Below are 144,179 nucleotides of genomic sequence, written 5' to 3' on the forward strand. Positions count from 1 at the left end.
TGGTGTTTTACAACTTACAACTGTTCAGTAGATATGCCAATGCTCTAGAAAGCGTATTGGCGATAATGTTGTCCATTCCTTTAATATGAGTCACTCTTAGTCCATTAAGCTGGAGGAACAAGCTTCATCAAAACATGATTATATTGGAGTTACTCATTTGTCTGAATATTTATTTTCTGTTGGTTCATATATTCCAAAATAAATTTTTCCTATACCCTTAATATCCAAGGGGGGGGGGAGGGAAATAATTCAAACGACCCTCTTTGGGGGGTCATACTATCCTCTTTGGATCACATGCTTTATAAATGATCTTGAATCCCTCCTCAACTCTTTTTCAAATGATCAAGCCAGCCTACCCAGAGTTGTCTTTTGACACATCTGCAGAAAACAGGGTTTGTATGCATAATTGTAGCCACCGATCTTTGCTGCCAAGCTGCCCTCAATGTTTTGTTCTGTTCTCCCACCATTTTTAGCTGTTTAATTATGTCACTGGGTAATTAGGTACACACTTGGCTCCAACCTGGAAAGTGTTTCTTTTTCTAAAACATGGATTGAAACTTCAAACAATGACGCTGACTGATTTTTTTAATGAAATGTATTCATAAAATGTCTATATAGAATATAAAATATATATATTGGGGTCACAGTGTCCTGTTTGGATCACCTGCTTGTAAAACACCATAAAACAGGCCCTGATCTACCCATTATACGAGATTTATTGAATAAAGAACACATAAGGCTGGAGGAACAAGCTCCAACAAAACAGTCTCTGAATCTTGTTCCTGTATCGAATTGAAAAATAAGGCTACCAAGCTTATAATTTACATTTTGTGAATGTATAAACTCAAATTTTAATGTAACTAAGTCTATGCTTTAATATCTTTTCAGTCGATGGAGGAAAAGGGAGGAAAGAGGTCTAATGATACAACAGCAAAACTGGCTGGCCCATCCAAGGTTTGTGTGCTTGAGATTTTCAATTCCATTTCTTACTTTGGGTCCAAGTTTATACCCAACATGACCTTTTACTATGTGAACACGCAAGGTATTTCATTGCTGTAAGTATGTTAAAAGAAATGCCTATCACTTTCAATTAACTAGCTTAGAAAGTTATACAATAAGAAGGCTGGTGTAACAAGCTGGTGTAATCTGCCTTGTCATAGAAATCAGTCTTCCTTATTGAAAACAATGATCTCTTTTGGTACTTAGATACCAGACGCAATGCTTTGATATATGATTATATTGCAGTTACTCATTTTTCTGAATATTTGTTTTTCTGTTAGTTCATATATTCTAAAATACAAATTACCCATACCTTTAATATCCAAGGGGGGATAATTAAAACGACTCTCTTTGGGGTCATACTAACCTATTTGGCTCACATGGATCAAGCCAGCCTACCCAGAGTTGTCTCTTTACACATCTGCAGAAAACAGAGTTTGTATGCATAATTGTAGCCATCGATCATTGCTGCCAACCTCCCCTTAATAATTTGTTTCTGTCCTCCAACCATTTTTAGCCGTTTAATCATGTCACTGGGTTATAGTTAGGTACACAGATGGCTCCGACAGGGAAAGCGTTCCTTTTTTTAAAACATGGCTTTAAACTTAAACCAATGGGGCTGACTGATTTTTGTAATCAAATGTATTTATAAAATGTCTATATAAAATATAAAATTGGGGGGCACAATGTCCTGTTTTGGGGCACATGCTTTTTAATATCCTTACCCAACTCTTTCAGATGTTTTGAAAAGTGGCAAAAAAAGTTCAATTACAAATAAATTGGTAATGTAAAACTGCAGGAAATGTATGACTAAAAGACACCCTCAAAGTCTGAACATGAATTGTACGAAAATACTCTAGACTGATTAATGGAACTACAACATATCCAGAACAGAATCGTTGGTGAAAAATATATAATATTAGATCTATGACTTGTAGTGAGCAGAGAGCCAAAGTCAGATAAGAGGAGTTTGCCTACCACTACCTCATAACCTATTAAAGCACACCTTGTTTATTTGAAGATTTTATCATGCTAAACAAAATATTTCATAGGTTTAAACAGAAAAATTGATTGATTATTTTTTCTTTCTTTTTCTGATTGCTTTGTTCCCTTCCTCCACAAGCTTTAGTCATTTTTATCACATAAAAGGGTATTAGAGTAAAAACCAAAATTTGAATGAAATATTTTATCTAAACTCTCTTGGCTTTGTTCTTGGAAGAAGTACAACCTTTCAAGTTGGAAAAGCATTTGAAAATATCCATACCCATTTAGTGCAAATTGAATCGAATTCATGGATTTTTAAAATGTCTGAAGTTCTGAATATTGTAAGAGGCAACGATCTATATGTAATGCTCAACTCACAGTTTGTGTGTACAAGATATGTAAATCTAAGTTATGACCTCTACCAGTGGACATAAATGCTTAAAATCTTCTACATGTTTGTGAATAAAGTTGGAAGGACATACCATTGTAATGTAAATGTGTTTTAAATTTTTGTAAGTTAATAGAGCAGGAAAGAGGAAAGGGGTCTTATGATTTAACTGCAGAATTTACCTCCCTATACAAGGTTTGATAAATATAAATTAAGAGCAAAAAGACCCTGGGTAAACCGCCTTGTATGAGAAATCAGTCTTCCCAATTGAAAACAATGATCTCCTCTCCATCTGTTTAGGTTTATTTTTCTAAAAGTTCATAATTACAAAAAAAGGAATTTCCCATACCCTTAACATCCCTTGAGGGACCCCTGAAACAACCCCCCCCTCCCTCCCTCCCCCACTCTTTGTGGTCACTGTGTCCTATTTAGATGACATGCTTTATAAATGCTTTTAAATCTCTCCTCAATTCTTTTCAGATGTTCCATCGACATGCGTCTGATTACACACCAGAAGAACTAGATAGAACGCGCAAGGTATACATGCATAAGTTCTGGCCATTCAATTCATTGCTGCCAGTCCATGCAGGGGCGTCGCCAAGGGGGGGGGGGTGTGGGGGTGCGACACCCCACCACCTGTCAGGATATTGTCGGTAAAATTGCGCTGCCGTCGAGAAAAAGAGAAAAGGGGGAGGGAAAACAAGAGAGGGAAACAAAGAGAGGGAAAAAAAAGAGAGGGAAAAAAAGAGAGGGAAAAAAAGAGAGGGAAAAAAAGAGAGGGAAAAAAGAGAGGGAAAGGGAAAGAAAAGAAAAACAGAAAAGGAAAAGAAAAGAAAGAAAGGAAAAGAAAGGAAAGAAAGGAAAAGAAAGGAAAGAAAAGAGAAGAAAGAACGAGAAAAAAGAAAAAGAGGGAGGAGAGAATAGAAAGGAAAAGAAAGAAAAGAAAGAAAAGAAGAAAAAAGAAAAAAGAGTGAAAGGGAAACAAAAGAAACGGGGGATGAAAGAGAGGAGAGAGAGGGGAGGTAGGAGTCTGAGAGAGGAGGAGTGGGAGTAAAAGGGAGAAGGGGGTTGTTGGGTGGAGTCGTCTCGTCGAGGGAGCAAGAAAGACACGGGTAAATATGTTGCTGTGTCGGGTCAGCTGTGTCGGTATTCTTGCTCGATCCTCGTGTACTATATCAATGCAGAAGTTTGAAGTCGGTGAGATGTATATTGTCGGTCGGCCGACAAGTTTTTTTTTTTTTCCTATCCACTTTGACGACTTTGAGAGTGACTACAACTACAATACTTGTATTTTCAAGAAGTTTCACTTTCCTATAATATCAGCTAAAAAAAATTTCGTGGAAACTAAATTCAAACAAGGTTTAAGAGTCAACAACGGTACGACGAATCGTCTTCCTTTCTTTATATTGTGATGACACGCCAAAAAATTACGCGCTTCGCGCAGAAGGGGAAACTTCATTTAGACGAGTCGAGAACGGTACAACGAATCGTCTCCTTCAGACAAAATTAATAGGGCTTATTTAGAGTCGAAAATGGTACAACGAATCGTGTTCTTTCTCTAATAACATGAGAAAACGTCAAAGCTTTCGCGCTTTGCGCGAGAGGGGGAAACTGAATTCAGATGAATAGGGCTTTAAAATATTAAGAGTCGAGAACAGTACAAGGAATCGTCTGCTTTTTCTCATAATTTAATGAAACATCAAAGCTCCCGCGCTTCGCGCGAGAATCGGAAACTGAATTCAGACAAATAGGGCTTATTAAAAGTCGAAAACGGTACAACGAATCGTGTTCTTTCTCTAATAATTTGAGGAAACGTCAAAGCTTTCGCGCTTCGCGCGAGAGGGGGAAACTGAATTCAGATGAATAGGGCTTAAAAAGATTCGAAAAAGGTACGAGGAATCGTCTTCCTTTCCGTATATTGTGATGAAACGCCAAAAATTCCGCGCTTTGCGCGGAAGGAGAAAACTTCATTTAGACGAGTCGAGATCGGTACAACGAATCGTCTTCTTTCTCTAATAATTTAAGGAAACGTCAAAGCTTCCGCGCTTCGCGTGAGAGGGGAAAAATTAATTCAGACAAAATTAATAGGGCTTATTAAGAGTCGAAAACGGTACAACGAATTGTGTTCTTTCTCTAACAATATGAGGAAACGTCAAAGCTTTCACGCTTCGCGCGAGAGGGGTAAACTGAATTCAGATGAATAGGGCTTATTAAGAGTCGAAAACGGTACGACGAATCGTCTTCTTTCTCTAATAATTTAATGAAACGTCAAAGCTCCCGCGCTTTGCGCGGGAGGGGGAGAAACTGAATTCAGACAAGGATTAAGAGTCGAGAACAGTACACCGAATCGTCTGCTTTTTCTCATAATTTAATGAAACGACAAAGCTTCCGCGCTTTGCGCGGGAGGGGGGGGGAGCTGAATTCAGACAAGGATAAACAGTCGAGAACGGTACAGCAAAATGTCTTCTTTTTTATAATAATTTAATGAAAGGTCAAAGTTTTCGCGCTCTGCGCGGGAGGGGGAGGGGGAAACTTCATTCAGTCAAGGAATAATAGTCGAAAACGGTACATTTAATCGTCTTCTTTTCCTAATAATTAAAGGAAACGTCTAAGCTTCCGCGCTTCGCGCGGGAGGTCCATCACCCACACCCCCTAATGAGCGCGCTTTTAAGTGATTCTCTTGCTCAATACCGCCCCTCCCTAAAATAAGTTCCTAGCTCCGCGCCTGCATTAAAATATATAGCTATGATGCTGACTAAATTGAATAAATAATTCGTATATTTATGTGGTCGAGGAAAATTACCATTTTGCGCATATGCAAGTACCATAGATAGTCCATAGGAAAAACAATTTAGCCTTTGGCCCTAGGTTTATAGGGTTGAATCTGTAAATATTGGACATTTAATTTTGTCGGTAATTGGTGGCTAGTTTTGTCGGTAATCGTTGGCCTCTACACCCCCCCCCCCCCCAAATGAAAAAGTTCTAGCGACGCCCCTGAGTCCATGTAATAGCTTTTTTAAGATGTTTTGTTTCTTCCTAAGTCTGAACTATGTGGCAAATTAAAGGGATCAAGTAACTTTGTTTCAGAATCTGAAACAAAATCCTGGATTTAGCTCATGCTGCAATAATAATCGTCAACCTTTAGGCCAGTCAGGAAGCCCATGACTTTTACAAGCCAATTGCCTGTCTGATTATCAAGATATTTATGATTGGAAATCAAAATCAAATGTTGCGTTTTCCTAACGGTAGAGTAGAGAAACTATTTTCTGAGGTAATGGGTGCACAGTAAATCTCTGTTTCCATATCAAAATGCAATGGTACATTGAGGGATGAGGTTGCAATGGCCAAATATGTCTTGGGTACCCACAATTTGATTATAAAGGCCCAAATTTAACATAAAATCTTAAGAACAGCAGACTATAGTCAGATGATTTTCTTTCTAAAGACATTTAGAAGTGTGCTATACTAAAGATAAGTGTCAAGTAAACCAATATTAAATTATTTTGGGGCACCTGAAGGCCCCCGGGAGCCCTGAAGTTATTCATAAAATTCCAATAGGAAATGTATCTCCTATTTCAAATAGGAAATGCATTTGTGTGAAAATTCATGTATTCTACCTACTCATATATTTAAACATATGCTATATGATGTGATGAACCCATTTAGGAGAGTCGTGGCTAATAAATTGTACACGGCGGGTATCTACGCTTTAAATTAAAATCATTTAGGTCCTTTTTCTCCATTTTGCTTTGATTTTGGTTGAAAAACGCTGTTCTAGCCCATCTGCCTTGGAATAATCCAAGAGAAAGTTGAAAAAATAATGATGTTATTATATTGTAAATTCACATCATAATGTGTGTAGGCTCTATGTAAAGTAAGCAATATATAATGAGACCTTTTCTTGTTTTCCTATTACATTTCATAATCAAAGGAGTTGGAAGGAGTTCTACTTCACACTCGAAGACTGACTGTGTGTGATGTATACAGCGAAACACCTTTCAGGCTTGGAAGAGAAGGTTGGTGAAAAGATATCAGATAAGATTCAAAATCATTACGCAAAAAATCATGGTGTTGAAACCCTTTAAAAGCAATAAATGTACCATGTATTGCAATGTTATGGCTTTAAAATCATCTAATAACATTTGTTGGGCGTCAAGCTAATCATATGAATAAAAGATTCTTTATTTAAGGTAAAGGTATTTTCCCCTTTTCTCCCAATTGGGTTTCCAAAAAAAATTAAAGTACAAATGAAAGGAATTTCTTCTTAGAACACGCAAAAAATAACATTTTTTTGCCTGAAAATATCTTAAGTGCTTTTTCAAGCATTTGGTAAAGACTTTATCCACTTTCATCTCCCGTCAGACATTGAATAAAGGAGTACATGTGAATTAAATGTTGAATTAGTTCATGTAAAGGCGGCTAATTTGAGGATGAATGTGCACTCAATGGTACAGGTAGGCAGTAGCTAGGACATTTAGAATAAAAATATGCCAGCCTTTGTGTACCTGTAGCAATTACGAATGTTCAATATGAAGACATACACATATATTTGTTTGCCTTATCATCATAGTAGAGGTGTTGTGGTAGACCGGTAGTAGATGTGGCTTGCATGGTTTAGGGATCAAACTTTGGTCGTCGCACGAATGTGCTTTTGAAAGACATTAATCTAAAAATTTGCCACTTGCCACTTGCCACTTGTGATAAATGAAAACCCTACAGGAAGTTATTTTTTGCTCCAATGCCTTAGAGGAGCTTGAGTTAACACCAAGGTACTGATAGTACTTTTTAGGCACATTGAGCATTCCCTGAAATGGATATACATATGTATATATATAGTTATAGCTATTGTTATGATGATTTGTTTTATTATTATTATCATTATTATTAACATTGTTGTTATTATTATTATTTCAATAATTATTATTATTATTATAATTATAATTATAGTTACTAGACTGTATAGCATGACTAAAGCTATCATGATGCCATCAAGTCACAGAGTTACTTAATTCCTATTATTCCCTATGTGGTATCTACATGTACATACAAAGTACATGTAGTGTCAATCTACAACATTCAGTAATTCAGTAAAATATCTGGATAGATTTGATAAAGTCTTTTAATTTACCACATGTGCTTGATGGAGACATTATTGTGATCAGGAAAAAAATAAAAAGAAAAGAAACTATTTTAAGGGGTCTTTTAACTCTTACAGTAGGCCTACTGATCTGAACACCCCCCCCCCCCCCCCCCCCATTTTAGATTTAATTTCTCATAGTGCTTGTTGAAATAGTCTTTCCAAATTACCTTTAAAAATGAAGGTTAGCATTTTTGTAAACATTTTATATGGAATGAAGGGTGTTTATCAACTAGAAGGATATGCTAGATAGTTTATATGATGGTGTTATTCATTTTTATATCGATACCTCACCGAAAGATTTTATATTATTTTATATTTTATATTATATAATGCTGTTTAGTGTACTTTTATGTGAATAGGCCGGGAGAGGCCACACAAATGGGTTGTTTATTTGTCTTTTTTTATTCAGCCAAAAGAACTGGGCTGGACACTGTTATGAGGGGTGATGCTGGACTGGAGCTACATGTAATCAAGTGGATGAGCACCGGTGATGAAACTCATCTTTTACTAACGGATGACCATTCCCTCCAAGATGTCATCTCCATACTGGCTCCATTGTGTCCGAAAGGGATGCATTTCTCCATTGATTTCCACATGATATGTCTACTTCCATTGACCCCCATGCCTATGCCTATCCCTGTGCCTATGAAATCTGTCATCACAGTTTGCATTAAGTCCCTGATGTGGCTTAAAACACTCCAGAAGCCACTATTGGAGGTCAGTAATTGGTTTCCAAATGCAAAGAGTCTAGATATGAAAATAGTGAGTCTAAGTCCTCCATCCGATAAAGCATACTCTCATGAGGTCTATTCATCATCAGCCTTAGAGGAGCTTAAATTAAGATATGAGGGGAGGTATGATATAACTACAGACAGCCTGTTAATGGATATTTCTACCTCCTGTCCAAATATCGTATCACTGGTGTTATCAGGCTTTGGAAGATGTCTATCGAACAAGTCGGGCAAAGAAATTACATCATGCAAGATGCCACATCTGACCAACATCCATCTTGAACCATTTGGGACGGATGATCACTGCAGATTTGAGACATTAATGAATGTACTTCATGTATTTCATGTCATAAGTCCAAGTTTTAAGTTTGTTGAGGCAAAGAAGGTTCAGCTAGGAGATGCAGAACTTACCTCTGTTAAGTCGTCCCAAACATCTTCAGGTTGTAAGCTACAAATTGAAGGTGCATCAGCAGCTGTACCCATGGCTGACCTAATGCATCTTGTGTCAAATGAACTCAAAGGAGTTACTGTCCTGACATTTGACAGGTGCGATGTTGACATTCCTCAGAATATCGGTCATCCACCGCAGAGTACAGGAGAAGAGAGTTCGCTTCGAGAACTCAAGTTCTCAAATGTGAAATGCCTGTTGTCTCAAACTGACATCCACAAACTTTCAGAGATGTTTCCTAATGTAAAGGTCACAGTTGAACCTGAAAGTCAAGCATCACAAGAAGACTCTAAACAGGGTGCAGGGATGCCTTTCAAGCCAGAGAGGAAGACCTCCCCATCCTCCCCACCCTCCCCAACTTCTTCAATAGGTGAGTTTATTTAGATTAATATTCATGTTTGTTCGTTTGTACTTACAGAGCCTTATGAATATTAGGCTTGTTCACATATAAAGGGGTATGCTGCAGTGGTTTACCACTTTTTTTCTGTTTCATCTGCGCTTCACAGGTTTGTGCCTTAAAACACTTAGATAAATTTGTGCCCATTGGACCCTAGTTGGGCAGTAAGGTGTTCAGTCGCAAAAGGGCAATCCATGCAACCCTTGTAATATGTTCATTTGTATGAATGCAGAAAAATAAAATGAACATAGTGGCAATAGTTTAAAATAAATTTGAGAAATAAGAAAATTAGGAATGTTTGAAATATGAGATTACTAAGTCTATGTGCGAATTTCAAATTTGCAGTTCGGTGAGTGGATAATAATAAGGATAATAATAATAATAACAATAATGATAATAATAATAATAATAATAATCTAAAAGTCCACTCCAAATTTTATTAAACCGAAACGGAAATTCTTTTCGCCCAATTGATCGTGAGCCCGGCAGCCACTGAGCAGCGCCAGATCGACGTTGCTCTATCCCTTATTGTTGAACGCAAAACAAGGTAGCAACAACTCCCACCTTTTAACGTCTTTTGGTATGACACGGCCGGGGTTCGAACCCACGACCTCCCGGTTGTGAGGCGGACGCTCTACTGACTGAGCCAACACTCCGGTCAAGATTGTGAAGTGGATTGTGAAGTGGGGTGAATTGCTGTTTTGTCTACACCCAGCCCGTCTACTATCCACATGGTATCATAAGCATTTCGTCTAATCTCTTATAAGTCCACTACCCATTTGGTCTATTGTCATTTAGTGTAATACCCAGTTTGTCTAATGCCAATTTCGTTTACTTTTCATATGATCTAATTATCATTTAATCATTAATAACAAAATCAGATAGTAGACGAATTATAATCAGACCATGTGGATAGTAGACGGGCTAACTGGTTTTATACCAAACAGCAATAATCTGTGACGTAGTCGGGGTTAACACTTACATGTATGAGACATTGTCCGCCACTACATCACAGATACTTTACTGACTCAGCCAACTTGAAGAGCCTATACCCATAAGGATTACAACTTTTTTTAAATTATAATTTTCTAATTATTTTGGTTCAATTTTGTTCAAACCTTCTCCAGTTTGCTTCTCTGATTTTTCTGCTTTCTTCTAGAGTTGTTTGCTCTTAAGGTTGGATTTCCCTATAACAAGATGGAGCTTGATTTAATTGAATTCACAAAAAGCAAGTCTCCAGTATTACACATCATTATCCTGTGAATATTTGCCATTTATAATATTGTCAACATATACGTTTTTAGTCAATCATGAAATATGGAAAGAATAAGTGTTTGATTATCTGTCCAGATAACCAAACACCCAGCAGGTTGGTACACACAAAAAAGCCACTGCAATAGACCTTGGCATATGTCAATGAACCTATAGTTAGGGTGAGACAAGCAATATTTGTACAAATGAATATTGAAATAGTTGTCGGAAATACCATAATTCATTCATAAACTTTGAAGATTTTTGTCACAAATCAAAGTTTGAAATACAGATCTCACATCCGTATATAAATTATGCATTGTGTGTACTTTTTAAGTTCCTACTTGTTTCATAAGAAAATAGAATTTGTAATCATTATATTAGTAGCCTAAATGAAAAGGATCTATTTTCTGAATCCGTTATTGACTGATTGTATCTGACAGACAAGCTTGTTGGAGCCACAGCAAGGGTCCAAGTTCACGAAGAACAGACGGACACCCAGAACACTGGGGAAGAAGGAAAGGAGGAGGAAGAAGAGGATCACATGGCCATGGAAAGCCTGCCCCATGAAACAGGTTAATGCTGTGCTTTGAACAATATCAGCAGAAATTAATTTTGGAGAATAAGGAAATAAAATCAATGTCTCCCTGGAGATGTCTGTTGTTTCATGTCCATTTAATTCACAGGCATGGCTGGGACACAAAACAAAGAATAAAGTATTTGAAAACTTTTTACCGGTTGATGCTTAATGTATTAATGATTCGATGACATGAGAGCGAGAGTAGTACAAGCTCATGTATACACACATACACATGTGGATGCCGGATGGCGTAATCTCTGTAAAAACATACAACACTATCCAACAGAGATGTGTCTTAGAGATGTCTGCGTGGTTCTAGCAAGTAGCACGTTTTGTATTGTTCGGCAAAAGACAGAAAAACGGTAGATTACAATATTTTTCTTTTCTTTTATTATTTCATTGTAATACAACAATATTCATGACAGATCGATAGAAAGTAATTGTTCTAAATCCTAAGTTGAAAATAATATCATTCATGTAAATTGCTAAATCTCAAAGATTGTATATATCTAAATTCATATATCTTTCCACAACGTAGAATCTAAACTAAGCAACAGTTTTAAAGAAGAAATTGGAAAAGACGCCTCTTAAAAGATAACTGACATGAAAAGGATACTTCAGAGTGACATTGCTCTTCAGTGCTCTATAACCTATATTTAATATTTGCTGGAATTACGTATTATGTATTCTATTGTTTGCAGAGGGTTTGCAGAAAGGATTTAATGGAAATATCTCTTATGATTTTCATACCAGATGAAGTAAATGTCAAACCAATCAAGATGGAATGTTGTAAGAGAGTTGGAGTTGAAGGTGACAAACTTCAGCTAGATTCCTTCGGAATTGAACTTGAGATCCCTCCCGGTGCAATTGACTGCGAAGCGCCGCAGGAAATTTCTCTTTGTGTCCTGACAGATACTTCAAATCTTGGCAACAGCAAAGAAGAGATGTCAGTCTGCTTTGGTGTACAGTGTTTAGCCCCTGATGACTTAGTCCTTCAGTTACCGGTGACTTACACAATACCTCACTGTGCTGTGATTGCACGATACTCCAGTGTGGAGGCAGTCTTGTACACAGGACAGGGAGAATACTCACCTGGTAAGTACATCTTAACATGTCTAATTATGCACACTATTTCTTACGCCAGTTTTGAATTTGTGCTACAGTAAAAAATAAATTTGTCATCTAAAGATACATGTATACTTGACTAGCCAGGGAATATTTAAGTTTAGTTGTAAAAATGAAGAAAACAAAGATAGTAAGTCATAAAAGTATCTCCTGCACAGTTGCAAATATGTCAACTTAAGCTGTTTAACCTATAGCAATTTATAGATTTCTTATTTTCTAAATTCATATGTTTTCCTTCTCAAATCGGCAACACTAACGAAACAAATTCCAATTCTTCACAGTTTGAAAAAATATGAAAATGTATATATAATGAGCCATTTTAAAATAAATAAAAAGAAAACACCAACAAAATTCTCAGTTTGTACATAAAAATAGTTATTATATATTCTACACCACGTAGCCAATTTAGAGACTTTAATTATTAGTTACATTTAAATCGCTTCTATAAAAAAAAAACACTGAACAATGTTCTGCATGGAAAATATACTTTAACATTTCTGTTATTTTTGCTCTTTCTGCTCTTGTGTATTAAATTTGTAATTATTGTGGATCAAAAGATGAAAATAAAACATCACTAAAATGACACTTCACTGCTATATGTGTTAACCATAAAATTGTAAACCTTTCAAGTTTTCCAAATATAGGGGTTATCTTCCCAAAGTAAATCACAGCATTTTGATGATAGCTTTTATTACCTTTACTTTTGCAAAAAGTTACATGTTCTGGTTCGTCTTTAGCTTGCTTAGTTATACTGACATACATGTACTGAATTAAGGATGACATGGGAAGGCATATATATCTTAGATTAAACCCATGTAATAATTTGATTGCAGGGTCTTTCAGGGAGAACATGATGATGAGACTACCCTGCGTTGAATGAAGGTTTTTCATGCACCCTATTATATTTTTACAATATTGATTAATTGCATGAATTACATAGCCTTTCTTGTACCTCCCATATGAATGTAAGGAAAATTGTATAATAGCCAAAAAATTACTGTAGGTTCTAATATCAACATTATGCATACAATAGATAGCTCAATTTGAATGATGGCATTATTCTTGGTACGTGCCATGCATATAAATAAATAAACTGAGTTGCTTACATATATGTTCATATTAGATGCAGAAGTAAAGGAACAAATTCCATTAACACAGTCTGGAATACCTAACTGCAACATAGAGAGAGATACACTTAGATTGCAGATGAATCACTTCTCTTGGGCATTCATCAAATTCAAGTTGACTGTCTTCTTTGGAGGGAAGCGAATGCGTTGCCTGCCATTTGCAGAAAAGCCACTACCGGAGGAAAAAAATCCTGTCGTCTTACGTGCACATCTGTATGATGACATCAAAGGGATCTATATGAAGGCAAGAATATTATCTAAATGTCTTTGGCAGAGTAAAAAGAATAATAAGTTAACTGTACTATGTTGATGCAAATACATTTTGTTGATGCCAACAAATCTAATACATGTATGCAAGTTGTGCAATTTCAACCAAAAAAAAGAGAAAAAAGAAACTCCCTACCATGTGGGAGACACCACTGTATTATTCATAGAAGTATGAGACAAATACAAATCCTACAATTATTTTTCATCTATGTCAGGACTAACATTCTCTTGAAAACTATTATTAGAACCTAACGATGATGTGTGTAATCCGATGGCTTCTATTGGTAAATCAATAATGATAAATCAAAATCGATTTTAGCAACTGTCCACCAAAAAAAGTATATTCTAATCTCAATTGTATTTCAAACCCCATCACAAAGTCACCACCCAGTTTGCTGATAAATAGTGTGCCACATGCACTCGTGCTCGTTGTTTGATTACCTGTGGAATAGACCACTTGTACATTTACTCTTGATGATTAGAAAGCTTTGACAGATGGTTGCCTGACATATGAACAGTGCATGTATGTAGGTGGAATCAACCCGTACAGAATTGTTTATATTTGATAGGTGAATCAAATAGTACTTTGCTATGGGCTCTTGGAGGAAATGAATATGAAAAGTCAGTTAACTGTATATTTGCATGCATTTATACCAGTTTCTGATCAAAAGGTAACAGAACATAGAAACTTTGCAAATGAAAACTAGGTAGTGTCCCCTTGAATTTTAATTAGCTATTATTTGTATTTTGTTGAATCATTTTGTGACAGATAGTGTCCCAGGAGGAAGGCATAGGTTTAGCTTGTATTCATCCTGAAGCAGAGGTTCTTATCAGAGTGGCAGAAGTGGACGTCAGAATGACTTGTTTCATAAAGGATGATCCAATTGGAGGTACCGTACATGTAAGTTCTCCTTTATAATAATGATAGTGAAAACAAAAATAATATTAATAATAGTGATAGCAATAGCAATAGCAAAAAAAAAGAAAATAATAATAATAATAAGATAATAATAAAATCAGATTAGTAAGGCACCAAAGTCACTTCAAATCAAATGCTCAAGACGCACTAGTGCATAAGATAAAACAAAGTTCATATCTCTTAACAAAATCACCAACGAGTAAGAAACAACATATCAGAAAGAAGAAAGAAGCTAAATCAAACAGACTTTGTATAGATTGTTTTTGAACTCTTTACTTTGTCTGCAATTTCTAATCCCTCGATGGAGAGCTTTCAACAACAAAGGCCCCGCATGAGCGAATTCCCCCCCCCCCCCCCCCCACCTTCTTGTAATTAACTGGGGAAATAGGAGAAATCCAGAGTTTTGAGAGCGTAAAGATGTTTAAGGAATGTAATGATTTATCAAAGTATATATTGTACTGTGTCGCAGAGTAATGGACACAATGGAATAAAATCAAAAGAATTGTGAAAGCAATGCGCTGACCTATTGGCAACCAATGTATTGCGTTTATTTTATTTTATTCAACAAAGACAAAAGGAAGAAAACAGTGAATACAGAACAACAGTAAGGGTTTCAGAAGAGTCACAAGGATACTAGGAAAAGAACAAGATTAGCTCAATAACTTTAACCCGAAGGTCTTTTTTTTTCAAATAGAAGCTTTGAGAACTAGTGGACCAGGTGTGGTGTGACTGTGTTTCTTGAAGATAGTCACTACACAGACAGGACAGTTGTGCTATGTTGTAATTGTAAAATTTGAGGGTGTGGCAAATTTAATTTCCAAAATCAAGAAGAGATAGAATCAAAGCATTGGTAATCTTCTGTGTGGCACTGTGAGTTAGGTATTTATGTGTGAATCCTAAGTTGCACAACCTCAGTCGCACTACCAAACTGACTCCAGACCAAATACATTTCGGGTAATGTGATATTTTGTTTGGTCTCTAGTTGTACTGATACCAGTCTCCGTGTGAGTAGAGTATAAGATGATAAAGAATATGGCAATCTTTCAGTGATAAACAGCAGACCACTTGAATTATTCTCTTAATTTTCAATCATAAAAAACAAATGAGACTATCACTAATGACCCAAACACTAATTTAAATTGTTTCTCCCAACTGATGTTTATTTGAATGTCAATTCATAGAGATCCTCGCTAGGTAAAGTGTAGGGGCACATTTGACTGCATCTACAGTCCTTCAAGCCAAGCTTGATACATGCATCGTTTTAAAATCTCCATCGTTTCATCATGCTAGTCCTACACATAAATAGTTCAAAAGATTGTCACCAATTGATCACATGTTTGATTCGGTATGATTTGGTGTGTTTTGATTTGATTTATTTAGCAACAGCAAATAAATTCAACACATGTACCTTTTTATACAATTTTATTTATATATATTAAAAAAAAAAAAACTTTTTGGTAATTGATCTTTGCTCTTTATTTCGCAGACTGTCAAGTATGACGAATTGCAGATAGGACACCAGTGGACAAAGTCCTTTAACTTGGATCTGAGCAGCCAGCCGGATGACAAAATAATAGTGATCCTGCAAGTAGGTCAGACAGGACAATCACTGGTAGACCTGCATTGTATATTCAACTTTGCAATGTAAGTTTGCAATCGAATACAAAACTTCAATAAATGAAGAGAAGGGGAAACTGGGCTCACATATCTTATAACTAAATCCCAATAGAGATATTTGAATGATGTCAGTATGCTATAAATTAAAACCATTCTGAGGCTCGCTCGCAAATAAATAATTGAATTTCACTGTTGCTATAAATGGTGCATGTGATATCATATCAAAAATCAGAATCATAAAATGACACGTTAATAAGAATTTGGGGAAAAGAATGTAACAATTATAATAATCTGTTTATAAGTAGAGCTTAATCAACAACGACACAAATTCTAAGCGCTTTAGAGATATTACTCAGGTTATCAGATTCATTCACGCACAATGTGCACCCTCTCTACTCCCTGGGGAGTATTCCATATCTGTTGCATTAACCCCTTCAAGCAAATTAGGGTCCGGGAACGATCTTTTGCTTAAGTATACACGCAGCCATTGACTACATGTAATTAGATACATACTGAAATTCCTTTTTGTATGATTCATTTAAGGAACCGTTCAGGTAAACAGGACGACTTTGAAAAACGGCTGACCACTGTTGCTCGAAAAGTTGCCACGCGTGTTGATATAGATAATCTCGGGAAGGCTCTTGACCTTCAACCAGGAGACATCCAACATTATGTCAACGATAATAAAGATTCATCATACATGGTGACACTATCAATGCTCCGAGACTGGAGACAAAAGCAACCCAAGGGCAAAGTGTGTGAAGCCTTGAAGGATGTTCTACAGGAAGCTGGTCAAATTTATCTCGCTGATGAGCTATTTGGTACGTCATGAGATGCAAATTATATGCTTCTCAATTGAGGACTGCATTGTTCAAATGATATACATGAGATATATATTAGAGTGCAATGGTTGCATAGCCAAAGTTCCCCATTGTTAGAGCCTTGATGTACATACTAACATTTCTAAGATATCATATTGGCTTGAAATACCCTTGCCGCTGTTAAAGTGCTATGTTGCACATTCATGTATGTCTACTATGAGTTTACATTATGTTCAGCGCATTCAAGCCTATGCAATAACCTGTAGTCCCGTACTGATTTTCACTAAAGTTCCAGTAGATAATGGGTTAAATGATGTTTATGAAGTAAAATATTTGCTATTCCTATTGCTATTGTAATGATGCTTTGTTTTGCATAACTTTTTATGTAATGTACTATCTGTAGGAAAGTATTTTCAACATGATGTTTTATAGGTATTTGTATGTATATTTTTTTCTTCTTCTGAAATATGAATGGAGTATTAAACATTGCTGCACTTTGAAGTGAAGTAATCAGTAATTGCATTGGCTTCACAAGTATCATGCATGATTCTGTACATAAGCCTGATCTAAGATGATATAATTCACTTTTTAGTACTTAAAATATCATCACAAAGATTTTGGACAAATCAACTCATGAGAATTTCAACGTTCCTTCTATAGCCCATAGAAACCATGTTCAGATTATGTAATATTTCATTGTAATGATCACACATTTCAATAAGTGATGATGGACAAGATTAATGAAAATGCCTTATGTTTATTTTGTGAAAGTCTCTGCGATCATTAAATACTAGAATTGAATGTGCCTTAAAAAAAACACGGGCCCAAGTTTGCATTCATGGTAATATAGATAGACGGGTAGTCATGTTGAATTCCCTATGTAATGGTATCTACACAGGTACATGTATAATCTGCAATTGCAAATCCGTTTGTGATTGCTTCTTTTATGAGGAATGCTGTATTTGCTGCAAATTTTTGATTTTGAAGATCATAGCTGACTCTTTTTCGAAAGGCCTTTTTTGAGAATGCCTCGCGAACTGTTTTAGTGTACATCACAATACTTACCACTCAATATTTCTTTGTATTTATTTGTATACCATCAGATTTATATACGTTATATTTTATACAATGTTTTTTATCATGGTTTGTAAAATAAAGACAAAGTGACATGAAATTAAATGAATTGTATATACATCTACATGCTCACTAATCTGATACATTTATACTCATCCCTAAATTCCAACCCATAAGGATTTGAAAGAAATACAAAGTTTACATTACAATGTATAAACCATATTGCAATGCCAGTAGATTATATTTGAAATTTTTAGCAAAATACAAAAAGACAAATGAAACTATGAAAGACATTTACGATGTTAATTAGTGGAGTAAGGAAAAGTACTATCACAAAAATAATTTCCCAAGTATTCTGTGATTGTTTAAAGGTAATACAAAGTTTTGGGAAATTTTGAAAATTGGGTGGATAGTGAATCTTTACAATTTTGATATATTTTGATGCCCCTGTGGATGTATTATAAGCACTAAAAAAAGTAACCCCTAAAAACACTTCTGTTTTCGAGAAAAATTGAATATAAAAATTTACCGGTGCTCCCGGTAAATTTTGATAAATTTCAAATAGCGCCTACGGCCGTACAATGGTAGCTGCGACCATGAAAATCTCAGAATATGTAGTTGTGATATATAATTTCCAAACGGGATTAGCTAATCGGTCGATTTTAGTCAAGAAACATTGTTTCATAGCTAAATTGATATCTTGACCTTGAGAGGGAGCTATACAATATAAAGAGTTTATTATTTATAATTTCATAACTTTAGACTCGATTTGAACCGGGACATCGATCAATGGATATTGTAGGAACGCATATACTTCCAATATGTTAATTTGAACCAAATTCATGACCCCATACCAAAACTTTGTAATACCTTTAAAACTGACTGATCATTATAAGTCCCTCCATTTTGGATCTTTTGTTTAATAAAACATAATCTCAATGTGTCATTAACGTAATTGTCTCTTCAGGATATTACGACAAAATATCGAACCTGAGATGGAAAACATAGGCCCTTAGAAGTACTTCTTCTTTAAACATAAAATACTGAAATATATATTTATCAAGTGTGAAATACGATTGCGAATTGTTAAAAAATATTCTGCAGTGAGGAAATTATCTACATAAAATTTTTATTCATTATCATTAATAGTTTGAAGTATTCCCTATAGAAGGCTGCAAAAGTTGGATTGCCATCTTCTGTACATAACATGATTACAATCAAATATTAAAAATAAGGAAGTGAAATTGCTACCGGCTATATATATCCTATGTGTGCAGATATAATGTTGAGCGTTCAGATATAAACAAATAAGAGAACAAGCTTTACAGTAGGTTTGCGGGTGCACCAAGTGTGAGAGAGAGAGAGAGGGTTGAGGAGTCCTGAAAAGGACTCTGACTCAGTAATCTTTTTTGGGGTGTGGTAGTCCTGAAAAGGACTGTTTGTTATCTTTCTTAGCATATAGTCCTAAGAAGAACTATAGCGTTTGGAGAGGATGAGTGGCTCGACGTGGTTGACTATCCGTCGATCGTCAGCCACTCATCCTCTCCAAGCGCTAAAGTGCTCCTTAGGACTATATGCTAAGAAAGATAACAAACATTCCTTTTCAGGACTACCACACCCCCAAGAAAGATTACTGAGTCAGAGTCCTTTTCAGGACTCCTCAACCCTCTCTCTCTCTCTCTCTCTCTCACACATGGTGCACCCGCAAACCTACTGTATATCTACATCACCATGCAAGCCGACACTTACAAGCAGAACAAGCTTTGTTTTACACATAGTTTGATATATTCCATGAAGACATTTTTAAGTTTTACATGTTATCACAAAGATAGATATCCTAATATATTTTCTATATTGTAGATTGTGATCTGTGTATTTCAAACGTAAATGTGTAAATTACAATGTCCTATTATCCATATATCATGTCAAACAGTGAAATGTATACATTTAAATATCTCTTTAGTGTTCGTTATGAAACTATGAATGCTCTAATATATGTTATTGATACTTGTGAGAATTCCTTCAAAGATTGTGCCAAAAGTCTTTCATTTGGTAAATAACAGCCTTCCATTTTAATTTCCTTTGATATTCCAGTCTTTCAAAAGTGTGTGTGCTGAAATTATTTCATTCTCTTTATGGTGTACTCTTCTGTCTGTCATGAATACTATCTTCATACATGTATGTCAATATATAAAATGTTGAATGCATGTGCATTCCAGTTATTCAACAGGTAAAGGCTTGTTCGGGTATATATAGCGCGGTAAACCGCCGGGAAAATAAAGCAGCCGCGTGAGCCGCGTTTTTTTTTTAACGTATAAACTAATAGCAACCTCGCACAACAAGGGACTTGCGCATATTGCTTGAGCTCTGTGGTACACAAACATACATTTTGGGAAGCGTACTACACCTTCCGTCACCATAAAACAAATATTTAAAATACCCTTTTTTGCTGCGTATTATCTGATCGAGCCTTCTAATGATACAAAGAAAATGTTTATGAAATGTTATATTGCTAGTAGTATCACTGCACATGAGAATGATATTTCTGGAGCTCTTTCAATCATCCTCATTCAGTCATTCACTTTGCCAAGTGAATTTTATTTTCATGTAATCGCCAAATATGCTTGATATCTTGCACAGTGTCTATAGGTTTGATAAAACAGAATCACAAACATGTCATTAATTGTTATTCGTCAGGATATCACAACAAAATATCGTACCTGAGATGGAAAACATAGTAAGTTCTTCTTTGAACATTACATACTGAAATATATATATATGTCAAACGTGAAATATGATTGCAAATTTCTAAAATATATCTTGCACAGTGTATATAAGTAGACGATAATTATAACAGATTTTGTTTGTCTTCTAAAGATACTGTTTGAGGTTCATACGCATTTGTATTTTGATACTCCCGAGATGCATTGTAAGAATTTTCGTCAGTACTTCATGTATTTGGATTTCTCAAGATATGATGTGAATGAATTATCGTTCTAAATAGACCTATGCCTGAAATATATCGACGTATAATACTGTCATTAAGGTTTGTATAAATTAAATATGAGGTGAAAACTGTCAAAGGTATAGGCCTATTGTTAAGTGTCATCAGTATTAATGATGTGAGTTGGTCTAGCGGTAATGTCTATTTTCTCTGTCTTCGTCTACATTCTGACTCTGATAGGAACCAGGTATGCGAAACTGAGTCACGTCTTTCGGATGGTGACGTTAAAGGTCCGTCCCACACCCAGGTTATTTCAAAATATGGATACACGTTTGAAAAAAAGAAAACAAAAATTAACACACACACACGCACATACTTTTTTCCCATAATTATTTATTTTGATTACATTCAATATAAAAACAATACAAAAAATTCTTCAAAATGCAATTCTTTCTCATCGTAATAACAATTTGATTGACTTAATAAATGGACAATTAATACATTACGACAAAAAGAAAACCACAATTAACTCATATCGGTTAAAATATACAACAAATCATAACCCCATCCTTACTACCCAAACCCAACTAAGCAACCCATTAGTCCTTACACGTACACATGCACACCCACATACGTAAACACACCACAATAACATACGAAAGTACACCCTCACCTATATCCCTCACATTTTTTTGGTTAATATCATTTATAGTGCTTCTATTCAACGAATTCATGGAAAGCAAAAATTAGATTGTATAGATAACACAAAAACGAGCTCATACGTTTCGAATAATATTACAAATAATGACAGAACGGAAACAATATAACTTAAAATACCTCAAACGCCCTCTCCGCCTAAAACACCCCCCCCCCCCCTCGCCCTAAAAGACTTCCCCTCCCCTCCCCTCCCCCTAACCTCCCCCCCCCCCCCCCCCATGTTGTAAATGAGAGAAAGAAAGCGGTATGGCATAACCAATTGGTCGAGAGATTGGTATGTGATATAGGGAGAGAGAGGCGGAGAGAGACGGGGGGGGGGTGAGAGAAAAGGTAGTAATAGAAGAAAAAGAGAGGACGGGGGAGGGGTTAAATGAATAGGGCAATTGTAATGTTTTGAGCTATAAATCGGCTATGAAGTAGAGTTATAATTGGGAAATTGATCTACGTTAACCAAGCGACAGCAATTAAACAGGTGGAAAGAGATAAAAACACAGAGAGAGAGAGTGGATAAGAGAGTATTGAACAAGAAACTGTAGGAAAGTGGGAATGAGCAAGCTTGAAAATTGTAATCATCATCTGACCTATAAAGTGCAGTAATAAAATGCAAAGGGACCTTGTATTAGAAACATAAACCGATAATTACCAGGCTCCTCCCTCGTTGTAAGGTTGAGGTTGATCAGAACTATACATAAAAGAGTTATTAAAATATTAAGAGAAAATACTAATAATATTATGTTTTGTTTAAATCCTCACCATGAATTTGTTCGGGGAAACTAATCTGAATATTATTTGGGGAATCCAACCCGCTCTATCTAAACTGAAGCTTTCTCTCTCTCTCTCTCTCTCTACCTCTCCCTCTGACTCACGCACTCTCTCTCTCTCTCTCTCTCTCTCTATCTCTATCTATCTCTCTCTCATGCGCTCTCTCTCTCTGTCTCTTACTCTCTGAGTATTAAAGGTGGGCAAACCGTTGGATGCATAAGTAGACGAAAGAAACAGTACACCACTGTAAGGAGGTATAACGGTAAACCTAATAGTCAGCCTTGCATACAGACATCAGACAGTGTCCATTTAGTACACACCTTGGTTGTTGGGAATACATGTGTTCCATATAATGCATTAACATGCTTTTTAGTATAATGTGAGCAAACAGATATAAAACAGCGCTTAGATCTTATATATTACATAACTCTTCATATTAGTACATCGCTTTCATTTGACTTCACGTTTATTGCTCTATAAACAGTTTCAGAGGCACAGAAAAGGTGTTCTCATGTAGTAGTCAGGATAACATACGAGATTTGTATCTGTCTTCCTTTTTATTTGTGCACTCATATCATCTAAATTTGGGGTAAGGCCTAAATGTAAAGGTGGGAAACCCGTTCATATGAAATTCCATTGCGTGCCTACCTGAAAGCGAACAATGACAAATTCTGATATGCACAGCTTATCTGATTGAATAGATGAAAAGAATATGATCACCGTTGACCTTCATATCATAAAGCATGCTCGACATTATTTGACACCCTGTTAGAATGTCGTAATACTCGGGTAAGCTATGAAGGTATGACGCAGTGGTTAGGGGGTGTGCTGTAGTACTGGGTAGTTAGAAAGGCATGGAGCATAATGACAGTGCTCAGGTTTAACACTCTGTACGAGAGTGCATGTGACAGATAAGAAGTTTACAGTTTAAATTCTTTACTAGGATGTCCACTCGCACTGCACACTATACTTCTTTGTTTTCGAAGTCGCATATGTTAATTCAAATTTTGCGTGTTAAAAAGAAGAAAAAGAAGAAGGAAAGAAAGACTAAATGTCGCTCTTATTATTTATCTCATGAACTCTCTACATGTCCTTTCCGTCCTAACAGTTTGTATAATTTTTCATAATAATGTTTCTCAATCCATCTCTCTACTTACACACACACACAAACACACGCACACACACACACACACACACAAGAAAACACACATAACTTCCATGGTCATATCAAAGCATTTATTTATCTCTTTCATTTTGCATCATTCTATTCGATTTGAAATACAAAATTTTATATTTAAACTTGTTGTTCTCTTGGCCATTAACTATTCGATTTATTTTTTTGTACAGACTGCTTCGCATCCTTTCTGCTCCTGAAAATCTGTTTATATTATGTTAATAGACATATACAGCGTGTCCACACACACATTTTGTTATCCCGAAACTCTAAAAGGAAACGTCGTATAAATAATCATCGTATAAATTCCAGGCCGTGCAAACACACAAGAACGTTATCCCGAAACTCTATAACGAAACGTCGTATAGGTGCGTAGTTTGCTACTGCGCAGTGTAAACCCCAGCTCGACGAAGGAAGTGCTTACTCTCGGAAACACGTCTCTGGTGCGGTGGGTCCCCGCAAATAATTGTGTTCATGTCGTGCAACCCTCTGGCGAGTTTATAAGTTATAAAATGTGTTAAAACGTCCACGAAAAGCAAGATTTTTCGCACCCCATGACTAATGCTAATCTTTTTAGGCTCTGTTTTCATTAAAATTGAATAACAAGTGTCATATTACTGTAACAAATGAGTTCACTACAAATTAAATGGCAAGATTCCAGTAGCATTTAAACCTATACATTAGAAACACTGGTGACATAAATGTATATCAGGGGTGATGGAGCATCTTTAAAAGGGAGGGGACACCATCGTAAAGGACACTTCGAAAAAACAGGAGGGAAAATCCACAAAGGGTGAACATTGAACCTGGGCCCGAATTCTAGATAATACGTTATCAAGGATCATCTTCGAAATTGTTTCTATCTTTACATGAATCTGCATGTATAGGTACTGCTTTCACATCACACTTTGTCGTTGTGTGTAATGTTCCGACGATTTATTTTCATGTCGGGAAACCCTCTGGCGAGTTTTTCAGTCGTCAAGAGAAACTTTTGTTTGAAAAAGTATGCATAAAATGTTTTAACACGTCCATTGAAAAGCAAGATCATTCGCATCCTATGACTAGCGCTAAAATGTTTTTTTAGGCCCAATCTTCATTAGACTTCTTATCAATTACAAGTGCCGAACTGCTGTAACAAAATTGTCACAGCCAATTGAAAAATGCAAGGATTTCAGTAGTATATTATATTATCAGATTTCTACGTTGTCACTGATACAGCGATTAATGAAACGTGGTCCCAAATAGAAGCCTGCTGTTATTCATATTCATATCATTCTATTTACAAAGTGCAACGGTGCCTATCAATTGTCATATTCTTTTCTTCTTGCTTGCCATTTCGTTTGCATTGTTTGCATGCATATAATGTGAGTTGCTCTTGAAACTGTACATGCATATCACATGTGATATCACTGCCAAATGCGCATTAGTTTGAAGTTCGACGCTATGCAACTCGGTGCCATTTTGATTGCGTCTGAAGCACAAATTAGGAGTAGATATTGATGAATTCTTCTTCTTGCAACAAAGTTGTCATTATCGAAGGTTAGAATAGCAGCTGACGTCTAGCTTGGGTGAGATTATATCGTGTGTTGCTTTGATTGAGTATGAACAAATTGGGATTTTAAACACGGAAGTGAGATAAAAATGTAAAAGAGAAGAATTGATTGTCTGTGGGTAGACTATATAGTCTGGGGTGTATTTATAAGTTTTTGAGAAGAAGTGTTAGAGGCAAACAGGAGGAGAAAAGAAGGTGATATAATTTTCTGATGTGAATGAAGCGGAATTGGAGCAGTATATTTTTCTTCTATTTTCTTCTGAATAAACTGAGGCGCAATAGCTATGTATGTATTAGATACCCCCACCGTCTTTCTTATTCTCCCTCTGCTTTTTGTCTCTCTCTATTTCTCTTATCCTCCCTCTCTCTCTCTCTCTCTTCCGCCACGTGTGTACATGTATTTATGATTGTCTAGATTTCAATGCTCTTACATATTAATGGCGTAGCAAGCTTAATGTTTGTAGGTCGAATCTTTTTCTATAAACCATACGAAAACCCAAAACTATTGAAACACTGGTAAAATACCTGTATCTCGGAGTGGTTGAACATCTTTAACGGGGGGCACAAACAAAAATGACACTTCCAGAAAACAGGAAAACCAGAAAGTGTGAAAAATACATTTCAGACATTAAAAGGATCGTCTTCCACATTTGTTTTTATCTTTACATGAATTTGGATGTAGGCACTGATTTGACATCATACTTTGTCGTTTTCGTGTAATGTTCTGACGATTCATTTACAAGCAAGCAAAGTGGGCGAGAAAATTGATCTTTTGTAAACTGAAGGCCTCGAAATGAGTAATATTCATAGCCATATCATGAATACAGACAGCCGCAAATTCATACTAGGGCCATATTGGAAGGGAAAATTTTACCCAATTGTTTTTTCCTTTGAAATGCTTTTCCTTGAAATTAGTGGTTTCGCATTTGCAACGAAATTTCAACATTCTTGATGCATCCGTTTGATTTTATTATACAAGCATCTTTAAACTGTAAGTTCGAGCCACCATAGTGAGTAAAATGTAGGGACATTTTTAGAGATATTGCCCTCATTTAAATTAGAAGCACGTGCGAACGGTCAGAATGGAAACAAATGCTTTGGGGAGGGGGGGGGGTCATGGTGGCAAAATAACACTTATTGTAAGCAGAGGCGGCGCTCCTGGGGTACCCCCGAGAGTGCCAGATTTTAGATCGGAAAACGAACCCCTTTTCCTTATGATAAGTTCCCCCTCCCCCTTTTTTCATGAAAGCCCCTTCCTCTTCTCATAAATGCCCCTTGTCACGTCTGACAAAAGCCCCTATCAAAGTCTGATAAGTGGCCATTTTTCATCGCAATATCTGTTTGTTTTTTCCTTTCTCATAAGTGACCTTTTTCATCTCTGGTTAGTGCCCCCTTTCAGGTTTGAGAAGTGCCTTTTACCACCTCTGACGGGTGACCCCTCATTTCTGATGATTGCCTCTTTTCATATCTGAGATTTACACGTTTTACTTTGACAAGTGCCTCTTTTCCTTTGTAATAATAATTACCCTTTCCCCTTCTGATATGAGTGCCTTCATTTTACCTTTAATGAGTGATCACTTTTCCAACCCCCCCCCCCCTCATTTGGGAACATGAATGCGGTCCCTCATTTTCCGGAGGGGGAATCCGGAAACGGAGGGACCGCATTCATGTTCCCAAAATGTCCGGTAAAGGGGTACATTTCACGCAGCAAAGTCCTGCTCATAATACACACACAAATCGGCCCGAATTGACTATACACACCGGACTAAGGTAGTAGTTTAAAGGGCAAACAATTTAGTGTAAAAAGAGCACACTTGTTATACATATCTAGAGAAGGGATACTTTTGAAAATGAGCACGATTATATGCTTAAAGGGGCACAGTTCGTTCCTCGGAAATTAGGGCATCGTACCTGTGGTGATGTGATTGATTGATTGATTTTTATTCGACAAGCTTTCAACATACAACAATATACAATAATAACAGATCAAAAATAAGTCAGCTTGAACAGGATAACCCACGAAAGCTCGAGAGCTTATTTCCAGTGGGGTCCCTTATAGACATGTATAAAATTAATAAGTTAAAATAGTCATATTTACAGACAGATAAGAAAATTAAATGAACTACTTATCAAAGATAATAATAATAATAACAACATTAAACTGATGATAGAAGTTATATTAAGTACAAGAAGAAAAAGAAGAAGGAGAAGAAGAAAAAGAGGAGAAGGAAGAAGAGGAAAATAATGATGAATTTGTAGAATTTCTATAACGTACGAAAACATAAGTATATACAACATGAAAAAGTATGAACCGACAGAAGAATAAAAATTTCAATCATATAACATGTCATTCACTTCTCTTCTCTGACTGTCAAGTATTAGGTATTCCTTTAATTTCCTCTTAAAATTATCATAGTTTCCTATTTCTTTTACACCATTGGGAAGGGAATTCCAATGTTTTATGGCATTGTAATAAAACGAATTTCCAATACTATCTACTCTTTCTGCTAAGTTAAAGTTGAATCGTCTATTTCTTTTATTATAATCATGTACGTCAGCAACAAGATCGAAGTTGGATCGAATATAATGATTCGACCTAGTATGATATATTTTATGCACGTGATGCAATACGAGTTGTTTTGATCTTTGGTCGACTTCAAGAAAACCAGCTTGAAAGTTCGCTGTAGCCAACATGAGTTCTTGGACCAGAACAGTTGATAAATCTCACCATTTTGTTCTGTATAATCTTCAACTTCTTTTGATCTGACTTGTTTATGTTACTATACCATGCAGGGTTAGCATAGTCAAATAAACATTGAATAAGAGCAAAACAGAGTGTACGTCTTGCTTTTAAATCCATACAACTTTGATATCTGTACAAACATTTCAGACGAGAATTTGCTTTTTTTACAACTGATTCTACTAAAGATGAAAATGAAATTGCGCTAGCCAACTCAATGCCTAAATACTTCACAGACTCTTTTCTCTTGATTGCTTGATTATTGTGTGTCACTTTGAATTCAAATGACTTTTTAGAACTACTTTTAGAACAAAATAAAATGCTTTCTGTTTTTCCCAAGTGTAAAGAAAGCTTATTATCAGTCATCCAATCGACACACGTAGACAGCTGTTCACTGAGCTTTTCCTCAATATATTTAGGATCAGGATTTGAATAGAGTAGTACGCTGTCATCTGCGTACAATAATAGTTTGAAGTCTTTTATACAAATACACATATCATTTATATAACTTGAAAATAGAATTGGGCCTAAAATGCTTCCCTGAGGAACACCGCATGTTATAGTCATTAGTTTAGAACGAATATCATGAATGGCCACTACTTGGTGCCGATTAGATAAGTAGGATCTGAACCAATCTAAACTTGCCTTATCAAAACCCATTAGTTGTAACTTCTTCAATAAGACGCAATGATTAACTGTATCAAAAGCTTTTTGCAGATCAAGGAGCACCATACCAACAAAGCGCCCTTGGGAAGTTTCTGTCCTCAAATAATCAGTCAAATGAATTAGACATGTTTCAGTCGAATAATCATGTCGAAAACCAGATTGAAATTCATAAATTATATCATTTTCTTTGAAGTATCTTTCAATTTGAACACAGACCGATTTTTCTAGAATCTTTGATGCTACGCTTAAAACACTAATAGGTCTATAGTTGCTAACATCAGTTTTATCTTTCTTTTTATAAAGTGGAGTCACTTTTGCTATTTTCATATCCTCTGGAAAAGTACTCGTCAAGATAGATAGGTTCATTATTAAAAAGTAACTTAGAGGCTTAAATAAAACCTTCGCACCATCTTTTAGAAATTTAGCTGGAATTAAGTCTAACCCAGTACTTTTTGATACATTCAACTTACGTAACTCTTTGAAAACAAATTGTTCACTGATTGGTAATAACTCGAAGCTGTTTTCACGTACACCTTTTCTTTCGTAAAAGTCACGAATACAATCATTGTCTGCGCTGAAAAAAGTCTTTGGAAGGGGGGAGTTTGTCTACTAATTTGGCAGCCACATTTGTGAAATGAGAATTGAATTCATCAGCGATGGCCATCTTATCATGACATAATTCCCCATCAATTTTAATGACAGATTCTTGTTCTTTTCGCTTCTTATTTTTCAATCCTAAGTTTTTTAGATTCTGCCAAAGTTTTTTCGAATCTTGTTTATTTTCTTCTATCTTGTTTTGTAAGTAATCGAGTTTAGCCTTTTTCACCTCTCTTTGGACCATATTTCTTAATACGCTGTAACTTTTATAGAGCTTCTAATCTTTTGCTCTTTTTCTCCATTTTTTGTATACTATATTTCTCTCTTGAATTAGGGAAAGAATATCTTTAGTCACCCAAGTTTCTGATCTTTGTTTTATTCTTATCCGTTTCAGTGGCGCTATCATATTCAAATTTGAGATAAAAACATGTTGAAATATTGACCATGCCTCATTTACATCTGTACAGTCAGTTATTCGTGACCAATCAACAACCGATAGTTGAAGATTGAAAGACTCCTCTGTATATTTTTTCATGGATCTGATATCATTAGTCCTGTGGTGACCTATAGCCAGTCTGACTTTGGATATCCTATCCATAATGGTTAATGAAATCATAATTTTAGAAGATATTCATATCTGCATTAGCACGCTTTCTATGAATGATTTTAAATATTTAGCTCAATATCCTGCAATCTAAAGCACACTGTAGACCTGTGCTATTAAACATGTTTGTTTTTATTTAAAAGAATTAAAGATAAAGGTGAGTTCTGGATTTGCGATTGCATTGTAAAAGAAAAAGTGTGGAATGGATCAGAAAAAGTTGATCATGTAGCATGTAAGTATTGGTGTGTACTGCAAGGTTCTGGAGTCATCAAAATCATAATAAATTTGGCCCAGTCTTGGTAAAGTAACAAGCACTGTACACAGAAAGATGTATATGGTACTACACAAATGGTGGCAGGGGCTACTATACCTTAATTTCCGTATTTTTCCATGCTCATTACTCAGCCAGTATACATTTTCTTTAAAAATAGTTTGGCACATGCCATTTATTTTTAATCTTGAACATTCAGTGTAAGTTTCGTTTGATTCTGTGAGAATTCATTTTCTTTTTTTTAACCAAAACTCAAGTATCTCTTCTCTGTATACGTAGGACGGGTGCACCATCCCTATTAAGAATAATTCATAATAATAATAACATTTATAGAGCGCTTTATACAGGTGTTTATAAGCGCACAGGTGGTGCTGTCGTATGAGAGGGCAGAAACTCAACTTTCTAGAAATGTGATTTGCTCTTTGAAATTCAGATACCGTCCGCCAAATGACTTTTTGGTTTCCTCTCTTCAAATTAATTTTACTCACTCATGCGTGAAATATGCATCATATGAGTTGCATCAAGTGGAAGAAGAGGATCTAAGCTTTCCAAATATGTGTCATGTATTAATTATAAATGTGACTAAGTTATGATAGAACATCGATAACTCTCGGTTTCGTTTTTTCTGGGACGCACTGTAAAAAGCAAACTGTCATAGAGTTGCCAATATGTGTTTAATCAATTGCAACTTTGAAACCCATAACATTGTTAGGCTAATAAGTGAATACATTTTTAATTTCCATCAAACTGGAGGTCACTGACCTGCTTCTCTTGTTCCTTACACATGTTATGCTTTTGTTTAAGACAACTTGATGCCAAAGTGGAATGTCCCTTTAAACCAATCGAGCCAGGCAAATAAGATTAGGACAGTCACAACATCTTCTTTTTTGTGAAGTGCTCTTCCTGGCAGAAATAAGGGTCCAAGATTTTACCAATATCTGGCGACCTGAATTCTATTTGTATCCTCCATGCAGGTCACCTAGTAGACATCAAAGGTGGCTGACCATCCATCTAGGAGGCCTACATGAAAGGACAAGGTATGTGAATTGAACCAGATAATACCAACTATTTTATCTCAACTCCCTTGGTTTGGTTCATAGAATAAAAGATTGTTTTAAAGTTGCAAGCATCTGAAAATATCCATACCCATGTAGTGCAAAATTAATTCAATTTGTAGATTTAAGAGGTGCCTGAAGTTCTTAACATTATAATTTGTGAGGCAATAAACGTGTATCACTTTCCATGCACTCCAAATTGCCGATTGGTACTCAATTGGAATTCAATGGGAACATTCAATGGGAACATTCAATGGGGATTCAATTGGATTTTCGTCTTGGGACTACAGTCATGACAGTAGGCCCAGATAAAAACAAGAAATCCAATGTTATTTTTGAGAATTAAGAAAGTATTTGCAGGAAAACTGCAATATTGAAATGATAAACCGTACATTATGCTGATGTCGTTATACATAACATCAATATGAAAATGCAATAACTGATGATATGTATATACCGCAAACTAAACTAGTATGTCATGGAGCTTCCAATATGTGTGTGATCAGTGACAATGGCAACTTTGAAACCCATAACATTGTTAATAAGTAAATCAATTTTGGATTTTCCTCAAACTGGATGTCACTTACCTGCTTTTCTTGTTTGCTATACATGCTTATATTTAAGTCGACTTGATGCCAAAGCGGAATTTCTCTTTTAACCAATCGAATCAAGCAAAATAAGATTAAGACAGTCACAACATCTTGTTGCTTGACAAGAGCAACAATAGTCCAAGATTTTACCAGTGTCTGTCAACCCGAATTTTATTTCTATCTATCATGCAGTCACGTCCTCTACTAGGTACGTCATCAAAGATGGCTGACGATCCAGCTACGAAGCCTAAAGAGCAGGCCAAGGTATGTGAATGGAACCAGATAATACCAATTGTTTTATCTCAACTCGCTTTGTTTGGGTCATAGAAGTAACCCAGGAGTGATTATACAACTTTTCAAGTTTGAAAGGCATCTGAAAATATCCATACCCATGTAGTGCGAATTGAATTAGATTTGTAGGTTTTGGAGATGTTTGAAGTTCTGAACATTATATTTGTGAGGCAATGAACTTTATGTTACGCTATTAAAACCTACAGTTTTCATTTGTACCTTTCTGAGATTATGACAAGCAGACTTTTGACCTCTACCAATGGACATTGAAATGCTTAAATTGTTATTCGTACTTGGAAAGAAGCTACATTTTAATGTAAATATGATTTAATTTCTTTTAAGTCGATAGAGCAGAAAGGAGGAAATAGGTCTGGTGATTCAACTACAAAACCGGCTGGCCCATCCAAGGTTTGTGTGATTGAGACTTTCAATTCCATTTCTTACTTTGGGTCCAAGTTTATACCTAAAATGCCCTTTTACTATATGAACAGGCAAGATATTTAGTTGCCATACATATGGTAAAAATGCATATCACCTTCAGTTAAATAGCTGTGAAAGCTATTTATAACATGGCAAAAAGCTTGTGTAATCTGCCTTGTCAGAAAAATTAGTCTTTCCAATGGATAACAATTATCTCTGTTTGTACTTAGATACCAGGCACATTGTTTTGATATATGATCGTATAGGAGTTACTTGTCTTTCCAAAGTTTTTTTTTCTGAAGGTTTATATATTCCAAAACACAAATTTCCCATACATGTACCTTTAATATCCCCTTCTGGGAAACAACCCTCTTTTTTTATCACAATGTCCTGTTGGGATCACATGCTTTATAAATGCTCTTAAATTACGCTACTACAGAATGCAGAGTTTGTATGCTTAACTTTATCCTTACTTAACTCTTTCAGATCAGCGAGCCTACCGAACTAGAGTTGATTTTACAAAGACGTAGGAGCTTGTTGGAGGTCTGTATGCAGAACATGTAGACATTGAATACTGTTACCAAGTCCATGTGTTCTGTAATGCTAAAGAAGATTTATTTCTTTGTAACTTCCCATGTCCCAGACAAAGGCATATTAAAAGTTTAAAACACCTCAAAAGAAGAACAAATTTGATTTTGCTTTTTTGTTTAATGTTTTGTCCCCTCTTTATACGTTATTCAGTCCTCGCATAACAGTGTAGTAGGGTTTAACTGAAATTGGATGAAAGCTCTCTACGCATGTCATGAACCCCCCCCCCCTCCAGTTTGCAGCGATTTAAGATTTCAGCTTGCTATTTTACTGCTGTTATGTCAGTGTTCATATGCTTCTTGATAACACTCAAGCTCTTTAGCATTTTCATAGTTTATCACAATGTTCTTTATTCAATAAATCTCATATAATGGGTAGATCAGAGCCCATTTCATGAAACTGATTTTGAATAAAAATTGCCAAAATACTATGACAAATCTTGTCACAGCTAATCAAATGTGCATTGCTTTTAGTATCTTCAGCTGTAACTTTTTATTGATCTGAAATATGAAATGTCTAGCTTTTGGACAAGTAGCTTAAATTATTCAGTTATACATGAATTTGTACTGTAAAACTGCAGGAATGTCTGACTTAAAGACACCCTCAAAGTCTGGACATGAATGGTATGAAAATACTCAGGACTGATTAATTGAACTACATGTTCAAAACAGAATCGTTGGTGAAAAATATCTGATATTAGATGTATTACTTGCAGTGCCAAGATCCACTTTCTGAGAAGAAAATCATGCAAAAATCTCATTCTACTGCTTCAGGAACTACTTGAATGAGGAAGAGGAATTCAATTTTTTTAAAGAAAATAATGATGGAGTTGCCGCTACAAAAAGCCTGGGTGAATAAAGTTGGAAGGAAGATACATTTTAATGTAAATATGCTTTAACTTCTTTTCAGTCGATGGAGGAGAGAGGAGAAAAGAGATCTGGTGACTCAACTGCAAAACTTGCTGGCCCATCCAAGGTTTGTGTGCTTGAGATTTTCAATTCCATTTCTTAATTTTGGTCCAAGTTTATACCCAACATGACCTTTTATTATGTGAACAGGCAAGGTATTTCATTGCCGTAAGTATGTTAAAAGAAATGCTTATCACATTTAATTCATTAGCTTTGAAAGTTATACAATAAGAAGGCAAAAAGCTCGTGTAATCTGCCTTGTCATAGTAATCAGCCCTCCTTGTTGAAAACAATGATATATCTTGGAAATTAGATCACATGCGTAATGCTTTGATATATGATTATATTGGAGTTACTCATTTTCCTGAATACTTATTTTTTGTGTAATCTGTCTTGTCATAGGAATCAGTCCTTATTTATCTGTTGGTTCGTATATTCCAAAATACAAATTTCACATACCTTTAATATCCAAGGGGGGGATAATTCAAACAACCCTCTGTGGGGGGTCATACTATTCTCTTTGCATCACATGCTTTATAAATGATCTTGAATCCCTCTTCAACTCTTTTTCAAATGATCAAGCCAGCCTACACAGAGTTGTCTTTTTACACATCTGCAGAAAACAGGGTTTGTATGCATAATTGTAGCCATCGATCATTGCTGCCAAGCTGCCCTCAATGTTTTGTTCTGTCCTCCCACCATTTGTATCCGTTTAATTATGTCACTGGGTAATTAGTTAGGCACACACTTGGCTCCAACAGGTAAAGTGTTGCCTTTTCTAAAACATGGATTTAAACTTAAAACAATGATGCCAACTGATTTTTTTTTAATAAAATGTACGTATATATAAAATATCTATATAGAATATAACATTGGGGGTCACTGTGTCCTGTTTGGATCACATGCTTTATAAATGCTCTTTATCCTTACTCAACTCTTTCAGATCAGCGAGCCTACCGAACTAGAGTTGATTTTACAAAGACGTAGGAGCTTGTTGAAGGTTTGTATGCATAACCAGTAGCCATTAATTTATATTCAATGCTTACAATCACTTACAACAGGAGTCTTTCCGGACTCACTGAAAATAGCAAAAGTAATTCCAAAATACAACAAAGACGACTCTTCTCTAGTTTCAAATTACCGACCTGTTTCTATCTTACCAAGTATTTCTAAAGTCTTAGAAAGATTGACTTATAATAGACTGTATGATTTTCTAACAAAAAATGAACTGTTGTATGAAAATCAATATGTTTTTAGAAAAATTCTTTCAACGGAGTTAGCATTGTTACAATTATTTGATAGAGTGTCAAATGCCTTAGCTGATCATTTATAAGCATGTTATTGGAGTATTCATGGATCTGAGCAAGGCATTTGACACTCTTGACCATACAATACCTATACGTAAATTGGAATACTATGGATTGAGGGGTGTTGCTAAACAATGGTTTAAAAATTGTTTAACAAAAAGAAAACAATATGTATGCTATGATTCAAATGAATCAGAATTAGTATATATAACGTGTGGAGTGCCACAAGGGTCAATCCTCGGCCCTTTGTTATTTTTGATATATGTAAATGATATTTATAATTCATCAAATGCACTACAGCATATTTTATTCGCTGATGACACCAATGCATTTTGTTCCAATTCAGATTTTCAGATCCTTTTAAGAAATATTAACGCTGAATTAACAAAATTATCAAAATGGTTTAGAAGTAATAAACTGTCTCTTTATTTAAAGAAAATAAACTATATAAACTTTCAGCACAGAAAAAATAACGATATTCCTGACATTGAAATTACTTTGGATGGTGAAGTATTGGAAAAAAAAGGATAGCACAAAATTCTTTGGTGTTTTGATCAATGAAAATCTGAGATGGAATAATCATGTGCAATATATTTCTAATACTATTGCACATAATATTTGTATTCTCTGTAAATTGAAATATTATGTCCCTTCAAATATCCTGTTTATGTTATATAATTCATTAATACTGCCTTATATTTCATATTGTAACATTATATGGGCAAATTCGAAAAGCAAAGTTGACGCCATTTTACTGTTACAAAAGAAAGCCATGCGTATAATTATGTACTGATTCTTCCTATCGCGACAACACCAATCCCTTATTTTCAAAACTAAAACTCTAAAAGCTGATGATATAAATATTCTACAAATAGCACTTTTCATGTTTCGCTTACAAAATGGTCTACTACCTTCATACATCCCCCCATTGTTTAATTTGAATAAAACCACCCACTTTTACCCTACAAGGCAAACTTGAAAAATTCCATTTAAGAAATTCAAAAACCGCATTGGCTCTCAAATCCATTAAACACGCCGGCCCAGACATCTGGAACTCTCTGCCCATTGTAATAAGAAACCTTAGGACATTGTATTCGTTTAAGAAGTCAGTTAATACTATGTTATTGTCATAAGTATTGATCATGTCGTGTGTAATTGTACTGTATTCATGTTCGTGTGTACATTTACTGTATATTCAACAATGATGTGTAATCGTCCATGACCTAGCATCATTTAGCCATTCATGAATGAACCTGCATTCAATCAGCAGATGTATAAGATTTATTGTATTATTACCAACGCTCCTTCTCTCCACTTTCCTTTTCTTCTCTGCAAGTCACTCTCTTTATTTATATTTGTTTTGCTGTATCTAAGTTGGGGGCTGCGGGCACGTCAAGCTACTTTGCTTATTTCTGTAGCCCTCCTGCATCTAATGTATGTTAATTATGCATTCAATATATTTGTTTAAATTCGTTTATTATCTGTATAAAATTATATACACTTAAAATATTGTATCAAACTATATTATATTCATGAAAATGTATGATGAAAAAAAGAAAAAAGATGCAGAAACCAATAAATCTAATCAAATCAATTAACTCATACTAGTTATACGTACGTAAAGAAGTGAATATGGATAAACCACTGTCATACTTAACTTTCCACTCAGAGGTAGCCTTTGTAGATTCCGAGAAGAAATCCAAGTATAAACTATCCACTACGGCGTATAGTCTGTAGAACCAAGTCGAATCGAAATTGAAACTTTTCCTCTGTTAAAAATCCGATGTGAAATCCACGTATAATAAATTTCCACTACGAAGAATCCTCAGGCTCAGTAAAACTCAGCTAAGAAAAAATTATTTGCGACAGATCAATTTATGCTTCCATCCTCTACGAAATCCGTAAGTAGAATGGGAATTCTCACGATGGCCACAGCTGGAACCATGCCATATATGGATTCGAGACATAGCGCGCATTATATACCTTACTTAAGAAATCCGATTGGTTAAAATTGCATTCATAAACTTTAACTATTCCTGTAAGATTCCCGGTAAAATTCCAAACCCATGTAATAGTTTTAAAAAATAGTTCTAAAATCCCCGTAACCATGGTTACCGGGAAAATAGTTCTAAAAAATAGTTATAAAATCCCAGTAACCATGGTTACCCATAGGTTTACATGTTAAAAAATGGTTTGAGCGACCGAGGATACCGTACGTGTGCGAAGAATTGGTCGGTATTTTCATACAAGACAAGACAATTCCAAAGAAGACAAAAATGGCTAAAGAAACTCTTCCAAGATTTCAACTTATCAAATGCAAGAATCGCTGACAGCTGACAACAACAAAAAGGGTACGTGAAATTATCCATAAACATGTGTGTTAAGTTGCTGAAAATGGAGTACCAGCATAGACGTAGACGAAAATAGATCTGGTAGTCAGGGTGTCTGATCGCGCACCCGATGTTGTGTGCTGAATTTCTTCCCATAGAGATTGCACGCAATGCAGTCTCTATGCAGTCTACGTGCATTGCGCGACAATGCAAAAAAGGTCAATTTTTTTTTCAGTTCGAGATTCAAACCTTTATCTGTTGTGATCCTGAAGGTGATACTCAATAAGTGAGGTGTCATATGAAAGCGCAGGTTCTTCTCCATATTTCCCACAGGACCGGCCCACCCCCAAAATTGTAAAAATATCTTACTTAGACTAGAATCTAGATCTAGTCTACTCTCAAAGATACACTCAGAAAAAACAACCGTGCAGATAAACTAGAGAAAGGCCAAAGTGGTGTCATTAGTTGACTCTTTTGTTTTCGGCATATAAAAGTATTAATGACTGCTTTAATATTCGAGAAATAGTTGGTTTTATACGCTCTCGGGAAGGTTACAATTGGGCTATTGCCCTCGGCACGCCACGGGCAATTTCACAATTCTAACCTTCCCTTGAGCGTATAAAAACAACTATTTCTCTCAAAGCAGTCATTAATACTATACTATTTCCGTTTATAGATACGTGCACATGAGAGGTACCGCGCGGCTGACACAAAGAGCGACGGCAAGTTATTGTTTTTTTCCAAGATGCCGTCGAAGGACATCGCAAAAGTGCCGCCGCCCCAAGTGCTGTCACTGTAGATTGTAAACCATTTATATCGCCCTTCGTACGATAAAATCTCTTTATTCAATAAATCTCGTATAATGGGTAGTTCAGGGCCCGTTTCATGGTGTTTTACAACTTACTACTGTTCAGTAGATATGCCTATGTTCTAGAAAGTGTATCGGCGATGATGTTGTCCATTCCTTTAATATGAGTCACTCTTAGTCCATAAGGCTGGAGGAACAAGTTCCAACAAAACAGTCTCTGATTCTTGTTTTTGTATCGAAATGAAAAATAAGGCTACCAAGCTTGTGAATTACATTTTGTGAATGTATAAACTCACATTTTAATATAACTAAGTCTATGCTTTAATATATTTTCAGTCGGTGGAGGAGAAGGGAGGTAAAGGGTCTGGTGATACAACTGCAAAACTGGCTGGCCCATCCATGGTTTGTGTGCTTGAGATTTTCAATTCCATTTCTTACTTTGGGTCCAAGTTTATACCCAACATGACCTTTTACTATGTGAACAGGCACGGTATTTCATTGCCGTAAGTATGTTAAAAGAAATGCCTATCACCTTCAATCAATTGGCTTTGAAAGTTATACAATAAGAAGGCAACAAGCTTGTGTAATCTGCCTTGTCATATAAATCAGTTTTCCTGATTGAAAACAATGATCTCTTTTGGTACTTAGATACCAGGCGCAATGCTTTGATATATGATTATATTGGAGTTACTCATTTTTCTGAATATTAATTTTTCTGTTGTTTCATATATTCCAAAATACAATTTTCCCACACCTTTAATATCCAAAGGGGGGGGGGATAATTCAAACGACCCTCTGTGGGTGGTCATACTATCCTCTTTGGATCACATGCTTTATAAATGATCTTCAATCCCCCCTCAACTCTTTTTCAAATGATGAAGCCAGCCTTCCCAGAGTTGTCTTTTTACACATCTGCAGAAAACAGGGTTTGTATGCATAATTGTAGCCATCGATCATTGCTGCCAAGCTGCCCTCAATATTTTGTTCTTTCTTCCCACAATTTGTAGCCGTTAAATCATGTCACTGAGTATTAGTTAGGTACACACTTGGCTCCAACAGGGAAAGTGTTACCTTTTCTAAAACATGAATTGAAACTTAAAACAATGACGCAGACTGATTTTTTTAATGAAATGTATTTATAAAATGTATAATATTAAATAAATCTCATATCATATGGGTAGATTGGGGCCCATTTCATGAAACTGATAATAAACCAGTTTACGGTAATAGCAGTGCGCATGCACAGACAGACATGGGCGCCATTTTAACTTGTGGGTAAACAAACCACTGACCCCTAGAGGTCAGTGGTTTGCGCGTAAATTAAAATGGCGCCCATGCAAATATGATATGAGCGCACAGCGCAGGCAGTGACGCGACAATACATGGGCATCTGAAAACTTTGATGACACTGCCTGCGCTGTGCGCTCACATCATAATTTGCATGGGCGCTATCTTACTTTAGTCTAGGATCAGTGGTTTGTGTACCCACAAGTTAAAATGGCGCCCATAAGGCCAAAGTAGGGGCGGGCGGGCGGATTTTTTTATTTATTTTTATTTTTTTTAATTCATTTTTTGCGTGTATTTTATTTTTATTTTTTTTAATAATTTTTTTCTTTTTTTTATAATTTTTTTTCCCCAAAAAAAAATCATTGGGATTGTCAAGCATTTAAGCAAACAAAGTCTATAAAACACTTTAATATGGTAAAAGACTAGTTTAATGTACAATGCATATCAAGACCAACACAGAACGTAGTTTGGGCTTTGAAATACAGCACCTTTTAAATCTACATTGTACTACTTATAGCTACTTGCGCCCTCTATGTAGCAAACAATGCCTAATCGGTGACCATTAGTCCCCCATGATCTTCTTTATCTTATATTAACTGAGAGCTGAATTGATAAGATAATCACCTGTCCAGTGACCTTGCAGGGTGGTCTAATCCGTCCTATAAACTAGTACAGATGGGCTTTAAAATGAGTTTAAGAATGCTCAGAACCTGATTTGAAAGAACGGCATTTTGACATAGAAAAATAAAAATGGCAAGTTAAACTAGACTTTAATTCGTCACTTTGACGAATTAGGTGATACGTATGCTCATGTGTAACATAATAAAGAACGTATTTTCACGATTTCATATTTCGTTTACTACTCCCATTATGGTCTATCCATGAGTCAAGTTTCAACTGTAGAGCAGAGGGATACAGACCAAGAGAATAAGAGGGACGCAAGGCAAGAGAGAGAGAGAGAGAGAGAGAGGGAGAGGGTGAAAGAGAAGAGAGATAGATAGATGCAGAGACAGACCAAAAAAGGAGAGGGGCAGAACATGAGAGGAGAAGTAAAAGAGCAAGAGAGAGGAGAGAGAGAGATGCAATTGAGAACAATGCCTTCCAGATTGACCATGATTGAAAGTGGTATAGCGCCCCCTTTAGGTATCCGATTGAGGATTGTTATATATGATAATTGACATGTCACCTATGATTGAATTTTTTACTATGATAACGTCATTATAATGTTAAATAGTCTACATAAATCTCGTGGGAACTTGTCTCAGCTACAACATACTCAAAAATCAACAAAATCTAAGCAGAAATATTGGCGATATTGCTCAAAACACAGGAATGTAGAATCCAGATTTGAGAAAAAGTAATCTCCCATAGGGATTAAACGCAAAAAGTAATGGATTTAGTGAAAATAGGGTAATAATAAAGAAAATAGGGTTGTTTATTACATTATTTGCGATTCTACGTGTTTTAATACTCAAAGGAGATGGTACAGTGAAAGGTCAAAAAATAAAGTGAAGACAAATATTGTTGGAGACACCCGGACTCGAACCATGGATCTCGAGGATGGAAGTCAAGTGGGTTACCGATATACCAAAACATTTCCCATAGCGATTACACTTAAACGGGAAATGGAATTCTGAAATCCTACTTTGCAAGTGAAATATGAGCATAATCCCGGCATCTGATCGAAAAATGAAATGCACACGTGTGATAGATTATTGTCTCAGCTACAACATATTCGAAGTTCGGCACAAACTAAGCTAAGACAACGGAGATTTTGCTCGTGAAAGACAGGAGTGTAGAATCCAGTTTTGAGAAAAAGTCATGTCCCATACAGAATACACGCAAAATGTGAAAAATTGACATGCCTCCTTAAATCACAAAAATACGCCATGATGCCTTTGTCAAAAAGAAAAATTGTGAACACTATATTTGTAGAGAATTGTTTCAGCTAGAACATATCGAAATTTGAAAGAAAATTAATCAATATTTACAGAGATACAATCAATTTTCAAAAAATATGCTGACGTCATAACATGCAAATTAAATTTTTGAGTTTGGAGGACATTATGGTGACGTCATGAGTTAATTGAAGGTCAAATGAGACATGAAATCATATTGACGACTCATAATCTATCTAAATATGAAAAAATATTGGGAGTTGCTATCTATTCTGAAGGGTTACAAAGAATTTTGTATAGGCATGTTTTTGCTCATATATTGTGGATAAAGATAACGCAGGTCCGCGCGCACTGTCAACTTTGACGGACGCTCATTGCGTTATTAAAAGATGAACAAGTTATCAAAATGCTTGGAAAAATGTGCCAAATAAGATGATAGAGAAAATTCGGCGATTCTATGTTGCAAAATGCTAGTACGCGCAAAAAACGCGCGCGCATGCGCGTGAGCTCGATTTTTTGTCAAATGCTCCATATGGCCTGAAACGTATGCAAAAAAAAATTGGGATGATTTAGTGCGTTTTAAATTTTTGCGCGCGCGTAAACGCGCGGACGAACGCGCACGCGCGCATTTGCGCACGTTTATTGACCTGAAATTGACCGGACGGATATTGATCTTATTCATGATAAATATGAATGAAAAATTACTTTCCGTTATGAAGATATGATCATAAATTGATTTTAACAAAATGGCGCCTGGATGACGTCACGATAATTTTGAGTCTTTGAAAAGTCACGCAGTTTTAAGTTAGACTAAGATCTATCATCATTAAAAAAATCATGACAATGGCTTCATTCAGTCTTGAGATATCCTGCGAACAAATTTGAGGAAGAATAATAAAAATAAAAATAATAATAACTAGACTTTAATTCGTCACTTTGACGAATTAGGTGATACGTATGATAATAGTTTACATAACAAATAATGTATTACACGATATATTATTTTATAACATGCTTCTCCCATTATGATCTATCTATATGTCAAGTTTAAATTGTGTCCCCTTGATCATCATGGATCTAGGGAAGATAGATTGAAACAATATATGACCGTTGACCCTGTACAGTAACCAGTTACACCTTTGACTCTAATTTACATCATGAAGAACACATTTTGACGATTTTATCTTATTCAAAGAAATGAAAATGTAATTGATAAATGATTATCACCATTATGATAAAGATGATCATGATGATAATGATCATGATCATGAGCGCAATCCTGATTTCTAATTGAAAAATTGAGGAATAATTTAGATAGCATATAGTCTCAGCTACAACATACTCAAAAATCAACTAAATCCAAGCAGAAATAACGGCGATATTGCTCGCAAAAGACAGATATGTAGAATCCAGATTTGAAAAAAGTCATCTCCCATAGGGATTACACGCAAAAAGTAATGGATTAAGTGGAAAAAAGGGTAATAATAAGGTAAATACGGTTGTTTATTATATTATTTGCGAATCTAGGTGTTTTAATAATCAAAGGAGATGGTACAGTGAATCTGGGATGACATAACTCTCAAGTCCCAGAGGGTCAGGGTCATTCAAGTTGGCTGTAAGTTATTAAAAGCGTGACAATTTATAGCACAATTTAGGTAGTGGTGGTCAAATATGCAAATATGAATGAGTGGTCCAATCAGATGAACATGCAAATCTGGGTATGAGCAGACAAAAGGTCATTTTAAGGTAATTTTAAGGCTCTCACCGAGACAACTACGTGATGTTTGCTGATTAATACACAAGCAAAACATTCTATGTTCTACAGGTAGATGTATTCCTTCGAAAAGGGGTAATCAAAAGCTGTTCGGAAAGACTTCAACTGTGGACAATTACAATTTAGAAATTTACCCCGGAGGACTGGGGTACATGCTAAGAGATCCTCAAAAGTTCAATCTCAACCCTCTCTAAAAAGAATAATGTGGAGCCCGGCCTTGCGTCAATTGCCTTCTACAACACGAATTCTAAGATACAACAATCCTCAACACTCAATGCCATATATCATAAACTAACTGAAATCTTAACTTCAGTCCTTGAACAAGGACTATTCCTAACCCTAACTTTTAACCTAACCTAAAACCAAATCATAAGCATAACACTAAGCCTCTATCATTGGTGAAATATATCCCAGAGCAATTGCCGCCGGAGAAATTGAAGATGGAGCAAACAATGTTGGAGCGTCACTAGTTTTAAAACTTACCTGTGAGAGGGCCTTCACCGTAGATCTCCATTCGAAGACTGATGTGGCCTAACCAGCTGACAGGCATCAAGCGAACATAACGGCAAATCTGGGGCACAGGAAGAGTGTTGGTCACGATGGTGTTGCGGTCAACATTACCGGTGAAGATCTTCAAAGAAACAGGAAAATCAATCCATTTTTGAATAATTATGACTCAAATGATTCTCCAGTTAATTGCAATCAAACCAAAGAGAATCTGATTTAGCATGCTGAATTAAAAAATATGTTTGCATCTACAGTGCCTATACATTTGTTTCTATTTAAATTTATTTTCTAATGACAACAATTTCAAAATTAAGAGACCTAGTAATAAAATAGAACAAAATGAAATGGATTGAACATTTTTAACTTGAAGTGCATTTCTTGCTGTAATATATTAACACATATAAACAGTTCTTCAATCCTACCTAATAATTTTCTCCTCTTATACTCTGTGTATGCGGAATAGTTAATAGTAAACCAAAAATGCGTGTCTGTTCTTGAGGTAACGATTGCATTTATTGTTGAAAGAAATTATCCTAATATCAAAATATTCAAATAGTTTTCAATGAGAAATCAAATGCCTTCAAAATTCTTCAAGAATAGAGTCCAGATAAAATTAACTAATGAATAATTAGAGAACAAACTTACCCTGTCAGCTCCAGGATTTGTAGAAATTCCCTGCACGGTGTGAAAGATCGTGCCATCAGTACTACAAGCAAGCTTGTAGCTTGTAACCCACTGGCTTAAATCTTCTCGCCCTTGAGTCGCAACTGAAATGACACGGTAAAGGTCCAAAAGATCCACCTTGTAGAAAGAAAAGAATGGGACGAAGAATTCTTGATGTTTATCCTCATATTCATCTAATTTGTCTATCTCCATGAGAAAACTTTTAACCAATGATCATGCACCTATCAATGAATTTACCTTGCTTTCATTCAGTTCAGCTCATCAATAATGTAACTATGGCAATCTTATAGTAGCTTTACCTAAAGAGAGGAGAAATAAATCTACGAACCCATAAGTCACCTCAAAAATTGGCGGGAAGAAAACAAATTTGTACGGTGTCAGTGACTTTTTCATTACTGACATGGTGGCAGCGGTGGGATATGAATCCATGGTATAGAACTGACTGGTGACTCTTTCATTAATGACCTGGTGGTAGCGGTGGGATATGAATACATGGTATAGAAATGACTGGTGACTTTTTCATTACTGACATGGTGGCAGCGGTGGGATATGAATCCATGGTATAGAACTGACTGGTGACTCTTATTACAGAATTATGGCAGTGTATGGATACAAATTAAACTATGGCATCAAAATTGACTGTCGACCCTTTTCATTACTGATACGGTGGCAGCAGTGGGACACGAACCGATGCCATAGAAATAAGGGTTGTCTAAATGTTTCGTGTCTGAATTGGCCTAAAAAAAACCTTTCGTACCTGGATCCACTGGTTGGCATTGTTTGTTAGTGCAGACCAGGCTCCACGCAGGTTACCGACTCGGGCCAGGTTAAGACGACCTCTCTTTGCACCATGGTCAGCATTATACTCACTGGAAGCTGTCAGACTTGAATCTTGGATGACATAACTCTCAAGTCCCAGAGGGCCAGGGTCATTCAAGTTGGCTGTAAGTTATTAAAAGCGTGACAAAATGAAGAAAAACAATTGTTGGAGACACCCGGACTCGAACCAGGGATCTCGAGCTTGGAAGTCAAGTGCATTACCGATATACCAAAACATTTCCCATGGCGATTACACGTAAACGGGAAATGGAATTCTCAAATCCTACTTTGCAAGTGAAATATGAGCATGATCCCGGCATCTGATTGAAAAATAAAAGACACATTAGTGATAGCTGATTGTCTCAGCTACAACATACCCGTTAAACAAAGGAGATATTGCTCACGAAAGACAGGAATGTAGAATCCAGTTTTGAGAAAAAGTCATGTCCCATAGAGAATACACGCAAAATGTGAAAAATTTACATGCCTCCTTTAATCGCAAAAATACGCCATGATGCCTTTGTCTAAATGAACAATTTTAATAATAATAATTTTCTACAAACTGCGTTTGTAGAAAATTGTCTCAGCTAAAACATATTAAAATGTTGAAGAAAAACAATAAATATCTCTAGAGATACAATCAATTTTCCAAAAATATGCTGACGTCATAATATGCAAATTTAAATTTTGAGTTTGGAGGCCATTATGATGACGTCATAAGTTATTTAAGGGTCAAATGAGACATTAAATCATATCTCCAACTCATAATCGATACAAATATGAAAGAATATAGGGAGTTTCTATCTATTCTGAAGAGTTACAATGAATTTTGTATTGGCATGTTTTTGCCCATGTATTGTGGATAAAGATAACGCAGGCCCGCACGCGCTGTCAACTTTGACGGACGCTCATTGTGTTATTAAAAGGTGAACAAGTTATCAAAATGCTTTGAAAAATGTGCCAAATACGCTGAAATTCTACGTTGCAAAATGCGCGTATGCTCCAAATGGCCTGAAAAGTATGCAAACAATATTTGGGATGATTTGGAGCATTTTAAATTATTGCGCGCACGTAAACGCGCGGACGAACGCGTGTATGCTCGTATTTGCGCACCTTTTTTGACCCAAAATGAGAAATAACTTTCCGTTATGACGATATGATCATAAATTGATTTTCACAAAATGGCGCCTGGATGACGTCACGATGACGTTGAGTCTATGAAAAGTCACGCAGTTCTAAGTTAGACTAAGATCTATCATCATGGCAAGTTTCATGATAATAGCTTAAGCCATTCTTGAGATACCCTGCGAACAAAATTGAGGAAGAATAATAATAATTTCTTCTATACAGACACAAAATAAATACTAGACTTTAATTCGTCACTTAGACGAATTAGGTGATACGTATGATAGTGGTTTACATAGCAAATAATGCATTACACGATATATTATTTTGTAAAATGCTTCTCCCATTTATATGCTTCTCCCATTATGATCTATTCATATGTCAAGATTAAATTGTGTCTCCTTGATCATCATGGATCTAGGGAAGATAGATTGAAACAATATATGACCTTTGACCCTGTGCAGTAACCAGTTACACATTTGACTCTAATTTACATCATGAAGAACACCTTTTGACGATTTTTATCTTATTCAAAGAAATGAAAATGTAATTGATAAATGATTATCATCATTATGATAATGATGATCATGATGATCATGATCATGATCATAAGTGCGATCATGACATCTTATTGAAAAAAAAGAGGGTTGATTTAGATAGCATATAGTCTCAGCTACAACATACTCAAAAATCAACAAAATCCAAGCCGAAATAACGGCGATATTGCTCGCAAAAGACAGGAATGTAGAATCCAGATTTGAAAAAAAAGTCATCTCCCATAGGGATTACACGCAAAAAGTAATGGATTAAGTGAAAATAGGGTAATAATAAAGTAAAAAGGGTTATTTATGACATTATTTGCGAATCTACGTGTTTAAATAATCAAAGGAGATGGTACAGTGAAGGTCAAAAGGAAAAAAAAAGTGAAAAAAAAAGTGTTGGAGACACCCGGAATCGAACCAGGGATCTCGAGGTTGGAAGTCAAGTGCGTTACCGATATACCAAAACATCTCCCATAGCGATTAATTACACGTAAACGGGAAATGGAATTCAGAAATCCTACTTTGCAAGTGAAATATGAGCATAATCCCGGCATCTGATCGAAATATAAAAGGCACACGTGTGATAGCTTATTGTCTCAGCTACAACATATTCGAAGCTCAGCGAAAACAAAGCTAAAATATGGGAGATTTCGCTCGCAAAAGACAGGAGTGTAGAATCCAGTTTTGAGAAAAAGTCATGTCCCATAGAGAATACACGCAAAATGTGAAAAATTGACATGCCTCCTTTAATCGCAAAAGTACGCCTTGATGCCTTAGTCAAAATGAAAAATTGTGGCAACTATACTTGTAGCAAATTGTCTCAGCTAGAACATATCAAAATTTAAAAGAAAATTGATCAATATTTACAGAGATACAATTAATTTTCCAAAAATATGCTGACGTCATAATATGCAAATTGAAATTTTGAGTTTGGAGGCCATTATGATGACATTATGAGTTAATTGAGGGTCAAATGAGACATGAAATCATATCTCCAACTCATAATCTATCTAAATATGAAAACATATTGGGAGTTCCCATCCATTCTGAACAGTTACAATGAATTTTGTATAGGCATGTTTTTGCCAATGTATGGTGGATAAAGATAACGCAGATCTGCGCGTGCTGTCAACTTTGACGGACGCTCATTGCGTTATTAAAAGGTGAACAAGTTATCAAAATGCTTGGAAAAATGTATCAAATATAATGACAGAAAAAATTCGGCGATTCTATATTGCAAAATGCCAGTACGCGCGAAAATGCGCGCGCATGCGCGTGTGCGTAATTTTTTTATCAAATGCTCCATATGGCCTGAAACGGATGTAAAACAAAATTGGGATGATTTGGAGCATCTTAATTTTTTTCGCGCGCGTAAACGCGCGGACATAAGCGTACGCGCATTTTTGCGCGCATTTATTGACTTGAAATTGACCGGACGGATATTGAGTTTAATCATGATAAATATGAATGAAAAATGGCTTTCCTTTATGAAGATATGATCATAAGTTGATTTTCACAAAATGGCGCCTGGATGACGTCACGATGACCTTGACTGTCTGAAAAGTCACACAGTTCTAAGTTAGACTAAGATCCATCATCATTGAAAGTTTCATGATAATGGCTTTATTCAGTCTTGAGATATCCTGCGAACAAATTCGAGGAAGAATAATAAAAATAAATAATAATAATAATAATAATAATAAAGAAAAATCTTGACGAAATCAAAAGGTGATACGTTGACTTCGTTACGTATCACCTAACTAGACTTTAATTCGTCACTTAGACGAATTAGGTGATACGTATGATAATGGTCTACATAACGAATAATGCATTACACGATATATTATTTTGTAAAATGCTTCTCCCATTCATATGCTTCTCCCATTATGATCTATTCATATGTCAAGATTAAATTGTGTATCCTTGATCATCATGGATCTAGGGAAGATAGATTGAAACAATTTATGACCTTTGACCCTGTGCAGTAACCAATTACACATTTGACTCTAATTTACATCATGAAGAACACCTTTTGACGACTTTTATCTTATTCAAAGAAATGAAAATGTAATTGATAAATGATTATCATTATGATAATGATGATCATGATGATCATGATCATGATCATGAGCGCGATCATGACATCTTATTGAAAAAAATGAGGGTTGATTTAGATAGCATATAGTCTCAGCTACAACTTACTCCAAAGTCAACAAAATCCAAGCAGAAATAACGGCGATATTGCTCGCAAAAGACAGGAATGTAGACTCCAGATTTTAGAAAAAGTCATCTCCCATAGGGATTACACGCAAAAAGTAATGGATTAAGTGAAAATAGGGTAATAATAACGTAAAAGGTTATTTATGACATTATTTGCGAATCTAGGTGTTTAAATAATCAAAGGAGATGGTACAGTGAAGGTCAAAAGGAAAAAAAAAAGTGAAAAAAAAAGTGTTGGAGACACCCGGACTCGAACCAGGGATCTCGAGGTTGGAAGTCAAGTGCGTTACCGATATACCAAAACATCTCCCATAGCGATTACACGTAAACGGGAAATGGAATTCAGAAATCCTACTTTGCAAGTGAAATATGAGCATGATCCCGGCATCTAATCGAAAAATAAAACACACACTTTTGATAGCTCATTGTCTCAGCTACAACATATCCAAAGCTCAGCGAAAACAAAGATAAAACAACGGAGATTTTGCTCGCGAAAGACAGGAGTGTAGAATCCAGTTTTGAGAAAAAGTCACGTCCCATAGAGAATACACGCAAAATGCGAAAAATTGACATGCCTCCTTTAATCGCAAAAATACACCATGATACTTTTGTCAAAAATAAGAATTGTGAATACTACATTTGTAGAAAATTGTCTCAGCTAGAATATCAAAATTAAAAAGAAAATTGATCCATATTTACAGAGATACAATCAATTTTTCAAAAATATGCTGACGTCATAATATGCAAATTAAAATTTTGAGTTTGGAGGCCATTATGATGACGTCATGAGTTAATTGAGGATAAAATGAGACATGAAATCATATATCCAACTCATAATCTATCCAAATATGAAAAAATATTAGGAGTTTCTATCTATTCTAAAGAGTTACAATGAATTTTATATAGGCATGTTTTTGCCCATGTATTGTGGATAAAGATAACGCAAATCCGCGCGCGCTGTCAACTTTGACGGACGCTCATTGCGTTAATAAAAGGTGAACAAATTATCAAAATGCTTGGAAAAATGTGCCAAATATGATGATAGAGAAAATTCGGCGATTCTATGTTGTAAAATGCTAGTACGCGCAAAAAACGCGCGCGCATGCGCGTGAGCGCGATTTTTTGTCAAATGCTTTATATGGCCTGAAACGTATGCAAAAAAAATTTGGGATGATTTAGAGCTTTTTAATTTTTTGCGCGCGCGTAAACGCGCGGACGAACGCGCACGCGCGCATTTGCGCACGTTTATTGACCTGAAATTGACCGGACGGATATTGATCTTAATCATGATGAATATGAATGAGAAATACTTTTCCGTTATGAAGATATGATCATAAGTTGATTTTTACAAAATGGCGCCTGGATGACGTCACGATGACCTTGACTCTCTGGAAAGTCACACAGTTCTAAGTTAGACTAAGATCTATCATCATTGAAAGTTTCATGATAATGGCTTCATTCAGTCTTGAGATATCCTGCGAACAAATTCGAGGAAGAATAAAAAGAAATAACTAGACTTTAATTCGTCACTTTGACGAATTAGGTGATACGTAATTAATGCTCATGTGTAACATAATGAAGAACGCATTTTCACGATGTCATCTTTCGTAATAAATTACTACTCCCATTATGGTCTATATCCATGAGTCAAGTTTCAACTGTGTAAGGCAGAGGGAGACAGAGCAATAGAATAAGAGGGAGGCAAGGTAAGAGAGAGAGAGAGGGTGAAAGAGTAGAGAGAGAGAGAGGGTAGAGGGTGAAAGAGTAGAGAGAGAGATATAGATAGATGCAGAGACAGACCAAAAAAGGGAGAGGGGCAGAACATGAAACCAAGTAACACATCAATCCACATCTTTCAATTGTTTCCCACCTCATTCCATATTCTGGACCCTTCAGAACATTCAAAGAAGATAAGACGATAGGTTTCTACCTCTTTTCTACAAAAGGAACATACATTTGACTGTGTTAATCCAAAAAGATACAGTTTATCATTACAAAATATGATGTGATGTAAGAGTTTAAACTAAAATTCCCTGGTGACCATGATTAAGAGTGGTATAGCGCCCCCTTCAGGTATTTGATAGAGATTTGTAGAATCAGGATTTCAGAAAAAGTCGCCAAACACGCAAACTAAGAAAATTCTGACATGTCGCCTTTAATTGAAATTTTCACTATGATAATGTCATCAAAATGATAAATGATGTACATCATTCTTATAGATAATTTGCTTAGCTACGCCGTATCAAAATTTTGGAGAACATAAAGCACAAATAAGCTAGATAGTGCTCAAAGATCAATGTCATGTAGATTCATGACGTGAACGAATTTCACCTTCCATAGACATAACACGCAAATTGAGAAAATTCTGACATGTGGCCTTTAATTGAATTTTTGTACTATAATGACGTCAATAAAATAAAAAGCAGTGTGTATTGATCTTGTAGGCAATTTCCTACGCTACAAGATACCGCAATTTGGAAGAAAATCAGTCAATATTATGAGAAATACACTAAATTGTCCATAAATATAATGACGTCATAATATGCAATTTTGACTTCCAAGGCCATTATAATGACGTCAAGATGTATTGAATGGCCAAATGAGATATGAAATCATATCTCCGACTCATACTGTATATAAATATGAAAAAAGAATGGCAGTCCTTATTCACCCCGATGCACTTTTTATAGGCATGTTTTTGCCCATATATGCTATGTAATACATGACCTCGCGCGCGCGGATATTTTTCTTGAACGGACGCTCATTCCGTTATTAATAGTGATAAAGAGATGAACATGGTATCAAATTGTTCAGAAAAATATGAGGAATATCCTGTCAAAACAAATATACAAGGAATTATTTTTTGTTCGGCCGTGACAAACGAAAACGTGCAAAAATGCGTGTTTTGCGCGATTTTTTATGAAATGCTTATAATGGCCTAAAACGTATGCAAAAAAAATTTAAGACGATTTTGAGCAATATAAAATTTTACGCGCGCATTAACGCGCGCACGTACGCGTACGCGCATTTTTGAACGCATTTATTGACCTGAAATTGACGGGACAGATATTGACCTTGATCGTGATAAATATGAATGAGAAATGGCTTTCTGTTATGAAGATATGATCATGAGTTGATTTTCACAAAATGGCGCCTGGATGACGTCACGATGACTTTGAGTCTTTGAAAAGTCACACAGTTCTAAGTTAGACTAAGATCTATCATCATTGAAGGATTCATGATTATGGCTTTTTTCATTCTGGAGATATCCTGCGAACAAATTCATGGCAGAATAATAAAAATAATAAAGAAAATCTTGACGAAATCAAAAGGTGATACGTCTACGTACGTATCACCTAATAATAATAATAACTAGACATATAATACTTGTTTGGAACAAGTATAGGTGGGCTGGTCAACTAACATTTGAGATAAAATAGAGCAAAAATAAGCGACATACTGCTTACAAATTCTTAAAAGACAATATCATGTAGATTCATAACGTGAACTAAATTCACCTTCTATAGGCATAACACGCAAATTATGAAGTTTTTGACATGAGGCCTTTAATCGTAATTTTCACTATGATGACGTCATCAAAATGAAAAATGGTTATTACTGCGCTTGTAGAGAATTGTCTTAGCTACAACATATCGAAATTTGGAAGAAAATTGATCAATATTTACAGAGATACAATCAATTTTACATAAATATGCTGACGTCATAATATGCAAATTCGTATTTTGAGTTCCAAGGCCATTAAGATGATGTCACGATACACTTAATGGCCAAATGAGACATGAAATCATATCTCCGACTCATACTCTTTTCAAATATCAAAACAGAATTGGGGTCCAGGTGCATCCCAAAGAGCTATAATGAATTGTGTATAGGCATGTTTTTGCCCATGTATGTTATGTATTACAAGAGCTCGCGCGCACGGACATTTATGTTAAGCGAACGCTCATTCCGTTAATAATAGTCATAAAGAGATAAACATGGTATCAATTTGTTTGTAAAAATATGGAAAATATCTTGAAAGAAAAAAATGGCGATTCTATGTTTTGTAATGGTGTTACGCGCGAAAACGCGCGCGCACGCACGTGTGCGCGATTTTTGCGCGATTTTTTATAAAATGCTTAAAATGGCCTTAAACGTATGCAAAATAAATTTGAAACGATTCTCAGCATTATAAAATTTTGCGCGCGCACTAACGCGCGGACGTACGCGCACGCGCGCGTTTTTTGACATGAAATTGACCGGACTGATATTGACCTTGATCATGATAAATATGAATGAGAAATGATTTACCGTTATGAAAATATGATCATGAGTAAATTTTCAGAAAATTTCACAAAATGGCGCCTAGATGACGTCATCAGTCAAGGTCAAGGTTTTAAACCTTACCGTGTTTTCTCCATATGCCTATACATATGTGTGCCAAATTTCAAGTTATTTGATTTAGCCATTTTCAAGTTATCTTGTTAACAAAAAAGTGGTTAGAAATAAAATAAATAAATAATAATAAAGGCAATTTTAACAAAATTATAAGGTGGTCTGTATAGATACAGCCCACCTGATAATAAAGAAAATCTTGACGAAATCAATAGGTGATACGTAGACTTCGTTACGTATCACCTAATAATAAAGAAAATCTTGACGAAATCAAAAGGTGATACGTATATTTCATACGTATCACCTAATAATTACCTAATTGCGTACTGAAAAGACCAAACTGACAACGGGACGCATTAAGATCCAAATGCATGAAATGGTATGTTTGGCATTTAAGATTGCTCCCCAAAAAATAATTAAATTTAAAAAGAAAATGAATAAAAAAATTAAAGAAAATGAATTAAAAAAAATATATATATGTATATTTAAAAAAAAAAAGAAAAAAGAGCGGCCCGAAAATGACGAGCGGGCGGTCGAGGACAACCAAACAATTTTTATTTATTTTTTTTTTTTTTTTTGGGGGGGGGGGGGGGCCTTACCGTAAACTGGTATATTGCCAACATGCTATGACAAATTTTGTCACAGCTAGTCAAATGTGCATTGATTTGAGTACAATCAGTTGTTGTAATTTGTAATTCACCCTAAAATATGAAAAAGTCTTATTTTTAAGAAAAGTGGCAAAAATGTTCAATTATTAGAATATATTAGATCTATGACTTGTAGTGAGCAGAGGGCCAACGTCAGATAAGAGGAGTTTGCCTACCAATACCTCACAAACTAAGCACACCTTGTTTATTTGAAAGATTTTATCATGATAAACAAAATGTTTCATAGGTTTAAACAAAACAAAAAATGATTTGTTTCTGATTGCTTTGTTCCCTTCCTCCACAAGATTTAGTTATTTTTATATCAAAAAAGGGTATAAGAGTATAACCAAAATTTGAATGAAATATTTCATCTAAAGTCTCTTGGCTTGGTTCATAGAAGAAAAGCACTATTGATTATACAACCTTTCAAGTTGGAAAAGCATTTGAAAATATCCAACCTATTAAGTGCAAATTGAATTGAATTCACGGATTTTGAAGATGTCTCATGTTCTGAACATTATAAGAGGCAACAATATTTGTGCTAATGCTCAACCCACACAGTTTATGTGTACAAGATATGAGAAGCCAAGTTATGACCTTTACCAATGGTCATGAATGCTTTAAATCTCTTACATACTTGTGAATGAAGTTAGAAGGACATACCATTGTAATGTAAATGTGCTTTGATTCCTTTTCAGTTAATAGAGCAGGAAAGAGGAAAGGGGTCTGATGATTTAACTAAAGAATCGGCATCCACATCCAAGGTTTGTGTGCATGAGATTTTCATTTCCATTTCCTACTTCCGGTCCAAGTTTATACCCAACATGACATTTTTCTATAAGAACAGCCAATGTATTTTGTTGCCATAAATATGGTAAAAAAAAGCTTATCAATTTCATTCAAGTTCTGTTTTTGTTTTGTTTTATTTCCACTTTTTCATATCAATACAAAGAAACATCATATGAATAATATGTAAGTTTGACAAGATATGTTTCTCGTTAAAATACAAGTTTCTTACAAGGTAAAAGCAGGAGAGCGCATATCGTAAGCGTAAATGCCTGATGATGACCGTGGCCTCGTCCGAGTTAGCAAAATAAATGAACAACCCATGCAAGGGATGCGATTAAAAATCTATTTATCATTTGTATTATAAATTGATGTGTTTTATTCATTATTAAATAAAGTATAAATGAAGTGATTAAAAGTGAGCATGGCTGAATTAATTTTAAGTGAAAATAACAAAACATATTTAGTGAAATATTTCGTGTTGAGAAGTGCATTAATTTGTGCATAGTGCAAAACTTTAGCTTGGTGGAACAAAAAGAGACTAATACCGTGATATTAATTGTGTGGTGGTTTCAGTTACGGGTGATAATATTAAATGTATGCAGGGTCCATTCCTGTTGACAAACAATTCAAGACATAACAAATTAAATTATTTAAAATTTCTATGTAAGATCTATCAAACTATACTAAGTTAACAAATATGTTTTATATAAGCTTTAAAAGAATAAAGGGAGGTCCTAGTTTTAATATGGTTTGGTAGGTTATTTCCAAATATCTAGTCCATGGTGTCTAATGGTGGCTAAACTGTGAGTTTGGGATTATTAAGATGGTAATCATGAGCATGTCGAGTTAAATATGAGTGTACGTTTACAATTAATAAACAAAAGTTTAAGAAAGATGCTGGAAGTGTTTTGGAAGTGTACTTAAACATAAAAATGGCAGTTTGGAGCGTATATATATCATAAACCTTTAATGTTTTTAATTGACTAAATAACGGGTTTGAATTTGCCAAATAGTTAGAGTGTGTACAAATACGAATTGCTCTCTTCTGCAAAAGAAATATTGAGTTTATTTTAGTTTTACTAAAGTTTGCCCATATAATATTGCAATATGTTATATACGGTAAAATTTAAGTATTATAAAGAATAAACAAAGATCTATCATTTATCAAACATTTCATTTTATACAAAATACCAATATTCCGGGCTATCAAAATATTTATATTATGACTGTGTTCGTTCCAAGACAAATTTGAGTCAATAATAAGTCCTACAAATTTTGTTGATTTTTTTTCTACCAGGGATAAACCATCTATAAACAAATTACATTGTGGTTGGTCTTGGCAGTTAATAGTTCTAAAACGGATAAAATTAGTTTTACTTATATTTAAGGATAATTTATTACATTTAAACCATATTGAAATATTACACAAATCATGATTTACAGTATCAACAAATGTATCAATATTTTGTTGTGTGTAAAGTATATTTGTATCGTCGGCAAAAAGAATGTAAGTTAGAATATTTTATGATTTTATTATATCATTTACATAAATCAACAATAAGAGCGGGCCTAAGATGGAGCCTTGAGGAACTCCACATGTGAGGTTCAATTTTGAGGAACTATTTTAATGATAGTAAACATACTGTGTTCTATTTTTAAGATAGTCCTCAAACCAGGATAGAGCAAGGCCTCTGGTACCAAAATGTTTTAGTTCATGAAGTAAGATTGTATGATCAATGGTATCAAAGGCTTTACTCATATCCATAAAAACACCTATAACACGCTCCTTATTTGCAAGAGATTCAATTATTTTATCATTAAAGCAAAATCAGTTGAATGATTTTTCCTAAATCCAAACTGGTTAGGAATCAAAATATCGTGCTCATTCAAAAAAGAAATCAATCTTTTATATACCGATTTCTCAAAAACCTTTGAAATACTTGATATTAATGATATGGGACGATAATTTTGAACTTTAGATGGGTCCTTTTTAATTAATCGGTATAACTTTAGCAACTTTTAATAAGTTCGAGAGAGAAATATTACATATATGAACCAATGGAGAAACAATAAAGTGTATTATTTGCTTAATGATCGAGATTCATACTTAACCCATCTGGTCCTGATGACTTGCTTTGAATGATTTGAATATTATGTAGAATAATATAGTCCGTTTGATATGTAACGTTAAGCATGTAAAATGTTTCAGTTCGTACTAGTCTCAATATAAACAATCGTTTCACCGTGGTTGCATGTGCAGTGACTTGTGCAAGTGCTAAAATAATACAACGAATGGTGAGTGAATAAACGGATCAACGAATTACAGCCATTGGTGGCGGTTCCGGTTTAGTACTGACCACCGCCAGTTCAGGAAAAAAAGGGAGAAATAACTAAACATGAGAAAACGTACAGTATTAAAGGCAAATATGCGTGGGTACAAACAGGGACAGGTAAGAGGAATGCAGGTTAGAATGGATTATTTAAATGCGCAAGAGTGTATAGGTTACGAGGCTCCAAGGAAAGGAATCAGGGTCTCCCATTCATATGCTACAACATTCTTGATTGTAAACACAAGGAATATATACTACAATAAATTGTATCGACACAATTAACAATGTATTTTCATTTGACTTTATTTAATAATAAGAATGTTACACCTGCGAATTACCAAGTGTGATAGCTATAAATTAAGAAATCAAAGACCCTGGGTAATCCGCTTTGTATGAGAAATCAGTCTTCCCCATTTAAAACAATGATCTTCTCTCTATCTTTTTAAAGGTTAATTTTTATTAAGGTTCATAATTCCAAAATACAAATTTTCCCATACCTTTAATATCTCCTGGGGAAAAAACCCCTGTAACAACCATCTTTGAGGTCACTATATCCTGTTTGGATGACATGCTTTGTAAATGCTTTTCTCTTCTCTACTCATTTCAGATGTTCAACCCAGAGTTGTTTGATTACGCAACACCTCCAAACAAGAACAAACTAGATTTTAATTAGTTCCTCAATGCTTTGTTCCCTCTTTTCCCAAGTTTTAGTTTTGTTTAAGGCATGTAACCGTGTATAATAGGGTATAACCAAAATTTAATGAAATCTTTTTTCATCTAAACTCTCTTGGCTCGGTTAATAGAAGAAAAGCAGGTTTGATTATACAACATTTCAAGTTCGAAAAGCATCTGAAAATATTCATACCCATTTAGTGCAAATTGAAATGAATTCATGGATTTTGAAGATGTCTGATGTTCTGAACATTATATGAGGCAACGATCTTTATGTAATGAGGAACCCACTGTTTGTGTGTTCAAGATATCTTTCGGAGATCATGAGAAGCTTAGTTATGACCTCTACTCATGGACGTAGATGCTTAAACTCTCATTCGTACTTGTAAATAGAGTTGGGAGAAAGCTACATTATAATATAAATATGCTTTAATTTCTTTTCAGTCGATAAAGCAGAAAGGAGGAAAAAGGTCTGATGTTTCAACTACAAAACTGGATGCCCTAACTAAGGTTGTGTGCTTGAGACTTTCAGTTATATTTCTTACCTCTGGTCAAAGTTTATACCCAACATGATCTTTTACTATATAAACTGGCAAGTTTTTCACTGCAATGATTATAGTTATAAAGAATGCCTTCACTTAAAAAGCTGTGAAAGCTATATAATAAGGAGGCAAAAAGCTTGTGTAGCCTGCCTTGTCAGAAATTTCAGTCTTTCAAATGGAAAGCGATGATCTCTTTTTTATAGTGTGCATATGCCCCTCAATTCCTATTGCCTACATTTAACATGCGTAATAAATTGAAATGTCTCATAATATAATATAGTATTTCTCGTCAGCTCCCCCCCCCCCCCCTCCCCCTCCATCCGCTAGCTCCCGATCCACAGATGGTTTTGGATCTGCAGAAAATAACATAAATAAATACATTTACATTCCAGGCACAATGTTTAGATGAATGGTCATATAGTGCTTGTCTTTCTGTTTTGTTAATACAAACTGATTATGAATAACAACTGCCATAGTAATATGACAAATCATGTCACAGCCAATCAAATGCATCGCTTTTAGTAGGGTACAAAATTATTTTGTAACTTGTTATTGAACTGAAAATATGAAATTCTCTAGCCTTTTGGACAATTAGCATAAAATATTCAGTTATACATGTATGTATGTGAAAACGGCAGAAAATGTCTGGCTCAAAGACTCACTCAAAGCCTGGACATGAATGGTTCGAAAATACTCTGGACTGAACCACAACATATTCAGAACAGAATTATTGGTAAAAAGTATATAATATTAGGTCAACTACTTGTAGTGCCAGGATCATCTTGCTAAGGAGAAAATAATTTGAAACTCTCATCCTACTGGTTGAGGAACAACTTGAATGAGAAAGAGCCAACCAAATATTTTTAAAGAAACGAATGACAAAGTTGCCTCTCCAAAAATCCTGGGTGATCTGCCTTGTCGAGTAATCAGTCTACCCCATTGAAAACAATGAACTCCTTTGGTACCTTGAAACCAGACAAAACGCATTTATAGATATATGATCATATTGGGGTTACTTGTCTTCCCGAAGGTTTATTTTTCTGAAGGTGTATATATTCCATAAGATGAAACAACTTCCCCATACCTGCAATATCCCCTTAGGGAAAACAACTCCAAAAACAACCCTCTTATGGGACATAATGTTCTGTTGGGATCAGATGTTTGATAAATGCTCTTAAATTCTTTCTCAACTCTTTTCAGATGAGCGATCTCCGAGGGTCGTCTAGGTCGTCTGGCTACGTAAGTCAAAAATGCGAGGTTTATATGCATAATTTGTAGCCATTGAACACTTTTGCAAAGTCCATGTGATCTGTTATGCTAAAGAAGATTGATTGATTTCTTAATAACTTTCCATGTCCGAACTACCCATATTCAAAGTTTAAAACACCTACAAAATGAACATATTAGATTTTGATTTTATATTCAACGTCTTGTCTTCTCTTTCAACATTATTTAGTCCTCACAAAATAGTGTAGTAGGGTATACCCAAAATTGGTTGAAAACTCTATCAATGTCGTGTACCCCCCTCCACCTTGCAGCAGTTTCAGATTTCAGTTTAATATTTTACTGCTGTTATGTCAGTGCTCATATGCTACTTGATGACAATCAAGCTCTTTAGCATTTTATATTACAATACCCTAATGCTCTTTATTTCACAGCTAATTTATTGTGAATTGCTTTTAGTAGTATCACTAGTAACTTGTTATTGATCAGCATATACGAAACCGTCTAGCTTTTGGACAAGTAGCATACAAATATTAAGTCATACATGAATTTGTATTGTAAAACTGCAGGAAATGTGTGACTCAAAGACACCCTCAAAGCCTAGACATGAATGGTACGAGAATACTCTGGACTGATAATGGAACTACAACATATCCAGAACAGAATCAGTAGTGAAAAATATCTAATATTAGATCTATTACTATTTGTAGTGTCAAGAACTTTCTAAGGAGAAACTCATTCAAAACTCTCATCCTACTGGTTGAGGAACAACTTGAATGAGAAAGAGCCAACCAAATATTTTTAAAGAAACGAATGACAGAGTTGCCTCTCCAAAAATCCTGGGTGATCTGCCTTGTCGAGTAATCAGTCTACCCCATTGAAAACAATGAACTCCTTTGGTAGCTTGAAACCAGACAAAACGCATTAATAGATATATGATCATATTGGGGTTACTTGTCTTCCCGAAGGTTTATTTTTCTGAAGGTGTATATATTCCATAAGATGAAACAACTTCCCCATACCTGCAATAGCCCCTTAGGGAAAACAACTCCAAAAACAACCCTCTTATGGGACGTAATGTTCTGTTGGGATCAGATGTTTGATAAATGCTCTTAAATTCTTTCTCAACTCTTTTCAGATGAGCGATATCCGAGGGTCGTCTACGTCGTCTGGTTACGTAAGTCTAAAATGCGAGATTTATATGCATAATTTGTAGCCATTGAACACTTTTTCCAAGTCCATGTGATCTGTTATGCTAAAGAAGATTGATTTCTTAATAACTTTCCATGTCCGAACTACCCATATTCAAAGTTTAAAACACCTACAAAATGAACATATTAGATTTTGATTTTATATTCAACGTCTTGTCTTCTCTTTCAACATTATTTAGTCCTCACAAAATAGTGTAGTAGGGTATACCCAAAATTGGTTGAAAACTCTATCAATGTCGTGTACCCCCCTCCACCTTGCAGCAGTTTCAGATTTCAGTTTAATATTTTACTGCTGTTATGTCAGTGTTCATATGCTACTTGATGACACTCAAGCTCTTTAGCATTGTATATTACAATACCCTAATGCTCTTTATTTCACAGCTAATTTATTGTGATTTGCTTTTAGTAGTATCACTAGTAACTTGTTATTGATCAGCATATACGAAACTGTCTAGCTTTTGGACAAGTAGCATACAAATATTAAGTCATACATGAATTTGTATTGTAAAACTGCAGGAAATGTCTGACTCAAAGACACTCTCAAAGCCTAAAACATGAATGGTACGAAAATACTCTGGACTGATAATGGAACTACAACATATCCGGAACAGAATCAGTAGTGAAAAATATCTAATATTAGATCTATCACTAATTGTAGTGCCAAGAACTTTCTCAGGAGAAATTCATTCAAAACTCTCATCCTACTGGTTGAGGAACAACTTGAATGAGAAAGAGCCAACCAAATATTTTTAAAGAAACGAATGACAGAGTTGCCTCTCCAAAAATCCTGGGTGGTCTGCCTTGTCGAGTAATCAGTCTACCCCATTGAAAACAATGAACTCCTTTGGTACCTTGAAACCAGACAAAACGCATTTATAGATATATGATCATATTGGGGTTACTTGTCTTCCCGAAGGTTTATTTTTCTGAAGGTGTATATATTCCATAAGATGAAACAACTTCCCCATACCTGCAATATCTCCTTAGGGAAAACAACTCCAAAACAATCCTCTTATGGGACATAATGTTCTGTTGGGATCAGATGTTTGATAAATGCTCTTAAATTCTTACTCAACTCTTTTCAGATGAGCGATATCCGATGGTCGTCTACGTCGTCTGGTTACGTAAGTAATTCCCCATACCTGCAATATCCCCTTAGGGAAAACAACTCCAAAAACAACCCTCTTATGGGACATAATGTTCTGTTGGGATCAGATGTTTGATAAATGCTCTTAAATTCTTTCTCAACTCTTTTCAGATGAGCGATCTCCGAGGGTCGTCTAGGTCGTCTGGCTACGTAAGTCAAAAATGCGAGGTTTATATGCATAATTTGTAGCCATTGAACACTTTTGCCAAGTCCATGTGATCTGTTATGCTAAAGAAGATTGATTGATTTCTTAGTAACTTTCCATGTCCGAACTACCCATATTCAAAGTTTAAAACACCTACAAAATGAACATATTAGATTTTGATTTTATATTCAACGTTTTGTCTTCTCTTTCAACATTATTTAGTCCTCACAAAATAGTGTAGTAGGGTATACCCAAAATTGGTTGAAAACTCTATCAATGTCGTGTACCCCCCTCCACCTTGCAGCAGTTTCAGATTTCAGTTTAATATTTTACTGCTGTTATGTCAGTGTTCATATGCTACTTGATGACACTCAAGCTCTTTAGCATTTTCAAAGTTTATTACAATACCCTAATGCTCTTTATTTCACAGCTGATTAATTGTGAATTGCTTTTAGTAGCATTAATTGTAACTTGTTATTATCAGAATATACGAAACTGTCTATCTTTTGAACAAGTAGCATACAAATATGAAGTTATACATGAATTTGTATTGTAAAACTGCATGAAATGTGTGACTCAAAGACACCCTCAAAGCTTGGACATAAATGGTACATAAATACTCTGGACTGATAATGGAACTACAACGATCCAGAACAGAATCAGTAGTGAATATATATATATATATATAATGTAAGATCTATTACTAATTGTAGTGCCAAGATCAACTTGCTAAGGAGAAAAATCATTCAAAACTCTCATTCTACTGGTTGAGGAATGACTTGAACGAGAAAGAGCCAACCAAATATTTTTTATAGAAACGAATGATGGAGTTGCCTCTTCAAAATTCCTATATGATCTGCCTTGTCGAGTGATCAGTCTTCCTCATTGAAAACAATGATCTCCTTTCATATCTTTAAACAAGACACAACGCTCTAATAGATATATGATTAAATTGGGTTACTTGTCTAGCTAAATGGCTCTGTCAGAAAAATCAGCCTTTCCAATGTAAACAATTATCTATGTTGGTTCTTAGATACAAGGCACAATGTTGAGATATATAATCATAATTATGGTGATTACTTCTCTTTCCAAAGGTTTATTTTTCTGAAGGGGTATATATTCCATAAAATGACACAAATTCCCCATACCTGCAAAGGGGAAACAAAGTCCAAAACAACCCTCTTTATATGGGACATAATGTCCTGCTGGGATCAGATGTTTGATAAATGCTCTTAAATTCGTCTTCAACTATTTTCAGATGAGCGATCTCCGAGGGTCGTCTACGTCTGTTCGTTCTGTAAGTAAAATATACGAGGTTTGTATGCATAATTTGTAGCCATTGAACACTGTTGCCAATTCCTTGTGTTCTGTTATGTTAACGAAGGGTGATTTCTTTGTAACTTTCCATGTCCGAACTAAACATATTCAAAGTTTAAAACACATCAAAAGAAGAACAAAATAGATTTTGATTTTATATTCAATGTCTTGTATTCTCTTTCCACATTATGTAATCCACACAAAACAGTGTAGTACGGTATAACTCAAATTAGTGGAAACTCTATCAATGTATCCCCCCCCCCCCCCTCCCCTTCACCTTGCAGCAATTTCGGATTTCAGCTTGATATTTTACTGCTGTTATGTACGTGTTCATATGCTACTTGATAACACTCGAGCTCTTTTACCATTTTCAGAGTTTATTACAATACCCTAATGCTCTTTATTTCACAGCTAATTAAATGTGAATTGCACATTGAAAACAGTGATCTCATTTGGATACCCAACACAATGCTTAGATATATGATTATATGGGAGTGACTCATTTTTCAAAGGTTTATATTCATGAAGGTTAATTATTTCAAATCACTACGTTCCCATACCAGCGGGTTTGTAATTGTGAATAATAATAGGGTCCATAATTGTAAACGTTTGATGCATTACCTCTAAAGTTTGGAATTCCGAAGGCTCATTATATCTACAATAAAAGTTCATTATTCCGAAAAAGAAACACAGTTCAGAATTGTGAAAAGGATTTTTTTTTTAATTCCAGAAACGAAATAGGGTAAATTATTCAATTTCTTTTCCTAATTCCAAAAATTCTTCAGGGTTTTATTTTGGCTGAAAATATTTGTTTGGTTTAAGAAACCAATATGAACCATGAATTGAAATATGGTAAGGGTTAAGACTCACAAAAGACGGCTGAGGCCTTGGAGTTGCTCCAAAAGGGCTATAAAGATCAGCTACTCACAAATACCCCCTTGGACAAAGGACAACCCCCTCCCCCTTGAGGACAATTACCCTTGAACAAATCTGCTTTTATTAAAACCAATTTATTATCAGGGTGGACCTCCCCTTTAAGGAACAGGGGGTAATTTTCAGGGGTTGGGGTTGGACAGTCCAGGGGGTATTTTTTTTCTAGGGGGTGATTGTCCAGGGGGTAATTGTCCTGATTCGGCTACTCACAAAAGTAGAGCCCCGCTTGAAACTTATTTCTGAGGTAATGGGAGCACAGAAAATCTCTGTTTCCATATAAAAATGCAATGGTGCATTGTGGGTATGAGGTTGTGATGGTCAAATATGTCTCAGGTACCCCAAATTTGATTGTAAAGGCCCAAATGTAACATAACATGTTAAGAGCATCAGACTATAGTGACATAATTCTCTTTCTACAGGCATTTAGAAGTGTGCTATACTGAAAATACTTGTGAAGTCGACCAATATTAAATCATTTAGGAGGCGCCTGAAGGCCCCCTAGAGCCCTGAGGTTATTCACAATGGGACATGAATCTCCTATCGGAAATGAAAAATCATGTATTTTATCTACTCACATTAAAACATAAGCTTTGTGATTTGCTTTACCCATTGATGCAAGTAATGGACAATAAATAATACACAGCGGGCATCTAGGCCTTCCATTAAAATGTTTTAGGTCCTTTTTTCTTCATTTTGTCCTTTTTAGATTGGAAATCGCTTTTCTAGCCCGTCTGCCTTGGAATAATCCAAGAGAAAGTTGATAAAATATTGTTGATATCTTAATTTAAATTCACATCAATTCTTGGTGGAGGCTCTCTGTAGAGTAAGAAATATCTTATGAGAACTGTTCATGTTTTCTGATTGCATTTCATAATCAAAGGAGCTAGAAGGAGTTCTACTACACACTCGGAGACTGATTGTGTATGATAGATATAGCAAAACACATATCGGGCCTGGAAGAGAAGGTACGTGCAAAGATATCAGACGAGATTCAAAATCATTACTCGAAAACCCTGGTGCTTTAAAATCATCTAATAAAAGTTTTGGGACGTCAAGCTAACCACATGAATGAAAAATTCTGTAGGTATTTTCCCTGTTCTCCCAATTAGGTTTACAAAATGTTCTAAAAAAAGAAATACAAATGACAGGAGTTTTTTCTTAGAATACGTGAAAAATATTCTATTTTGCCTGAAAATATCTTATGTGCCTTTTCAAGCATTTTATAAAGAATTCATCCACTTCCGTCAGACATTAAATGAAGGAGTACATGTGAATAAAATGTTGAATTAGCCTCATGTACAGGCGGCTAACTTGAGGATGAACGTGCACTCAAAGCTACAGGTAGTCGGTAGGCAGTAGCTAGGACATTTTGAATAAAAATATGCCAGCCTTTGTGTATACCTGTAGCAATAACCAATGTTCAAAATGAAGACATATTACACCTGTACATGTTTGCATGATCATCATCGTAGATGTATTGTGGTCTAAAATATATGGTTGGTATGGTTTAGGGCTCAAGTCCTGTCGCAGCACTAATGTCCTTTTGAAAACATTGATCTAAAATTTGCCACTCTCCACTTGTGGTAAAATGGAAACCTTACAGGAAGTTATTCTTTGCTCCTTTGCCTTAGGGCAGCTTGAATTAAAGCTACCACTAAAGATACTAATAGGACTTTCTATGCACCTTGAGCATTCCCTGGAATATACAAATGTGTTTATGGTTATTGCTATTTTTATGATGATAATTTTCATTATTTATATCATTATTATTATTATTATTATAATTATTGTTATTGGTACAGTTAAAGTTATTAGACATCATTAGACATCAAGTCACAAATTTACTTATTTCCTATTGTTCCCTATGTGGTATCTACATGTATACAAAGTACATGTAGTGTCAATCTACAACATTCAGTAATTCAGTAAAATATCTGGATAGATTCAATAAAGTCTTTTAATTTATCACATGTGTTTGATGGAGCCAAAACTGGGATCAGGATAAAAAGAAAATATTTTGAGGAGTCTTTTAACTCTTACAGTACTGATCTAGACAACCACCCACCCCCCCCTTTTATTTCTTAAAATAGTCTTTTACAAATCACCATTTTTGTAAACATGTTATGTGGAATGAAGGGTGTTTATCAACTAGAAGGATATGTTATATAGATTATATGATTGTGTTATTCATTTTTATGCCTCCGCTACAAAGTAGCCGGAGGCATTATGTTTTCGGGTTGTCCGTCCGTCCGTACGTACGTCCGTACGTCCCGTTCTCGTGATCGCGTTATCTCAAGAACAAATTAATGGATTCCCGCCAAACTTGGGTCATGTATGTATCTTGCAGAGCCAATGAACTGATTAGATTTTGGGGTCGCGAGATCCAAGGTCAAAGGTCACAGGGCTCATTATGTATGCAAAACTAGCTCGTGATCGCGTTATCTCAAGAACCCATCGATGGATTCCCGACAAACTTGGGTCATGTATGTATCTTGAAGAGCCGATGAACTGATTATATTTTGGGGTTGCGAGATCCAAGGTCAAAGGTCACAGGACTCATTAAGTATGCAAAACTAGCTCGTGATCGCGTTATCTCAAGAACCCATTGATGGATTCTCGCCAAACTTGGGTCATGTATGTACCTTGTAGAGACAAGGAACTGTTTAGATGTTTGGGTCACAAGATCCAAGGTCAAATGTCACAGGGCTCATTATGTTTTCAAAAATAGCTAGTGATCGCTTTATCTCAAGAACCTATTGATGGATTCCCGCCAAACTTGGGTCATGTATTTATCTTGCAGAGCCAATGAACTGATTAGATTTTTGGGGTAATGAGGTCAAAGGTCACAGGGCTCATTATGTATGCAAAAATAGCTCGCTTCTGTTTTGGTTTGTAAAATTGCTCCATGGCGGAGGCATCATTTTCGACTACGTGTGGTCGAAGGTCCATCTAGTTATATCAATTACCTCAGGCTCATCGCAAAATTTTCATCAGTTATTATATAATGCTGTCAAGTGTACTTTCCTGTGAATTGGGAGGCCACAAAAATGGGTTGTTTTATTGTCTTATTTTATTCAGGCAAGAAATCTGGGCAGGAAACTGTTATGAGGGATGATGCTGGACTAGAGCTACATGTCGAGTGGATGAGCAACGGTGATAAGACTCATCTTGTACTATGGGATCATGCCGATCACTTCCAAGATGTCATCTCCATACTGGCTCCATTGTGTCCGGCAGTGAAGCATTTCTCCATTGATTTATACATGATAGATTTACATCAATCTACCCACATGCCTAAGCCTATGCCTATGCCTATGAGATCTGTCATCACAGTTTATATTAAGTCCCTGAATTGGAGTAGCACACTCCATGAGGCACTATTGGCTGTCAGTAATTTGTTTCCAAATGCAGAGAGTCTAGATGTGCAAATGGATATTCTAAGTTCTCAATCCAATCAAGCATACTTTCCAGAGGTAAATTCATCATCATCATTGAGGGAGCTTAAATTAAGATTAAGATATGAGGGCAGTTATTCATATCAGGTAAATACAAACAGGCTGTTAATTGATATTTCTACGTCCTGTCCAAATATCGTATCACTGGTGTTATCGGGCTTTGGAATATGGCTATTGAACAAGTCAGGCAAAGACATTACACCATACAAGATGCCACATCTGACCAACATCCAACTTGAAACATTTGGGACGGATGATTGCTGCCGATTTGAAATATTTACGAATGTACTACATATAGTGTATCAAAGTCCACGTTTGAAGCTTGTTGAGGCATACAAGGTGCAGCTAGGAGGTGCAGAACTTAGCTCTGTTAAGTGGTCCCGAACATCTTCAGGTTGTGAGCTACAACTTGAAGGTGCATCAGCAGCTGTACCAATGACTGACCTAATGCATCTTGTGTCGAATGAACTCAAAGGAGTTACTGTCCTGACATTTGACAGGTGCAAGGTTGACATTCAGAGTATCAGTCATCCACCGCAGGGCACGGAGGGAGAGAGTTCACTTCGAGAACTCAAGTTCTTAAATGTGGAATGCCCGTTGTCTCAAACTGACATCCACAAACTTTCAGAGATGTATCCTAATGTAAAGGTCACAGTTGAACATAAAAGTCAGGCATCACATGAAGACTCTGAGCAGGGTACGAGGATGCCTTTCAAGCCGGAGAGGAAGACCTTCCCATCCTTCCCACCCTCCCCAACTTCTTCAACAGGTGAGTTTTAAGAGATTATACATGTATATACCTGTACTCACAGAGCCTAATTAATAAAGACTTGTTTACATATACCGAGGTACACAGCAGCGGTTTACCACATTTTTGTTTCTTTTATCTGCACTTCACAGTTTTGTGCCTGGAACACAAACTATAAATCAGTTGCACAAGCTACTCTTCCATCCACACTCGCCATAATTAGTAGGATTTTTTTTTTTTTGAGGGGGGGGGGTTGCTCAGATACTTAAAGGGCAATCTGATCCTTGTATTAAGTTCATTTGTATGAAAGCTGAAAATGAAATAAACAAAAAGCGAAAGTTTGAAATAATTTGGACAAATAATAAGAAAATTATGAATGATTGAAATATGAGTTCACTAAGTCTATGCGATTTTCAAATATGCAGTTTGGTCAGTGGATTAATAATAATAATAATAATAGTGGGTTCTTGTATAGCGCTCATGTCAGTCAGATTTGTTGATGGATGGTGAATATATGGTCTAATAATCATTTAACCATAAATAATTATAATCGTCAAATGATTATTAGACCTTACTAGATGAAATGGGTATTTGACAAACTGGGAATTAGACCTACTAGAAATTAGACTAAATGAGCAATTGGCCAAATGGGCTGTAGACATATTTGAGATTAGGCGAATGGAAATTAGACCAATTGGCTGTTAGCCTAAATGGTCATTACATACAATGATAAGTGGACTAAATGATCATTAGACCATGTGGATACAAAAAGATCTGCAATAGACCTTGGCATATGTGAATGAGTCTTTAGTTGGGATATACAGACAGACAATATTTGTACAAATGAATATTGAATTATTTGTAGTAAATACCATGATTCATTCATAAACTTTGAAAATGTTTGTCACAAATCATAATTTGAAATGCAGATCTCACATCCGTATATAAAATACATTATTACACACAAATGCATTTTGTGTACTTTTTAAGTTGCTAATTGTTTTATAAGAAAATAGAATTTGCAATCATTATATTAATAGCCTAAATGAAAAGGATCTATATTCTGAATCCGTTGTTGACTGATTTTATCTGACAGACGACCTTGTTGGAGCCAGAGCAAAGATCCAAGTGCATGAAGAACAGACAGACACCCAGAACACTGAGGAAGAAAGAAAGGAGGAAGAAGAAGAGGATCACATTGCCATGGAAAGCCTGCCCCATGAAACAGGTTAATGTTGTGCTATGATCAATATCGGCAGAAATTGATTTGGAGAATAAGGAAATGAAATCAATGTCTCCCTAGAGCTATCTGTTGTTTCATGTCCATTGCATTTTTTTTCACAGGCATGGTAGAGACACAAATCAAAGAATAAAATATTTGAATACTTTTTACCGGTTAATGCTTAATGTATTCATGACTCGACGACATGAGAGCGAGAGTAGTACAAGCTCACATATACATATATAACACTGGATGCTGGATGGCGTAATCTCTGTAAAAAAAAATATATACACCACTATCCAACAGTGATGTTTCTTAGTGAAAATGGGCTTACCGTGCGTAGTTCTAGCCAGTAGAAAGTTTTGTAATGTTTGGCAAAACATAGAAAAACATGGTAGATTAAGATATTTTTCTATTATCTTATTATTTCATTGTATTACAACAATATATTCGTTACAGATCGGTAAAACGTAATTTTTCTAAATCCTAAATTGGAAAATAACATCATTCATGTAAATTGCTAAATCTCAAAGATTGTATATCTAAATTGATATATCTTTCCACAATGTAGAATCTAAACTACGCAAAAGTTATGAAGAAGAAATTGAAAAAGACGCCTTTAGAAGATACACTCTAAAAAAAAATCGGTTCTAGGACAACTACCCCCTGGGCAATCACCCCCCGGAAAATTACCCCCCGGAAAATTACCCTCAAAGGACAATTACCCCCTGGAATATTACCCCCCGGAGAATCACCCCCGAGGACAACTACCCCCCAAGGACAATTACCCCCCAGAAAATTACCCCCCGGAGAATTACCCCCCGAGGACAATTACCCCCCGAGGACAATTACCCCCTAGGACAATTACCCCCATGGACAATAACCCCCTAGGACAATTACCCCCCAAGGAAAATTACCACCCAGGACAATTACCCCCCGAGGACAATTACCCCCATGGACACTACTGTGTCTGGTGGCTCAGTGGTTAGAGCGCCCGTCTCATGTACGGAAGGTCGTGGGTTCGAACCCCGGCCGAGTCATACCAAAGACTTATAACAATGGACCTTCTGCCTTCTAGCTAGGCGCTCAGCATATTAGATTGGAGAAGGGTAGTAATAATTATCTTATGTTATACAGGGCCCGCTGGAAGAGCAGTTTCATAACTGAAGTGGCTACCCTGGGTAATTAAAACGTTATTATTATTATTATTATTATTACCCTCGAGGACAACTACCTCCGAGGAAAACTACCCTTCCCCCTCCGACGACAACTCCCCCCCCCCCCCCCAGGACAATAACCCCCGGAGGACAACTACCTCCAATGACAATCATCCCCGAGGAATTTATAAGACTGTGACGTATAACGCAAACTTCTCTCCAAATTGCTATTTACAGAAAATTGCATAAACCTTCATTTTCTTTGTGATTTATGAGGTTCATTTCAGTCTTTTCAAATTATTCAATTCGATTAGGGGGGTTGTGGAGGTTGCCCAATTTCCCTGTAGTTTTGCTACCGAGTAAAGAACAGAAATTTACGGAAGCGTTAAAGTGCCATTCTACTTGACAACATTACGAGATATTTCATCTTGTCAAGTCGACTTAATATCCAAATCATGTCGACATGTAAAGATATTTAACCTACCATGTCGACTTATCAACTTTTATTAGTCGACATGGCGAAATAAATTATGTTGCCAAGTCGACTTCACAAAAAGTTCATGTCGTCATGGCGACATAAGTTATCTTGCCAAGTTGACTTCGCATAAAGTTCATGTCGTCATGATGACATGAATTATCTTACCAAGTCGACTTCCCAAAAAGTATATGTCGTCATGGCGAAATAAAAATATCTTGCCAAGTCGACTTCGTAAGAATTACATGTTGTCATGGCGAGATAAAATATGTTACCAAGTCGACTTAATAACAGTAGATGTCGTCTTGGCGACATAAATGATCATTTTAGTCTTTAAATTGTTAAACAAAAATCAATAATGGTGTTCGTGAGGCGATCGAGGGACCGGGATCAGGACTAAAGTCACTAGACCTAGACTAGTCGACTGTGAATGAACTACACGTACGCGCGCTGCATGAAAAAGTCGTCACACTACATATCTCGCCATGACGACATATACTTTTTGGTAAGTCGACTTGGTGAGATAATTTATGTCGCTATTACGAGATGAATTTTTGTGTGAAGACGACTTGGCAAGATAATTTATTTCGCCATGTCGACATTACTTTTTGGGTAGTCGACTTGGTAAGATAATATATGTCGCCATGACGACATGTATTTTTTTAGAAGTCGACTTGGCAAGATAACTTATGTCGCCATGACGACATGAATTTTTTTGTAAAGTCGACTTGGCAAGATAATTTATTTCGCCATGTCGACATATAAAAGTTGATAAGTCGACATGGTAGGTTAAATATCTTTACATGTCGAAATGATATGGATATTAAGTCGACTTGACAAGATGAAATATCTCGTCATGTCGTCAAGTAGAATGGCAGTTTAACGCTTCCGTAAATGTCTGTTCTTTACTTGGTAGCAAAACTACAGGGAAATTGGGCAACCTCCACAACCCCCCTAATCGAATTGAATAATTTGAAAAGACTGAAATGAACCTCATAAATCACCAAAAAAAATGAAGGTTTATGCAATTTTCTGTAAATAGCAATTTGGAGAGAAGCTTGCGTTATACGTCACAGTCTTATAAATTCCTCGGGGATGATTGCCATTGGGGGTAGTTGTCCTCCAGGGGTTATTATCCTGGGGGGGGGGATTTGTCGTCGAAGGGGGAGGGGTAGTTGTCCTCGGAGATAGTTGTCCTCGAGGGTAATAATAATAATAATAATAACGTTTTAATTACCCAGGGTAGCCACTTCAGTTATGAAACTGCTCTTCCAGCGGGCCCTGTATAACATAACATAATTATTACTACCCTTCTCCAATCTAATATGTTGAGCGCCTAGCTAGAAGGCGGAAGGTCCCATTGTTATAAGTCTTTGGTATGACTCGGCCGGGGTTCGAACCCACGACCTTCCGTACATGAGACGGGCGCTCTAACCACTGAGCCACCAGACCCAGTAGTGTCCATGGGGGTAATTGTCCTCGGGGGGTAGTTTTCTTTGGGGGGTAGTTGTCCTTGGGGGGTAATTGTCCTGGGGGGTAATTGTCCTTGGGGGTAATTGTCCTCGGGGGTATTTGTCCTCGGGCAGTAGTTGTCCTCGGGGGTAGTTGTCCTCGGGGGGTAATTGTCCCCGGGGGTAGTTGTCCTCGGGGGGTAATTCTCCGGGGGGTAATTTTCCGGGGGGTGATTGCCGAGGGGGTAATTGTCCTGATACGTAAAAAATCAAGTGCTAATTTTAGCACCTCGAGATTTGGAGGCATCACCTGTAAGGGCACGCATTAGGACTGCCCAAATTGTGCTAAAGTAGCACTTGTACACGTGCTATAATTCAACACCAGTCCAAATGCTACTTTAAACACTTTAAGTATAAGCCTTTTTACACTTCTGCTGCTATTAGACGCATGCAGCTTGCAAAAACCACACTTCTAGGTCATCAAATAACCCCTTTTAGAGCCCCCAAATAGGCACTACAAGTGCTAACACTTTTGTACCCAATACCGTGTGAGTAAAAAAAAATACACCTATAAAATTGTTAATTATTTTTAAAATCATCTATGAACAGTGAATTGATTTACATCTTATGAAAGAGTGTTTTATCCCAAATCATTTGGTATCATTTTTGTGTGGTATGTGTTCACGCTTGGATGAACAGGAGGCATTGTTTGCGAGAGTGCAAAAATCGACTTGCGTCAAAGTGAGGCCTACAGTATGTATTATGTTTGGATTAGCGGCGTGAGAGAATGAATTGAATGTATCAAATTAAATGCATTGCATATGGTTTTGCAGAAGCAAAGTCACACACACAAACACACACGCGCACAAAATTTTCGTTGATATTTGATGTTCGATATTTGATACATGTGGCATGATTAACTGTGTTAGGGATGTTATTTGAATCTGCAAAGACCGAATTAATACCCAAATCACAATTGTTATCATCAAACATCACATAAGCAACTTTGGCGCAATTCGATTTTAGCACTCTCGCAAACAATGCCTCCTGTTCATCCAAGCGTGAACACATACCACACAAAAATATACTAAATGATTCGGGATAAAACACTCTTTCATATGATGTATAATAATGTACTATTCATAGATGATTCTTAAAATAATTAGCAATTTTCGAGGTGTAAACTTTTTTTTGACTCACACTGTAGTGCTAAAGAACACACCCAAACAGCATGCAAAAAATCACACCTGTAGTGCTGAAAACCTACCCTTCTGTTTAACAACCCTAACATTATTTTCAGCCTCCTTTAAGCACTTAAAACATACCCCTCAAGACGCCACATGTCACACTCATGGTAACGAAAGAATAGTCATATATATGAGTTAAAAATTGACAAAAACCATTGTAAAAAGGAATACATGTATTTGTATCCAAGGTAGTGGTAGTCTTGCTGCCATGTAGAATGTTGGAAAAGGTATCATCATGCACAAGCAGAATTATTAGGCAATGAAAAGACTACCTTCTCAGATCCCCGCTCTTGTATAGCCGAGTGGCGACCTATCTCATTTGAATTTTAAATTACTTTGAATTTCTTTTGAGTGAAGCACTGCCTTAGCACCTGGAATATGCACACACATTCAATAGACTTTCTTTGTACATAGTACACAATCTCCTTCGACCTTACATTCTCCAAAAAGGTGAATATCTCCTCAGATCCCCGCTCTTTTCACTACGAAAATGACAGACAAAGAAAGCGGACAAAATATACAGTTCCTCAGGTAGACAAAGGAACTTCCCTTCCCTGCTATTATGTAAAAATGTGTAGAACAGGTGTCACATGCAGACATTGGTGTCGATCCGTAACTGATACCTATTCATCAGGGGGGATGATCTATTCATTCATCCCCCCCTGATGAATAGGTATTACGTAAGGATCGACACCCATGCATGCAGATCACCTGTTCTACACATTTTTACATAATAGCAGTAGAGGGATGTTTCTTTGTCTACCTGAGGAACTGTATATTTTGTCCGCTTTCTTAGTCTGTTATGTTCATAGTGTTTATAGCCGAGTGGCGACCTATCTTATTTGAATTTTAAATTACTTTGAATTTCTTTTGTGTGAAGCACTGCCTTACCACCTGGAACGCTGGTGCGCCTGCGCATGGAGCGCCAGCACTGCCGGTGTTTCTTCAAGTGCTAAAACAGGCAGGGTCACACTTCGGGTGCAATTTCTCGAATAGCACGTGTTTCCAGCACTCATTTTCTGCTCGTCATCGCTTCACAAACGCTGCATGCACGCCAAAGGCTACACTTTGCACATGTGGTGCAAATTTTTACCCAGCACCCGTGATTAAGCACTTCATTTTTTAGAGAATAACAATTTGTAAGAATATGCTTCTTTTACACTTATTCCTGACATGAATAGGATATTTAAGAGTGACATTGCTCTTTAGTGCTCTATAACCAATATTTAATATTTTGCTAGGATGTTGAAGTACAATTATGTGTTCTATTGATTGCGGCAGAGGGTTTGCAGAAAGGATTTATTGAAAATATATATCATGATTTTCATACTAGATGAAGTAAATGTCAAACCAATCAAGATGGAATGTTGTAAGAGAGTTGGAGTTGAAGGTGGCAAACTTCAACTAGATTCCTTCGGAATTGAACTTGAGATCCCTCCCGGAGCAATTGACAGCGAAGCGCCGCAGGACATTTCTCTTCGTGTCCTGACGACAGATACTCCTAATCTTGGCAACAGCAAAGAAGAGATGTCAGTCTGCTTTGGTGTACAGTGTTTAGCCCCTGATGACTTAGTCATTAAGCTACCTGTGACTTACACAATACCTCACTGTGCTGTGATTACACGATACTCCAGTGTGGAGGCAGTTTTGTACACAGGAGAGGGAGAGTACTCAATCGGTAAGTACATCTTGACATGTATGCACATTATGGAGCAATGATATTTGATAAATGTTATTAAAGATAAATGTCAACATCTTTTGTGTAAATAAATGAAACACATAGCAATATGTAAACAACCAAAATGTAACTCCATTTTCCATTTACTTCAGAACAAGGCAATTGCAATTGTACAAGGGAGAATACGCACCCGATAAATACAACTCGACATGTACATGCAAAATATTTCTCAATAAGCCAGTTCTTAATATGTGCTATAGTAAAAAAAAAATAATAATAATAAATAAAAAAAAGAAGGAAGAAGCAGAATAATCTATCATCATAAGGTACATATATTTTAGCCAAGGAATGTTCAGGTTTGGGGAAGATAAAACAAATAGTAGGTCATTAAAGTATCTCCTGCCCGGTTAATCTTTATTGCAAATATGTAAACCTAAGCTGTTCAGCCTATAGCAGTTCATATATTCAATATTTCTAATTCATCATTTGTACCTTCTCAAATCTGCAACAATTGTACAAATTTATCTCTTTCACGGTTTGAAAGAGATGAATTGTAAAATAAAATGATAATGATTTCATATTCTACACCACAAAGCCAATGTTTAAACTTTAAAGACTAATTACAAAGACATTCTACAAAAAAAACGGAACAATTTACAGCATTGAAAATAAACTTTTATTTTTTTTTGGTGAATTTCGCTCTTTCTGCTAATGTATAATTTGTAATTATTGTGGATCAAAATATGAAAATAAAACATCACTAAAAGATGACATTACACTTTTATATGTGTTAACTATAAAATTGTAAATCTTTCAAGTTGTCTACATGAAGGGTTATCTTCCCAAAGTAATCACAGCCTTATGACAATTGATTTTATTACCTTTATATTTCCAAATAATTATATTTGGAGGTGTTTTTGTTTAGCTTACTTAGTTATACTGACATACATGTACTGAATTAAGGATTAAATGGGAAGGCATATATATCTTTAAACCCATGTAATAATTTGATTGCAGGGTCATCAGGGAGAAAAGTATGACAGATGCTACCCTGCGTCGTATGAGGATTTCCATGTACCTATTATTTTCCCCATTAGTTGCTTGCCTTTCTTGTACCTGTCATATAAATGTAAGGAAATTGTATAATAGCCAAAAAATTAATGTAGGTTCTAATACCAACATTACACATACAATAGATAGCTCAATTTAAATGATGGCATTATTCTTGGTACGTGCATATAAATGAATATACTTAATTACTTAAATATCTGGTCATATTAGATGCAGAGGTAAAGGAACAAATTCCATTAACACAGTCTGGAATACCCAACTGCAACATAGAAAGAGATACACTTAGATTGCAGATGAATCACTTCTCTTGGGCGTTCATCAGATTCAAGTTGACTGTCTTCTTTGGAGGGAAGCGAATGCGTTGCCTGCCATTTGCAGAAAAGCCACTACCGGAGGAAAGAACCACTGTCGTCTTACGTGCACATCTCTATGATGACATCAAAGGGATCTATATGAAGGCAAGAATATTATTTAAATGTCTTTGGCATCGTAAAAGGAATAATTAGCCAGTCTCCCAATGTAAATGCAAATACTTTTTGTTGATGAAAATCTTTGGAAACAGTTTTTTATTAAGTTTTGTGTTTCAAAGCAACTTAAAGCCTAAAAATAAATATCAACTATTTAGAATATCACAATCCCTAATATTTAATGTTATACACCATCTCTTGTTAGTGTCACAATGTTAATGGACATCTCTGGTCTATTGAAATCTAGTTTGACAATCACAAAGATAGAAAATAATCTCCGAAGACTACTGTCTTTCTATTTATTTAAAAAAAAAGTATTTTAACTTAGGAGAAGAAAGGAAATGTGTTCAATGAATCAGCTTATGTATTTTTCTAAGTTAATATGGAGATCAATTTTAGATGTTTCACCTGAAATAAACACCTTAAGTTACGATAAACCTTCTTTCAAGTAATTGTAGGAAAGGGATTTGTTCAAATCTTTTACTGTAAATGACAACCATTTTCATTCACATTTTACCCAGATTAAATACATGTACATTATGCCTAGGTCACATTTGCTCTACGGCTAGGATACGGCGGCCGTACGCCCCCGAAATCGAGAGATAGTTGCGGCGGCCGCAGAGAATCTGCGCTGGCCTCAGGGTCACCCTAGGGCGTATCCTTGTCTTTACAGGCCGTACGGGTGGCCGTGGGATTATAATGCGGAGTTATAACTGTCTTCATTTCTAGGTTCGCCGTAGACATGCCGTAGAGTGGTTCCACGGTGACCGTACGTCGGGCGTACGGTAGCCTTGCGTTTTATATACTCTAGGGGCGAAGCGGTAGCGTCATCCTGGCCGCACGGTTGCCGTACGGTCCCCCTTGAACCGCCTTGCGGGCAGCTTGCGGCCACATTGTGTCTGCCTTAGTATTTGTCAAAAAGCTACGGCCGTCGCAGGGACGCCCTAAGACGACCCTGCGTCATCATTTCAAAGGCCATACGGCAGTCAAAGATTTTCTGTCTCCACAAATTAAAAATCCACCGTGCGGCTACCCTAAAATATGTGACCACTACCGTATGTGACCGTGGGAATGCTGCGATGCTATTATTGCTATTGGCCATAATTATATATTTTAGACCGCACGGCCGCCGCGGCAAGTGTGACCTAGGCAAAAGTTAACATATTTGATTTAAACATTTTAAACAAGCTTTACAAACTCTTTTGTATCTCTGGTTGGTACTAAGCACAGTTCTAAATGTGGAATGGGGGTTGGGTTGGGATGGGCTATAGGAGCTCAGGCCCCTTCCCCCAAACTTTTGATTTGTGTCATTTGATAGTAGACATGTTTATTGTAATTATTTGTCACAAAACTTTTACTGAATAATAAGGTTACTTTGTATGTTTGCATGAAGTTGTGCTATTTCGTCATTAAAAAACTTTCTACCATATTGAAGTATAATACAAATGAAAATGCTACAATTATTTTTCACCTTTGAGGACTAACATACTCTTGAAAACTTTTATCAGAATTCAACAATGATGTGCGTTACCTTTAATGTGTTCTCACCAACCAGTTTGCTATTAAATAGTTTGCTACATGCACTCGTGCTCAGTGTTTAATTACTTGTAAAATAGGCCACATGTACTCTTAATGATTAGAAAGCTTGACAGATGGTTGCCTGACATAGGAACAGTGAATGTATGCAAGGTGGAATCAACCCATATGAATCGCTCATATTTGATAGGTGAATCAAATAGTACTTTGATATGGGGTATTGGAAGAAACAAATATGAAAAGTCAGTTAACAGTATATCTGCATGCATTTGACCAGTATCTGATCAAAAGATAACAACATAGGAAGAAGAAAAGAGGGGGAGATCTGACTTTGAGCCACTAAGAGCAAGCCATTCAATTAAATTTGAAAAACCTTGCAATTGAAATCTAAGTAGTGTCCCCTTGACTTTTTATTAGCCATTATTTGTATTTTCTTGAATCATTTTGTGACAGATAGCGTCCCAGGAGGAATGCGTAGGTTTCGCTTGTATTCATCCTGAAGCAGAGGTTCTTATCAGTGCAGCAGAAGTGGACGTCAAAATGACTTGTTTCATAAAGCGTGATCCCATTGGAGATACCATACATGTAAGTTCTGCTTCATAATAACGATAGTGATAATAACAATAATAATAATAATAGTGATAGTAATAATTAAATATAGAAAATAATGATAATAATGTGATAATAATAAAAAAAGATTAGTGATGCACCAAAGTCACTTGAAATCAAATGCCCAAGGGGCACTAGAAAAGTGCATAAGACAAAACAACATTAATATCTCTTCACAAAATTACCAATGAGTAGGAAACTACATATCAGAAAGAAAAAAAAAAGAAAGAAGCTAAATCAAACAGATTTTGTATAGATTGTTTTTAAACTCTTCAACTTATCTGCAATTTCTAGTCCATCGGTGGAGATCTTTTAACAGCAAAGACCCTGCATGAGCAACCCCCCCCCCCCCCCTCTTGTACATGTATTTTGCTTGGGAAATAGAAGAAATCCCGAGGTTTGAGAGCGTAGAGATGTTTACGGAATGTAATGATTGCTTTTATTTGATTTTATTCAACAAAGAAAACAGTGAATACAAAACAACAGTAAGGGTTTCAAGAGTGTCACATGTATTGTATTTATTAAACTTCATTGATGCACATCAATATTCTGTTTATAAACATATAAATCAAATTACAATGCAATGTAACAAATCAATATTCTGTTTGGAAACACATATATCACATGAATCAATTTAACAATGTAATGTAACAAATCGATATTCTTTTTGTAAACATATATATCATATAAATCAATTTACAATGCAGTGTGTATAGCAAAACAGAAGGAAAATTATATCCAGCAGAAACACTTTTTTTTCTTTTTGTAATAACATGACATAAAATGCATAAAGTAAATAATATAATGTACCATAATACACCCGAAGATTTTGATATATAAAACCTAATACAGCAATTTTTCTAAATAAGTTATAACTCATGTTATACAAAATAGGTAAATGAGGTACCTGGAATGCCTAAAATAAATGACGTAATATTACTTATACATATATGCGACCTCCTGCAAAATTAAACCCAAAACATAAGATTGTAAATTTTTACTTTGTTATTACATAGTATCTAAAAGTTACCCCTCACAGTGATGTTTATGTATTTTTTTTAAAAACAACATTGTTTTGGTAATCCTATGCTCTTTCTTTTGTAGACTGTCAAGTATGACGAACTATGCAGAGGACACCATAGGACAAGGTCCTTCAACTTGGACCTGAGAAGCCAGCCAGATGAAAAAATAGTAGTGACCCTGCAAGTAGGTCAGACAGGACATTCAGTGGAAGAACTGCTTTGTATATTCAAGTTTACAACTCCTCGTAGATCCACCAGTCTCCTGACTCATGACCTAGGTATTCATTGTTGTGTAATAGTGAGACAAGTTGGCATGATTGTTGTTAACAATAGCTATCAATGCAACATGTTCTCTCTGTGATTTTCTGATTTGCAGCATCGGTCATCATCATAGATTTGGGGAGGAAAGATCCCTGATATATCTAGATTATTACTGATAATGAAAATAAAGTTGAAGTCGTCTTTAGCAATGGTGTTCTCCTTTAGGAATCTAGCATTGTTCTCTTATATTGGATTTAATAAAGTGAATGAAGCAATTTAGCTGTATTTGTTTATCATAAGAAGGAACAAATTCGTCTTTCATATATTATTTATAAAGCAAATCTGCCTTTACACCAGACACATGTTTGTTTTGGGGCCATTAAATATACGAGATAAAACAGACAGTTTATCCTTACAGAATTTTATGGACATGTATGCTACCCTTATGAAACTTTATCATATTTGCGAGATAAGAAGCGAAGGATTATTTTTCATAACAAATTTTTAATATGCATGTGATCACTTTTTTTCGATAAAAAGGATAACTTTCCAGTTCCATACAGCAATTCATTATTTGTCTAGTACTCTTTTTCTGATTTCAAAACTTGTAGAACAGTTGCAGGGTGCATCAAGTTCACAGACACTTCAAGCATCACATCAAAGGACAAGGGAAATTCTTGAGTAAGTTGTTATCATTTTTTCCCCTTTAATACTATCAGCACAGTCAGTAGATTCAGACTGAGATCAGAGCATGTGCAGGTATAAACCTGAAATCACTAATGTCTTTGGAGGAGGGGTGGGCAAGGGGCAGTCCCCTCCCCCCCCCCCCCCCCGACAAATTAAATACCAAACAACCAACTTTATTATATACAGAAATCATTGCAAAGTAAATAATAATCAGATTGGAGCAAAAATTGCATGATTACAGTGTGGACATTAGTACGCTGTGAGAAACTGGGCTCATATATCTTATGATTATAACCCAATATATAATATTGAATGCTGTTGGTAATACCCCCTTCACATACACAGATTTCTCTTACGAGTCCCTACGGAAAGTGCAAATTCACGGATCCTTACGATTACGACCGATTTAAGAGTTGTTACAAGTTATTACGAGCTGTTTACGGTTTATTACGGATTATTACGAGTTATTACGATGTATGTACGGCAAAATTCCATGATTTGTTACAAGTTCACATGGATAACTACGACCAACTTACAGGCATTTTATGACCTGTTTACATGTTGTTACGAATATTGACAAGTATTTACGAGTCCTTACGATTTTTGTTACGATTAGCAGCTATTATACTTTTCCCAAAATCGTAAACAATACGTAAGAATACGTAAGGTATACGTATCTATTCGTAAATGACCCCGAATGAAATCGTAAACAACACGTAAGCACTCGTAATAATCTGTAAATAGTCCGTAAACAAATCGTAGATTAACCATAACAAATCCTTTTAAAAATTGTTACTAGTCATTTACGGATTCTTGCGAGCAGTTTATGGACGGGTATTTGTTGTTGCGAGCGGTTTACGATAGTTACAAGCTATTTATGAGTTATTTATACCCCCTTCACATACACAGATTATTTTTACGAGTCCTTACGAATCGCACAAATTCACAGATCTTTCACAGATCCTTACGATTTGGCTACTTTTACGACCGATTTAAGAGTTGTTACAAGTTATTACGAGCTATTTACGGTTTGTTACGGATTATTACGAGTTATTACGATATACTTACGTCAGAATTCCACGATTTGTTACGAGTTGTCACGGATAACTACGAGTAACTTAAGTGTTAGTAACGACCTGTTAACGTGTTGTAACGAATAGTAACGAGTTAGTTACAAGTATTTATGAGTCCTTACGATTTTTAACCAAAAAAGAACAACTGAAAATGAAGTGTTCAAATTTGCAGCTTTTATACCTTTCCCCAAAACGTAAACGATACGTAAGAATACTTAAAGTATACGTATCTATTTGTACAGTACTCGTAACTACACGTAAAGTGCTCGTAACAATCCGTATTGCCATGTAACACGACCCGAATGAAATCGTAAACAACACGTAAGCACTCGTAATAATTCGGAAATGATCCGTAAGTAATCCATTAATAATCCGTAAACAAATGGTTACCAACCGAAACAAATCGTTAGAGAAAATCTTTACGAGTCATTTACGTATTCTTTACGGATGGTATCGTGTTAATACGATACTTACGGATTATTACAACTTATTTACGGACAAATAAATCCGTGGACAATCGTAAGAAGATTTTTGATATGTCAAACAATTCGCCTCTCCTTTCACGGATCCTTACGAGTATCTGCGAGTTGTTGCGAGTTGTGTCGAGCTATTTATGGATACCAGCGAGTTATTTACGGATGCTTGCGATTGACTACGAGTTGGCAATCCGTAAGGACTCGTTAGGAAAATCAGTGTATGTGAAGGGGGTATTAGGGAAAAATCAATCCGTGGACAATCGTAAGAAAATTGTTGACATGTCAACAAAATTGCCTCTCCTTTCACGGACCCTTAAGAGTGTCCACGAGTTGTTGCGAGTGGTGACGAGTTATTTACAGATGCCAGCAAGTTGCTAGCGATTGACTACGAGTTGGCGATCCTTCAGGACTCGTAAGAAAAATCTGTGTATGTGAAGGGGGTATAAGCTGTGAATTGAACAGTCTAAGGCTCACTCACAAATGAATAATACCTGTAATTGATTACAGGCACTGTTACTCATGGGGCATGTGTTATTATATCAAAATCAAAATCACAACATTTCAAATTAAAGGCATTGTTTAACAATGCCGAATCTGAGAGGCATGGCCTTACGTGTTGCCAGTGTCTGTGATATGGTGTATTATTGAAGCCCCAACAAAATTGCGCTTCAAAAAAGTAAAATCCTTTGAGTGACCGGTTTTACCATATTCGTTTTCCCCAGTAGACTGTATGTGTTATGAAAACCGTTTGGCAAACAAAAAAATCGATTTCGACTTTTAATCATAAATATCTTGATAATCACACAGGAGATGGGCTTGTGAAAGTCATGGGGTTCCTGACTGACCTTAAAGTTAAAGACCAGTTATGGTCATGCGATTGCATTGTGAAAGAGACGTTGTGGAATCAATCAGAAAAGGTTGACCATCTAGCATAAAAGTATTGGTGTGTATTGCAAGGTTCTGGAATCATCAAAATGATAAGAAATGTATCAGCATGAGCTAAATCAAGGATTTTGTTAAAGGATCTTAGACAAAGTTACCGGATCCCTTTGAGAGGAGATGAGGAAAAAAATGTCTCTTGCACAATACCCGTCCAAGCCAATTAAGGTCCCGGAGAGTGATATCAAGTTTTTGTTTAACTATACATGTAGACATTGGCTATAATGTTTTGCTGCAACCCCCCCCCCCCCCCCCCCCCCGTCTGTTGTCAGTATGTGTAATTAGAAACATACTAACATACCCTTTTTTTTTAAATATGTCCTATTTAAGGAACATTTCAGGTAGACAGGAAGACTTTGACGTAAAGTTGACCACTGTTGCTCGAAAAGTTAGCAAGCGTGATGAGATAGATAATCTCGGGAAGGCTCTCGGCTTCGAGCCAGAAGATATTCAACGTTATGTCGACACAAACATGAAGAATGCAGATGTAACATACATGGGTACACTTTCAATGCTTCGAAAGTGGAGAAAGAAGCAAACTGAGGCAACAGAGTATGAAACCCTGAAGGTTGTTCTAAAGAAGGCTGGTCAAATTCGTCTTATTGATGAGCTATGAGGTAATTCATTAGATGTGAATTGTAATAATAATACGCAGTTGTTTTGTATGCTTTTCTATCGAGGAATACATTGTTCCGATGATATATATCTATATTTGTATACATAGAGAGAGAGAGAGAGAGAGAGACAGATAGAGAGAGAGAGAGAGAGAGAGAGATGAGAGCATAATGGTTGCGTAGCTTAATCCCCATTTTTGTATGGCCTTCATGGGGACATCATAATACATTGCCTGCAACAGAATCGGATTGCCCCAAGTCGTAAGATGAGGGAAGTGTGATTCTCTAGAGGGCAATATTTTCAATATTCATATTCCCCGAAAGTAGAGCCAGCCAATATCACTACTATCTGTTATATATCGGCCTCAGGTACATAATCAAAACTATTTTGTATCAATTTCAATTATGTGTATTTGCTTGTTGGTCACTATTCATATCATGCATGTCATCTTAACTGAGAAATTATGACGTTAGTTGTCACTGCGCATATCTATTGAGGCTCACTTAAATTTACTTTAATTTTTAAAATTTGTAGTAAATTATTTATTGGAAAAGACTGTCAACACATCGTTTATATATATATATTTTTCCTGAAAAATACATGTATTAAACATTGCTGCACTTTAAAGTAAAGTCATCAGTAATTGCATTAGCTTCAAAAGTATCATGCATGATTCTGTACATAAGCCTGATCTAAGATGATATAATTCACTTTTAAGTACTTAAAACATTATCACAAAGACCTTGGAGAAATCAACTCAAGAGTAATAACAACACCCCTTCTATATAATAGCCCTTAAAAACCATGTTCAGATTTTGTAATATGTCATTGTAATGTTCACACAGTGCAATAGATGATGATGGACAAGACTAATGAAATTGCCTAATGTTTATTTTTTGAAAGTCTCTGTGATCACTAAGTACTAGAATTGAGTGTACCTTAGAAAAACGGGGGCCCAAGTTTGCATTCATGGTGATATAGATAGAAGGGTAGTCATGTTGAATTCCTATATGTAATGGTTTCCACACAGGTACATGTATAATCTGCAATTGCAAATCCGTTTGTGAATGCTGTATTTGCTGCAACTTTTTTAATTTAAGATCATAGCTTACCCTTTCCCCCTCTAAAGTATGGCCTCTCGGCCTTTTTAGAGTATGCCTCGCGAACTGTTCTTATTGTAGATCACATAACTTACCACTCAATATTTGTTTTATCAATATTTCTTTGTATCTAATGTTATACCATCTGATTTATATACGTTATATTTTATACAATGTTTTTATCATGGTTTGTAAAATAAAGACAAAGTGAAATAAAATGAAATACACATGCTGGCTAATCTGATACATTTAAGATGAAAAAAAAGTTAACATTACAATTTATAAACCATATTGCGAGGAGAGTAGATTCTATTTGAAATTTTTAGCAAAATACAAAGAGGCAAATGAAACTATGAAAGACGTGAAATTCAAGGCGTTATCCAGATGAATAGGACTAATTGTGTGTTATATTTACGATGTTGATTCACATGATCTACTCTTACCATTGGTGGAGAAAGGAAAAGTACTATTACACAAATAATTCCCCAAGTATTCTGTGATAGTGATTTACTGTACCTAAGGGAAAAGTGAGTGACCATTATAAGTCCCTCCATTTTGGATTTTTTGTTTAATAAAACATAATCCCAATACGTCAATAATGTAATCGTCTCTTCAGGATATTACGAAAAAATATCGAACCTGAGATGGAAAACATAGACCCTTAGTAGTACTTCTTATTTAAACATAAAATACTGAAATATATATATATGTCAAGTGTGAAATATGATTACGAATTGTTACAAAATACTCTGCAGTGAGGAAATTATCTACATAGATACTCTTTCATAATCATTTATAGCTTGAAGTATTGCCTATAGAAGAGTGCAAAATTGATTTGCGCTCTTCTGTACATATCATGATTACAATCAGACATTAAAAATAGGGTTCTGGAATTGATATCGGCTATATATATATATCCTATGTATGCAGATATAATGTTGAGCGTTCAGATAAAAACAAATTAGAAAACCGGCTTTGTTTTACACATATTTTTACATATTCTTTGAAGAAATTTTAGGTTTTTACATGTTTGGAGAAATATATCAAAGTATTTTCTATTGTAGATTGTGATCTGTGTATTTCAAACATGTAAATTACAATGTCCTATTATCTATATATCATGTCAAACAGTTTAATGTATACATTAAGAGATCTTTTCGTTGTTCGTTATTAAAAAAAGAATGCTCTGTTATCTGTCATTGATACTTGTGAGAATTCCTTCAAAGATTATTGTGCCAAAAGTCTTTCATTTTTGTAAATAACAACCTTCCATTTTCATTTCCTTTGACATTCCAGTCTTTCAAGAGTGTGTGTGATGAAATTATTTCATCCTATTCATGGTGTATACTCTTCTGTCCTTCATGAATACTATCTTTATGTATGTATGTCAATAAACAAAATGTGTGATGCATATATGCATCCCAGTTATTCAACAGGTAAAAGCTTGTTCGGGTGTAGCGCAGTAAACTGCCGGTGGAACAAAGCAGCTGCATTTTTTAAAGGTATAAACGAATATAAACTTTGCGCAAGAAAGGGCTTGCGCGTATTCATTGAGCTCTGTGTTACAAATACAGAAATGTGAAGCGTACTACACCTTCCTTCACCTTAAAACAAATATTAAAACACACAGTTTTGCTGCGTTATATCTGATCGAGCCTTTTAGTGATACAAAGAAAATGTTTATACAATTGTATATTATTAGCAAGGTTTACTGCACACGAGAATCATATTTCTGGAGCTCTTTCAGGGTCATCCTCATTGAGTCCCTCACTTTGCAAAGTGAATTTTATCTTCATGTAAACACCAAATATGCTTGATATATTGCACAGGGTCTAAAAGTTTGATGAAACAGAATCCCAAACATGTCATTAATTGCTAATCGTCAGGATCTCACAACAAAATATCTTACCTGAGATGGAAAATAAATAGGCTTTAAGTAGTAAGTTCTTCTTCTAAACATAAAATACCGAAATATATATATGTGAAATGTGATTGCAAATTTCTAAAAGATATCTTGCACAGCGTCTATAAGTAGACGATAATTATAACTGATTTTGTTTGTCTTCTAAAGACCCTGTACAAGGTTCATATGCATTTGTATTTTGATACTCCCGAGATGTATTATAAGTATTGTAAGAATTCCTGTCAGTACTACATGTATTTGGATTTCTCAAGATATGATGTGAATGAATTTGTATTTTGTAAAGACTTACGCCTGAAATACGTCGAAGTAGTACTGTTATTAAGTTTGTTATAAATTAAATATAAGGTGAATACCTGTCAAAAATAAATAGGCCTATTGTTAAGTGTCATCAGTATTAGTGATGTGAGTTGGTCTGTTGGTAATGTCCATGCTCTCTGTCTTCGTCTACAAACTTACTCTGATAGGAACCAGGTTTGCGAACCGTCTTTGACGTCTTTCGGATGGTGACGTTAAAGGTCAGTCCCCCACCGAGTTATCTCATATGGATACACGTGTGTAAAAAAAAAAAAATAAAAAATAACACGCACACACTGACACACACACACACACACACATTTTTCCCGCAATTATTTATTTGGATTTCATTCAATATAAAAACACTCAATTAATTCCTCAAAATACAATTCTTTTTTATTGTATTAACAATTCTATTAACTTAATACATTACGACAAAAACAAAAGTAAAATTGACTGAAATCGGTTAAATTATACAACAAATTGTAACCCTATCCCTAACTACCCAACCCAAACAAACCCAACACACCGCGATAACTTACACTCACACGAAAGAACACCCTCACCTATGACCTTCACTATTTTTCTTTTTTTACTATTATTCATTGTGCTTCCTTCCATCGAATTCATAGAAGGAATTTTTGTTAATAGAAATACAAAAACAAGCCCATACGTTTCCAATAATACGAGAAATAATGACAGAATGGAAACAAAAACTTAATATACCTCCCTCTCCTCTAAAACCCCCTCCCCCCCCCCCCCCCCACAACAAAACTTTCTATATTTTTTTCTTTCTTCTTTTTAATAATACAGTTTATTTATATATTGTTTAACAATTCCATACAGACAAGAACAACAAATCTCAAATCCGTTCCATAACGATGAATGGAAACATTGGGACACTGATAATATACAAATAATCAAGGAATGGAACAATATAACATAAACATTTTAAAAAAATAAAAGAATCCATCATACAATACAATGAGTACTTAAGGGTCCTATATATATTCCTTCCTTCGACCACCAAAATGGCCTCAACTCAAGGGCAATCTACCCAACACCCCTTCCCCTAACGACCCCTAGCTGGCCACCCTCATCCATCATACTTGGCACTACCCCCTCCCCGAACGTCTATCCCTCGCCTTTATACACACATACGTACGCACATACACACATACAAAAACACGCATATCCTGCTCACTGGAAGAAGACAAAACTTAGGTTAGTTTTACTTCTACCCTCTTCTGCAAATGTAAACTGAGTTTAAAATTAGACCTTTTGTGGCTATATCTCCTTTTCTTCATCCCTATATTTCTTTATTGTTTTATGTACATCAACTGGCGGAGGTATTATCGAAATTGGTCTAGCCTGATAAATCATATCATTTAGTATGAAAATAACTGTGTTGCAGCATTTAACTCTTGAGTGACCTGATATTCCTTCATGGATATCCTCCCAATCTGCATTCCTTAGTTTCACTAATTTTAATATATCGATAGTATCATACCATACAAATTGTCCACTTCCAAAACAAATGCGAGTTCTGTACTTTGTTCATAGAAAGAACACGTGCCATATTTTCGCTACAAATCTCAGATGCAAAACAATAGAAAGCATTTCGCTTTTTCAACTTAAGTGCTATCAAGTGGTATCCTTTTCGATCCCAATAACCCTTACAAATGGATTTAGGTCCAAAGTTTTCAGCTGCACTCCTCGTCCGAAGTCCAAACCAATTCTAAGTATTTCCTCCCCCCTTCTTCGGCTAGATCGGAGAGTAAAGAAGTGTATTCTTTCTCTCATCTTTCACAAATTTCAAGTTCAAAATGACTGTACACACTAAGAAATAGGGGTACATTTGGGATGCAGATCGCTGCTACAATAGCAGCCACTTATAGGGTGCAAGTCTGCAATACATGGCTGCTATTGTAGCAGCGGTCTGCACCCTATAGGGTACAAATTTGTACCATTATTTGTTAGTGTGTACTATAATTCCAAAAGGAGGCTTACCGGCAATACTTGTTTATACACTGTTGGTCATAAAGGTGGAATAGTTATTTTTACCCCAATTTATAAGATGATTTTGACAATGATTTATTTCCTACTAGATCTAATTAATAGTATACATGTTCAGATTGTATTGAATAATAATTTGCGAGTGTTTGTTTTTCGTGACTGCTAAAGCACGTGTGTGCTACTATGCTAATCAACTAGGGGACCTTCGTTCTTAAGTCATAACTGACAGTAATGAGGATTAATGCCTCACAGAAGGGCACTTATATAGCTGATCGACACGATTTTTATTATGGGGCCTAAAATTAACATTGCTTAGCCACTGAATAATGACTTCACGCAGCGGGGGCTGGGGTACGTCGCCGCCTCCCCAAATACAAAAAAACATAGACTGAATGCAATAAATTATCAATAATTCATTGCATTTTCCCCCGGTCCCCAACAGGAAAAATTCCTCTGTAGGGCCATGCATTATGGTTCAAGGCATGCCCACATAGAGGACTTTTTGTGTAAACATTTTGCCGAATGGTCAACGTCAAATGGAATGTCCCTTAACCCTGCTAAATGTGAAAGTATATGCAGGTGTGTTTTATGAAAAAGCCTCTAACACCACTGTCACTGGAAATTGATCAACCACCTCTAAAGCAATCCACGTCTGTAAAATTGTTAGGAGTCCATATCCTCTGTGATTTAAAATGGAGTGATCATGTTGATTTTATGATAAAACGTGCAAATGGAAGAATACACCTCATTAGGATCCTAAAAGGTCTCGGACTGCCAATCAAAAATCTCCGTACCATCTACAACGGTTTCCTTAGACCCCTCGTAGAGTATGCCTCGCCGGTGTGGAAAGGAGGCCTAACTAAAGAACAAGTAGATCGACTAGAAAGGGTGCAGAAAAGAACTCTGAAAATAATCTTGTGACCTAATTACCAGTCATATGAGACAGCACTGAATCAAATGAATTTGTCTTCTTTGGCTGACAGAAGGAAGGAACTGTGTTTGAGTTTTGCAGAGAAAGTGATATAAAACGAGAAGGTATCTTACCTCATACCTCCTTGTAAGAACATTAGAAGCCTACGCAAATCAAATACCAGAGAACAGTTAAAATGTAAAACCAAACGATTTCGTAACAGTCCAGTTCCCTACCTAATTGACTTGCTAAATTCACAGTAGTGATCATGCACTTTATACACATTTGTATAGCATGTAAACTTATCCCCATAGTGATGAGGTAGAGGTGCTGTAGAATTATTTTATTTTATGTGAAATAGTATATAAATTTTTGTTACTAAGACGATTGTACAACCTTGATAATTGATAACTGAAAATTATAATATAATACGGTAAATCAAGATTACCATTGTTAACTTTTGTAATGATTAAAACATACTTACCACATATTTATTACAAGAAAATCTCTCATCTGATTGCATACCTACCTATCAATTTACAATATATGTTATTCATAACTCACCAATGAAAATGTAAAATGTAATTTATTATTTTTTACAACCAGTATTCTCTCTGTCGAAATTGTACTTTTTACCTTATTTTGGATATGTCTGATATACATTCTCATCCTCAGCATTATCTTTTATATATATCTCTCTCTCTCTATCTCTCGCTTTGTCTCTCTCTTTCTCTCTCCCTCTCTCCCTTTCTCTCTTTCTCTCCCGCTGTCTATCTCACACTTTTCCCGGATCTCCTGTGCTGTCTGCACTATTATGATGATTGTGGAATAGAATTAAGCAACTGTTAGCTGTTAAGCGAATTTTATGAATTTTATTAATTTGTATATATATGTGTACATTGATTTATAATTCATTCACTGCGTGATATGCCTCAATACGTTTGATGTTTGATTAAATATTTATGTTTTTACAATGTACAAAGTTCTGCAATTCAGCCATCTGGCTGAAAATAACATTTGTAATAAAACCATTACCATTACCAAACAGGATCGCAACTACTTTCGAAAAATCAACTTAAAGCAATGCCATTATACCACTGTATATCACGTTTAGAAATACGCGATCATTACAATGACTTAGGCCCGAATTCACAAAGGAGGTTTAGATTTAACCCAGGCTAAATCGCGTCATAATACGTCATAACCCCGAGCTTTAGACCATGGGTCATTATTTTGGTATTCACAAAGGAAGTTTATTTTTAACCCAGGCTAAATCGCGTCATATTACGTCATAATTTTAGCCTGCTCAGAAGGGTGGTTTAAACAGCGGGCTAAATCTAACCCACGGTTTAACCCACGGTTTAACGCGTCATATGACGTCATACCAGCGAGCTTTGGCTTTTTAGCGCCGACGAACGAACAAATTTTGTTGACAAATTTGTGGTAAAACAAAGTGAAGAGACCTTCACAAAGTTGCTGTTTTTTCATCTTTGATAGCCTACATTGTAAGTATTTTTTAGTTATTCGCAACATATTTGTACCATATTCTCAGTTCTGCTACAATGGAAGCCCAATTGAACATGATTTATGTGCGTAAAAAGTGCACGAATAATAATCTTCATCGTAAGTTGCACAGCCTTTGCGAACATTGTCGCAGAACCTAACGCAGCTCGGACCCATGCGTGTGTATTTGTGTTGTGTTGTGTTGTTTATGTAATCCTGCGAGGCAAGGCAATTTCGCAATAACTGCGAATGTGCCAGCTAACAATACGAAATTAGTTATAATATCACACAATTGTGTGATTTGGGAAGAAAAATATGTTATTCATGACATTTGAGACATTCCTGGCCTCGGTGGTGGGGGGGGGGGGGGTAGCGGTGGGGGGGGGGGGGTAGCGACAGTTCCATTTGTAATTTCTGCTCTGCTGATGCTGCTTCTCATCTGACTAACGGAGGAGAACGAAAAATGCCGAAATGAAAATGAAAATTCTTCCACGCTGATGGATTTTACTAGTCTAGTCTAGGCCTAGAGGCCTGGTCTAGACCTAGATCTAGACTAGTCTCTAGTACTACTAGGCCTACACTGACACTCAGTACTGCATGACTGAATAAGACCTGAGCTTGAGCTCGAAGTCGGTGGCAGTGAGACACCAAACACGACGTGGGCCTAGATCTAGGCTAGATGATAGATGTAGACCTAGGCCTAGATTCTAGATCTATCTAGATCTAGTCCTCAGTCTCAAGAAATTAGTCAAAGCACGCCAAACCATGGCATGAATTTATTCAAAGTATTTTGTAAATTATTTTAAAAGATGCAGATCTAGATCTAGAGGTCTAGAATCTAGACCTAACTTAGATCTAGACTAGAATCTATTCTAGATTTAGAAATTGAAATGGAATAGACTAGTCTAGACCTAGTCTAGATCTAAATCATTTTTCAAAATAGACCTAGGGTCTAGACCTAGATCTAGTCTAGGTCTAGTCTAGGTCTAGTTTAGTACTCTAGACTTTCTAGATCTAGAACTAGTAGTAGACCTAGGCCGTAGGGTCTCCCGGTATAGACCTCAGGATCTAGATCTAGAATCTAGTCTAGACTATGTGGTCTAGAGTCTAGATCTAGACCTTTCTAAACCTACTTTTCATAAATTCATGCCAAGCCCGCGCCGATGGTTTGTTGTGTTGTGTCTTGAGTAGTTGAGTGTTTGTGTGTCTCACCGTCACTGAGTTCGAGCACAAGTCTGAGCTGAATGAGAGGTACTTTGTCTTTAGGCCCATCTAGATCTAGATCTAGCTAGACTAGACTCTAGTACTGACTGTCGAATGTCTCTACACTCAACTCCTACAAATTTATATTACATCATGATCATGACATGTCTAGGCCTAGAGTCTACATCAATACATTGTTGTACTTGAATTTTGAAGCAAGTTTAAAATCTGTGCAAGCAAATGGCCAATAAATCAATGTGTGTTTTTCCTAATCTACATGTAATCTTAGTCAAATTCAACCTTTCACGTGGGACATCTAATGCTAATTTACATGTACATGTATCTAATTTCACATTTTATCAAGCATGAGTAGATTTTTAACAAAACACGACAGGAATTAGCCCCTACGTTCTTATGGAGGTTCAGTGACATCATCTTTCCTAATTACCCAATACTAATAGTATGAATCAATAGCACTCATTTCTTTAATGCAATCAAAGTATCGTTAATATTTTTTTTAGAGTTTGCAAAGCTATTCAAAATCAGATTGTCTACAATACAAAGAATGCAAAACATGTAATATCATAGGATTTATTTGATAAACAATGAATGATATTTTTTCATTTCATGTTCTAATTTTAATTCACTTTTTTTCTATTTTGTTGTGACAGAGACAGCATGGCTGAATATATTCACCATCTCCGCCAGCTTGATCGGAACAGAGAGTTGATAGGCAGACCTCAGAGAGGCCTTCGTGACCCATGAACCCTTTTGAAGTGTATGATGATGAGTCATTTCGGACCAGGTACTGGTTTTCCAAAGAGACAGCGCTCTACCTCATCAACTTGGTGGATGAAGAGCTGAGGAGGACGACAGACAGAAACGACCCAATACCTATACAGGTAGCGACAGCACTTTGATTATATGCTGTTGGTGATTTACCTTATTTAGTATTTAGTAAATTTCTATTTAATCTGGGCTGAGCGAAAAAGTAAAAGGGTAAAATTGCGGTCAACCTGTTTTGCGGGAGTTTTTTTCATAAACCGGGAGATTCTACATCAAAGCGGGAGGAAGGGCGTGGTGGCATAAGACTCCCTCTAAATGCAAGAGGGTTGACAGCCCTGATTTAATAAAAAATCTATTCTACAATTTTAAGGACTTTAAACATTTCTCAGTTTGAGAATTTGATCTGGCCATGTAACTTGTAAGAAATTGTACTAGTTGATATTTCACTAAAAGGATTTTTTTTTTTACAGGGTCATTCCAAAAGATGCATGGTGATGAGGCACAACTTTCACAGTCTTCTGTATGCAGAGTCATCAAAGACGTGTCAGAAGCGTTTGCAAGAAGAAGGAAACAATTCATGAAGTTCCCAACATCAAGAGAAGAAGTAGAAGCAACACAGCAGCAGTTCTACCAATACTGCAGTTTGCCAGGTTTTCTAGGTGCAATTGTTAGGATTCATGTCTACTTCAGGAGTCCTGGTGGAGATCAAGCCCTGTATTTTATTAATAGGAAGAACATATACTCTATTAATGAAATGAAAATTTTCCCTTTTTTTGGAGATGCTCCCCATTTACTTTTAATCCAATTAATTAAATGACCGATATGGAATCGGTTCACCCTTTAGTTTCTCTGAACGAAACGTACACCCATGCAGTACTGTGGTCTGAAACAATTAGACCGTATGATTTGAAATCTAATGGTTGATATAGTTCCTCCCAAAACATTTTTGCAAAAGGTACCAACCACTTTGAAAGGGAAATCGTCATCATCTTCATCATCATCAACATCATCACTGAAATCGTTATTTGACTGCTTCATCACCATCACCACCGACAACATTGCTGTCATCATCATCGACATCATCATCGACTTCAACATTGTCTTCGTCAATAACCTTGAATACTTGTTTTGATTATCCATATTAAATCGTCAATATTTAAATATAAATTTCTCTTGTTTGATGGTGTGGTTTTTCTCGTGAAATCATTAAGTTAGGAGGTAAACGTTTTACAAGTGAATGACCTACTTTGTTTATCTTGTTTAATTATTAATATACCATTTGCTGTTATCTATTACTTATAATTACCCAGTACACACCATGATTTAAAATGGATTCGTTATGTTTCGCTAAATCCAAACACCCACAGAGAGAGAGCAAAAGATAAAGAGAGAGATGAAGAAAGAAGGAGAAAGGGTATGTGTGAGAGAGAGAGAGGTGGAGAAAAAAGAGAAAGAAAAGGGGTACGAGAGGGATTTAAAAAAAATGGAGTTCTAACGAAATAAAAAGATATTTGAGAGAGGTGGGGTGGAGAGCTGGTGAAAAAAGAGAGACAACGAACAAAAACAAGGAAGGTGAAAGAGTGAGAAGTAGAGACGAAATTTACAAAAAAGTTCTTTTCTTTTTGTTTAAATCACTATTCCCTTGAGAAATTCTATAAAGCAGAAAAATTAAGAAAAAAAATGAACGCCCCCCTAAGAAAAGAATTAATACAGCAAATAAACAAATTCAGAAAAATTAATGCCCCCCCCCTAAGAAAACAATTAATGCCCCCTCCCCCCTAAGAAAAAATAAAAACAAAATTACCCCAACCCCCAGTAAAGCCCCACCCCCTAAGAAAACAATTAATGCCCCCTCCCTCCTATGAAAAATTAAGAACAAAATCAACCCCCCTCCCCCCCCCCCTCAAAAAAAAAAACCCATCCCCTAAGAAAACAATTAAGGTTCCCCCCCCCCCCCCCGAATTAGGCCTAATAATTCTTTATCACATGTCAAGACTGCCTTGTTTTTGCTGTCCTTCTATTTTATATGACCAGTAAGCCCGGGTTTTTTTTTCTCAATACATCTATGCATTTTATGCATTAATGCCAGTATTTTCTATCAGATAGTATTTATCGTAACCTTTCAGCCCTTTCTTTCTACATCATCAACACATTCTGGACTAAACGTCATCGATCGCTTTCGCTGCCTCTACGGAGTCTACGCTATATATAACACGAGTCTACTCTTACTTCAGATTGATTAATTGCTAAACTAAAGTGTGACCTACGCTCTAAAATCATCATAACAATCAACGAAAATGTGATCATATAGCTCTAAAATGAACACTACATCAAAGAAAATTTTCACTCTGGTATAAGGGTCGTTTACAGAAGTTTTTTGTGGACTCTTCCACGAAAACTGTCGATGTTTAGTGTGTTGTGATGCCCAGCTGATCATAATTATGTCGGACGATTATAGGCCATAAATTAACAACGATAGTGAGGAATTATTGAGGTAATTTATGCGAAATTCGGTAATATTTTGAGGACATCTGTCAGAGAACTGTTTTAGTATGTGAATAGTGGTTTAAAGTCTTATCTCAACTTAGAATCGGTCGGTTTTCAGTCTCTACTTGTAGGCGAAGAGTATAGCCCAAATACAACTGGATCTGGACTTAGCAGACGACGGTGAACTAGGTGGAGTAACCAAGTGTACTAAGCGCGCATGCTCAGTTCAATGCTTCAATTCTGCGCATGCTCAGTTTATTTTTTTGCTCTCTTAGGCATGCTTAAACCGTGGGTTAAACCGTGGGTTAGATTTAGTTATTTAACCCACGCTTTGTGAATACCGAGCGAGGTTTAAACCGTGGGTTAGATTTAGCCTGGGCTAAATAACCCAGGGTTAGATTTAGCCTGGGTTAAATCTAAACCTCCTTTGTGAATTCGGGCCTTAGTGTGTAATCTGAACGTGACTTTTATACGATATACAATAGTGTATTGAAATAGTGTATCAGAATCCTTTTTTTAAATATAATGTTAGCCAAAAGATCATGAGTCTTGTTCAGACGGAGGCAAGTTACCCTAGGGTAAAGGTCGTGTTGAGAGCTAGTCGGGGTATATATGGCGGGGTATATAGCGGGCCAAGTATGCCACTCTCCGTACAACCAGGGGCGTCGCTAGACCTTTTTCAGTGGGGGGGGGGGGGGGGGGTAGAGGCCAACGATTGGCGACAAAACTAGCCACCAATTACCGACAAAATTAAATGTCCCAATATCTACAAATTTATCTCTATAAACCCGGGGCCGAAGGCTAAATCGTTTTCCTATGGACTATCTATAGTAATTGCGTATGCGCAAATGATCATTTTCCTCGACGACATAAATATACGAATTATTTCGTCAACTTAGTCAACATCAAAGCTATATATTTTAATGCAGGTGCGGAACTAGGATCTTATTTTAGGAAGGGACGGTAGTGAGCAAGCGAATCACTTAAAGAGCGCGCGAAGCGCGCTCATTAGGGGGTGTCGGTGTTAGGCCTCCCGCACGAAGCGTGGAAGCTTAGACGTTTCCTTAAATTATTAGGAAAAGAAGACGATTTATTGTACCGATCTCGACTGTTAATCCTTGTCTGAATGAAGTCCCCCCCCCCCTCCCGCGCGAAGCGCGAAAGCTTTGACTTTTCATTAAATTATTATTAAATGTAGACGATTTGCTGTTCTGTTCTCGAATCTTAATCCTTATCTGAATTCAGTTCTGCCCCTCCCGCGCGAAGCGCGAAAGTTTTGGCGTTTCATTACATTATTAGAAAGTAGACGATTCGTTGAACCGTGCTCGACTCTTAATCCTTGTCTGAATTCAGTTTCTCCCCCTCTCGCGTGAAGCGCGGAAGCTATGGCGTTTCATTAAATTATTAGAGAAAGTAGACGATTCGTTGAACAGTGCTCGACTCTTAATCCTTGTCTGAATTCAGTTTCTCCCCCTCCCGCGCGAAGCGCGGAAGCTTTGACGTAACATTAGATTATGAGAAAATGCAGGCGATTCGGTGTCGGCCTACTGTTCTCGACGCTTAATCCGTAATCTCTTTTTTGTTTTTCCCGACGGCAGCGCAATTTTACCGACAATATCCTGACAGGTGAAGGGGTGTCGCACCCCCACACCCCCCCCCCCCCTTGGCGACGCCCCTGCGTACAACTATTCAACTACACGACTATACATCTATCCAGCCGGCCAATCAGAACGCAGGAAACTGTACATCTATACAACTGAGGAAAAACCTGTATTTCATTATATTTAACGTAATGCTATATAAAGACAATAAGCGGAGGACCAAAGTCAAATATCATGCTTAGTTATTGAGTTGCCTGCCACTACAACACAAGCTAAGCACAGTTTGTTTATTGGAAAGATTGTATCATAATACACAATACCTCAGATTTTTTTTTTTATTTGTAGCAAACACCCCTCAATTGGAGGGGGGCATCCCAAAAAGCGGCCCTACTTTGACGAAAAATAGTATTTTGTAAATAATAATTTGAGGAAACCTTGACCTACCATGAGTTTGGTGTCATATGAAAGAAAGTTAAATTATCTACATCTTGATACCAATCTTAACGGAATCGGGATTAAATAACATCGCAAATTTCAGTAAAAAACATGACTCTTTGTGATTTTTTTCGAAACTTATGGTAGTTAAAGGTTTTCTTTGAATTATCATTTACAAACGCTAGGTTTTACACACAAAGCACTGCAAAAACCGTCACTTAAAACAAAGCTTTAACTTTGAACAAGTGACGTGATCATTTATATAATTCCTTCTCTTTTGAAACATTGTTTAATTTGTGCACCGATCCATGTGTATTGCCGAGATGTAAAAAGCACTGCACCTATCTTGTCAGTACACGTTGCATACACTCAAGCTGTACGCTTTTATACAACACCGTTAGCTGATAGTAGAGAGGTCCTCATCACAACAGTGAAACGGTAAGGTAACTTTATGTGTTATATATTTGTTTTGATATACACAATAAAAGCTTGACATCAATGAGATTCGGGACACTTTACAATTTGGCTAATTTTCCTCAATTTCAAAGTTATCACAAGGATTTAAGACGGGTTTTGGATCGGCATACCTTGCCCCAAACCGTTTCAGGTTAAAAAAAGGTGTTATCAATGTAATGTCAGTAACGTGTGAAGGTACCTAGAACATGGAGGGTTATGATCCAATCTTTTGAAATGGTGTGGAAAATTTCATGAACCGAGATACTGAATTCATCATATCGCCTTAACTTTGAATCATATTCTTGTAAAAACATTGTGTAAACTTTTGATCGTCATTCTAGCTGACAATTGTTTCATATTATCTAAAATATATCTTTATTTAGTCAAAAATGTCACTTGTCAAAAGTGTAAAGAGTAGTTCCTTAGCATTGACAAAACAATCCTTACTATGAAGAATATTTTGGTAGTCATGTTTATTTTGTTAATTGTCATTCTAGTATCTGACAAGTGCCCCTTTTCTTTTTGATAAGTGCCCCACCCCCTTTTAAAAACAAAGCCCCCTCCCCTTCTAATAAATGCCCCTTTTCACCTCCGATAAATGGCCCTATTAAAATCTGATAAGTGCCAATTTTCCTTTGCAATAAGTCTTTTTTTTTCCTTTCTCATAAGTGCCTTTGGTAAATGCCCCCTTTAAGGTTCGAGAAGTGCCCATTAACACGTCTGATAGGTGTCCCCTTCACTTTTGATTATTGCCCCTTTTCCTATGTTATAATTACCCTTTCCCCTTTTGATAAGACTGCTCCTTTTCATCGTTGATGAGTGCCCTCATTTCACCTCTTAATAAGTGCCCCCTTCTATTATGACACTTGCCCCTTTTCCTATCGAATAAGTGCCCATTTTCTTTCTGATAGGTGCCCCTTTCCTTTCTCATAAATGCCCCATTTTCAACACTGATAAATACCTATATCAAAATCCGATAGGTGCCCTTTTTCCGCTATAATAAGTTTCCCTTTTCCATTTTCATAAGTGTCCCTTTTCATCTCTGGTGAGAGCCTCTTTCATGTGCGAGAATGCCGCTTTTCAAAGATTTCCCATTTCACCTCTGATAAGTAACCCTACTAAAATATGATAGGTACCCATTATTCAGATTTGTTTTTGTCCCCAGGTAATAGAAAGTATTATCCTTCCGGAATTTCCGCAATGAACATGATTGAGAGACCTATCACTCGATTCATTTAATATTTCAACGCCATGTACGGTTGCAATGAATTAGTAGATTGCCCTCTGTAAGAAGAACTGTAGAAATAGCTAAACAGTTTCGAAAAACTATGTTTTTTAATACTTTTTATTGAAAGTCACATGAATTTCATAAGAAGCGAGTGTACATGTGTTTCTGATTATACAGATTTCATTATTTTTACAAACATACCATTTGTAGGTCGATTCATTTTCTATAAAGAAAACCAGTGAATATGCAAACACTGGTATCTCGGGCTTGGGGAGTATCTTTAAAAGGGAGGGGACATCAGCATAAGGACACCTAGAAAACAGCTAGAACCCCCCCCCCTCCCCCCACAAAGTATGAACACAAAGCAGGACAAACTACATTTTGAGACCTTGAACCCGGGCCCAAATTCTAGTTAATACGTTATCAAGGATCATCTCCGTCATTGTTTCTATTCTTACATGAATCTGGATCAGAGGCGGCGGAGCGACTTTCAAAGTGGGGGGGGGGGGGGGGGGGACCAACAAAAAAGGGCGCCTTCAAAGGGAAATCTCAAAGGGAAAATATACCATTTTTTAGACACCGGTATATACCCCTATATTGTGATTACACTATCGGGGATGATTTCAATATTTATTATCTCTTTATACATCATATAAGATATTGCTTAAGTATCATACTTTGCAGTTGGTGGTGATGGTCTAAAAAATTCATTTGCGAGCGAGGAAAAATTTCAAGATTCGTGAGGTCGCAGAGGAAAAACCCAATCCTAATGGGGTGATAAGCACATTCTCATAACGGAAGACTGAAAAGATCTTTGATAAGTTACATAATTATACCATATATAACTACGAGCGAGCGTAACGAGCGAGCTTTGGAGGAAATTGCTTTTATTCGCTTGAAATTAGGGGCACGTTTAATGATGACAGGAAAAAGGACACTTATCGAAAGGGTTAAGACACTTGTTATAAAATAAAAGGAGCACGTGTCAAAGTAAGCAAATGCTAATTATCAGAGGTGAAAATGGGGCACTTCTTACACCTAAAAAAAGAGGCATGCACCAGGGATGAAAAGGAAACGGACATTTGTCGACGGAAAAGAGGCACCCATCAGATTTTGATAGGGGGGCATTTATAAGAAGTGAAAAGGGGCATTTATGAAAAAGGGATAGGTTCTTTATTAGAAAGGAAATTGGGCACATATCATTGTTAAAAGGGAAATGAGAAGGGGAAGTGGCCCTTATTAAAAAGAAAAAGAGGCACATGTTAAAATAAACCGGGCACTTATCAAAGACGTAAAGTGGTAATTATAACAAGGGTAAGGGGCACTTATAAGGAAACAGAGCATTTATTAGGAAGGAAAAGGGGGACGTGTCAAAATAAAAAGAGCATTTATTAGAGATGGAAAGAGCACTTATCAGGAGGGGAAGGGGTACTTGTCAAAGTAAAACGAGTATCTCTCAGAATTAAATAGGGTCATTTACAAGAGATGAAAGGGGGCACTTATAATAATGAAAAGGAACTATTTTCATAGATGAAAATGGGCATTCATAAAAAGGGAAAAGGGTTCTTTTTAGAAGGGGGCAGTTATCATAAGACAAATGGGCACTAATTAAAAAGGAAAGGGGGCAAATGTGAACATATAAGGTGCGCTTATCTAAGTTAAAAAGGGGTAGTTATTAAAAGGGGAAGGGGCACTTTTTACAAAGGAAAAGGGAAACTTGTCAAAGCAAGAGGGGAACCTCTCAGATTTGAATAGGGCAATTATCAGAGGTGAAGGGGGCGCCCCTTAAAAAATAAAATGGGGCGCTTCTCATACCTACCAAGGGAAACTTACTAGAGATTAAAAAGGTCACTTATGAGAATGGAAAATGGACACTTATTGCGAAGAAAAATGGGAACTTTTCAAAGGGAAAGGGGTACGTGTCAAAACAAAAGGCGCACTTTAATACCAGAGGTGGAAAGGGGAAGGGGCACTTTTAAAAATTAATAGGGGCACTTGTCAAAGTAAAGGGGGCACTTTTCCTAAGCAAAAGGGGCACTTTTAGGGTACTTGAAAAAGTGGGAGGGCACTGTGCCCCCCCCCTGCCCCCCGGGAGCGCCGCCTCTGATCTGGATGTAGGTACTACTTCCACACCATACGTTGTCGTTGTGTGTAATGTTCTGACGATTCATTTTCATGTCAGGCAACCCTCTGGTGAGCTTTTCATTCATCAAAAGAACCTGTTGTTTACAAAAGTATGCATACAATTTGTTAACACGTCCATTGAAAAGCAAGATCATTCGCACCCCATGACTAATGCTAACAGTTCTTGTAGGCCCTATTTGTATTAGACTTGTTATAAATTACAAGTGCAAAACAAATTTGTTCACAGCCAATGGACCAATGCGAGGATTTTAGTATCATATAACATTATCAGATATTGTACTTTGTCACTGATAGGGCTTTTTATGAAGCAGGACCCAGTTGAAGCACACGGTGCCTACCAATTGCAATATGATTTTCTTTTAGCTTGCCGTTCGTTTGCATTGTATGCATATATATAATGTGATTTGCTTTTGAAAATGTAGAGACATATCACTGTCAGTTGCGCAGTAGTTTCAAGTTGGACTTTATGCAAACTCGGGGCCATCTTGATTGCGTCTAAAGCACAATTTAGGAGTAGATATCAGTGAATTCTTCTTTTTTCGACAAAGTTTTTATCATCGAAGGAGTCTCTACGTTGTCAACGATCTTTTGGAATTTATATTACGAAGGTTAGAATAGCAGCTGACGTCTAACTTGGGTAAGAATATACTGTGTGTCGCTTTGGTGGAGTATGACAAATTTAGGAGATAATTAAACACGGAAGTGAGAGAGAAAATGTAAAAGAGAAGAAACGAGCGTATATGGGTGTAGACTATGTAGTCTGTGGTGTATTACTAAGTTTGTGAGAGGAAGTGTTCGAGGCAAACAGGAGGAGAAAAGAAGGTGATATAATTGTCTGATGTCAATGAAGCGGAATGAAGCAGTATATCGTCGGTGGGGTGACAAAACCTCGTGGGGTGGGGTGACAAAATCTCAAAAATCATGAATTTTCAGGAGAGCGAAAAAACTTTCCTGTCTCAACAAATTTAGTGCTGTGACACCGTCCTTTCTTTTTAAAATTGGAATATTCATACAATTTTTAATGTCATTGTTGAAATACAGTAAAATAATTGTTTTTATATTTGAAAGTGAGTTACGAGGTTTTTGCTTTTATCTACATTGAAATACGAGTTTTTAGTTGTTATTCAAATTGAGATACGAGTTCTTACTTTCAACTCTGAATCAGTTACGAGGTTTTGGTTGAATAAGTTACGAGGATTTGAATACACTAACTTCGGTACTGTTAGGCTGTGTGTGAGTTACGAGGAAAAGGAATTACGTATCTTATGTTACGAGGTTTTGTCAGCGCAGCTTCAAAGGGGGTTAAAGTTACGAGGTTTAGTTTAAGAGTGTTTGGATTTGTGAAAAACCGAGACAGGAGGCGTTCCATAGATTTATCAGGTGGTGTCGTAGGCCATTAGCTACAAAATTATGCAAACAAATCAAAATCTCAAAAAATTGAGATACGAGGTTTTGTCACCCCACCGACGATATTTTACTTCTATTTTATTATATATAAACTGAGGCTCAAAGTTAAGTATGAAGTAGATTCCCCCTTTCTCTCCCCCTCGGCTGTATACCTCTCTTTGTTTTTCTCTTTCCCCCTCGTGTGTATTCATGTATTTCTGATTATCTAGATTTCAATGTTTCTACATATTAATGACATAGCAAACATTCTTTCTGTAGTCAGTCAATGCCGGAAAGAAACGCACCTTTCTGAAAACTTCACTTTTTTATGCAAAAATTGATATTTGTTTTATGCGTGCAAGTCAGGTTGAGTGGATGATACAATGTTTCAGTATAAGGGGGCGATACCGGGGGGACGGGGAGGGGGGTTGTCCCTCCCCCGGAAAATACTGACTACAGACTGTAACACACTTTTAGGCTCTGGAGGGCCCAAGAGTGCAGCGTTCAGACTAATAAAAATGCACATTTTCTTCTCGCTCGGTCGCTACGCTCCATCGCATAATATCCTTCAGAATGTACGAGTAAATTTTGTAGAAAATCTGTATTCTGTTAGTATCACGTAAGCACAGTTTACACTATGCTCCCTCGTCCCTTGCATTTCGTACCCCCGGTCATGAAAAGTTATCGCCGCCCCTGATAGAAAGCATTATCCTTCCATGAGAATTTCAGCAATGAACATGATGGCGATCGAGACCTGCCACTCGCTTCGTTTAATATTTTAACGCCTTGGTAGGTTCCAATAAGTTTGTAGAGTGCCCGTTGAAAGATGAATCGTAAAGATAGCAGAATGGTTTCCCAAAACTGTGTTTTTATACTTTTATTTGAAAGTCACTTGAGGTTCGTATAAAGCGAGTGTACATGTGTTTCTGATTATATAGATTTCATTATTTTGACAACCATATGCTATCTGGAGGTCGATTCATTTTCTATAAAGAAAACGAGTGAATATACAAACACTGGTAACATAATTGTATCTCAAGGGCGGGAGAGCATCTTCAAAGGGAGGGGGAAACAGCATAAAGGACAATTCGAAGAAAAAAAAACAGCTAAGCCCCCCCCCCTCCCCCCCCCCCCTACAAAGTTGTGAACACAAAGCAGGAACAATACATTCTAGTTAATACGTTATCATGCAAGGATCATCTTCGTCATTGTTTCTATCTTTACATGAATCTGGAGGTAGGTTCTGCTTCCACATCATACGTTGTCGTTGTGTGCAATGTTCTGACGATTCATTTTCATGTCAGGCAACCCTCTGGTGAGCTTTTCAGTCGTCAAAAGAACCTGTTGTTTACAAAAGTATGCATACAATTTGTTAACACGTCCATTGAAAAGCAAGATCATTCGCACCCCATGACTAATGCTAACAGTTCTTGTAGACCTTATCTTTATTAGACTTGTTATAAATTACAGGTGCAAAACAAATTTGTTCAAAGCCAATGGACAAATGCGAGGATTTTAGTAGTCACATTATATATTATCAGATATTGTACTTTGTCACTGATAGGACTTTTTATGAAGCAGGGACCCAGTTGAAGCACGCGGTGCATATCAATTGTCCAATGGTTTTCTTTTCGCTTGCCGTTCTTTTGCATTGTATGCATATATATATATAAACAAATGTAGAGGCGTATCACTGTCAGTTGCGCAGTAGTTTCAAGTTGGACTTTATGCAAACTCGGCGCCATCTTGATTGCGTCTAAAGCACAATTTAGGATTAGATATCGATGAATTCTTCTTCTTTCGACAAAGTGTCCATTATCGAAGGAATCTCTACGTTGTCAACGTTCTTTTGGAATTTATATTACGAATGTTAGAATAGCAGCTTACGTCTAGCTTAGGTAAGATTGTATTGTGTGTGGCTTTGATGGAATGTGACAAATTTAGGATGTTAAACTCGGAAGTGAGATAAAAATGTAAAAGAGAAGAAACGGGCGTATGTGTGTAGACTATGTTGTCTGGGGTATATTACTAAGTTTGTAAGAGGAAGCGTTCGCGGCAAACAGGAGGAGAAAAGAAGTTGATATAATTGTCTGATGTGAGTGAAGCGGAGTGAAGCGGAATGAAGCAGTATATTTTACTTATATGTTTATTCTATATAAACTGAGGATGCAAAGGTAAGTAAGTTTCCACTTTCTCTCCCCCTCTGTTTTATATCTCTCTTTGCTTCTCTTTTTTTCCCTCTCGTGTGTATTCATGAGTTTCTGATTATCTAGATTTCAAAGTTGTTTACATATTAATGACATAGTAAACATTCTTGTTGTAGTCATTGAATTTATTTTTCAAAACTCCAATTCCGATTTGTACATAACATAGAACCAAAGCATTTTCTAAAGTCCTAGTTTATCCAAACTGAAACATAATTATAACAACAACAAAAATTTGTATCATTTGAGAAAAGAACATTATAACAACCTAATTATTTTTTTATAATTGCAAAATGTATATGACTATTAAAAGTAAATCATAATTACATAACAGGAAAATATTACAGTGCTACAAAGTTATTTCATCCAAAAACTAAAACAAGCATCTTCTTTTTCTTTAAAATCAAAAAGACCGTCAACATGGAACTGTCTTCCTCATTATGTTAAAACAATTTCGTTTCCTAATTATTTTAAATCAAAACTTAAGGTTTTTTATTCACATACTCTACAAAATAATTAATAATTTTTGTCATGATGTCACTATGTTTTTCTAATTCTTTATCAGTAAAAAAAATAGGTATTTAATAGGCTGGGGATTTCCTCGACAGAACCTTTACTTGGTTCTTTTGCAATTTCGCATTTCATGTTCATTATCTATTTCTTTGATTTCTTACTCTTGTCTTTACTTCTCTTTTTAATTGTGTGTTTAAAGTTAAATGTATACTGTGTATCCTACATATAATTATGTACAGTGTTTTTCAATGTACTTTTTTAAAATGGAAAAAAAACAAGTGTTTGTTTTTTTCAGAATAAAACAGAATATTTACAAACAAATTTAGTTTCATATTTGTTAACATTTTACTGTACAGAATTGAAGTTTTGAGTTTTCCTTTATTAAAACACACAATAGAAATTATTTATAAGACTTTAGTTGAATATATACGATCAGAGGCGGCGGAGCCGGGGGGGGGCAGGGGGGGCACAGTGCCCCCCACTTTTTCAAGTACCCCAAAAGTGCCCCTTTTTCCATGGGAAAAGTGACCCTTTAACTTTGTAAGAAGCGCCCCTTTTTACATAAAAAGTGCCCCTATCACTTTGATATGTGCCCCTGTTAATTTTTAAAAGAGCCCCCTCTCCTTTCCATCTCGGATATGTGCCCCTTTTATTTTGATACGTACCTCTTTTCCCAGACAAGTTCCCAGTTTCCTTTGCAATAAGTGTCTATTTTCCATTCTCATAAGTGCCCTTTTTAATCTCTAGTAAGTGCCTCTTTTCGGATACGAGAAGCGGCCCTTTTCACTTTTGTGAAGCGCCTCCTTCACCTTTGTTAATTGCCCTATTCAAATCTTAGAGGTGCCCCTTTTACTTTGACAATCGCCCCTTTTCCTTTGTGAGAAGTGCCCCTTTCCCTTTTAATAACTACCTCTTTTCAATTCGGATAAGCGCACCTTATATTTTCACATGTGCCCCCTTTCCTTTCTAATAAGTGCCCCTTTTCCTTATGATAAGTGCCCCCATTTAACAAAGCGCCCTTCGCCTTTTAATAAATGCCCCTTTTCACCTATAAAAATTGTCCTTTTTCATTCTCCTACTAAGTGCTCCTTTTCATGTCTGGTAAATGACCCTATTCAATTCTGAGAGACAATCGTTTTATTTTGACAAGTGCCCCCTTTTCCTCCTTATAAGTGCGCTTTTCATCTATAATAACACCCCCTTTTATTTTGACACGTGCCCCTTTTTTTTCCTAATAAATGCTCTTTTTTCTTCATAATTTCCGCTTTTCATAAAAGCCCCCTTTCACCTCCAATAAATGCCCCTATCAAAATCTGATCGGTGCTCCTTTTCTTTCAACAGATGCACATTTCCCTTTATTATTAGTGCCCCTTTTTCATTCTCATAAGTGTCTCTTTCATATATGGTGTTTGCCCCTTTTCAGGTGCGATAAGTGCCCCTTTTCACCTCTGATAATTAACCTTTTTTAAAATGATACGTGCCCCTTTTCATTTCTTATGAGGAACCTATCCCCTTTTCATAAATCCCCCAATCAAAATCTTATGGTTGCCTCTTTTCCGTCGACAAATGCCCAATTTCCATTCTCATAAGTGCCTTTTCATCTCTGGTGAGTGCCCCATTTTCACCTCTAATAATAACCCTTTGTACTTTGACACGTGCTCCTTTTATTTTCTAATAAGTGTCTTATCCCTTCGATAGCTGTCCCCCTTTCCTCTCATCATTCAACGTGCCCCTAATTTCAAGCGACTAAGAGCAATATCTCCCAAAGCTCGCTCGCTACGCTCGCTCACATTTATAGATGTTATAATTATGTTACTTATCAAAGGTCTTTTCATTTTGCTATTATGAAAATGTGCTTATTTATAACCCGATGAGGATTGGTTTTTACCTCTTTATAAGATGTAGTTTTTGCACTGTGACCTCACAAATCTTATATTTTTCCTCGCTCGCAAATGATTTCTTCGACCATCACACCCAACTGCAAGGTATGATGCTTTAAAAAGCAATATTTTAACGATGTATAAAGAGAAACAAATATTGAAATCATCCCTAATAATGTAATAAAATTTTAGGGGTATATACCAATGTCTAAAAATTGTTTATTTTCGCTTTGAGATATCCCATTGTAAGGTGCTCTTTTTTCCCAAAATGTGTCCTTTTTTGTTGGTGCCCCCCCCCCCCCCACTTTGGAAGTCGCTCCGCCGCCTCTGTATACGATGTGTGCATCTGTAAGGTTGCCCCAAAACAGCTCTCTTCAAGTATATGGATTTAGTGGATATTTCCGTTTGTTTTCTTAGTTAACTAGAATCATTAATTAATACGAAGATTGCTAAAAGTGTTGATTTCTTATATTCTTTAATATATATATATATATATATATATATAATTTGTTAACTGAATTGTATGAGTCTCCGGACTTTTTATTCAGCATGTTTTTTTAAACACTAAACCAGAATTGAGTATATTACTCAGATAAACTATAACAGCAAGCGAGCGTAGCCAGCGAATTTGGGGGGCAATTTAAAAAAGAAATTGCTCTCAGTCGCTTTACTTAGGGGCACATATTAGGAAGACGATGAGAAACTTATTGTTTTGGAAGAAATAAAAGGTGATTAAATCATCTTTTCGTATAGCACTTAATTGTGTGTCTCTCTGTTTAATATGAATGACATTTGGTAATGTACATGCAGTTGCATTTAGTCTAAAAACTCCTGCATTCTCTAAACCTTAATACAATAGATTCATGAACAAAGATAATCGATTACATTGATATTTTATGATTTTCAAAATAGTATGAGGTTTAAAGGATGATATGTTGAAAATGTGTCTTGTAGTAGTGGTATATTAATTATTATGTCGTAGCAGTTTAAAGGGGCAAACAATTTAGTGTAAAAGGGGCACACTTCCTATAGGCCTACATATCTAGAGAAGGGATAGCTATAAAAACGAGCACGATTATATTCTTAAAGGGGCACAGTTCGTTCTTATACAATTTGTGGCATTGTGCCCCCCCCCTCCCCGGCTCCATTTTCTTTCATTACGTGGTAGAAAAATGATTCCTGTTACTAAACAAAGCTATTTCGATTCTTTAAAACTATAAATATGGCTCTTTAGATGACCACAAAGGGACACGATTTGCGAGCGACAGTAGGAAACATAGGTAAAAATGGGCACTTATCAAAGGGTAGCATTACATCAAAAATAACAAGGGGGATTTATCATATGTTTTAGGGGCACTTATCTTAAGGGAAAAGGAGAAGATCCACTAATTAAAAATGAAAATTGTATCCTCCATTACAGCCGAGCACCAACTCCATCTAGGGTAGCACCAACTCTAAATTGTTGGGAGCCTCAACAATCTGATGGCTACATTTCACCTCAATTGTATCATAATATAAAAGAGGATGTCATTACAGACACATTTCTGCAAGGAGTTTCAAAACGAATGTGTTTGAATTCGAATATTAATGAAAGAATACACAATTAAAGTTTTCTACGTACAACAGAAAATTCAAATTATGTTTTCTTTTATCAATATTTGTCTTCAAACCAATTTTTTGTTGGGGGGAATCTTTGCCGAAGTGCGTCTTGAATGACATCCTCTTTCACATTATGATACAATCTAAGTAAAATTTTGCCATCAATTTTTTGGGGAATTTGAGGGTCCCAACACTTAAGAGGGGCTTAAATGGCTGGATATTTTAGCGTCCATCTCGCATACCCATTTGCGTCCCTCAGCGTACAGTTCGTAGGCCGGCGTAGGGTAGCGTACGTACCGACTATGCAACTCTTACGCAAGGCCCGATGTGAAAGCCCCTTAAGTGAGTTTCGGAGAAATATCGAGAAAAAAAATAGTTCTCAGTCATTTTAAATAAGGTGCAAATGTTAGGGGGCTAAGAGAAATATCTTGTTTTGGGAGAGATGAGGGGCAACAAAAACATCTTGACATATACACTTGGCGATAGTTTAATCTCTCTGTTCAACAGGAGTGATATTGGCAATTTAAATGCAGTTGCCTAGAGTTTGAAAACTTCTTTATCGTCTAGTACCTCAGTCACACCAACGTGACCGGCATTAAAAAGACAACATACCGAACAAATATCACATTGGGCTGAATGGCTAAGAGTCGGTCGATGTGGAGTCAGTGTGTCAGTCTCTCAAATGGGGAAAAGGTCCCCTATTTCGACCGTGTGCCTCTACTGATTATAACCTTGTGCATTAGGTGAGAGGCTTGTGTATAATACACACATGCTTAAACGACAGGGGTCTGATTTTCTGATTTCTTGTTAAACCTTAACCCTTATTAGCCCCTCTAAAATGTTGGGAGCCTCAAAAATTGGATGGGAAAATTTCATTTAAATTATTTCATACTGTGAAAGAGGATGTCGTTTAAGACACAATTCTGCAAGGATTTTTAAAACAATGTGTTCCAAGTCGAATATTGCTGAAAGAGTACAACATGTTGGTTTTCTGCGGACAACAGTAAACCCAAATGATGTATACTTTCATCAATATTTGCCTTCAAACACATTTTTGTGGGGAAATCTTTGCAAAAGTATGTCTTGAATGACGTACTCTTTCACATTATGATACAATTTAAGTGAAATTTTGCCTTCATATTTTGGCGAATTCGAGGTTCCCAACACTTAAGAGGGGCTTAAATGGCTGGATTATTTAGCTCCCCCCCCCCTTATCTCGGCAGTGAAGCCACAATTTTTGTTTTAAGTTTCGTACGTCAGTGTGAATATATGTGTGAAATTTGTTTTCATAACCTAACTCGGATTCCGAGTACCCCCCCCCCCCACCCCCCCCCCCCCCCCCCCCCCCCCCCCCCTCGTTTAGGGTTAACAGCTTATAACATCTCTAACTTGTAAGTTTTTTTCTACTACAGTCATGATAGTAGGCCTCTTAATACACAATAATTCCGATGTAATACGAGAATTCAAAAAGTATTTGCAGGAAAACTGAAATGTTGACATGATAAGCCTTCACATTATGATGGTGTTATCATACATAACCTCAATATGAACATACAATAATTTTTGATATAGATAGATAGATCGTTTATTGGTTTCCACAATATCTCATTTTACAAAGAGTGACACAACATATTGAAAATGATTATAATATACATGTACATACAATACCGGTATACACTATTCAGAATATTGTACATTTAGTTGAATTTAAGAGATATAGTGGTGGAGCCTATGGAAAAGCATAGCTTGTTGTGGATAGGCTCCTTAAACTACACATGACATAATTAACTATAGTAAGGTTTATAAAATACAAATACACGCTAAAACAGGGAAAGGGAGATTACAGGGATACATGAGCCGATACTCACAATTAACTACAAAAGACAAGGAAAAGGGAGGGAATATATCTGCAGCTTATTGAAACAATTTACAATATAGTTTGTTCTCGATATGAGTATATTATAAACATAGTTGGCATGGTCATACCGTTATTTACATATATATAGATTTATGTAAATAAATATATATATAAATAAAGCAAACTAAACTGTTTGTTATACATTGTGTGCATCTGTTTCAGTCAACTTGATGCCAAAGCAGAATTTCCCTTTAAACCAAACGATCAGGCAAAGTAAGATTAGGACAGTCACTGCATCTTCTTGCTTGACAAGTGCTCTAGCTGGCAGAAACAATACTCCAAGATTTTACCAATATCTGTCAACCTGAATTATATTCTATCCTCCATACAGGTCATCTGGTAGACACCAAAGATGGCTGACGCTCCAGCTATCAAGCCAAAAGAGCAGGCCAAGGTATGTGAATGGAACCAGATGGTACCAACTTTTTTATCTCAACTCCCTTGGTTTGGTTCATAGAATAAAGGCTTGTTTTCAAGTTGGAAAAGCATCTGAAAATATCCATACCCATGTAGTGCGAAATTATTTAATTTGTAGATTTAGGAGGAGTAACACTTCTTAACATTATAATTTATGAGGCAATAAATGCTAATAGGTACCCATTGTTTCACTTTCCATGTACTCCAAATTGCAAGGTTTTTCATTGCCATGATAATGGTTAAAAAAATGCCTTCACTCAGTCTTCCCCATGGAAAACAATGATCTCTGTTGGTACCTTGATACCCGGCACAATGTTTAGATATATGATTGTATAGTGGTAAATTGTCTTTCCGAAGGTTTATTTTTCTGAAGGTTTATATATTCCAAAACACAAATTCCCCGTTCCTGTAATATCAAAAAACAACCCTCTTTAGGTTCACCATGTCTTATGGACCACATGCTGTAAAAATACTCTTAAATCCTTTCTCACTCTTTCAGATGAGCAAGTCGGCTGGTTACGAAAGGGAAGAATACAGGGTGTGTATGAATGAATTGTAATCATTTAATACTGTTTTTTTTCTTCAACGTTTTGTCTATCTTTCCATATGTTTAGTCCTTTAAATCATGTAACAGTGTAATAGACAATAGTTTATAACCAAAAATAAGGTGAAAGAACTGTATCAATGTCATGCAACCCCACCACCACTTTGCGGCATTTTCAGATCTAAGCTCGATATCTTACTGCCATATATTAGCGAACATATGTTACTTGTTAAAGCTCTTCCCGCATTTCACGACTTTATTACAATTCCCTTATGTTTTTTAATCAATAAATCTCATATATGATATGTTGATCACGGCCCAATCTTATAAAGAGCTGATATTAATTGCAACCTATTTGTGATTGATATCGATCGCAACTACACGAAAGTGAGGAATATAGGAGACTGCAAACTTGCGATTGATTAGGATCAATCACAATTGCTTAAAAGACTGGCCCAGGGCAACTGATTTCGAATAACAATTGACATAATGCTATGACAAATCATGTTACAGCCAATCAAATGCATTGCTTTTAGTAGCGTACACAATTTGTTGTAAACTGTTATTGAACTGAAAATATGAAATGTTTTTAGCCTTTGGACAAGTAGCATGAAATATTCAATAACGAAAACTGCAGGAAATGTGCGACTCAAAAACACCCTCAAAGCCTGGACATGAAGGGTACGAAAATACTCTGGATTGATAATGTAACTGCAACGTATCCAGAACAGAATCAGTAGTGAAAATAATTGTAGTTCCAAGATCAACTTTCTAAGGAGAAAATCATTTAAAACTCTCATCCTACTGGTTGAGGAACATCTTGAATCAATTACAAAGAACCAATTGATAGATTCCTGCCAAACTCTGGTCATGTATGTATGTTGCAGAGCTAATGAACTCATTAGATTTTGGGATCATGAGGTCAAAGGTCACAGGGCTCATTATGTATGCAAAATAGCGCGTGATCGTGTTATCTCAAGAACTGATTGATGGATTCCCGCTAGACTTGGGTCGTTACTATATTGACAATATGTGTAGTGATTTTCTAAGTTCTATAGTGTTTCATACTTTTTAAAGGTTGATTTCTTTCTAAAGGTTCATAATTTCAAAACACAAACTTCACATACCTTTAATATTCTCTGGGGTAAAAAAAACCTGAAACATCGCTCCTCCCCCATTTGTTGTCACTATGTCCTGTTTAGATGAAATGCTTCATAAATGCTTTTAAATCTCCCCTCAACTCATTTGAGATGTTCGACCAAGAGTTTTCTGATTACAAAACAAAAGAACTAGAGAGTACACGCAAGGTATATATATGCACATTTATTCCATTGCTTCCAGTCCATGTATTTGCTATTAAAGATGATTTGTTTCTTCCTAAGTCTGAACTATGAGGCAAATTAAAACACCTCCAAACAAGAACAAATTTGATTTTGATTTTGGTTTGAACTGTCCTTCCACAAGCTTTAGTCATTTAATCATATTACAGGATGATTATAGATATGTACCCAGATGGCTCCAACAGGGAAAAATTGTTAAATTTTTAAAACATGGATTCTTATGTAAAATTTTACCTGAAAACAATGGTGCTGACTGAATTTGTTTAAAATAAAAATGTGCCCAAACGGCCCAATGTCACATTTCAAAGGCCAACCGTTGTCTTTATGAATTTTAGAACAAATTTCGGCGGGAAAAAAATATTTGTTTGGTTAAGGAAACCAATATGAGTTGAGTTTTGAGTTTGAAGTTTATTATCCAAAACAAAAAGTACATCAATATAACATATCAAATGTGAATGGTTAACATTGAAAGGATAAATGGGACCAGAAAATAGCATTTAATGCTAATCGAGTCTGGTACCACTAACACACAAAAGTATCACAGCAATGAATGAGAAAGTAATAAATAAATATGAATAATTATTGAATGCATACTTAAGCTACAAGTTATTCTACATCTAGGGTAAATATGTTCTGTGATTAAATACAAAGCTTTGGTATTTTACACTAAATAAAATATAAAGAATTATATAACATAATATTTTACAAAAAGGCAAGAACCTTGGTTCAAAGTTAAAAACAACTATTCTATTCTACGAAAGCAAGACACTGATGCTTTCTCCCGTACAGATAGGAGTAAATCATTCCAATAGCGTGTGCCTCTGAGGCTCTGAATGACATTGCATATTTACCTTGCGTTGTCCTTATTTTAGGCACACTCAACTTCTTACTTTCTCTTTCTCTAGTCTCATATTTGTGCTCTATGAAACAGCAATACTGAATTAGAGACTGCGCCAATTTATCATTCAATAATTGATACATAAAAACACAAATAGATAGTTTATGCAGTTGAGGCACATTCAATAATTTTAGCTCCCGGAATATCGGTTGCGAATGAGTCCTAATAGGACTAAACGTTGTAACTCTTAGTGCCATATTTTGGCTTAATAATAAACGCTTCATGTTCAGTTCATAATTACTTCCCCAAACCCCAATTTCGTAGGGCATATGGGGTTGAATTAACGTCTTATACAGTAACAACAAAACACGTCTTGGCACAAACTGTCTTAATACTGTCCTCTACTACATATATGACTGGGGCCCGTTCCTAGAAACCGTCATAAGTCTAACTTCTTGACTAAATCAGCGTTAGTGAGCAACTTGTCCGCTACGTGTTTCACCAAGCCCTCTTTGCCAAGATCAACGACAACATCCTGACTAAGGAGTTATGACACCTCTGACACCGTCGTATCTCTGTCATAACTATTAAGTCGATGGGCAGCGCCATCACATGTCATTTATTGGGTAGACTATGGCTAGCAAGAAAGGACAATAAATCCTCCTGCTATGATTTTTCTACACATTCACTTAAACAGTGGGTTATCGTTTTTTGTATTTGATAATCTTATGAAAATATGCCATGTTTGTATTTAAGGATTTTCCCACTTAAATAAACTGATTATTCGCCTTTATTTCCACATTTTAAACTCGTCGAAGGGATATGTATTTTGCCACGGCAGGCAAGCCATAGTTTGAAGTGTATTCCTTAGTTTTCAGACCCATATTGCTTTCGAGATAAATTCTATCTTCAAATGTGTAAAATGAATAGTTTAAAACATATTTTTTTTAACGTTTGGAATGTTGAAGTTTTGTCATTTGTTTATTCAACTGACACCTAAAACATTGGACGCAAACTTCATTACATCGTATTTTTCTAAGAATAATATATTGGTGTATTTTTATAAACTATCAAACGAAAATATCCGGGGGGTACCCATCTCAAGAACAAAACTGATTCACCGGTCATGTAATGAAATACTCACAATTATATTTTACAAGTACTTCTATTGTATAACCTACACAAATTTGGTAGTATATTGCATCTCTTATGTCTTGGTATCATTTTCAATCTTTTGTATTACTAATTCATTTAAGTAATTGCATTTTCCCTAATATTAATTTTGTAATAATCCGGTGATATTGCGACTAAGGCTAAGTCTCGGCTTCTCTTCTCGCCGATAGTATCGATCTCATGATATACTAGCTAGTAAGCTCTTCGTGAAACGGTTTAGGAAGATCAGAGACATCTCCGTAGTTGGCGGATAAAGTTATTAAATGTCTTGTCGTTGGTTTCTAGGAACGAGCCCCAGGTGAACATCGCATTTAACAGCGGGTAGTGACAACAAAATCTCTTATTTTGTGACATATTCAGCGAACTTAATAAATTTCATCCGTATATTTCATTTGTGTGACTGACCATCGGTAATGTAGAGATCTTTATTTTTCGGAATTATTGACCCATTTTCTGGAGAACTGTGATTTACTGATGTGATTATTCATTGTCGTTTTGCGACATTTTTCGTGTACAGTCCCACATATCCGAAACTGTGCACCCTCTGAGTGAACTATCTCTGCATAACTCCGGAATTCCTGGATGCATGGATGGTTAATACACGGACAATAGTTGTTCGCATCGTGGCACAGCACAGCAGTGATTATCGCAAAGGCTTCCATTGAATCCATGTGTGTGCTGAATGTTGCATAATTACTAGCGCACTAACGCCCAACGGTCTTGAGACTACAGTACAGATTCGACAGAACATTCATCATGGCGCCTCAAAAGCAAATAATTCAAGTAGTTAAGAGTTGCTCAGAAATGAAGACTTCAGACACACACTTGTAGAGATAGTTCAACAATCACAAGAGGAGCTCATCAAGAGGATTCAAAACATCGAAAAAAATAATCGTGAAACAGATGTGAGAATCAGTAAAATATAGGATGATTTGTCGGCCAAAATGCAGGGGCTTGTCACATCTACAGAGAAAGTGGAGTCGTCGTCTATGTGTGCTGAAAACAAGCCAAGTGAACACCAGAAAAGCCTAGCAAATTTGGAAAAGAAAATGGAGGAGAAAACGTATGAGATAAGAAAGCTTGAAAACGAAGTGAATAACCTTGAACAATATTCGCGTAGGAGCTGCATCAGGATCTTCGGAGTCAAAGAGGCGACCAACGAGAAAACGGACGACATCGTCATGTAGGTAGCCAAGAAAATCAAAGTTGAATTGCAACATGCTAAAATAGACATCAGTCATCGAGTTGGGATTCGCGATTCTAACGCGAAAAGGGGAGAGCGACCAATCATTGTGAAATTGACATCACACCGTAAACGCCAGGAACTTCTGAGAAATCGACGAAATCTGAAATCGACAGGTATCACCATACAAGAGGATCTTACCGCAAGGAGTCGCGCTCTACTTCAAGAAGCATACAAAAAATACAAGGAACAGCGGGTTTCTGCGGCATGGTCTTTGGAGGGAAGGATATTTGTCGCGGTACCAACAACAAACGGGAGCAAAGCTGCCAAGAAGCTGATCACCTGTCGTGAAGACCTCAGGGCTCTGTGATTCCTAATTCAGCATACATGCTGTAAGTACTGCTGTGAAGAAATTATACCGTATGGAACATTGTGGACGAAAATAAATAATTACGTCAAGTTGTGAAAACTTTTAAAACTTCCAGATGGGTCGATTTTTAGATTTTTAGATTTTTTATACATCTCTTGTATTTCAGAATTTGTTTTGTTTGTTCATAAGATGTGTTTGTACTTGTACTTGTCATTATGTCATCTCAACTACCTATTTTTAATTTTGATTTGAAAGACTTACTAGAATCATGCAATGATAGTGCCATTGATAACTTCGGCACAGACCTAATGAACAATATAATAGACAAAGAAACAGAGTATTTTTTACCTGATCAACTTAATAACGAAATTTCGTTATTGGATGAAGAATACATATCCTTAATGCATATTAATTGCCGCAGTCTCAAAAAAAACTTTGATACTATGTCTGAGTTTCTAGATTTGCTAAAGTGTAAAGTTGATTTTATTCTGCTCAGCGAAACATGGCTTCCGAAAGGTCCAGATTGTCTATTGTCACTTGCTGGCTACGAATATTATGGAAAAGGGCGACTATCCCATGGAGGTGGTGTTGGAATATTTGCTAAAACTTCATTTCATATTAAGGAGAGAACTGATCTGTCTGTATTTAATGCAAATATTGAATCTTACTTCATTGAGGTAGTTCACAGTAATAGTAGAAACTTGATAATTGCAGTAATTTATAGACCTCCTTCTCAAAGCTGTGTTGACTTTATAACAGATCTTAACAATATTCTAGAGAAAGTTGGTCGCGAAAATAAAACATGCTACTTTTTAGGCGACTTCAATCTAAACTTACTGGATGTACACTCTGATCAACATGTCAACTCTTTCTTGGAAATGGTTTTTTTCACTCTTATGCCCCTCTCATAACAAAGGCAACAAGAATAGTTCAGTCAAGTTCAACTCTTATTGACAATATTTTTGTCAATGACACAAGTCTAGTGTTGAAAAGCGGTATTTTACTGGCAGACATTTTCAATCGGTCAAAACATAACGAATGGCTTAAGCGAGATCAATGCAATAAAACTTATTCAAGAGACATGTCTCGCTCAAACTTTGATAAATTTAGGGTTGCCCTGACTGACCATTCTTGGGAATATGTGATGCATGAAGAGTCATGTGACAGAGCTTATGAAGTATTTCTCAGTGAATTTAATATCATACATAATTCTTGTTTTCCTTTGAAAGAAAAGCGTTGCCGAAAAGGGGAATCTAAACCATGGATTACAAAAGCAATTTTTAAATCATGTAAGAAAAAGATAAAGCTATACAAAAAGTATTTGAAGAACCCTTCTGTGTACAGAAAAAAGTATACCGACAGTATCGAAATACTTTAACTTCAATTATTCGAAGGTCAAAAGAATCTTACTATGCAAAGCAGTTTGAAGAAAGTAATTGCAGCAAACGAACCTGGAATATTATCAACAACATGTTGAATAGGGGAATCAAAAGAAAGAACCAAGACTGTTTTCGTGATGAAAATAATAAGAAACTTACAGATCTTGTTGATATTGCAAACAAATTCATTGGGACAATGTTTACAGATACAAGTAATATTGACATGCTGAAGTGTAGGTCTTATATGAATGGTCAATATCAACAGTCAATGTTTCTGAAACTAATAGAAGGTCATGAAATTATAGATATAGTGAAGGCATTGAAAATAGGTAAAAGTCCTGGTCATGATGATATAACTGTTTCTGTCATTAAAGAATCAATCTATTTCATTCTTGCTCCACTTTTACACATTTTTAACCTTTCCCTCTCCACTGATAAATTCCCTCACAGTATGAAGCTAGCAAGGGTGACTCCGATCTATAAGAAAGGCTCTCTCGATCAGTTTTGTAATTATAGACCGGTGTCACTCTTGCCCGTTTTCTGCAAAATCTTGGAAAAATTATTTTACTCTCGATTATTGTCTTACATTGAGAAACGAGGGATTTTGTCAAATTTTCAACATGGCTTCAGATCTGGTCATTCAACTATATTGGCCTTGACATATTTTTTGGACCAAATACTTACTTCCCTTGACGATAGCAAACATTCACTCTGTTTGTCGTTGGATATTTCAAAGGCTTTTGACTCAATTAATCATCAAGCCTTATTATCCAAATTGGAGTACTATGGTGTGAGGGGTCTGCCATTACAGTGGATAAAGGATTATTTAAAGGAAAGAAAACAATATGTTGTTTATGATAATGCAACTTCATTTGAAAAAGAACTTGTATGCGGAGTGCCCCAAGGGTCAATAATCGGGCCACTGTTGTTTATTCTATATATAAACGATTTGCCAAATGTTTCCTCAACTTTGTCATACATTATTTTTGCAGACGATACCAATGTCTCTGTAAGCGAGAAGAAACTAGATACTCTTGTCCATAACATGAATAACGAAATACAAAAGGTTAATATTTGGTACAGAGTGAATGGGTTAAGGATAAACATTGAGAAAACAAATTTTATGCATTTTGCACCATTGAATAAACAATATGATAAGAACTTACTTACTCTTAAGTTTGCTGATTCACTAGAGCCCTTAAAGCAAGTACATAGTGCCCGCTTCTTGGGAGTTAATATTGATGACAAGTTATCATGGTCTTTACATATTAATGATATTGCATCGAAGATCTCGAGAATTACTGTTATGTCAAAACTGAAATTTGTATTACCGTCAAAAGTACTGCTTTTACTAAACAATTCATTAATTCTACCCCATTTACAATATGGGAATATGCTATGGATAAATGCATCAAATACCTTGTTAAATCGTTTACATTTGTTGCAAAAACGTCTAATACGCATAGTTGCCAAGTCTCATTATTTGGCCCATACCAACAATATCTTTAAACAATTAAGGGTTTTGACTGTATATGAATTAGGTAGGTTACAACTGGGAGAATTTATGTACAGGTCTGAAAAGGGACTATTATCAAACTCTCTTCAAAACTGGTTTAGATGCAACAATGATGTACATTCTTATAACACCCGAAACTCCAAGAATTTGCATAGCATTTATTACAGAACTGCTACTGGCCAAAGAAGTGTTAAGTACCAGGGTTACCTTACATGGTCTGCTTTAGATGACAGTCTCAAACAATCCGCATCATTACGACAATTTAAATTGAAATATAAAAAAAATACCTCTGCAATTCTAAATAGTCTTATCAATCTATAAAAAAAATAATTATTATTATGTTTCAAATCGCAATTATGTTTTCATCGGGTCAATTTAATCTAATTATAAAACCAGACATTTGAAGGGAGAGTCCACCCTGAGGAGAGAGGATGGGTTTACTCCGCCTTTACTTGGCCACACACATTCTCAGGGTGGACTTCCCCTTCATTGCTACCGGGGCTAGACTCGATAAACTTCGCTTTTTCTAGCCCCATCTACATTACTCACCTTTTTATGTTTTAATGTTGATGTTTGTTAACTGATGTAGATTTTCATTGTTCGTTTATGCTTATGACTGTATCTTTTTTTCATTTGCTCTATGTGTGCCAAATGTATAAAATGTATTTTCTTACCTTGTATATTCTTCTGTTTTTTAATGTGGAAAATAAATGAAATGAAATGAAATAATATAAATAAAACACCAACCCTTTTCCTAATATACTTCATAACCATTTCCACGTCAAGTGTTGATCTATATAAATTCCTACAAATTTTGCAACATTAGCCTGGGCTATTTTAGTCTCTGCTATTGTTAGCACCCCTTGAGTTACTACTGATTGCCTACTCCTTCTTCTTAACAAATAATTAGTCTTTAAGAGACTGCCTGTAAGTTTATTCACCTTACACCACATGGTCACCTTATCAAGATGCATATTAACTATATCCATATGAATCAAATTCAGCCTCGGTGGAAACGTATGAAACAAGTTTGAATCATCGGCAAAAAGTCTAAGCTTAAAACGATTTGTTGAGTTTGGCAAATCGTTTATGTACAACAAAAACAGTTTATGCCCTAACACGGAACCCTGAGGAACACCACATGTATTATCTGCTTTAATGAGGTATGTCCCTCATAATTCACAAACTGAAATCTATTACGAAGATATTATTTAAACCACTGAAGAGGCAGGCCCCTTATTCCATAATGTTCTAATTTCCAGCCAATATTGCGTGATCAATTGCATTAAAAGCTTTCTGGAAATCTAGGAATACACCTAGTAACTGTTACACTGCCCTTATCCAGTGATTTAAGCACACCATTAACCAAATTAATTAAAGACAACTTTGTTTACGAAAACCATACTGGTGCTTATACAAGACATCTTTCCTTTCAAAATAATCAAGAAGCCACTTGTTAACTATTTTCTCAAATATTTTGGCCAAAAGAGGCAAAATTTAAATAGGTCTATATGGGACATTTCTATCCCACTTTTTTGAAAATTGGTGTAACTTTGGCTACTTTCATTGCCTCTTGGAACACACTGTTCAATAATAACTGATTATAAATATAAGATAATGGTTTTGCAATTACTTCAGCAGCATATGAACAACTAGACATGCAATCGTGTCACAACGATGTGCGTTCAATGACGCACGTGTTTCTACGGTTCAAACGTAAGAGCTTCCCTCGGACTATCCATAGCAGTTTTAAGAAGTACTTGGCTTCTGTGATAGTCGAGATAGGTAGGGCGAAAGAAAGGTTTCCAAAACGGCCCGAAACGGACAAAATGGCGCCTGGACGGTCACGCATAAGGGATTCCGGAGAACGAAGAATACAGTGAATTCGAAGGGATGAACATGTGGTGACGCGTACTGTGGCACAAACAGCCGCCCATACTAACACAATTATGCAGAGTTTAAAATGGCGTCTACAATGTCCCCCTTCGAGGTGCACTGCGTATTGTAACTCGGAATATCACTGCAAAATTTCAAGGAAATAGAAGCACGGTAGGGAACCGAAAAGCAGTCTGAAAAAAAAACATCATAGCCGATACGTGTTATAACTTGGCGGAAACTTAGCAGAATTTGTATAGAGACCCTTGTTTAAACGCAATTTACTAAAATATTTCTGTGATAACATATAACGTATTTAGTATCATTCGGAAGAACACTTCATTGCGTGCAATGTCTTGTATGCATTAAACGTGGTGTTAGGTAATGCATAGTAAATTCATCATTTGGGGGAATAATTTTGCGCTGACGTCATCAAATTTTACAAAACTTTGAAGAAAGTTGTCACGTGGTAGATACACGTGTATGTCAAGTTTCATTGATGTAGGTATACGGATCGTCATTTTAGAGTAAGTTGAAGTTATTTCGCAATTTTCTTGGAAATGACGAATTTGGAGGGCAATTTTCTCAAATTTGGTCAGTGTTAGGGTATATAATTTTGTACTTGGCTGAAAAGGACATATCTTCAGGTATCTTAATCCAACAAAGGGTACGGGTTTGGCCAGAAACGATGGAGATACGGCCACAGAAAGAAAGCCAATTCCCAGCACTTTAGAGGGCGCTATTTTGTTTTGAAGATTCATTGCAGCGTTAAATTCAGTATGGCTTTTTGCAATTATGAGATAAAGATACTGCACGAAATTGAGACGAAACGGAAATGGCATGAGAAAGTTATGGCCACTTTTAGATTTTTAGGGGTCAATTTTCAAAATTGTTAGAGATTTTTGACGGAGTCGGTTTCGGATTTGAATATGCAGTGCGGAGATGGCATTTTGAAGGTTAGGTTATGTGTCGCAGATGAAATAACATATCTTAGACTATTTAGAGGAATTGTTTAGAACTCTGTAGCATCTAGGATAGTGGAGATATGAAGGAGGAAAGAAAGGCCTTAAAACGGACCACAAACGGACAAAACGGCGCCTGGACAGTTATGCATGAGTGATTTCGAAAATCGAAAAATGTTGTGACCCTATAATGAGATGCTAGAGACTATGCCTATGAAATTTGAAAGGAAACAGACATGATGAAAGAGCATAGGCCTAACTAGTGATTACAAGCACTACGTGCAAAACGAATGCGATTTCTTGACGAAAACAACACGCAAACGGAGAAGAAGAATATTAATTCAGATTCTTTCAGATTCAGATTAGTTTTATTGGTCCATTTGGAAATTCAGTTGTTGGCATTACATAAAGCACATGAACAATATGCAATAGAAAATATTATATTCCACATACTAAGAATCTTGCTCTACGATTGGTCAAAAGTAAATCACGTGATGAAAGATAGATCGCCCATTATTGATGGGAGAAGCAAAAAGTTCGTTACCCTGTGTAGATAGTACTACTATCTACACAGTGCAACGCACTTTCACTGAAGATAGAGGTACTATCTACAAAGGGCAACGCACTTTCACTGAAGATTATCCAAAAGCGCACTAAAACAGGCGTAATTAAGCGCGCATTACCAATGAGCGCAATTAAAACAAACACATGCGCGCACCGTACCTTTAAGGGGTTGGGTTAAACTACTGTTTAACTTTTTTGGTGTGAATTTGGGCATGGTGTCTTTTATGTAGATGCATATACGTCCTTTTCTTTTTGTAGTCAAATTGTTTTAGATGTGGAATATAAAGCAAATAATCACCTTTTGGTTTCAGGCGATGGCAAACTATTACTTCTTTGCGATCAGAATGTATACGCTATCTTTCCTCAGCTTCGCTTCGGAAAGATAGCTACATCCAGATCGCCTCGGAAGTGATAGTTTGTCCCATCACCTTCACCAACGGGAGTGATTTGCTTATTATACACAAATAGATAATACACAGTAGCAAATGTACAATGACATATTCATATGGAAACACGGATATAAATCGTTTTTACATAGTGGAATGATATAAGAAAATAGAATAAATAAATGGACTTCCAACACTATTGAAAATGTATGATTGCGTAGAATTTTTAAATAGTATTGTTATTATCTTGTTATTATTATTAATTTTTATCATTATTATCATCATCATCATTATTATCATTATCATAATTATTATTGTTACTATTATTATTATTATCATCATCATTATCAACAGTATTTATTACATGTATCATTCTTTGTTACGGTTTTATAGCTGAATGCTTTCTTCTTTTTTTCCTTCATAAATTAAACGGTATATAACTAAAACATATGATATCAAAGGGTATTAATTATTTCTTTGCTTGTGATACGAGTACATTCGGTTGAAAAGGAAAGGTTACAATGCAATTGATGATTGGCGAAGTGGCAAGATACAGACTTATTCAAATTGACTGGAATTGTTCGTTGTATTTACGAATGGAAAGCGGGACAAAGGAATTAAGGAATCGTGAGGTTCGAGCCTTCATTGATCTGTACCGTTTCCCCGATCGCATTAGGGTATAGCAGTGATGAAGGGGGTTGTGATGGACTCAATATAGACTTCCTGTACTTGACACGTTGTTGCAATAAAGAGAATAACTCGGGCGTGTAACTTGATTATTGATACCTTCTTTAATCTCTTGTGGTGTACAAACGTAGTGAAAAATAAACTATTCAACAACTGTGTTGGTTACCCTGTAAGCCAAACAGAAAAGAACAGAATATTCATAAGATCAATGTATCCACACGTGGAATGTTACATTGTAGTTTCAAACCCTGATAAACATTTCCACATTAATTGTGATGAATAAGAAATAATTAAAAGTTTTCCCTAATTATATCATGCTAGTATTTCACAAAGTGTGTTTTGAATTAATGTGCTTCTTCAACAAGAGAATGAATCCAAAGTACTTTGTTAAAATATGAAACATATAAAACATGCATATGGCACTGGTTTTTTTTAACTATGACCAAATACCTAAATGGCCCTTTGAGAGCCTGAAACTTTCGAAAGATAAAGAACTAGAAATCAGTAACAACTTTTTCTAGTAGCATGGACCTAGGTTAACCTCCCATAGCTTAACGAAAAATTTTCATCGTTGCTTTATGCGCATGTGCTATCCCTGAACAGCAAATTGTTTACGGAATTTTGTAACAAAATTGACATGCCATTTTAGTCGGAGCTGAAAAAAATATATAGCTTCAAACAATATGTTTTTTTCTATTGATGATTAATGAGCATGAGTGGATCTTACAGAAACTTAATAGTAATCTGAATCAACTCCCCTATTTTAATGGAAAAGTGCAATTGAAAATGGCGTTTCGGACGTTACATTTTCCTTAAACAATGTAGACCCTCATTTAACCCACTAGAACAACAAATTAATGAGATTGTATATGGTTTGAGTAAGTTTATTAGTTGCTCCAAGTGATTATATTAAAGGAAAATATAATTTAATTTTAGTAGCGCTTATGTTAGAAATATACTTAAAATTTGAAAAAGTCGTCTCATTTTCCGTAAACAATTTTGTAACGTCCGAAACAATTTTCAAGTTGAAGTAGCAGAAAATATATGAACAGCAGGATATATCTATAATAACATTTTGTTTATAACTTCTCATGGCAGCTACCCACCAAAACAAAGAAATCTGCAATACATTACTACAATACTATTTTATAGTTAAAACCAATTTTCCGTTAACAGTTGTAACGTCCGAAACAAATGTAACGTCCGAAACAAAAAAATACCAATAAAATGATAATAATCCATATTTTAAGGTATCTAGAGTAAATAAATCATTATGAAATAAGTTATTATAAGTCTTAACACAAGTCAAAACACAAATCAGGTCTTTCAAATCCAATAATTTTGTGTAAACTCAAGAAGGGTGTTTCGGACGTTACACTATTTGATTGTTAACACATAGTTTGCAAATTTCAACTAATTTTCTATCATATGTGCAAGTTACGATTTCACAATGCACACTCCTGTTAAAAACACTATTTTGATAATTTCATTTAGATCTAAATATAAAAATATGAAGAAATATGATGCAAAAAATCAAATTTTCCGTAAAATATCTAAATTTTCTGCAAAATTGACTTATAAAACATAAATATTGAAGCCGTGCAAGGCATTCCTGGCTGCTTTAGTATATCCTTAATTGTAATTTATCAGAAACAATCTCAATAAAAGTGACTCATAAAAATTATTCAGCCATTTTAACAGCACCTCTGTTATGCTGTAGCACGTTTCGGATGTTACATTTAACTGTTAACAGACATTTTCATACTTTAACTAGTTCAAATGAGGGGCAAAGATAGATGTTAGAATAGCAAATGTTATTTGTTCAACCTCTCCTTTTGCTATTTACATTGCTGTGTCTTTGCAAATCATCACGTTTTTACAGAGGTTATTCCAAATTATGTCATATAACCAAAGATTGTATGGTCAATCTAAACTATCTGGTAGGTTACAAAAATCAAAATCACCCCCGTAAGCAATACCCAGTGTGCATGGTCATGACATGGATATGATACAGGTATATGAAGTTGATAAAATCAAGCAAATTAAAATGTTTTTCTAAAAATTTATGGGAAATATGGATTTTCATTTAAAAATACCTTTTAAAAAGGGCACTCAGTACACGTAACTAATCTGTGTAGAAAGTACATACATGTATAAAAGAAAAGGGCATTACCAGTTATACCTTATTTAATGATCCTAAACATATACATGTAGTATCTTCCTCAAATGTATGCATACATACAAAATGTATAAGCTAGTGTAGGGATTTATTTTGAACTTCTGAAACTCCCCTTCATATCCATGATTCATCCCTTTAAATAGATCATCCCTCATTCACATTTACCCTTTTCATCCACCATCCTTTCATCTGTCTATCTCTCTCTCTCTCATTGGTTTCAATGTTCACCTGATGCAGTCAAGCTTATGTAGTATAATTTACATATACTATGAATATTCAATATATACCCTTTGTTTATGTTTGAATATTCAGGAATACTTTGTGAAGTTGATTTATATTTGTATGGGACTATATGAATATTTATTGATTTATTCTACTTTGCATGGAATGTATGTGGAATGCTACATAGAATGCTGTAATGCTTTTACACATTAAAACCTGGTCAGTTAGCTAGTAGTTATCAATCCTACAACATGTCTGCTGGGCTGCCTCTGTGTTAAGAGTGCTAGTAATTATCTGTTAGAACCGCAACCCTACACCAGTGTGAAATATAAATGGGCTGTCCGTTTTTTTTTCCTCTACGAAATGTCAAAGTTGGGGGTGCGGCGCTGCGGCCTTATCGCCGGCAAATACGATACATGTTTAACCTACACTGTATATTGTTTGTCACCTGTAATACAGGCACAGCAAGAGTTAAGATCTATCAACCAACCAACCAATCAATCCATCCATTCATCAATCGGTCATCAATTAAATAAATAAATAAATACTTATTTAAGAGCATTAAAACATATTGTCGTTTGAAACAGCCTCCTAATACAAATAGTGGTAAAGGATGATTGTTACTACAGTAGTATTATAACCTAAAACATACACAATTTTAAAATACATCAAAAATGTCTCATTCTCGAGATGTACATACATTAGGATTCACTTATTTCGTATTACCGTAAAAAATACCGTACATGACTGGGGGTACTTTTTTATAGTTTTATTTTTTTAAAGATTTGTCAATGTTTCAGTGCTTGCATACATGTATGTGTTAGTAATATTATTGAATGACACACTATATAGTTGAAGGCAAAGAACATTAGCAAGCTGATTAAACATCTATATTGTAGAGATTGTAGAAATTGATGATCTCATTGAAATGTTAACATCGTGTAACATCCGAAACAAACCATAGTATACATTTCACACTGTTGTTCATAACATGCAATAAAGAGTATGTTTCTAAGTGAATTTTCTAAGGAGTTTTGATGACTACAATTGCTATTAGCTTCATATTTCACTCTGTTAGATCACATAAGCATTTTTAACTACTGGTACACATTCTTGAAATGAATAATATACCTTACATAAATTGAGTGGTCGATGAAGACAAACTTGGTATACATGTATGTGCTAAACTAATTAAAACTGCACAATTTTTTTTTCCATAAATGTTACAGAAGTATATTCTGCAAACAATTAATGTAACTGAGGTCAATAATACCTAAAGAAAAGCAATTAACTTGAATAAAGTTAGAATGTTAACAGTGTGTAACGTCCGAAACATCAGTGGTGTGCCATATGAAAATTATTAGGCAATGCACTGGTTCCCAATTTTTTTGCATGTATTTACCTTATATCATCAGTTGTTATAATAAAATAAGTTTGACCTAAGAAAAAAACATTTTACCTATTGAAATAAAAAAAACTTGTTATTGTCAAAACCCTAATTTAGAGCTATTTTTCACTTTCAAGGGATACAAAATCTGTATTTTTCAAGATAGAAACTCAACAATTTGCATGAATAATCTCTGAAACATATTCTTAAAGACCCAACATATTTAAAGGTGTAGTTAATAGCAAATGAGTGTTATATCACAGTTATTATATATGCTATAGTTCACAATAAAATTGTAAAAACTCAAAGTATTCATATCTGGTGAATAAATAAGGAGATAGATTAAGGTCCAGAATTTGCATTTCTCAAAAATATGATTAGTCCTGATCCTAAAAATACAAGTTTGAAGTGAGTAAACATAATTTCATTTTGGACCCATTTGTGGACACATTTGGTATAAGTAAAAAAAAAAAAAAACCAGTGCCATATGTCCTGATCATGATTGCATAACACTACTAACATATGAAACGCCCAACTTTAAACCTAGCTATAAGCGTATGCCTTATCACGCAGAAATTTGGTTGAAATATCACTCCGCCGCCGACATTGTGCGTAGAGCGTTTTCTAAAGAAATCCAAGTAAAAGTTTTAAAAAAATATATAGTTCCCGCAGGAACGTTCCTTGTTCCACATCGTATACACAATTTACATAAATCTGCCTTTCAACTGTGACTCTTGCACATATTCTACATGAACCAAATAATAATTTCATGGCTAATCACTTTCCTTTTCAAGCTAAAAACAAAGGCACTTTACTTTCAACATCAAAGCTCGACAATCAATCAACATAAATCTATGTGCATGAATGAATGCACTCGAATCGATAAATAGCCATGCAAACTATCAAATAACTGCTACTTATCTTAAATGCTATTTAAAAACATTATGACAAATTATTCCAGAAACATACCTTCAAGTGTAGGGTGAAACTTTAGGAGTTATAATGAAATCTGGAAGTCGTACTGGTGCAAATAACTGCTACGAACAAACTCGGACGATTAGCAAACTGCTGTGTATAATGCGAGTGCGCAATTCTTCAATTAATGTTGCTAAGATACCATGTTACGTAGTTTCTTGACCAGTCGCTTAAACAAAAACAATCATAAATTACAGTTAAAAACAAATCATGTAGACAAATCATGTCATTTCATGACAGGGGTGATTACCATTTTCCAATATCTGGGATACCTGTTTCAATATTGTACAAACGTATTCCTGTTTCAGATCTGTCACTTCGCCAGTCAACTCGCTAGCATGATTGTATATTCTCTGCAATTTCTTAAGATTATCCTGTCTGCACTCACCATACCAAACCGCACAACTAAAAAGCATCACACTTTCTATTACTGACTTGTAGAACAACCTCAGGATGGTTCTGTCAATATGGAACGAATTCAGTTTTCGTAGGAAGTACATTCGTTGTTAAAGCTAAAGACCTGTTATGGTCATGCAATTGCATAGTGAAATAAACGTTGTGAAATCGATCAGAAAAGGTTGATCATCTAGCATAGATGTACTGCAAGGTTCTGGAATCATCAAAATTATAAGAAATTTGGCCAAGTCTTCATAAAGTTAGAAGCACTGTACACAGAAAGATGTATATGGGACTACACACACGTGCGTGACACGTGCATCGAGATCTGTATCTCTCAACAGTATATAGATATACTAATTTACCAAATATATCAATTAGTAGGCGGTTTCCCGTCAAAATTGTTATCGTCATGTAATATTCAAAACATATTCTTTCACATGATTGGTAATAAGAGCTTCCATTTCATTTTTTTTTAAATTGGGGCGTTTCTAATACTGGTCTTTACCTTTAAGCCTTTGCATACAGAGATTGGCATTGGTCTCTCCATGATAGTTCATTATCACTTGTTGTACCAAGGTACTTAAAACTCTTGACACTCTGTATATCCTCTCATTTAAGCATGATTGGATTTGCATGACCTTTGTACGAAAATCGAAAGTCATCTCTTTCGTTTTAGCTATGTTTAGTACGTCTGTTTTTAATAGTGTTACATGTAATCCACTACCGCATGGAAAATCATTACATCAACAATTAAAATCAAATTCGAAATCTGAAGAGGAGACAGCACGTCAATAAGGAGAACATCACAATAATTAGTCAATAAAACTTAACTAACTTAAACGAAGAGGAATGTTATCTAAACACATAGTTCGCGAAGGATATACAAACTTCTTCGCAGCGCTAATGCGCTAGCGAACATGACTAGTCTCACGTACGTGCAGACACTATTCAGAAGGGAAAGAACGTACTTCCCATAGGTTTAACACGCGCCATGCCCCAATCTGTGCCGCATAAAAAAAATAACGCGTCCAGGAGTTGCTCCATTTGAAGGGCTATAAGCAGGCCTGATAATTACCACATTTAAATCGGTTTCCCGGTTATTATTTTTTACCGATTTGTTTTTTCCATATTTTTCCCCTAGTTTTCCCTGTTTTTCCCCAATTTTCTTACTCAAAAGTAGGGGAATGTTGTTAGATGCAACTTTTATTCCTGAATCCTCTTATTTTCCCGAATCCTCTTTTTTGTTTACTCAAGGGGGGGGGGGGGTTGAGGGAGTGCTCACTATAGATAGATAGATAGATAATTGGTATTTTATTGCATCTTTCATGAATGGCAGTTTCACAACTGAATTGCACATGAGTTACACGAACTGGATATATACATTTTAAAAAACTTACATAACATTTAGTTAAAAATTATTTAAACGTGTCACGTTACTACTGCCTAAATACCATAAACAATTAAAAAACACTTAATGAACATAATTTCTACCAAAGAAAAAAGAAAAAAAGTATAAACATACTTACATGCCAACATAATATGGACTAAGACAAATTATATAACAGTTCGTCATGTTACAATATTGCAGTTGTGGGTATGGTGGTAAAATGGTCAATGATAGAGGCAAAAGCAGGTGTATGAAAATTTAGTAATATTTGAAACAATTATTCAAATTTAAAAGTAAAAAGCAATTCAATATCATTAAAACATACCGGTACGATTTACAAAATCATTACAAGGATGTACAGGAATCGAGACATTTCAATGATAAATCATTACAATAGATATAAACATGAGCAAATTAACTGTTATTATACAGGCGAATCAAATTTGGAATAGGACTATTTTGCATGCGACTGGTTTTACATTTAAAATCCGCAATTTTCTTTGAATTTCTAAGTGTTCTAGTACAATGTTTTTTGTGGGAGAAATTATTTAAATTGATCAGTGAGTGATAATGTTTTTTTTTAAGAAAGTAGTACATAAATATTGGCGTCTTTCATCTAATCTGTGTAAATGAGATTGTGCGAGTGAAATTGTATAGTTATCATAATCCCTCCGGAAAATTATCCGCAACGCTCTCTTTTGAATTCTCTCCAATCTCTCGTTTTGGTTTTGCGTGAGTCCTCCACTCCAAACAGGACTGGCATATTCAAGTAAAGGGCGAATATAACCCACAAAAACAGTAAGGTCTTCCTTTGGAAGACCACATTTCACTAGAGAACGTAGCATGTATAGTTTGGCACTTGCCCTTTTTTCTATATCTTTTATGTGAGCATCCCACTTTAAATTATTCTGTATAGTAATTCCTAGCAATTTAACTTCACTCACTGTTTCCGATAAACAATTCTCTACAATTATACTAGTTTGATTAACGGGTGCCCTAGAGAAACAAATATCCATTTTCAAACATTTTATAGGATTTCATTTCATGTTATTAACATTAGCCCAGACAGATAGATTGTCAGCAGCTTCCTGCATTTGAGAATCTTGGGCTAGTTTGCGGCACTCGATCATTGTAAGGTCATCAACATATTTAAAAATGTGAATGTTATTATCTAATTGAAAGTCATTAATCATAACTAAGAAAATTAAAGGACCCAGTTTCGTTCCCTGAGGGACACCAGCATTAATAGTACATGAATCAGATAAAACACCATGGTAACGAACACATTGAGTACGACAAGAAAGGAAGTCACATATCCAAGTTATTGCTGAGGATCGGACCCCTATTAGATGTAACTTGCTTTATAGCGACAGATCAAAAGCTTTCTTAAATTCGATGAATAATATTAATTAAACAATGAGATGTTGATAGACATTTTCTATTTCCAAATTGAAACGGGTCAATTTGTTGTCCAATGTCATGTGATATCCATTTTGCCATAAAACCTTCAATAACTTTGGCAAAATGATCGGTCAAAGATATCGGCCTTAATTTATCAATACTCGGTGGACTTGTTTTGGGGATTGGAACAACAATTGCATGTTTCCAAACATCAGGAACCTTCCCGCAATTAAAGGAGGTGTTGATTATACGAGCCAATGGCTCTGCAAGTTCCACAGATGGGGGATGAGCCGCGCAGAGATGCCATCTGGGCCACTTGAAGTTGAACTTTTAATTTGAGAAAGAGCTCTGTTTACTTGCCACGGTTGGACTACCGGAAGACTTTGCGATGACGGCAAGTATGATGGTAGAGCAGCGAGATCAAGTTTTTTCAGATCAGAAGATACAGATACAAAATGATTATTAATGGCATTAGCGATTATGCCACTCTCTTCAGGGTTCACACCAGCAACTGGGATGTTAGGTGAACCTTTGCGCTGTCCTGTAAGAACGCGTATTTCGCGATACCAGCGAGAAGGGTTACTTTTTTATGTCTCTGAACACGTGTGGCATGATAGAAAACTTTAGCATTTTCAATAGATGATTCAACTTGATTACGTAATCGCTTCCATAAGGTATGATTCCCCTGGTCATGTGCAACTTGTCTCCTATGAATGAGTGACTTTATTTCTCCAGTCATCCATGGCTTATCATCACAGTGTAGCTTAACTTTACAAATCGGGAAATATTTATCAATTGCATCATTTAACGTTTCATAAAAAGCATTACATTGTACATTTACATCATCATCAGTTATAATTTCAGGCCATTCATAACACGAGAGCCATTGTCCGAATGCTCTTATAGAGCTATCCGGCATAGGTCTTTGAGATATATAACGTGTTGCCTTTTTTGGCACTTTAATTATTGTAATAGGAGACCACAATACTGAATTATGATCGGACATTCCAACAGGAGAGCAAATCTGAGGTTTGTTATAATGACAATATATATTAGTGATAATTTTATCTAGAATGTTATCCCCTCTGGTTGGAGTTTTAACAAGTTGGCATAGGTTGTGATTCGTAAGTAATCCGTCAATATTCATCTGATTAAAATCACCAAGTATTACAAGACCTGCATCTGGGTGATTTGTTGTGAAGTCTTCAATGGTCGCTATCAGGTGATCAGTTAGCTGTGCTTCAAGATGAACATCAGGCTGTGGATAATACACGACCGCGCAGAAGATACAAGAGATGGATCTCGGCAGTCGAGGGGGGCGGAGTTTGACCCAGGTAACATCGAGGTTGTCTGGAACCTGGACAGCAACGGGCGAAGGATTGAGGGCTTCTCTCACGTAGATGGCTACACCTCCACCGATGCGGTTGGTTCGCGACTTGGAGAAGAGACAGTAACCTTGGATGGAGAATTGATCAGGAGAACAGTCGTTCCTGAACCATGTCTCGGTTATGGCTGCAACATCAGTGTGATGGTAGGAGAAGACGGCAGATAGTTCGTCAAATTTGTTGCAAGCTGAGCGCGCGTTGCACATGAAGAAAGTAGACAGGTTACTTTGTTTCGGCTTAGCATTAATGTGTTCTCTCTGGACTGGTATCAAGCATCTCGGGAGACGATCTTTGGACGACCGGTTGTAGACCCGGATGCGATATGGTGATTTGGTGATGGGGCGCTGGAAATGTTGTAGCTTCCGCACTCCAGCTCTGCAACCACGATGAGTTGGGGGATGTTTCCTAATTTGGAGCTCTGAAATTGTTTGCCATGTTGGTTTAGAAGGTAGCGAACAAGCATTTGATGGGTTAAAACGAATATTCAAACACTCTTCACGACTGTATTGATAGCGTTTGTTTACCACTAATTTAGTTAATAAAGAGACTGTTGGGCCTGGGTTAGGCTCGACATCACCACAACAAATGATGGATGTATTAAAGGTAGCACAAGAGTTTGAATAGTATATTGTAGCTGCCTTGTAGTAATGTCTTATGGAGCTCTCACACTCTGCCGTGTAGGCCTACCGTCCACCTGCCGGGCTATTAAAAAAACAACAGAGTCCAGAACGTTGGGTTTTGAGCGAACTTGTCCCCGGCCGCAAACAAAAAAAATCATAAAATTAATCTTTTCACCGTTTCGTTGCCATCTTCTGACCGTTCTCACCGGGCGCATACCGGGTGTTGAACGTGCTTCTACCGTCTTCACCGCCCAGATTGACTTTTGTTGAACATTTTGGCCGTTTCCATACCGGGCCAATACCGGGTCTCGAACGTGTGCACCGGGTTTGTAGCAGCCACCTACCAGTCACTTAGCGTCCCCTCACCACTCGGAGCGTCCTGTGAGCGAGTCCCCGGACTGATGACGTTCATGACACGTTCACAACCCGCTTACAACCCGTTGCACACGGTGGATTTTTTTTGCCCGTTCATCACCGTTCTGTAACGGGTTATGAGCGTGTTGTGAACGTGTTCATACGGTGTGACCGTTTTCATAACGTATTCATACCGTCCTCATACCGTTCAACACCGTCCTCTTGCCGCTTACCTGAGGCCGGTGCCAGCCGGCCAAAGTTTTGAACATGACCAAAACTTTCGCCGGGTCCCACCGGGTGTAAATAATGAAGCGCCAACGCCCTATTAACGTGTTGCCCGCTTTGATAACGAACCACCGTGTGCCCTCGCCGTTCTCCACCGTCCGCAGACATTTTCGCGCACGGTGGCACACGGTAGGCCTTCACGGCAGAGTGTGAGAGTCACTTTACACGAATCTGTTTCTGAGTTTTAGCAATCGGCCTGACATAACTGCCATCACTATGAACATTAACGACAAAGAAAGCGGACAAAATATTCAGTTCCTCAGGTAGACAAAGGAAAATCCCTTCACTGCTATTATGTAAAAAGTGATTATGCATGTGACACCTGTTCTACACATTTTTTTTTTTTACATAATAGCAGTAAAGGGATGTTCCTTTGTGCATATCCATCAGAGCATATTAAGTCTTTTACTACCTTCGCTACTTGGTATTGTTCAGCCAAACTCGTCCTTTGTTCGCTTGGGTCGCACAGAGCTAGTACACGGTCAAAGCAATACGGGAACATGTATGTGTTCATGTACATGTACATACCCATGGTTGATAGCAAAGTCGGATGATTTGACCTCCAAAATACACCTTAAAGGTATTACAAAGTTTTGGTATGGGGTCATGAATTTGGTTCAAATTAACATATTGGAAGCGTATGCGTTCCTACAATATTCATTGATCGTTGTCGCGGTTGAAATCGAGCCTAAATTATGAAATTGTAAATAATAAACTTCGTATGTCGTATAGCGTCCTCTCAAGGTCAAGATATTAATTAAGCTATAAAACAATGTTTTTTGACTAAAATCAACCGATTAGCTATTCCCATTTGGAAATTATATATCACAACTACATATTTTGAGATTTTCATGGTCGCAGCTACCACTGTACGGCCATAGGCGCTATTTGAAATTTATCAAAATTTACCGGGAGCACCGGTAAATTTTTATATTCAATTTTTCTCGAAAACAGAAGTGTCTTATGAGCTAATTTTTTTAGTGCTTATAATACATCCACAGGGGCATCCAAATATATCAAAATTGTAAAGATTCACTATCCACCAAATTTTCAAAATTTCCAAAAACTTTGTATTACTTTTAACATCAGTTATTATCACTCAAAAAAACGATTCCTCCGAGGTCACTATTGCAATTCACACAAGATCGTAGACAAAAAATGACAGCAATCAGATAACTTGTCGTTAAAAATCACGAAAATTGCAGAGAAACCTGAGAACGATGTGGCTGCCGGTTAAGCGATTACGTAGTACCCCTGTATAAGGATCAGCTACTCACAAAAGTAGAGGACTGCTTGAAACTATTCCTGAGGTAATGGGAGCACAGTAGAGGTGTCGTGGTCGAGTGGATACGTCGCCGGACTGACGATCACAAGGTCCGCGGTTTGAGTCCCGCCGCGGCACTAATGTCCTTTGGCACGTCAACCAATATTAAATCATTTGGGCGCCTAAAGGCCCCCTCCCCCTTAAGCCCTGAGGTTATTCACAACAGCCCAATAGGAAATGCATCTCCTATCGGAAATAAGAATTGCATTTGTGTAAAAAGTCATATATTACAACATGATGTGATGAAGCCATTGAGCATAGTCATGGATAATAAATCATACACGGCGGGCATCTAGGCATTAAAATGTTTGAGTTCCGTTTTCTTCATTTTGCTTCTTTCTTTTTTTGGTTGAAAAATGCTGTTCTAGCCCATCTGCCTTGAAACTTATATTCCAAGAGAAAGTTTACAAAATAATGTTGTTTAATATTATAATGAAAATTCACATCAATTCTGGGTGTAGGCTCTTTGGAGAGTAAGAAAATTCTTAAGAGACCTTTTCAGCAGTCCCCTTCATGACCAATCTGTTTTATATTTCCTGTTTGATATGCCTGTTGTACACTGTGCACTAATTACAAATATATTGTTAAGTTTCATTGTTTTACTACGTACAATGCAATCACATGTACTTCATTTATTTTGTTGGAAATGGAAATAAACTAAATGAAATTAAATGACATGTTTTCCTATTACATTTCATAGTCAAAGGAGTTAGAAGAAGTTCTACGTCACACTCGGAGACTGATTGTGCATGGTAGATATAGTTATACACTTATCTGGCCTGCAAAAGGTATGTGAACAAATAGCAGATAATATTCAAAATCATTATGTTGAAACCCTTTAAAAAGCAATAATTGTACCATGTATTGCATTGTAATGGCTTTAAAATCATCTAATAAAGTTTTTGGACGTCAAGCTAACCAAATGAATACAATCTTGTTTATTACAGACGTACTGTGTGACCATGTAGGTATTTTTCCCTTTTCTCCCTGTTAGGTTTACAAAGTGTTATAAAAAAAGGAATTTCTACTCAGAACACGCTATAAATAACGTATTTTGTCTGAAAATATCGTATGTGCCTTTCCAAGCATTTTTATAAAGAATTCATTCACTTCCGTCAGACATTAAATAAAGGAGTACATGTGAGTTAAACGTTGAATTAATTCATGTAAAGTCGGTCATTAACTTGAGGATGAACGTAAAGGAAAAGGTACAGGTAGACAGTAGCTAGGACATTTGGAAAAAATATGCCAGTCTTTGTGTACCTGTAGCAATTACAAATGTACATGTACATGTTTGCGTGGTCATCATAGTAGAGGTGTTGTAGTCTAGTAAATATTGCTCGCATGGTTTAGGGATCAAGTCCTGTCGCGGCACTAATATCCTTTGGAAAGACATTAATCTAAAATTGACCACTCTCCACTTGTGGTAAATGGAAACCCTACATGAAGTTATTCTTTGCTCCAGTGCTTTAGGGCAGCTTGGCTAAAGCCAGGGTTATAATAGTACTTTCTATGCACCTTGATCATCCCCTGGCATATACATAAAATGTATATATGGTTTTTGCTATTTTTATGATGATTTGTATTATTATTATCACGAGTATTATCATTATTATTATTGTCATTTTTAAAGTTATAGTTATTAGACTGTATAACATGACTAAAGCTATCATGATGCCATCAAGTCACAAAGTTACTTAATTCCTATTACTTCCTATGTGGTATATACATGTACTGTACACACAAAGTACATGTAGTCTCATTCTGCAACATTCAGTAATACAGTAAATTATCCGGATAGATTTTATAAAGTCTTTTAATTTACCACATGTGCTAGATGGAGCCATAATTGTGATCAGGATGAAAATAAGAATAAAATATTTCTAGGGGTATTTTTACTCTCACAGTACTGATCTAGATATCCCCCTCCCCATTTTAGATTAAATTTCTCATAGTACTTGTTGAAATAGTCTTTAAAAATTACTTTTAAAATTAAGGTAATCATTTTTGTAAAAATTTAATGTGGAATGCAGGGTGTTTATCAACTAAAAGGATATGCTAGATAGATTATATGATTGTGTTATTAATTTTTATATCAATACATCACCGCAAGATTTGTATCAGTTGTTATATAATGCTGTCTAGTGTACTTTCCTTTGAATTGGGAGACCACACAAATGGGTTGTTTAATTGTCTTTTTTAATTCAGGCGATATATGTAGGCAGAACACTTATTTGAGGGGTGATGCTAAACTGCACCTAGAGGAGGATTTGTATGTAGTCGAGTGGATGGGCACCGCTGATGAGACTCATCTTGTACTATGGGAATATGCCTATATCTTCCGAGATGTCATCTCAACACTGGCTCCATTGTGTCCGGCAGTGAAGCATATCTCAATGGATTTAAGCTTGATGAAACTACAAACTGTACATCGATATAGCTTCGTGCCTCACCCTAAGCCTATGAGATCTGTCATCACAGTTTGCTTGAAATCCGTGCAATGGCCTGAAACAATCTATGATACACTAATGGAGGTCAGTTCATTGTTTCCAAATGCAGAGAGTCTTGATATGCAAATAAAGTCTCTACTTTCTACATCCAATGAAGCATACATGTCGAGCAAAGACATTACATCAGGGAAGATGCCACATCTGACCAACATCTATCTTGAACGCCCGTTGTCTCAAACTGACATCCACAAACTTTCAGAGATGTATCCTAATGTAAAGGTCACAGTTGAACATGAAAGTCAAGCATCACACGAAGACTCTAAGCATGGTAAGTGGATGCCTTTCAAGCCGAAGAGGAAGACCTTCCCATTCTCTCCACCCTCCTCAACTTCTTCAATAGGTGAGTTTTAATAGCTTATACATATGTTTGTACTCACAGAGCTTAATGAATAAAGGCTTGTTCACATATACCAGGGTATACTGCAGCAGTTTACCACATTTTTGTTTCTTTTATCTGCACTTCACAGTTTTGTGCCTGGAACACATACTATATACCAATTGCACAATATACTGTTCCATCCACATTCGCCATTATTAGTAGGATTTTTTTTTTTTTTTTTTTTTTTTTTTTTTTGGGGGGGGGGGTATGTTCAGATACCTAAAGGGCAATCCGATCCTTGTAATAAGTTCATTTGTATTGAAGCGGAAAATTAAATAAGCAGAAGGCGAAAGTTTGAAATAATTCGGACAAATAATGAGAAAATTATGAATGTTTCAAATATAAGTTCACTTAGTATATGCGAATTTCAAATTGGTAGTTCGGTCAGTGGATTTCGATGGAGGGTGAATATACGGTCTAATAATCATTTAATCATAAATAATCATGAGTGTCAAATGATTATTATACCTAATGGATAGTAGACGAAATGGGCATTTGACAAAGTGGAAATTAGACCTATTGGAAATTAGACTAAATGAGCAATAGAACAAATGGGCTGCAGACTTAATATTTGAGATTAGACCAAATGAAAATTACACAAATTGGCTATTAACCTAAATGGTCATTACATTAATGATGGAGGAAATGATTATTGGACCATTTGGATAGTAGACGGGCTAGAATGAGACCATATAGGAATAGACTTATTGGGTGGTACGTAGACGAACTGGTTGTAGACCAAACGGCAATAAACAGTGACGTAGTCGTGGATAACACTTTATGGGTGGTAGTCCGCCACTACATCACAGAAACTTTACTGATTCAGCTAATTTGAAGAGCCTATAATTGCAAACGCCCGGGAGACGACCGGCCGGGCACCGAGCGTATTTTGGAGCCCCGCCGATCACTGGCCGGCCGCCGTGCAATAGCTTTAAAATCAGCCGGCGGCCGGTGGAAGACTGCTCGGAAATCGGTGGGTCAACGGTCGGTCACTGCCGGGACACCGCGCGGAAAATCTCCTCGATTTCGCCCAGTTTTGACCTAAAATCGACCGGCGACCGACGGAAATCGACAGGGCTTGCCTAGGCACCGCTGAACAGTGGGCCAGAGAGGAACCAAAGTGCGCCAAAACTCATTTTGGGGGATTTATCTTTTATAAATCCAGAGGAAATGTTTGGATTTCCAGGGATTTCCGCCTAAATTTGATGACCAACATTTTCTCTGATATCTAAGCTTTAAGTTGATACCAGATTTGGCTGCCCGATTCTGCCCGTTATTATGTTAGAGCCGTTTTCCTTGCAACATTGCACCGACAAATTTGTTTATTTTGGTCCGCGGTGTAAGAACAAGTGTCACGCGCCCCTACTCGCCGTGGTTTTATGACCGCGAATCCTTCATGATTCAGCCGCGGACCAAAAAACAAACATTTTCGGGGCAATGTGGCAAGGGAAATCGGCACTAACATAACAACGGGCAAGATCGGGCAGCCAAATTTAGTATCAACTTCAAGCTTAGACATCAGAGAAAAAGGTGGTATTAAGATTTAAGCGGAACTCCGCGGAACTCTAAACATTTCCTCTGGATTTATAAAAAAACATGGATGATTAGTCCATTTTTCAGTGATCACGAAGATTGTGTTTTTATTAATTTTAACCCATCCATGCAACGAAGTGCACTATCAGGAATATGTGAGAGCAATTTCATATCAATAACTTAAAAACTTCATGTTAAATTAAAAGATTTATAAAATAAGTCACTTTTGCACTAAAACTGTGAATATGTAGGACTTTGCTGTTTGAAGGAGTAAATTTATACCCTTATTGTGCATACCGGACTTAAATATTTTACAGAGGTATTCCTCAATGTGGTTACCTTTCAACTGGGCAAGAAAAAAGTTGAAAAAAATAAATCACCAAAACTGAGTTTTGGCGCACTTTGGTTCCTACCTGGCCCACTGTGCGCTGGGGCTCTACAGCCTGCTCGACTTTTTCAAAAATCGCTGGGCGATGCCTAAATTCCAGCAGCGACCGAGCAGGCTACTAATCGGTCGGTCGCCGCTCTGATTTGTGACCATAGCTCAAGCAAAAGTTAAGAAGAAAATTGAAATTCCTTTAAATGATGAAAACTTCAAAATTTGTCAGAATATTCTTCACTTGCACTTATTTCTGTCACGAGAAGGATCTTTCAGAGTGATGTTGCTCGTTAGCGCTGTAAATCCTATATTTAATATTTTGCTAGAATCTTGGAGGACAGTTATATAGAAATATCTCCTGTTATTTGTATTACCAGATGAAGTAAATGTCAAACCAATCAAGATGGAATGTTGTAAGAGAGTTGGAGTTAAAGGTGGCAAACTTCAGCTAGATTCCTTCGGAATCGAACTTGAGATTCCTTCCGGTGCAATTGACAGCGAAGCGCCTCAGGACATTTCTCTTCGTGTCCTGATATATACTCCTAATCTTGGCAACAGCAAAGAAGAGATGTCAGTCTGCTTTGGTGTACAGTGTTTAGCCCCTGATGACTTAGTTCTTAAGTTACCGGTGATTTACACAATACCTCACTGTGCTGTGATAACAGGATACTCCAGTGTGGAGGCAGTTTTGTACACGGGAGAGGGAGAATACTCACCCGGTAAGTACATCTTTACATGTATGCACATTATGGAGCAATGGTATTTGATGAATATCGTTATCGTCAAAACCTTTCTCAGTTTCTTGTAAATATTTGAAACACTTAGAAATAAGTAAATTAAGAAATATGTAACTCCATTTTCCATTTAAATTACTAGGTGTATTATAAGAACGTTTGACACTTTTGATTGTAAGTGACTCATAAAGTTTGTTTAGGTTTTTTCTCATAGTAAAGTTGAGAGATGTCACATTTAAGTAGAGATAATATGAAATATCGTTAAATGTTAATTTTGAAATATTGCTCAGAAAAATTCAATTACATTTCACTTTTTGAAAAGATAAAGTCCAAAAAATGTCTACAATTACTTCAGAACAAAGCAATTTCCATTGTGCATGGCAGCTAGGATTTCATAGCACCTTTATAAACCGAGAGTCTAGGAGTCATGAATTTATAATGACACTGGCTAGCAAAAGGTCAATTGGCCCAAGCTTGATATAAAAATCATCAGAAATCCAAGCGTAGACATAGTTCTTAACTGTTTAGTACCAGAAGAGCGGAGATTTCTGCCTGCGACATATTCTGTGAAGAGATTTTGCAAGTACTGTTGACCCAGACCATACATTACTTTCCATGTGTGGAGTAAGATTTTGACCTCTATTCTTTTGGATACTGGCAGCCAGTGTAGACTTTTCAAAACTGGGGTCATGTGGGGAAAGCGAGATGTTCCACTGAGGACCCGAGCAGCAGAATTTTGAGCACGTTGCAATTTGGCAATTTGATAGAGGATTCCTTGGACAATAAAGCATTTCCATAATCGATATGAGACATAACAAATAACAGAGGCTGTAACCTTGCATGATAACGATATTCTGATACTGTGAAAAATGCGTAAGTGTATATAAACAGATCGACAGGTAGTTGTAACGTGAGCAGACATTGCCATTTTAGAGTCGAAATGGACTCCAAGATTCCTATACCTAGTAGTTTTGTGTGTTGCAAAAATAAATGTTTTCCCTATTTTTTTCCTATTTTTCCCCTATTTTTGGAAAATTTAGGCTATTTTTTTCCTATTTCCTTAAAAAAAATAGGGCTATTTTTTTCCTATTTTGAAGTACAAACTATTTTTTCCCTATTTTGTTCACCTATATTTTTGTTCAGACTATTTTTTTTCCTATTTCCTATAAGAAAACAGGAAAAAAGCACAAAGTATTTTTTCCCCATTTTTTTCACCTTCAACTTTTGTGGACTATTTTTTTCCTATTTTTTTATAAGAAAATAGGAAAAAAAAATAGTTTTATTTTTTCCTATTTTTGAGTACCAAACTATTTTT

At 36.1% G+C, this 144,179-nt stretch overlaps 3 protein-coding genes and 1 long non-coding RNA gene across 5 annotated transcripts; 3 read left to right on the top strand and 1 right to left on the bottom strand.

Annotated features, from left to right (window-relative positions):
• The first annotated feature begins 6,302 nt into the window (after positions 1 to 6,302).
• On the top strand, positions 6,303 to 12,923 carry LOC105436819. The gene is made up of 5 exons (XM_030978597.1): positions 6,303 to 6,387; positions 7,921 to 9,060; positions 10,782 to 10,913; positions 11,672 to 12,013; positions 12,877 to 12,923. Exons 2-5 carry the CDS (start codon positions 7,947 to 7,949, stop codon positions 12,921 to 12,923), a joined length of 1,635 nt encoding a protein of 544 aa, XP_030834457.1. The 5' UTR covers positions 6,303 to 6,387; positions 7,921 to 7,946.
• Positions 12,924 to 42,893: 29,970 nt separating this feature from the next.
• Positions 42,894 to 56,995, bottom strand: LOC105445212 (inactive carboxypeptidase-like protein X2). Its single transcript, XM_030978598.1, has 5 exons — positions 56,992 to 56,995; positions 45,100 to 45,284; positions 44,304 to 44,459; positions 43,635 to 43,782; positions 42,894 to 42,990 (listed from the first exon to the last, which is right to left on the bottom strand). The coding sequence occupies exons 1-5, from the start codon at positions 56,993 to 56,995 to the stop codon at positions 42,917 to 42,919; spliced, it is 567 nt and encodes a 188-aa protein (XP_030834458.1). The 3' UTR covers positions 42,894 to 42,916.
• A 22,205-nt stretch (positions 56,996 to 79,200) lies between these two features.
• LOC105446067 lies at positions 79,201 to 84,710 on the top strand. Its single transcript, XM_030977805.1, has 4 exons — positions 79,201 to 79,492; positions 80,621 to 80,816; positions 81,411 to 81,480; positions 84,305 to 84,710. The coding sequence occupies exons 1-4, from the start codon at positions 79,448 to 79,450 to the stop codon at positions 84,588 to 84,590; spliced, it is 597 nt and encodes a 198-aa protein (XP_030833665.1). The 5' UTR covers positions 79,201 to 79,447; the 3' UTR covers positions 84,591 to 84,710.
• Positions 84,711 to 91,977: 7,267 nt separating this feature from the next.
• Positions 91,978 to 95,492, top strand: LOC105446064. 2 transcript variants are annotated; one of them, XR_973613.2, is made up of 3 exons: positions 91,978 to 92,338; positions 94,211 to 94,472; positions 94,796 to 95,492. It is a non-coding gene; the product is annotated as an uncharacterized LOC105446064 (long non-coding RNA). The 2 variants fall into 2 exon arrangements; XR_973614.2 differs by having other exon boundaries at positions 94,211 to 94,441.
• The last annotated feature ends 48,687 nt before the right edge of the window (positions 95,493 to 144,179 follow it).

This window comes from Strongylocentrotus purpuratus, unplaced genomic scaffold (genome assembly GCF_000002235.5).
Source record: "Strongylocentrotus purpuratus isolate Spur 01 unplaced genomic scaffold, Spur_5.0 spur5_scaffold_1, whole genome shotgun sequence".
NCBI classification, from domain to species: Eukaryota; Metazoa; Echinodermata; class Echinoidea; order Camarodonta; family Strongylocentrotidae; genus Strongylocentrotus; species Strongylocentrotus purpuratus.

What these genes read in the sequence shown, in the direction of transcription:
- LOC105436819 (XM_030978597.1), top strand. Translation starts at nt 7,947, where the DNA reads ATGAGGGGTGATGCTGGACTGGAGCTACATGTAATCAAGTGGATGAGC. An exon ending in CTCCCCAACTTCTTCAATAG is followed by an intron (nt 9,061 to 10,781) that starts GTGAGTTTATTT and finishes TGTATCTGACAG; the next exon opens with ACAAGCTTGTTGGAGCCACA. An exon ending in AAGCCTGCCCCATGAAACAG is followed by an intron (nt 10,914 to 11,671) that starts GTTAATGCTGTG and finishes TTTTCATACCAG; the next exon opens with ATGAAGTAAATGTCAAACCA.
- LOC105446067 (XM_030977805.1), top strand. Translation starts at nt 79,448, where the DNA reads ATGACTTGTTTCATAAAGCGTGATCCCATTGGAGATACCATACAT. An exon ending in CCATTGGAGATACCATACAT is followed by an intron (nt 79,493 to 80,620) that starts GTAAGTTCTGCT and finishes TTTCTTTTGTAG; the next exon opens with ACTGTCAAGTATGACGAACT. An exon ending in TCTCCTGACTCATGACCTAG is followed by an intron (nt 80,817 to 81,410) that starts GTATTCATTGTT and finishes CAAAACTTGTAG; the next exon opens with AACAGTTGCAGGGTGCATCA.
- LOC105445212 (XM_030978598.1), bottom strand. An exon ending in CAAATCCTGGAGCTGACAGG is followed by an intron (nt 43,783 to 44,303) that starts GTAAGTTTGTTC and finishes GTTTCTTTGAAG; the next exon opens with ATCTTCACCGGTAATGTTGA. An exon ending in CGGTGAAGGCCCTCTCACAG is followed by an intron (nt 42,991 to 43,634) that starts GTAAGTTTTAAA and finishes AATAACTTACAG; the next exon opens with CCAACTTGAATGACCCTGAC.